Genomic DNA, 136,578 nt, shown 5'->3' on the forward strand with positions numbered 1-136,578 from the left:
ACTGAGTCCCTGGGGCTGAACCACAGAGGCATCTGCCCCAGTGAAGCAGGGACCATGTCCCCCCCTCCCCTAAACTAAGCCAGGCTGTGGTGGCATTCCTGTTCAGGCTGGGTTTTGGGCACAGGCTCAATAAGGCAGGCAGGAGATTTGGATTTGCTCCATGACTCTCTCTTCTCACCCTGAGCAATCAGATCTGGCACAGGAGACCTTTCACCCTTCCTGAAAAGAAAGGGAATTGATGCTCTCTCCCGTGGAGGGAGAGTCTGTCCTGCCCTTTGTCTCAGACATTTTGGCAACCCCTTTTCCCCAGGTTTCATCCCATTCACCTATAAATAAACTCCTGAAAACACCTCTGCAGGTGATAATTAATCTGAGGTCTCTGTGGCTGCTCCAGCTGAAACTGCCTGGGATTGCTGGTGCCAGGGATCCAAACTGCCCTGGGACATCTGCAGTACCAAACCCTCTGGGATGCTGCAGAACAGCTCTGGGGCATGATACAGGGGCCAAAGCATCTTCTGGACCCCTTCCCATGCTTGCTCCCACAGCATTATCCCTGCACTGCTCCCCAGGCTGCACCATCTCAGCTGCAATCCCAAAGCCACTGATTTTTGCACATGGGTTTGGGTGGTTTTGGTTAAATGAGGCTGGTGCTGCTCCTGGCAGGTTGGTTTCCCTCATCCACACTCCTCAGGGAGGTGGGATGCACTCCTCATCTTCCCAATGGTTTCCCACAGTGGGAAATGAGCTCCTGGAAAACCTCCCCAAACTGGAGTCGTGCCTGGGTACCAGCAGCAGTGAGTATTTGCTTTTTACAAAGCCACCCAAAAGGTAGATTAGCAAATAAATGAATTAAATTATTAATTGCAGGTCTGAGTGAGAGCATCCAAGTGAGAGTGTCCAGGGCAAGGGACCCACCTGTGGGTGGAGGTAAAGAAGAGCCCCAGGTAAGGAAGATGGAGTGTTCCTGTGCCTGGAAATAACCAGGATATTTATTTATAAATACATAAATATTTATTAATATAAAATTTATTTTAGTATTTACAAAGATATAAATATTTATTTATAAATTCCCCTCCAAGGGGCAATGGCTTTCAGCTGACAGAAAATAGGTTTAGATGGAACATTAGGAAGAAATTCTTCCCTCTGAGGGTGATGAGGTTTCCCAGGGAAGCTGTGGCTGCCCCTAGAGCCCTGGAAATGTCCAAGGCCAGGTTGGACAGGGCTTGCACACCCTGGTGTGTCCCTGTGGGCCAGGGGTCTCCATGGACCCCCACACTGGGGAGCAGGAGGAGCCCGAGATCCACCCCGAGCTCCCATGGCAGCAGTGGGAAAACCTCCCTGTTGCCCTAGAGGACTGGGCTGAGGCTGAGAAACCCTGTGGCTGCAGAAAAATGCCAGCAATTCCTGTCATTTCCCGTGGTCTGGCTGGTGGGAAGCAGGGAGAGGATGCTGGCTGTGTCCTGCCCCCAGGGCCAGGGCTGCTGTGTCCCCCAGGACACCCCAGCCCAAAACCAGAGGGCTTGGGGGCCATGATTTGCAGCTGAGCTGGGTCTGAGCAGTCCAGAAGAGCTGGGAAGCAGCACTGGCTCTTTCCCAGACTTACCGGGTGTTGAAATCCAGGGGGAAATAAGACAAACACTCAGAAGGTCCCTGGGTGGGAGCAGAAATCACCAGCTCTGGGTGGGGGGAGCTGCTGAGGTGAGAGGTGTTTGTACCCCCGCTCTCCAAGGGCAGTGAGGGCGTTTTGGCTGCTGCTTTTTCCCTGAGATTTGAAGGATTTGCTGGCAAAGCTCAGGCTGCAGTGCCTGGGGCTCTGAGGAGCTCGGGGAGAGGAGCAATGGCTGGCCCTGCCTCAGTTTCCCCTTCTGGGAAGTGCCCCAGTGTCAGCTCTGGGGCTTTAATCTGGGCTGTGGCTGTGGATTTCTCCATCTCCCAGCAAGGGAAGCTGGGCTGGAGGCTCTGCCCTGGTTTTTGGCCCCCAGTTGAGGGGCAATAAGAAGGGACATCATCCCTAATTAACCAATCCTGGGAAGGTGTGGGGGGCCCGAGCTGTGGTGAGGATCCAGCTCCTTCCTCTGAGCCACAGCCTCTTGTCCCAAGTGCTTTGGTTCCTAATTGGCTCTGGGAACCCTCTCCTGGCTGTGTCCATACTCCTGGAGCACCTGGCTGGGGGATGAACGAGTGCCCCAGGAGTTCCAGCCACCCCCCTGGGCTGGCTTGCTGGGAAGGGTGGCCTTGTCCCTGCTCCTGCCTCTGGGTGATCCCAGAGTGGCCTCTGCTGGGCACAGGGAGGCTTCTCCAGCCCTGGCCCTGCACATTCCTTCTCCAAGGGAAAATCAAGAGCAGGATGAAGCAGTGAGGGTGAGGAGAGCGAAGGGAGGAAGAGGATTCCTGGATTCTGCTGCTGTTTTTCTCTGTCTGTGTTAAAAATATTTCTGAAATGAAATAAGTCATGGGATGGGCATTTTAAAACTTCCTTCCTTTCAGTTTTGCTTCCCCTGCACAAGGGGGTTGGAGCTGCAATTGGGATATATATATATTTTTTTTTTTTTACTCAGTTGTGCTCCTCTGATCTGAAATCAAAGAGTTCTCCCCTTGTCCATGCAGAGAAAGTCACTGGGTTGATCCAGAGCCAGTTTGCAGCAGGGCACTCGGAGAACTTCCCCTCAAGGACATTCTGAAGCGGGGTTTTTTTGGCATTGGACACTGCTGGGAGCCAGGGATGCTCAGAGAGGACTGGAGCCACCATGGCTGTGCTGTGACAGCCCTGGGAGGTCTGCAGGGTCTCCTTTCCATCTGTCACCAGCGCCACGGGCACAGCCATTGCTGTCACCTCAGGAAGGTGTGGAGCTGCAGGAGCTGCATTTCCAAGCAGCTCAGCCCTCACACACCATGGGGAGTCTGCACAGCCCAAAGAAAGGGCTCCTTCTGTTTGTGGTGGGCAGGAGGAGGGGAAGAAAAGTGCTGGGCAGGTTGTGGGCAGGGTGGGTGTCCAGGAGATTTGGGCACTGCAGTGGGGACAGGCCGAGGACAGAGACTGTCTTGGACTTCACACATCCCCCTCTGAAACCCCTGCTTTTCCAAACTGCCAGAGAAAAGAGCAGCAGCAGGTGCTCAGCAGGACACCTGTGCTGCCCTGGTGCACTGGGATCCCCCAGCTCAGAGCCTGGAATATTCACCTGGGAGCTGTGGCAGCCTCAGGATGTCACCCCTCAGCAAGGACCAGGTCACCAGGCAGCAGAGACAGGAATGCTGAGAAGGGGCTTTGTGTATCAAGGTGGCTTTCACACCGTGGGGGATTCAATCTGTCCCTTCTCCAGCTCTTTTTCCATGAACAAACAACCATCCCCCCCCATAACTCTCAAGTCAGAAAACACATCAGCCTTTACTTTTGGTATTTGGGGTTTATTTATAGGGCTGGGGGTTGGGGTCCTTGCCTGAGCATCACCTACAAAGAGCAAATCAATTGTGGGGGTTTATAAGCAATGCTCACAAAGATCTCCTCTTTGGAGAGGTGAGCTCCAGCTACAGCACATCTGCCTGATGGGCAGTTTGGGGGAAACACCAGTGGTTTTCCAGCAGCTTGATACTGTTCAGGGTCTTGCAAACCCATGAAGATGTGCATAGAGCTTGGTTTGTGTGACAGCTACTGTGAGTGTACAACATTTGCCTCTCCTACAACAGCAGCCACACAGAGATTTCAAATAGCAATCTGACCAGATGGTTCTCCTAAAGTCCTTCAAAACCCCTACCTATCTCTGCTGCAGGTGGAGTTTAAAAGAAAAAGTCACTGAGTCCTCTGCACACTGACAGGTGGAAGCCAGGGGCCGGGCATTTCACACTCAGACCTTCCCCAGTGACTGCAGCACTCCTACACAACGCATTTTTAACAACCCATTCTTAATTAAAAGGACAAAATTAGATCAGTGGAACAGCCCTTCTCGTGCTGCTGTTTCAAAGGATCCCTATCATTCCTTGGCTGAAAATCACAGTGTTTCATTCATTGCAGTGAAATTCGAGCTGTTCCCTGACCCCGCTGCCGCATCTGGAGCAGGAGCTCAGTCACCCACCACCGTCCCCAGGTGCTAGTGGGACTTGGCTTTGGTGGCCTTGCCTGTCCTGCCCTTCTTGCAGCAGCACCTGCGGCAGCAGCAGAGGCAGCACTTGAAGGAGATGAAGAGGAAGAGGAAGGTGATGGCGGCCAGGAAGGCGATGACGTCCAGCGAGTGGTACTGCACCCAGTTGAGGTCGTGGGCGGCGGGGCGCAGGTGAGGGGCCCCCTTGTGCCTCATCACAAACTCCACCCAGTGCACAGCCAGGTCCAGAGGGTGGATGGGTCTGTCCAGGTGCAGGTCGGAGAGGCGCTGGATGTTCTCCTTGTACCTGCCGAGAGAACGTGGAACCCTTTGAACCCCTCGGGGAAATCCCTGGAAGGATACGCCATAGAGTCTCCACCCAGGCTGAAAGAGAAGATTTCCCTCCCCATGGAGCCTTGCAACACTGATCCACCCCTGTTCCTTCCCCCACGTGTCCCAAATTCTCCTGGTTTCTCCTTTCTGTGTTTCCTCATTGGTTGTGGTACCCCTGTTGGCCGGCCCTGTCTGCCTTGTAGGGCACTGCCCTCAGACCATTGGCTGCTGACCCCATAGCTAACCTAGTGCAGAGCCCATGGACAGGGCTTTGTCCCTGATTTCCTCTTCATCGTTGTCCCAGATTGCCAAGCAAACTGTGCTCTCTTTGCCATCTGGATGGCAGCTGTCTTCTGTTCACTGGGCAGTTTCTTTATCTCTTCTACAATCACTCCTCCCTCTGGGGGGACAACTGCTGATAACAGGCATGATATCAGCCATGCTGTCACTGCATGGCTGGTAAAAACTACAGCATCCCACTGGGAGATGTGAGCCCAGAGGGAGGAGCCAAGCATTCCTAACTGGATATAATCTGAGATCCTGGGACAGCAAGACAACTTCTCCACTGGATTTTCCAGAGGAACAGAAGCTGCCTCTTCCACTGGATCTTCAGAGGAAAACTCCACCCTTCTACAGGATCCGTGCACCAACAGAACCACACCTGACACTGCAGGAGGGCTGCAGCCACAATTCCAATGGGACTGCTGCCAACACCCTCACCCACAGGGTTGCTCCAAACCCCATCCAGGACACTTCCAAGGATGGGGCAGTCGCAGCTTTTGTGCTACTGAGCCCCTTGAGAAGGATAATGGCAAAGTTAGAGGCCCAGCAAGTGCTGGTTAGAGGCCCAGAAAAAAAAAAAAAAAAAAAGAAAGAAAGAGGGAAAACAGTTTGAGCTCTCAGCAGAATCTCTGGGGTGAAGGTCTCTGGCTGAAAGGGGAGACTGGGGGTGGAAAAGCTGGCCAGCTCAGCTTTTCCAGCTGCATTATTATTGTTTTTGTTAGATGCAGTGTTATAGTGTTACAATAATAATTATTATTAATAATTTAATTGCCATTAAATATGGCAATTTAATTGCCATAAAAATTGGGTAGGAAACAATGCCAATAAGCTGCTATTTCTCAGGAATGTGGTGGAGTTTCTTAGTCCTTGGCACCCTCGAATGGGAGCAGGGAAGAGTCCTTATGTCTGAAAGAAATCTCTGTGCTGCCTTTAAGCCCCTTGGGTGTGCTGACTTGAGAAGCAATGGGTTCAAACAATGGGTTCAGCCATTGTGATATTCCCTGAGCCTCCTCAGTGCATCCCTGCAGGTGCCTCCTGCTCTGCGCTGGGAGTGTCCAGCCTTGCTGAGCCAGGCAAGGCTCTCTGTGCTCACAGAATTCCTCATGAGCACTGAGGGGAGGGAAAAATGCCTGAGAAAACTCACCTGTGAGATAAATGAGTGATAAATATGTTTGATATTTAACCCCACTGACCTGTGTCACCAGAGATTTGAGAACAAAAGCTGCTTGACACTTGTGTCAAATCCCTCTCTGTCACTGCCTTGGCTTTAAGAAGGTGACACAATTTTTCTGGCAACTTGATTTCTTCCATTGCATTCCCAGCCCATCTCCCCTGCTCCCTGCAGCCTCCCTTCTCTTGTCCACTGAAGGGGACAGCCTGGAGTTAACCCAGGGTGTGCATCAGCTTCTCCATGGAAGCAGCTGCTCTCAAATCCAAACTTTTGATCCAAGAAGCCATTTAGGAAGAGAAAAACACCCTGTTAAGCTGGAAGTGAACATGCTGGGGCTGCACAGTAAGAAGGGGGAAGGCAGTGCCTCTGGTACTGACTTTTTGTCGTTGATCACAGCTTTCAGGGCATTGGAGATGTCAGTGGAAGTCATCTCCAGGATGTTGAGGGTCAGCCCTGCTCCCCGGGACTCCACTCGCTTGGCGTTGTCCATCTGGTCCCCAAAGAGAGGCATTAGCACCATGGGCACTGCGTTGCAGATTCCCTCATAAACGCCATGGGAGCCTCCGTGGGTGATGAAGGCACGAGTCTTGGGGTGGGCTGTGGAGGGAAGCACAGGCTTGTGTCAGCTCCTGGAATTATTGACTCCCAGCAACACGTCCCTGGGGAAAGAACATGCAGCAAAAAGGGCCGTGGTTGGGGTAAATCAAGGATTTGGGGCTGTTGTGAGAGCATCATCCCTCATGGGCAGACTTAGGGATTGGAACTTTGTAGGCCTCTGTGTTGGTTTGGGGTAATCCTCCAACTTTAGGATTAAACCAGAGCCAGGAGAGGTTAGAAAGGATGTTACCACCAATTAGTTTTTCACCATCTCTTCCATGGTAGTGAAGGTCTCTCACAGCTGAACCTGTTCTGTTACCAGCAAGTCCTGGCAACAATTCCACCATTTTAAAAGCCCAAAGACCTGTCTGGAAGCGCTCCCTTGAGGACCATGAAGTTTCTTTTCAGGCCAGAAGACAGGACAAAACCCCAGCTGGCTGTTGAGACTGCTTACTCAGACAGAAAGACTCATCTTTGACTGGTACTGGAGTGTTGGAAAGCCTTTTCAAACAGAGCTGTGTCATAATTCGGCAATTCCCAGCCAAATTCCTAACGGACCAGCTCCAGCTCCACCAGCAAAGGAAGGTTTGTGGCCCACAGTGCTGGGTCAGGGGACGGTAACTCCCACCTGACCCACAGATGATGCCCTTGGGGCCTCACCACAGCAGCCTGGTGTCAGCCCAGGGTGTCAGACCTACCCAGGAGGTCATTCTGAGGCAGCCACTTGACGAGCTTCACGTTCTTGGGCAGGTTGGGGGGTGCCTTGCCTGTGTAGCGCCAGAAGACCTGGCAGGGGAAGCAAAGCCCACGTCAGATCCCAGCAGGAGAAGGGAGGGAGGAGCTGAGAGCAGCGTGGAGCTGCTCTGCTGGCAGGGGAAGAGGGGATTAGTACCGTCTGAGGGACTGCTCCCAAGCCCTCCGCGATTTCCATGGCTTTCTTCATGGGAATCTCGGACACCATGGAGCCCAGCGAGAAGACAACGATGCCGTGTTCTCCAGAGGCGTTCACCATGGCTTCAAATTCCTGCCAAAGGAAAGCAAGCCTTTAGTCAAAGCCCTTTCTCTTGTCAGGGGCTGGAATTGCTGCCACCTTCCCACAGAACTCTCTGGAAAGGCAACAGAACAAGCGGTGAGCACGACAAAACTGGGACCAGGAAAACGAGTTGTTATTGACAGTTCTGCATCCAAAGCTGCACGGCCAGCAGGTCCAGGGATGGGATTCTCCCCCTCTTGGGAGACCACACCTGGATCCTGCATCCAGCTCTGGAATCATCAGCATGAGAAGGACATGGGACTGTGGGAGCAAGTCCAGAGGAGAACCATGGAGTTGACAAGGAGTCAGGAGCACCTCCCTTATGGGGACAGGCTGGGACATCCTGTTCCAGCCTGGAGCAGAGAAGACTTTTGTGTGGAGACCTCAGAGGCCCTTTCCAGTGCCTGAAGAAACCCAGAAGGAAGCTGGAGAAGGACTCTTCATGAAGAACTGCAGTGATGGGACAGGGAGCAATGGGTTCAAACCAGAAGAGGGGAAATTTGTGTTAGGTATCAGGAAGAAATTCTCTTTGAGAGTGGGGAGGCCTCACAAGCTTCTAGCACAGGGTGCCCAGAGAAGCTGTGGCTCCCCCTGGATCCCTGGAATTGTCCAAGGGGAGGAGGGATGGGGTTTGGAGCCACCTGGGATAGTGGAAAGTGTCCCTGCCCACAGCAGGGGATTGGACTGGATAGGCTTTAACATCCCTTCTGATCCAACCTGTCCTATGATCCTAAAGAAAATGAGTCTGGGAAGTAAAAATGGGCACATTTAACCCAAGCCTGGATTCAGAGCTGATGTTCTTCTTTCCAGGCCACGCAGCTACAAGAGAGAATTAAAATCCTGGAAGACGGTTCTGACAGCAGGTATCTCAAATTTCTAATATCTGGATTTATTGTATCTGCTTTGGGTGTGATAACACTGAACTGCTGCCAGTTTTGTCTCTCTTTTGTTTGAGTGATTTAGAAGGAGATCTAGCACTGGAATCCAGGAACAAAAAGATTCCAATGAAGCAGAAAAAAACAGCCCAAGGCTGGAGCAAAAATTCTTTGAAACAGAAAAATGTTTGGTTGTGCCAAGGAAGGAAAGGCAAAACTGGAGGAAATTGTTGCAGGCATCAGAGTTAAATAAGGGAGAAACAATGAACTAAATGTTTCTGTAAGTCTGGCAATTGCCATGTTATCTCTGGGATCTGAGGGGATAACCAGAGAACCATGGAATGCTTTGGGTTGGAAGGGACTTTATAGATTGTCTCATTCCAACTCCCTGCCATGGGCAGGGACAACAGAGACTGACTCTGTCAGTTTATGCTCTTTTCCATATTTTTGTGGCTGTCTCAAGGCGTATTTAATCCTATTTATATTCTGTGGGACATCAGCTTTGTTTTTTAGATATTTTTGAGTTCCAAGGTCCAACTTTGTGCTCAGAAGTTCTCCTGCTATGAGGAAATTCTTTGCAGCCCTCCTTTGGGGATATGCAGATTATTTTAGTAGCGGTTTTAATCAGCACCTGCTCATACTATTACAAAATATCTGCAGTGGAGATTCATGCAAAAAATAAGAGAATTAGTAGGATTTCTTAATGGAAAGTGGGAGATATCCCATACTGAGAAATTTTGGCACAGTTGAAGCAAAATACAGTTGCAGTACAGAGCATTTTACACAAAAGTGGCAGTGGTGCTGCTTCACTGGTGGTGGGGATTTAATTCCAGTCTGCCTGAACTGTCTGAAGTTCATGGAACATCCTCAGTTGGAAGGGACTCACATGGATCATCGATCCAACCCCTGTCCCTGCGCAGACACCCCAACAATCCCACCCTGGGCATCCCTGGGAGTGTTGTCCAAACACTCCTGGAGCTCTGGCAGCCTCGGGGCTGTGCCCATTCCCTGGGGAGCCTGGGCAGTGCCAGCACCCTCTGGGAGGAGAATCTTTTCCTAAAATCCAACCTAAACATCCCCAACACAGCTCCAGCCATTCCCTCCGGTTCTGTCCCTAGCCACAGAGAGCAGAGATTGGAGCTGTCCCTCCACTGCCCTCTTAAGAAAGCTAGAGACAGGAAAAAGGAAAAGGGAATGGGAATGCCGAGGTGCCCCACAAGGTAACTTTTCCCTCATTCTCGAAGGAATGCAGCGGTGTAGAATGCACTCCCAGCCACTTCCACCCGGCATCCTTTATTCCAGCCTGGGAGCTCCATCTCCTGGAGAGGAGCTCACAGTGCACCCACAGCTGAATTCGTGGTAAAAAAAACGGGAACTAACCTGGGATAATTTGTTTTCCCGAGTGCAGCCTATGCCTCCGACCAAGACCATGTTGGGCATGAGGGGCCTGGGGTACTCAAAGACAAAGTCGTATTTCATGAGCCAAACAGCGGCGTGGCTGAACAGCTCGGGCACGGTCGCCTCCCGCTGCAGGAACTCCCGGATCAAGGGATCATAGGGGGAATAAAGGACAGAGCAGGCCAGGGAGCTGCCCAGGGTGGCCAGGAGGTTGCCCAGGCGCTTCCAGAAGGACATGCGGTCCGTGGAGCGCGTGAAGAACCGCGGGACGTAGGAAGGAGGGCTGGGACACATTGTGGCCTGGAATTCCACGCTGCATGGCAGCCCCCGCAGGAAGTACACGGAGGGCAGGGACAGATGTTCTGCCAGTATCTGCCCACATGGGAAAAAGGGATCCATAAAGATGGCATCAAATTTGCTTCCTTCAAGGTAACGGATCAGCTCTTTCTCGGACAGCAGACGCTTGCAGGAATCCAAGAACATGCTTGTAAAATTGGCAATTTTGGACAGTTTTTTCAAGAAGGGTTGAGGTGTGAAACTCCTGTGGCCCATCTCTTTAAACTCTGCCTCCACAAACTCCTTGGTGTAGGACACAGGGTAGGTTTTCAAGGTGTAAATTGGGGATGAATGGATCCGCAAATTTATCTCCGGCGCAACCACCACGATTTCGTGTCCCTGGTCCCTGAGCTTCTCTATGATTGGGAGTGTGCTGAGCCAGTGGCTGCCATCAATGGGTATGACCAAGAGCTTCCCACCTTCACCAGAGGTCCACAGCAGCAGGAAAAACACAGCCCAAGAGGCAAGAGAAAGAAATCCTGGCTTTGGAGAAACCATTTCCCTGGTGCCACTAGCGAAGTTATAAACGGCGGTGAAACTGCGGCCGGGGACAAGGAATGAATCACGGGGTGCTTTCCACTTGAATTTTAACTAAGGTGGGTTTTTAATTTTTAACAGGCAGAAATTGGGGTAATTTTTAACTGTGGGTAAATATTGGGTTTATCATCTGTTCACAGAGAAGGCTTTCAGTGAGTGGCTGCCATGAGGTGAAGCTGAATGTTTGGACTGACACCAGGAGGGAGGAGTGACCAACAGCCTGTGGGGCTGAGAGGCTGAATGAGAGCCATGAATGGGCTGACCAGCAATCACTACATCATTAACATCCAATTAATGATCAACCCCCTACCTTGAGTCCACTGCAATGATTGGACATGGAACTCGGCACAAATCTGACCTTTGGATTGCTTTGTGCCCCCAGAGTGTAACCAAGAATATTGACAGAGGTTTGATGGTTGTAAAGGTTTATCTCCAGATTTGTTGCTCTATCACAGCAGTTATCAAAGTCAAAGCCCTGAATTTACAGTAGTAAATGTATTGTAAGCAGAGCAATAACTCCTGCTGTCACACACCACAGTGTCTGAAAGCAGAATAGCCTGGGGATATCTGCACTATTTGCACAGCACGAGGGGAATCTGAACAAGGGTCAGTAGTTAGAATCCTGAAGGCTTCCTTTCCCAACCATCCTCTTATTTGCTATCTTGTACTGCTGCTTGCACAAATCCAGAAGCAGCAGAGCTCCCTCTGCTGTCTTTGCACACCCCTGGTTTTGGGCTGTTGGTGCACATGGAATATCCCCAGTTAGAATTTCCTGACCCTCAGGGATCATCGATCCAACCCGTGGCCCTGCATGGACACCCCAACAATCCCACCCTGTGAATCCCCAAGAGCAATGTCCAAACCCTCCTGGAGCTCTGGCAGCCTTGGGGCTGTGCACATTCCCTGGGGAGCCTGGTCAGTGCCCAGCTCTCTCCGGGGGAAGAACTTTTTCCTAAAACCCAGGCTGATCCCCTCTCCTGATGTTCTGTGGTTCACCCAGCCTCATGTTCAGTGGCACAGCAAAAGTGCCTGGGTATATCCACGGAGTTAATTCTATATTTCCAATTTTTGTTCAATCAAGTCTCCTACAATTAACTGGCATTCCACATTCCTTAGGGATATTAAATCCTCTGACCTAGAATTATTTTGAGTGGACATAGAGCGTGCCACGAGTGATGGTGACAACTCGACCTGAGCTCTCCTGGAGAAAAACCATTCAGCAAGCCTTGTGATCATCTCAAAGCCTAAGATTCCCATTCCCATGCCATCCTGGGATTTGATCACACCCTGCCTCAAGCACACAAATATCATTATAGGAAACACTTAAAGAAAGCACACGCTGAACAAGCACCCTCAGGGCAAGCAACGACAAACCTTTGAGAGTGGCTTCTTCTGCAGACAGTTGATGCCTCCAACATAGACCATGTTGGGCATGATGGGGCGCGGATACTCAAAAACAAAGTCGTATCTCATCAGCCACACTGATGCTTGGCTGAACAGCTCCTGTATTGTCACATCCCTCTCCAGGAACTCGGAGGCCAAGCTCTCGTATTTCAAATAAAACAGGCGGCAAAGCAAAGGCTCTGAGAGCCCAATCAGGAAGTTCTTCACTCGCTCTGGGAACGCCATGTGGTCGGAAAGAGACGATAAAGTCTTGGGCACGTAGGATACAGGGCTGGGAGACTGCGCGGCTTTGTAGTCTAAGGTGCAAGGAAGGCCACGCATGAAGTACACAGAGGGGAGTGAGAGATACTCAGCCAGAATGGGCCCACAGGGCAGCACAGGGTCCATCATGATGGCATCGAATTTGCTCTCCTGGAGGTACCTCATGAGCTCTTTGTCAGATAAGAGATGCCGACAAGCAGAAGTGAACATGTTGGTCAGCTCTGTGATGTTGCTGAGTAAAAATGAGAGCGTTAGGGTCTCAAAGCTATTTTCACCCAGCTTCTGGTAGTATTGGTCCACAAACTCCTGGGTGTAAGGCACTGAATACGTTTTGATGGTGAAGGACTGGGAGCTTTTCAAGAGTAAGGCAGCATCAGGAACCACGGCCACGATTTCGTGCCCCTTCTCCCAGAGTTTCTCCAGGACCATCCGCATGCTCAGCCAGTGACTTCCATCCTGAGGCACCACCAAGAGCTTCCCACCATCTGCCAGACTCCAGAAAGCAAGGAAAAGCACAAGCCCAGCGTGTACCTGGTGCCTCCACATAACTGTCATGGGGCAGGCAAAGAAACTAGCTGCTCCTCAGCAGCATATGAAGAAAAATCTCCTTGTATCTCATTTATATTGCGGTGGACGTCAATATTTTATCTCTACAAAATGTTTACTGATACAAGTTATGGAGTTCAAAGACCATATTGCTGATAAAAGCCTTGATTAAGGTCCTATCAAGGCACCTATGCTTTGCTATTCATTTAGGTTATCTCTGATTATTCAGAATAATCAGTAGAAAAAGCAGTTGTTCATGGAGGGGGTTTGCTGTGTCAGGGTTGTTTCAAGTGACTCACTGTGCACTCAACTGTCCCAGGCCAGATTCAAGTCAGTAATCAAATTTATGGCCACTCCACAGAGCTTATATCACAAGCACTGTGTTGCACTGTTGGCAAGCAAGACCTAACCCCTTAATTTTTGCTCAGAAAGGTGTCTGGAGTTCAGAGAATGTCTTCCATGGCAAGCTGGAGCTGGGACATGGAGCAGCAGAGTCACCAAAGTTTGGGTAACACATTAACCAACCACCTTTCACCTTTTTAGCAAAGCAGTGATAGAGCAGAAAGCACAGTTTGTGCTCAAGAGGGGCCATCAGAGTTCATAGGTGAATGGCACGAGGCTAAACATCGTTTTGAAAAGCAATGATGCAGCAGAATACGGGGCTCTTGCTCAAGAGGGGCCACGGGAGTTCAGGGTGAGAGGCTACGGGACAAATGGGTTTGAAAGTTCTTAATAGCAGTCCCTTCCCCAAATTCCAGAAGGCTTGGCTGCGGTACATGCTATGTGGAAGCCCATATTCCTAGACAGAAGGGCCTGGCCAAGCAGATCTCACCTGCCATTAAGGCATATTCTACATGGACAGGGAAAAGATGGATGCCAAAAGTTTGCAAGTTTACAAGAGCAATACAAGATACAGAAATGGTACCTGGACAAGAGCTGGCTGGAGAAGACAGAATCTTTTAGACCTCCCCAACCAAGCACTCCTGAACAGAGTGAAAACTGAGCAGTTTCTCCAGGCCTGGAAGGGTTCTTTTGGAGCAGGTAGGAATGATGGGAAATCTGATCCATGAAATGGCTGCCTTTGCCATAGGCACCTGAGTGTGATAAATACACTCCAAGGCTAATCCTAAGTGTTATTCCAAGATTAAGACTGTTTCCTAAAATGTTTATTTGGAGAGGAGGTCCTCCATGTGGCCTATTAAAGAAAAGGGGTTCTTTTATGCATTTTTTATGGAAAATGCACTAAATAGGAAGGAATTTCAGACATCAGTGGGGAGGTTTAGATTGGATATTAGGAAACATTTCTTCATGGAAAGGGTTGTCAAGCACTGGAAGGGGCTGTCCAGGGCAGTGGTGAAATCACCATCCCTGGAAACGTTCAAGAAACGTGTGGATGGGGCACTTGGGGCCACGGTTTAATGGCAGACCTGGCAGTGCTGGATTAATGGTTGGACTCTGATTTTAGAGGGCTTTTCCAACTTTACAGTTCCATGATTTGATGCAGTCCTATTCTGCAGCTGGTGAGACAGAACTGTGGCTCTAGCTGGCATTAGGGTAACAAAGACCAAAAACTACAGAAGGCAGAGGCAAGGGATTCTCACCTGCCAGGGCTGCTTTTCCTCCTTTCTGTGGTAAAAATATCTCAAATAATGAGGTGATGCAGCATTCATCAAGCCTTAAGGTGGCAGTACATACTCAGGGAGTGAACTCAGAGTTGCAGAAACACTCTTACCCTGCATAAAGGCCTCTCAAATCCTCGTATTTGGTACCAAATCACTCCCACCTAGTTAAGTTCTGCTAACATTTCAGCCAAACTTGTATCATCTGTGAGACACTAAAACAAAACCCTATAAAACAACACTAAAGAGGTAAGAAAACCCCCTCAACCCAAACCCTTGAGGGCAAACTCAAAAAAGTTTGAAGGAAAAAAAAAAAAAAGAAGTTCACAGAAGTTCAGCAAAAGTTCATAGAAGTTGTGACACCGGATTTTGAGCAGCACATGAACACCCTCCAGGTGTTTACTAGTGCAGAGACTGAAGTCCACAAGTCCAGCCCATTCCAAAGGTGAGATAGCAGGAGAAAGTCAAACAAAAGTACAGAACTAAGTGCCAAGGTTGTAAGCTGGAAACAGTACAGCAAATATCTGAGCTAAGGGAATCCATGATTATCTCTCCTGTAAGCTTACAAATCCTGGCAGGCAGCCTGCACCTCTTATTTACCCCCTAAATCCCTTTTAAATTCAGAGGGTTTGTCTAAAAAAAAAAAAAAATCTGCACCTCTTAAGAGGCTGATTTGGGTTTTTTTGGGCCATGGTGTGAAAACACACTCCTCTTTGTTTGCTCTAAGCTTGTTGCATTTCAGTGTTAGTCATAGGACAAATATTGGGAAAAACTATCAGTAACCCTTGTGCCTTTAGCTATGATTTTCCAGATTTTACAAACCTCTGCCATAATTATCATAGGTTTAGCTGTGCACTTTATTCCCTCTCTGCTTTTCTAGCCTGAGTGCTAAGTTTGAATCATCTTAAAAATCCTCCATTTTTACTGAGTGAGATTGAGCTTTTTCTGAAATATCAGACTTATCTCAGCATTTTGTAAAGCAAATATCTGAAAAACCCAATAGGAATAGTTATTATTAAAAATAGGATCCATGAGGATACTCTGCATACCACAAAATCTATTTGAAAGCACATTAAAAAACCGGCTGAAATGAATTAATTTTAGAAGAATAAAGTAACTTATACTTTGTTTTTTTGATGTTGGATATAAATTTACCTATAGAGCATCACTGGCCTGGGATATACAAGCTGGAAAAATGGGCCTATAAAGGCCTCATGAAGGTCAGCAAAGGCAGATGCAAAGTTGTGCCTCTGGAATGGGATAATTTCATGCCACAGGAAAGGTGCACAACAGCTTGAATGCAGGAGATGACAAAAAGTTAAAGAAAAAAATGAGATTAACAGTGACAGGACAAAAGGCAACAATCACTGCAACATGGAAAATTCAAACTGGATTCAGGAATCAATTGGATATAATAAAGTGTGTTCTCTAGAGGAGATACATAAAATTTGACAAGAGAGAGAAAGGAACAACCTGACCTGGACATATTCTGATAGAAAGTTCTCTGAGAGGCCTTTAATGTCCTTCCAGGTAACAATGTTTTCTGAGTTTATAAAAAGTCAAAGCACAGAGAATCCTTCCTTAAGGAAAAGAAAATAAAAAAAAAAGACAGAATTGCTGAGGAGATCAGACGGAGGATAAATGGAGTGCTCCTCAAATCAAAGTGTGTCTTGCAACACACCAAAAGCCTACTCCAAAGCCAAAGCCGCCTTGAGCAGGGAGCACAGAGCCAATGGGGATTCTGCCAGAGATAATTCCATATACAACATTTTCTCTACCTTTCTACTCCTATAATCATTCCCAGATACCAGAAACAGCACCTCCCTGCAAAGCACGAGCAGTTTCAAACCCTCCTTTCTAATGAAAGCTGTGTTTCAGCTTCCCAGAGATTTCCAAAGCCTGCAAGGACAAGAAGAGAAAACAGAGCGTGACCCACCTGACTTAGCTTCTTGTAAGCACAATTTACTCCACTAATCAAAACCATGTTGGGCATCAAGGGTTTTGGGAAGTGCAAGACAAAGTCCAGCTTCATGAGCCAAATGGAAGCCTGGCGCAGGAGATCCGGCACGGTCACCTCCCGCTGCAGGAACTCCGAAGCCAGTTCTGCATAAGGTTGGAAGACAACGTTGCAGAGGAAGAAATTGGGGATGTCATAGAGCATGTTCTTCACCCGCTGGAGAAAGGTCATGCGGTCTGTAAGGTCTGTAAATACTCTGGGGACATAGGAAGGGGGATTGGGGCACTGCGTGGCTTGATATTCCAAACCACATGGAATTTGCTGCAGGAAATACACAGAAGGCAGGGAAAGATACTCGGCCAGTATTGCCCCACAAGGGAGGACAGGATCTGTGAGGACGGCATCAAACTTGCTCTCCTCAAGGTACCTGATGAGCTCCTTGTTGTGGATTAAGTGTGTGCAAGTGGCCAGGAACAGAGCAGAGGTCTTCTTTGCCTGTTGGTACTGTCTAATGACTCTTTCCAGAAAAGGTCCTCCTTTAAATAAATCCATTACTGACCCTTTGAAAATTTTATCCATCTCTTCCCGAGTGAAAGGCACTGGATACATTTTCATCACAAAGTTCTTGGATGGTTTGATGTGCAAGGAGACTTCAGGTGCCACCACCACCACCTCATGTCCCTTCTGCTGGAGCATGTCCAGCAATTCCTGCATGCTGAGCCAGTGGCTCCCATCCACCGGCACCACCAGCAGCTTCCCAGCAGCAGCCAGGCCCAGCAGGGACAGGTGCAGAAGCACAACTGGTGGAGAAGCCCTGAGCCCTGGGGCCATTCCTGCAGGGATCACGTGAAGACTTCCAGGGAAGGAAACCCGCGGCAGCACAGGAGCTCCGGCGCTCGCGCCGTGCTTCTCAGCAATCTCTGCCCCAGCCCAACTTTCTATCCTTGCTTTATCTGCTCTGTGGTAAATGTGTAATCACAGGTGTGATAAAAGGCTGCATAACCAGCAGCAGAGTTCAGCCAGCTGATAGATGTGGTGGATGCAACAGATAAGCCTCATGTTTTTATTAATCTTGGCAGCTCTTTCACCATTGAGCGCCACCAGCCAAGCCGACACAGCCCCTTCAGACTCCTCAAATTTGCTGCTAGAATGGAAACAGCCATCATCACCAGGCCAAAATTTTCCTAGATGTGCCAGCAAACAGAGGGGCTGCTCCTCAACCTGAGAGCCCCCCACCTGCCACCTTCCTCCAGTTTCCAGCTTGGGAAATACCCAGGTGAAGAAGCACAAAAAATTCACCAACAAAGAAGGATGTAAAGATGTAACAAGGACAGAAGCCTGAGGTGCAGTTCTCAGTAAACACCAGACCCAACTAAAACAATTTGCTATTAAGGGATTGCACCTGACTGCAAGGATTTGACAACCCACCAGATGCGATCGTCACTAAGAGAGTACCAAGTTACACAAAGTTACACAAAGTGGCTCTGAGTAGTACATGAAATCAAATCAACAAATGCAACGCACACTTTAGAGGTGAGAAGATACAGGAGTGCTATCTACAAATGGAAAGGGAGAGGAAAATTCAGGAGCATTCATCCAACCACCCAACATGGGAAGTCAATTCCCATCTGCAACACAAGATTCAAGCCTCCTGAACACCAAAATCCATCACAGCACAAATTAAAAACAAAGTGGGACCCACCTGAGGCAGCTCCTTGTGAGCACAGTTTACTCCTCCTATTGGAATGATGTTGGGCATCAAGGGTCTTGGATAGTCAAGCACAAATTCCAACCTCAGGAGCCAAACAGAGCCCTTCCGTAAGAGATCCTGCACAGTCACCTCCCGCTGCAGGAACTCTGAAGCCAGTTTTGTGAATGGGTCAAAGGCAAAATTACAGAGGAAAAGGTTTTGGGTGTCAAAGAGCAGATTCTTCACCCGCTGGAGAAAGGTCATGCGGTCTGTCAGTTCTGAAAATGACCTGGGCACATAGGAAGGAGGATTGGGACACTGAGTGGCTTCAAAATCTAACCCACACGGGATTCCTCGTAAGAAATAGACAGAAGGAAGGGAAAGATGCTCAGCCAGGATCACCCCACAAGGTATTACAGGATCTGTAAAGATGGCATCAAACTTGCTCTCCTCAAGGTACCTGATGAGCTCCTTGTTTTGCAGGAGATGTTCACAACTGCGGACTGCCAAATTACCGAGTTTTTTCATATGTTGGTACAATTTAAGAAATCTTTCCAGAAAAGATCCTTCTTCTAATGAAGCATGTAGAAACGCCTTGAAATGTTCCTCCATCTCTTCCTGTGTGATGGGGCCTGAGTGCCTTTTCATCACAAAGTTGTTTGATGGTTTGATGTGCAAGGAGACTTCAGGTGCCACCACCACCACCTCATGTCCCTTCTGTTGGAGTATGTCCAGCACCTCGCGCATGCTGAGCCAGTGGCTCCCATCCACTGGCACCACCAGCAGCTTCCCAGCAGCAGCCAGACCCAGCAGGGACAGGAGAAGAAGCACAACTGGTGGAGAAGCCCTGAGCCCTGGGGCCATTCCTGCAGGGATCACGTAAAGGCCTCCAGGGAAGGAAACCTGCAGCAGCACAGGAGCTCCGGCGCTCGCTCCGCACTTCTCAGCAATCTCTGCCCCAGCCCAACTTTCTATCCTTGCTTTATCGGCTCTGTGGTAAATGTGTAATCATAGGTGTGATAAAAGGCTGCATAACCAGCAGCAGAATTCAGCCAGCTGATAGATGTGGGGGATGCAACAAATAAGCCTCATGTTTTTATTAATCTTGGCAGCTCTGTCACCTTTGAGCGCCACCAGCCAAGCCAACACAGCTCCTTCAGACTCCTCAAATTTGCTGCTAGAATGGAAACAGCCATCATCACCAGGCCAAAATTTTCCTAAAACTGCCAGCAAACTGAGGGGCTGCTTCTCAACATTAGAGCCCCCAGCCTGCCCCCTTCCTCCAGTTTCCAGCTTGGGAAATACCCAGGTGAAGAAGCACAAAAAACTCACCAGAAAAGAATGACGTAGAGAGGCAACTAGGACAGAAGCCTGAGGTGCATTTCTCAGTAAACACCAGACCAACTAAAACAATTTATGAATTAGGGATTGCACCTGACTGCAAGGATTTGACAGCCCCAGAGACATGTTTGTCACTCACTAAGAGAGTACCAAGTTACACAAAGTCACCCAATGCACACAACATAGCTCTGAATATGTGAAATGAAAGCAGCAGATGCAAAGTACACTTTAGAGGGTGAGAAGGCACACGACTGCTGCCTACAAATGGAAATGGAGAGAAAAATTCAGAAGCATTCATCCAACCACCCAACATGGGAAGTCAATTCCCATCTGCAACACAAGATTCAAGCCTCCTGAACACCAAAATCCATCACAGCACAAATTAAAAACAAAGTGGGACCCACCTGAGGCAGCTCCTTGTGAGCACAGTTTGCTCCTCCTATTGGAATGATGTTGGGCATCAAGGGTCTTGGATAGTCAAGCACAAATTCCGACCTCAGGAGCCAAACAGAGCCCTTCCGTAAGAGATCCTGCACAGTCACCTCCCGCTGCAGGAACTCGGAAGCCAGTTTTGTGAATGGGTCATAGACAAAATTACAGAGGAAAAGGTTTTGGGTGTCAAAGAGCAGATTCTTCACCCGCTGGAGAAAGGTCATGCGGTCTGTAAGGTCTGAGAATGACCTGGGCACATAGGAAGGAGGATTGGGACACTGAGTGGCTTCAAAATCTAACCCACACGGGATTCCTCGTAAGAAATAGATAGAAGGAAGGGAAAGATGCTCAGCCAGGATCACCCCACAAGGTATTACAGGGTCTGTAAGAATGGCATCAAACTTGCTCTCCTCAAGGTACCTGGTGAGCTCTTTGTTTTGCAGCAGATGTGTACAGCTGGAGAAACAAAAATCAGTGAATCTTTTCGTAGCTTCTACTACTTTAAAAAATCTTTCAAAAAAAGATCCTTCTTCAAATGTAATATTAAAATATGCCTTGAATGTATTGTCCATCTCTTCCTGTGTGTAGGGGACCGGGTACATTTTCATCACAAAGTTCTCTGATGGTTTGACGTGCAAGGAGACTTCAGGTGCCACCACCACCACCTCGTGTCCCTTCTGCTGGAGCCTGTCCAGCCCCTCCCGCATGCTGAACCAGGGGCTCCCATCCACCGATACCACCAGGAGCTTCCCAGCAGCAGCCAGACCCAGCAGGGACAGGAGCAGAAGCACAACTGGAGGAGAAGCCCTGAGCCCTGGGGCCATTCCTGCAGGGATCAGCTGAGGACCTCCAGGGAAGGAAACACCGGCAGCACAGGAGCTCCGGCGCTCGCTCCGCACTTCTCAGCAATCTCTGCCCCAGCCCAACTTTGTATCCTTGCTTTATCTGCTCTGTGGTAAATGTGTAATCACAGGTGTGATAAAAGGCTGCATAACCAGCAGCAAAGTTCAGCCAGCTGATTAAATATGGGGATGCAACCGATAAGCCTCGTGTTTCTATTTAAAAATCTGTTCAGCTCTTTCACCTTTGAGCGCCACGTGCCAAGCCAGCAGAGCCCCATCAGACTCCTCAAATTTGCTGCTAGACTGCAAACATCCATCTCCATGGCCAAAATTTTCCTAGATCTGCCAGCAAACTGAGGGGCTGCTCCTCAACCTGAGAGCCCCCAGCCTGCCACCTTCCTCCAGATTCCAGCTTGGGAAATAGCCCATTGAGGAAGCACAAAAAATTCACTGGCAAAGAAAGATGTAGAGAGGCAACTAGGACAGAAGCCTGAGGTGCAGTTCTCAGTAAACACCAGACCCAATTACAACAATTTATGAATTAGGGATTGCACCTGACTGCAAGGATTTGACAGCCCCACAGATGGGTTTGTAAGTCACTAAGAGAGTACCAAGTTACACAACGGTACCAATAATTAGAGATTGTAGGGACACTTAAAACTGGACATGACAGAGGAAAGAAAATCCTGTCCTCACTGGACATGCTTTGACAGGAGGTTCTCAGCGAGACCTCAGATGTCCTCTCAGAGACAATGTTTGATGAGCCTCTGACAATAGAGAACACTGAAAATCCTTCATTAAAGGAATGAAAGGAGACAGAAATGCAGATGAAATCGGCCAGATTGGACCAGAGGATAAATGTACATGTCCTCAATTTAAAGTGAGTCTTGCTTCACATCAACAGCCTTGAGGGAAGAGGCTCTGAGGAACCCACTCCAACCCAAAGCTGTCTTGGAGCAGAGACACAGGACCAATGGGGATTCTGCCAGAGATAATTCCATATACAACATTTTCTCTACCTTTCTACTCCTATAATCATTCCCAGATACCAGAAACAGCACCTCCCTGCAAAGCACAAGCAGTTTCAAACCCTCCTTTCTAATGAAAGCTGTGTTTCAGCTTCCCAGAGATTTCCAAAGCCTGCAAGGACAAGAAGAGAAAACAGAGCGTGACCCACCTGACTTAGCTTCTTGTAAGCACAATTTACTCCACTAATCAAAACCATGTTGGGCATCAAGGGTTTTGGGAAGTGCAAGACAAAGTCCAGCTTCATGAGCCAAATGGAAGCCTGGCGCAGGAGATCCAGCACGGTCACCTCCCGCTGCAGGAACTCCGAAGCCAGTTCTGCATAAGGTTGGAAGACAACATTGCAGAGGAAGAAATTGGGGATGTCATAGAGCATGTTCTTCACCCGCTGGAGAAAGGTCATGCGGTCTGTAAGGTCTGTAAATACTCTGGGGACATAGGAAGGGGGATTGGGGCACTGCGTGGCTTGATATTCCAAACCACATGGAATTTGCTGCAGGAAATACACAGAAGGCAGGGAAAGATACTCGGCCAGTATTGCCCCACAAGGGAGGACAGGGTCTGTGAGGACGGCATCAAACTTGCTCTCCTCAAGGTACCTGATGAGCTCCTTGTTGTGGATTAAGTGTGTGCAAGTGGCCAGGAACAGAGCAGAGGTCTTCTTTGCCTGTTGGTACTGTCTAATGACTCTTTCCAGAAAAGGTCCTCCTTTAAATAAATCCATTACTGACCCTTTGAAAATTTTATCCATCTCTTCCCGAGTGAAAGGCACTGGATACATTTTCATCACAAAGCTCTTGGATGGTTTGATCTGCAGGGAGACTTCAGGTGCCACCACCACCACCTCATGTCCCTTCTGCTGGAGCATGTCCAGCAATTCCTGCATGCTGAGCCAGTGGCTCCCATCCACTGGCACCACCAGCAGCTTCCCAGCAGCAGCCAGGCCCAGCAGGGACAGGTGCAGAAGCACAGCTGGAGGAGAAGCCCTGAGCCCTGGGGCCATTCCTGCAGGGATCACGTGAAGACTTCCAGGGAAGGAAACCCGCGGCAGCACAGGAGCTCCGGCGCTCGCTCCGCACTTCTCAGCAATCTCTGCCCCAGCCCAACTTTCTATCCTTGCTTTATCGGCTCTGTGGTAAATGTGTAATCACAGGTGTGATAAAAGACTGCATAACCAGCAGCAGAGTTCAGCCAGCTGATAGATGTGGGGGATGCAACAAATAAGCCTCATGTTTTTATTAATCTTGGCAGCTCTGTCACCTTTGAGTGCCACCAGCCAAGCCGACACAGCCCCTTCAGACTCCTTAAATTTGCTGCTAGAATGGAAACAGCCATCATCACCAGGCCAAAATTTTCCTAGATGTGCCAGGAAACAGAGGGGCTGCTCCTCAACCTGAGAGCCCCCCACCTGCCACCTTCCTCCAGTTTCCAGCTTGGGAAATACCCAGGTGAAGAAGCACAAGAAATTCACCAACAAAGAAGGATGTAAAGATGTAACAAGGACAGAAGCCTGAGGTGCAGTTCTCAGTAAACACCAGACCCAACTAAAACAATTTGCTATTAAGGGATTGCACCTGACTGCAAGGATTTGACAACCCACCAGATGCGATCGTCACTAAGAGAGTACCGAGTTACACAAAGTTACACAAAGTGGCTCTGAGTAGTACATGAAATCAAATCAACAAATGCAACGTACACTTTAGAGGTGAGAAGATACAGGAGTGCTATCTACAAATGGAAAGGGAGAGGAAAATTCAGGAGCATTCATCCAACCACCCAACATGGGAAGTCAATTCCCATCTGCAACACAAGATTCAAGCCTCCTGAACACCAAAATCCATCACAGCACAAATTAAAAACAAAGTGGGACCCACCTGAGGCAGCTCCTTGTGAGCACAGTTTACTCCTCCTATTGGAATGATGTTGGGCATCAAGGGTCTTGGATAGTTAAGCACAAATTCCAACCTCAGGAGCCAAACAGAGCCCTTCCGTAAGAGATCCTGCACAGTCACCTCCCGCTGCAGGAACTCGGAAGCCAGTTTTGTGAATGGGTCAAAGGCAAAATTACAGAGGAAAAGGTTTTGGGTGTCAAAGAGCAGATTCTTCACCCGCTGGAGAAAGGTCATGCGGTCTGTCAGTTCTGAAAATGACCTGGGCACATAGGAAGGAGGATTGGGACACTGAGTGGCTTCAAAATCTAACCCACACGGGATTCCTCGTAAGAAATAGACAGAAGGAAGGGAAAGATGCTCAGCCAGGATCACCCCACAAGGTATTACAGGATCTGTAAAGATGGCATCAAACTTGCTCTCCTCAAGGTACCTGATGAGCTCCTTGTTTTGCAGGAGATGTTCACAACTGCGGACTGCCAAATTACCGAGTTTTTTCATATGTTGGTACAATTTAAGAAATCTTTCCAGAAAAGATCCTTCTTCTAATGAAGCATGTAGAAACGCCTTGAAATGTTCCTCCATCTCTTCCTGTGTGATGGGGCCTGAGTGCCTTTTCATCACAAAGTTGTTTGATGGTTTGATGTGCATGGAGACTTCAGGTGCCACCACCACCACCTCATGTCCCTTCTGTTGGAGTATGTCCAGCACCTCGCGCATGCTGAGCCAGTGGCTCCCATCCACTGGCACCACCAGCAGCTTCCCAGCAGCAGCCAGACCCAGCAGGGACAGGAGAAGAAGCACAGCTGGTGGAGAAGCCCTGAGCCCTGGGGCCATTCCTGCAGGGATCACGTGAAGACTTCCAGGGAAGGAAACCCGCGGCAGCACAGGAGCTCCGGCGCTCGCTCCGCACTTCTCAGCAATCTCTGCCCCAGCCCAACTTTCTATCCTTGCTTTATCGGCTCTGTGGTAAATGTGTAATCATAGGTGTGATAAAAGGCTGCATAACCAGCAGCAGAATTCAGCCAGCTGATAGATGTGGGGGATGCAACAAATAAGCCTCATGTTTTTATTAATCTTGGCAGCTCTGTCACCTTTGAGCGCCACCAGCCAAGCCAACACAGCTCCTTCAGACTCCTCAAATTTGCTGCTAGAATGGAAACAGCCATCATCACCAGGCCAAAATTTTCCTAAAACTGCCAGCAAACTGAGGGGCTGCTTCTCAACATTAGAGCCCCCAGCCTGCCCCCTTCCTCCAGTTTCCAGCTTGGGAAATACCCAGGTGAAGAAGCACAAAAAACTCACCAGAAAAGAATGACGTAGAGAGGCAACTAGGACAGAAGCCTGAGGTGCATTTCTCAGTAAACACCAGACCAACTAAAACAATTTATGAATTAGGGATTGCACCTGACTGCAAGGATTTGACAGCCCCAGAGACATGTTTGTCACTCACTAAGAGAGTACCAAGTTACACAAAGTCACCCAATGCACACAACATAGCTCTGAATATGTGAAATGAAAGCAGCAGATGCAAAGTACACTTTAGAGGGTGAGAAGGCACACGACTGCTGCCTACAAATGGAAATGGAGAGAAAAATTCAGAAGCATTCATCCAACCACCCAACATGGGAAGTCAATTCCCATCTGCAACACAAGATTCAAGCCTCCTGAACACCAAAATCCATCACAGCACAAATTAAAAACAAAGTGGGACCCACCTGAGGCAGCTCCTTGTGAGCACAGTTTGCTCCTCCTATTGGAATGATGTTGGGCATCAAGGGTCTTGGATAGTCAAGCACAAATTCCGACCTCAGGAGCCAAACAGAGCCCTTCCGTAAGAGATCCTGCACAGTCACCTCCCGCTGCAGGAACTCGGAAGCCAGTTTTGTGAATGGGTCATAGACAAAATTACAGAGGAAAAGGTTTTGGGTGTCAAAGAGCAGATTCTTCACCCGCTGGAGAAAGGTCATGCGGTCTGTAAGGTCTGAGAATGACCTGGGCACATAGGAAGGAGGATTGGGACACTGAGTGGCTTCAAAATCTAACCCACACGGGATTCCTCGTAAGAAATAGACAGAAGGAAGGGAAAGATGCTCAGCCAGGATCACCCCACAAGGTATTACAGGGTCTGTAAGAATGGCATCAAACTTGCTCTCCTCAAGGTACCTGGTGAGCTCTTTGTTTTGCAGCAGATGTGTACAGCTGGAGAAACAAAAATCAGTGAATCTTTTCGTAGCTTCTACTACTTTAAAAAATCTTTCAAAAAAAGATCCTTCTTCAAATGTAATATTAAAATATGCCTTGAATGTATTGTCCATCTCTTCCTGTGTGTAGGGGACCGGGTACATTTTCATCACAAAGTTCTCTGATGGTTTGACGTGCAAGGAGACTTCAGGTGCCACCACCACCACCTCGTGTCCCTTCTGCTGGAGCCTGTCCAGCCCCTCCCGCATGCTGAACCAGGGGCTCCCATCCACCGATACCACCAGGAGCTTCCCAGCAGCAGCCAGACCCAGCAGGGACAGGAGCAGAAGCACAACTGGAGGAGAAGCCCTGAGCCCTGGGGCCATTCCTGCAGGGATCAGCTGAGGACCTCCAGGGAAGGAAACACCGGCAGCACAGGAGCTCCGGCGCTCGCTCCGCACTTCTCAGCAATCTCTGCCCCAGCCCAACTTTGTATCCTTGCTTTATCTGCTCTGTGGTAAATGTGTAATCACAGGTGTGATAAAAGCCTGCATAACCAGCAGCAAAGTTCAGCCAGCTGATTAAATATGGGGATGCAACCGATAAGCCTCGTGTTTCTATTTAAAAATCTGTTCAGCTCTTTCACCTTTGAGCGCCACGTGCCAAGCCAGCAGAGCCCCATCAGACTCCTCAAATTTGCTGCTAGACTGCAAACATCCATCTCCATGGCCAAAATTTTCCTAGATCTGCCAGCAAACTGAGGGGCTGCTCCTCAACCTGAGAGCCCCCAGCCTGCCACCTTCCTCCAGATTCCAGCTTGGGAAATAGCCCATTGAGGAAGCACAAAAAATTCACTGGCAAAGAAAGATGTAGAGAGGCAACTAGGACAGAAGCCTGAGGTGCAGTTCTCAGTAAACACCAGACCCAATTACAACAATTTATGAATTAGGGATTGCACCTGACTGCAAGGATTTGACAGCCCCACAGATGGGTTTGTAAGTCACTAAGAGAGTACCAAGTTACACAACGGTACCAATAATTAGAGATTGTAGGGACACTTAAAACTGGACATGACAGAGGAAAGAAAATCCTGTCCTCACTGGACATGCTTTGACAGGAGGTTCTCAGCGAGACCTCAGATGTCCTCTCAGAGACAATGTTTGATGAGCCTCTGACAATAGAGAACACTGAAAATCCTTCATTAAAGGAATGAAAGGAGACAGAAATGCAGATGAAATCGGCCAGATTGGACCAGAGGATAAATGTACATGTCCTCAATTTAAAGTGAGTCTTGCTTCACATCAACAGCCTTGAGGGAAGAGGCTCTGAGGAACCCACTCCAACCCAAAGCTGTCTTGGAGCAGAGACACAGGACCAATGGGGATTCTGCCAGAGATAATTCCATATACAACATTTTCTCTACCTTTCTACTCCTATAATCATTCCCAGATACCAGAAACAGCACCTCCCTGCAAAGCACGAGCAGTTTCAAACCCTCCTTTCTAATGAAAGCTGTGTTTCAGCTTCCCAGAGATTTCCAAAGCCTGCAAGGACAAGAAGAGAAAACAGAGCGTGACCCACCTGACTTAGCTTCTTGTAAGCACAATTTACTCCACTAATCAAAACCATGTTGGGCATCAAGGGTTTTGGGAAGTGCAAGACAAAGTCCAGCTTCATGAGCCAAATGGAAGCCTGGCGCAGGAGATCCGGCACGGTCACCTCCCGCTGCAGGAACTCCGAAGCCAGTTCTGCATAAGGTTGGAAGACAACGTTGCAGAGGAAGAAATTGGGGATGTCATAGAGCATGTTCTTCACCCGCTGGAGAAAGGTCATGCGGTCTGTAAGGTCTGTAAATACTCTGGGGACATAGGAAGGGGGATTGGGGCACTGCGTGGCTTGATATTCCAAACCACATGGAATTTGCTGCAGGAAATACACAGAAGGCAGGGAAAGATACTCGGCCAGTATTGCCCCACAAGGGAGGATAGGGTCTGTGAGGACGGCATCAAACTTGCTCTCCTCAAGGTACCTGATGAGCTCCTTGTTGTGGATTAAATGTGTGCAAGTGGCCAGGAACAGAGCAGAGGTCTTCTTTGCCTGTTGGTACTGTCTAATGACTCTTTCCAGAAAAGGTCCTCCTTTAAATAAATCCATTACTGACCCTTTGAAAACTTTGTCCAGCTCTTCCTGTGTGAAGGGGACTGAGTACATTTTCATCACAAAGTTCATGGATGGTTTAATGTGCAAGGAGACTTCGGGTGCCACCACCACCACCTCATGTCCCTTCTGCTGGAGCATGTCCAGCAATTCCTGCATGCTGAGCCAGTGGCTCCCATCCACCGGCACCACCAGCAGCTTCCCAGCAGCAGCCAGGCCCAGCAGGGACAGGTGCAGAAGCACAGCTGGAGGAGAAGCCCTGAGCCCTGGGGCCATTCCTGCAGGGATCACGTGAAGACTTCCAGGGAAGGAAACCCGCGGCAGCACAGGAGCTCCGGCGCTCGCGCCGCACTTCTCAGCAATCTCTGCCCCAGCCCAACTTTCTATCCTTGCTTTATCGGCTCTGTGGTAAATGTGTAATCACAGGTGTGATAAAAGACTGCATAACCAGCAGCAGAGTTCAGCCAGCTGATAGATGTGGAGGATGCAACAGATAAGCCTCATGTTTTATAACAAAACCTTTGGCACTTTTGTTACGTTTGAGCGCCACCAGCCAAGCTATTGTAGACCCTTGACACATCTGAAATTTGCTGTTACATCTCACACAGCCACCATCATCATGGCAAAATTTTCCTAGATCTGCCAGCAAACAGAGGGGCTGCTCCTCAACCTGAGAGCCCCCCGCCTGCCACCTTCCTCCAGTTTCCAGCTTGGGAAATACCCAGGTGAAGAAGCACAAGAAATTCACCAACAAAGAAGGATGTAAAGATGTAACAAGGACAGAAGCCTGAGGTGCAGTTCTCAGTAAACACCAGACCCAACTAAAACAATTTGCTATTAAGGGATTGCACCTGACTGCAAGGATTTGACAACCCACCAGATGTGATCGTCACTAAGAGAGTACCGAGTTACACAAAGTTACACAAAGTGGCTCTGAGTAGTACATGAAATCAAATCAACAAATGCAACGCACACTTTAGAGGTGAGAAGATACAGGAGTGCTATCTACAAATGGAAAGGGAGAGGAAAATTCAGGAGCATTCATCCAACCACCCAACATGGGAAGTCAATTCCCATCTGCAACACAAGATTCAAGCCTCCTGAACACCAAAATCCATCACAGCACAAATTAAAAACAAAGTGGGACCCACCTGAGGCAGCTCCTTGTGAGCACAGTTTACTCCTCCTATTGGAATGATGTTGGGCATCAAGGGTCTTAGATAGTCAAGCACAAATTCCAATCTCAGGAGCCAAACAGAGCCCTTCCGTAAGAGATCCTGCACAGTCACCTCCCGCTGCAGGAACTCTGAAGCCAGTTTTGTGAATGGGTAAAAGGCAAAATTACAGAGGAAAAGGTTTTGGGTGTCAAAGAGCAGATTCTTCACCCGCTGGAAAAAGGTCATGCGGTCTGTCAGTTCTGAAAATGACCTGGGCACATAGGAAGGAGGATTGGGACACTGAGTGGCCTCAAAATCTAACCCACACGGGATTCCTCGTAAGAAATAGACAGAAGGAAGGGAAAGATGTTCAGCCAAGATCACCCCACAAGGTACTACAGGGTCTGTAAGGATGGCATCAAACTTGCTCTCCTCAAGGTACCTGATGAGCTCTTTGTTTTGCAGCAGCTGCTCACAACTGCTGACTGATAAATTACCGAGTTTTTTCATATGTTGGTACAATTTAAGAAATCTTTCCAGAAAAGATCCTTCTTCCAATGAAGCATGTAGAAACACCTTCAAATTGTTCTCCATCTCTTCCTGTGTGAAGGGGACTGAGTACATTTTCATCACAAAGTTCTTTGATGGTTTGATGTGCATGGAGACTTCAGGTGCCACCACAACCACCTCGTGTCCCCTCTGCCTCAGGATGTCCAGCACCTCCCGCATGCTGAGCCAGTGGCTCCCATCCACTGGCACCACCAGCAGCTTCCCAGCAGCAGCCAGACCCAGCAGGGACAGGAGCAGAAGCACAACTGGTGGAGAAGCCCTGAGCCCTGGGGCCATTCCTGCAGGGATCAGCTAAGGGCCTCCAGGGAAGGAAATCCCCAAGAGAACTGGAGATACGGTGCCGGCTCCGCGCTTTCAAATGATCTGTGGCACAGCCCAACTGTGGATCCTTATTTTATGTGCTGGGCAGTGAATGTGTATTCCCTGATATGATAAAAGGCTGCAGAACAAGCATAGAACTCCTGCCAAGTCCATAGAATGGCCAGATAACTCCCATCTATCTCTATCAGAGGAACAGTAAAGAGTGCCCCAGGAAGGAGGCAGGTGTGGCTCTGGGACTGCACTTTGGTCCTTTCCCTCTGGCTGCACCTTCTTCATGTTCAGATACATCACATGTAGGAGATGTGTCACATGCACATCACCACTCAGACCTGCAGAGGCTTCTCCTATCCCCAAAGCATGGTCTGTCCCCTCTCCCTCCCTCTTGCAAAGCTCATCTTTAGGAGACCCAGGCCCCACAGCAGCTGTGGAACAGCTCTATAAGATGGTTTCTAGACTGAGGAGACAGAGAAGTTGGAAGGATGCTGGCAGGTTTCTGCAGGATATGTGATCTACATCAAGCAGCACTTCCAGTGCCCCAGACCTGCCTGAAGGAATTGCAGGGGTTGGCTTTGTGAGCTAGAAGGTTTGAGCAGAGATTTATGAGCACTTTTGAGTGTATCTTTCCACAGAACAATTCAGGGCCTAATTCTGGCTTCCTTTTTGTCACTGACAAAGCACCCATGGTGTCCAGCAGTGGTGGAGTTGTGTGAATGCTCACACGGCCAATCCCAGTGTGCACAGGCATGTCTGTCAGATGTCACAGCCACCTCCACACTTGGGGATGGGTGGAATTGCCACTGCAGCTTTGGGATCCCACCCTACACCACACAAATCCTGTGGAATATGAATGAAGAGAAAGCCAGGGCACCTAAATCATTCACCCAAGTCACCAGGTTCTCCCCTGGAACAGCAGAGGAGGCTCTCCAGGGGGAACACTGCCCAGGGCTCTTGACAACATCCCAGGGAACCCAACCACATGGCATAGTTGACTGGCTGGTATAATGGGCAAGACTGCAGCTAATCCCTCAGTGCCTGTCAAGGCCAGCTGGATGTGTCAAATCAGACCTGCTCCAGACATCAGAGCTGGGCTTTGGAGCCAGAAAAATGTTTTTAAGTTTCTCTGGAAGATCCGATTGGAACTGCTTATTATACAAATTCAAAACTTTGTTCTACTATTCACAAATTCCCTGAATCCCTTTGGCTGGCAGAATCAACGTCCCATCACAGATCCTTAGTACAGGGTCACCAGAAGATCCTGGTGTTTACCTACAACCGAGCACCAATTAAAAGCCAGAAGAAACAGCTGCCTACACAGGATGTGGAAAGTCAGCAAGAAATAAGAGAAAAACAGTTCCTTTACTGAGGATTTACCTCACTCACCAGAAATGGGAACTTGATTTCTATCACAACACAGAATTTCACCCTCCTGAACACAGAAATCCATCACAGCACGGATTAAGACCCACCTGAGGCAGCTCCTTGTGAGCACAGTTTACTCCTCCAATTGGAATAATGTTGGGCATCAAGGGTCTTGGGTACTCTAGCACAAATTCCAACCTCAGGAGCCAAACAGAGCCCTTCCGTAAGAGAACCTGCACAGTCACCTCCTGCTGCAGGAACTCTGAAGCCAGTTTTGAGTAGGGTTCAAAGGCAAAATCACAGAGGAAAACATTTGGGATGTCAAAGAGCAGATTCTTCACTCGCTGGAGAAAGGTCATGCGGTCTGTAAGGTCTGTAAATATCCTGGGGACGTAGGAAGGGGGCTTGGGACACTGAGTGGCTTCAAAATCTAACCCACATGGGATTCCTCGTAAGAAATAGACAGAAGGAAGGGAAAGATGCTCAGCCAGGATCACCCCACAGGGCACAAAAGGGTCTGTAAGGACGGCATCAAACTTGCTCTCCTCAAGGTACCTGATGAGCTTCTTGTTTTGCAAGAGCTGTTCACAGCTGGAGAACTCCAAGTCAGTGATTCTTTTCATACCTCTGTACACTTTAAAAAATCTTTCAAAAAAAGATCCATCTTCAAATGAAACCTGAAAAAACGCCTTGAAATCTTCCTCCATCTCTTCCTTTGTGTAGGAGACCGGGTACATTTTCATCACAAAGTTCTTTGATGGTTTAATGTGCAAAGTCACTTCAGGTGCCACCACAACCACCTCATGTCCCCTCTGCCTCAGGATGTCCAGCACCTCCCGCATGCTGAGCCAGTGGCTCCCATCCACTGGCACCACCAGCAGCTTCCCAGCAGCAGCCAGACCCAGCAGGGACAGGAGAAGAAGCACAGCTGGAGGAGAAGCCCTGAGCCCTGGGGCCATTCCTGCAGGGATCAGCTGAGCGCTTCCAGGGAAGGAAACCCGCAGCAACAGTGGTGCTTGCTCTGTACTTTGAAATTATCTGTGGCACAGCCCAACTGTGGATCTTTATTTTGTGTGCTGTGTGGTAAATGTGTAATTCCCAGTGTGATTAAAGGCTGCAGAACAAGCATGGGATTCCTGCCAAGTCCATAGAATCACAGGCAACTCCCATCTATCTATCAGAGGAACAGTAAAGGGTGCCCTAAGAAGGCAGAGGGAGCTGCACTTTGCTTCCTTCCCTCTGGCTGGAAATTGTGAGATGTGTTACATGCATGACATGCATGTTACTATTCCAACCAGCAGTGAGTCTCCTTCCCTCCAGGCCAGGACTGTCCCTTCTCCCTCTCTCGTGGAAAACTCATCTCTAGTTGACCCAAACCCTACAGCAGCTGTGGAACAGCTCTTTGAAATGGTTTCTAGCCTGAGAAGACTGAAGAGATGGAAGGATGATGCCAGGTTTCTGAGCAGACATTTACAAACACTCTTTGAGGGTGACTTTCCACAGAACATTTCAGAGCCTAATTCTGGCCTTGGTTTGATCCCTGACAAAGCACCCATGGTGTCCAGCAGTGGTGGAGTTGTGTGAATGCTCAGGTGGCCAATCCCATTGTACATGGGGATGTCTGTAAATTGTCACAGCTACCTCTGTACTTCAAGCTGTGTGGAATTGCCACATGTTGGGCTTTGTGATCCCGCCCTGCACCACATGACTCCTATGGAATATGAATGAAGAGAAAGCCAGGGCACCAAAAGTACATTCCCAACTCTCCAGGTTCTCCCCCAGAGAAGAAGAGTAAACTGTTCAGGAGGAACACTTGCAGGGCTCTTGCCAGCACCCTGGGGAACCCAAGCACACAGCACATTGGAGCAGTTGGTATCATGCACAAGGCTGCACCCAAACCCTCACTGCCAGTCAAGCTGTACTGGATGTGTCAAATCAGACCTGCTCCAGGCATCAGGGCTGGGATTTGGAGCCAGGAAAGAGTTTTTATCAGTCTCTAGGACATCCCACTGGAGCCGGTCATTAAAGGAACCCTACACTTTGTCTCACTGTCCACGAATTCTAACAATCTCTTTGCTGGTGGCATCAACAGCCCATCACAGACCTTCAACAGAAGACCATGGTGATTGCCTTCAATTGAGAAGCATTTCAAAGCCAAAAGGAACAGCTACCTACACAGGATGTGAAAAATCAGAAGTGAGAGAAAAACAGTTCCTTTCATGAGGATTCAGCTCACTCACCAGAAACAGAAACTCAATTCCTATTGCAACACAGAATTCCACCCTCCTGAACACAGAAATCAATCAAGGAACAGATTAAAACCAGTGTGACCCACCTGAGGCAGCTCCTTGTGAGCACAGTTTACTCCTCCAATTGGAATGATGTTGGGCATCAAAGGCCTTGGATAGTCGAGCACAAAATCCAACCTCAGGAGCCAAACAGAGCCCTTCCGTAAGAGATCCTGCACAGTCACCTCCCTCTGCAGGAACTTGGAAGCCAGTTTTGAGTAGGGTTCAAAGGCAAAATCACAGAGGAAAACATTTGGGATGTCAAAGAGTAGATTCTTCACCCGCTGAAGAAAAGTCATGTGGTCTGTAAGGTCTGTAAATATCCTGGGGACGTAGGAAGGAGGACTGGGACACTGAGTGGCTTCAAAATCTAACCCACATGGGATTCCTCGTAAGAAATAGACAGAAGGAAGGGAAAGATGCTCAGCCAGGATCACCCCACAGGGCACAAAAGGGTCTGTAAGGACAGCATCAAACTTGCTCTCCTCAAGGTACCTGATGAGCTCTTTGTTTTGCAAGAGCTGTTCACAGCTGGAGACCCCAAAGTTAGTGATTCTTTTCATACCTTCAAGAACATGAAAAAATCTTTCAAAGAAAGTTCCTTCTTCAAATGAAACATGAAAAAATGCCTGGAAATCTTTCTCCAACTCCTCCTTTGAGTAGGGGACTGAGAACATTTTCATCACAAAGTTCTTTGATGGTTTGATGTGCATGGAGACTTCAGGTGCCACCACAACCACCTCGTGTCCCCTCTGCCTCAGGATGTCCAGCACTTCCCGCATGCTGAGCCAGTGGCTCCCATCCACTGGCACCACCAGCAGCTTCCCAGCAGCAGCCAGACCCAGCAGGGACAGGAGCAGAAGCACAACTGGTGGAGAAGCCCTGAGCCCTGGGGCCATTCCTGCAGGGATCAGCTAAGGGCCTCCAGGGAAGGAAATCCTCAAGAGAACTGGAGATACCGTGCCAGCTCCGCGCTTTCAAATGATCTGTGGCACAGCCCAACTGTGGATCCTTATTTTATGTGCTGGGCAGTGAATGTGTATTCCCTGATATGATAAAAGGCTGCAGAACAAGCATAGAACTCCTGCCAAGTCCATAGAATGGCCAGATAACTCCCATCTATCTCTATCAGAGGAACAGTAAAGAGTGCCCCAGGAAGGAGGCAGGTGTGGCTCTGGGACTGCACTTTGGTCCTTTCCCTCTGGCTGCACCTTCTGCATGTTCAGGAGATGCGTCGCATGTAGGAAATGTGTCACATGCCCATCACCCTTGGGACCAGCAGAGGCTTCTCCTTTCCCACAATCAAGGCCTGTCCCCTCTCACTTGGAAAGCTCATCTCCAGGAGACCCAGACCCCATGGCAGCTGTGGAACAGCTCTTTAAGATGGTTTCCTGCCTGAGAAAACAGGAGAGGTGGAAGGATGATGCCAGGTTTCTTAGAAGAGATTTATGCACACTTGTGTTAGTTTAACACAATCTGGCTTTTAGTGGGGGCAGATAAGCCACAGAGGCTGCTTCTGAGAGATAAGCTTATCAAAGCCTCTACTCAGTCCAGCAGAGCCAATCCCTGAAGGCTCTGACAATTGACGCATTGGCTGACCCAATTTGGGAAGTTAGCGGCGGTTCTGAGAGGATATAACTAAGAAGTAGAAAATGCGTGCAAGTCTTCTTTCCTCCTCTCCTACCAGGGGTGTTGAGGGGGCCACTGGGCTCCTTCCCAGCCTGGCCAGGGCTGTGCCATAGGGTGTGGCCATCCCAGCACTGTGAGTGGCCACATGGCTGATACCATGCGCTCCGGTCAGATGTGCTCATGTGGCCAGGGCTACACCAGCACCATCCGCATGAGCTGTGCTTCCTTGGCCACGTTCAGCTAGCCAATGCTCTGTGGGCAGAAGACACAGGAGCAGTGGCAGCAGCTTTTCCTTTTTGGCACCCGGTGATTTGCGGAAGCAAACAAACTCCACAACTTTTGTGGAAGTTTTAAAGCTGGTATGTTTATTACAGCACTGGACACATGTGGGAACTCCAGATCCTTTTTTATCTCCCTCTCAAACACATATGCATGCAATTTCACAATAGGTTCGTACATATTCATTCTACTGATGAATTTGCCGCTAATTCTTCTTTATCGGAAAGAACTCCTGGGTCAGGTTGTCCTGCTCTGCCTGACCTCCCCCTCTCCCCTTATCTCTGTCCTTCGGCTGAAGCAGTTTCTCCAAGCATAGGGTTTTTTTGAGATCAGGCAGTCAGACTAAACAGCAAGCTACAGACTTAACTCAAAGATGCACATTTCACCTAAATCAAAATAGATTTCTACCCTGGAAAATTTCCACTCTGCCTCACCGGCATGAGGAGAGGCTCTGAGCAAAGCTGGTGGCCACCATTTGACCAGCAGCGAGGGGCATGGCGAGCAATTCCCCGATGCGGGGCCAGATCAGATCAACCTTTCAGTGCTGCAGGACTCTACAGAAACTTTTCAATTTATAGAACGTGAGAAGAAATGAACATACAGACAGCAATTCTCTCACGAGTCAGAGGAAAGGGAGAAGTGAAGACGTGAGGAGAACAACATGATGACACTAAGGTTGGTGAAAAGGAGGGAGGGGGTGGAGGAGGTGCTCCAGGCCTTGGAGCTGAGATGCCTCTGCATGCTCTGGTGAGGTCTAAAAAACAACAGTTTCCCTGTAATTTATGAAGTGCATGGGGGAATTCAGAGTTCACCTGCAGCCTGTGAGAAAGAGTGCTCACGCTGGAGCGTGTGGATGCTGAAAAGCTGTGATCTAGTGAGGAATTTGAACACAGAGAAAAGATCCTTGCTTCCAGCGATAGAAGACCCTTGCTTCCAAACTAGAACAGCTCATCCTTAAAAGACTACATGGCACGAAGAAAAATGACCCACGCAAACAGTTATAGGAAGACTGCTTTGCCCCTGGGAGGGACTCATGTTGTAGCAGGTGGGGCATGACTGCTACTCATGAAAATTAGAACCACGTTGGAGAAGTTCAGAGAACTGTTCCATGAAAAAGACCCCCACATAGCAGAACATACTCCTCTCCCTAAGCAAACTGAAGAAAGATTTTTAGAAGTGACAAACTGACTACAACCCTCATGTTTTGTCTCTCTGCATTGTTGGTGGGAATGAAAGAAGGGTGAGGGGTGCAGGGGAAGGTATTCAAAAAGTAGTTCTCAAGGTATTCAAAAAGTAGTTCTCATTATCCTCTCTTAATTCTGTTAATAAATTTTTCTTTATACCTTTTAAGTTTTGAGCCTGTTCTGCCCTTAAAGTGTTTCCTTCCAATCCCTACCTCAACTCATGAGCCCCTTTTGTCTTTCCTTTCCCTCTCCTCTGCTCCAATATAGCAGAAGAGAATGAGTAAATGGTTTTTTTTGTGGGTGCCTAGCTTCTAGCCACTGTCAAATTCTGACAACACTCTTTGAGGGAGGCTTTTCACAGAACAATTCAGGGCCTAATTCTGGCTTCCTTTTTGTCACTGACAAAGCACCCATGATGTCCAGCAGTGGTGGAGTTGTGTGAAAGCTCACGTGGCCAATCCCACTGTGCACAGGGATGTCTGTCATATGTCACAGCCACCTCCACACTTGGAGATGGGTGGAATAGCCATAATGTGGGCTTCATTATCCCAGCGCACATCAATCCTAAGGAACAGGACTGAAGAGAAAGCAAGGGCACCAAAAGCACTCACCCAACTCACCAGGTTCTCCCCTGGAGCAGCAGAGGAGGCTCTCCAGGAGGAACACTGCACAGGGCTCTTGCCAGCATCCAAGGGATCCCAAAGTTTGGCATCATCCCTAAGGCTGAACCCAAACCATCAGTGCCAGTCAAGGATTGCTGGACGTGTCAAATCAAACCTGCTCCAGGCATCAGAGCAGGGCACTCTGCTGGTGGAATCAATGTCCCATCACAGACCTTCACCAGATAACCCTGGTGATTCCCTTCAACAGAGCACTGTTTAAAAGCCAGAAGGAAAAGCTGTCTACACACAAAGTGGAAGTCAGGAAGAAGGAGAGATAAACGGTTCCTTTCATTAGGATTCACCGCACTCACCAGAAACAGAAACTCAGTACCTATTGCATAAAAAAATCCCCCCCTCCTAAACACAGAAACCAATCATGGCATGAATTAAAACAGTGTGACCCACCTGAGGCAGCTCCTTGTGAGCACAGTTTACTCCTCCAATTGGAATGATGTTGGGCATCAAAGGCCTTGGATACTCTAAAACAAAATCTGACCTCATGAGCCAAACTGAAGCCTGGCGTAAGAGATCCAGCACAGTCACGTCTTGCTGCAGGAACTCGGAAGCCAGTTTTGAGTAGGGTTCAAAGGCAAAATCACAGAGGAAAATATCTGGGATGTCATGAAGTAGATTCTTCACTCGCTGAAGAAAGGTCATGTGGTGTGTAAATTGTGTAAATCCCCTGGGGACATAGGAAGGAGGCTTGGGACACTGAGTGGCTTCAAAATCTAACCCACACGGGATTCCTCGTAAGAAATAGACAGAAGGAAGGGAAAGGTGCTTCGCCAGGATTGCTCCACATAGTAGGACAGGGTCTGTAAGGACGGCATCAAACTTGCTCTCCTCAAGGTACCTGATGAGCTCTTTGTTTTGCAGGAGATGTCCACAGCTGGTGACCCCAAAGTAAGTGATTCTTTTGATACCTTGGTACGCTTTAACAAATCTTTCCAGAAAAGATCCTTGTTCAAATGAAAAATGAAAAAATGCCTGGAATTGTTTCTTCAAAGCTTCCTTTGTGTAGGGGACTGGGTACATTTTCATCACAAAGTTCTTGGATGGTTTGATGTGCAAAGTCACCTCGGGTGCCACCACGACCACCTCGTGTCCCTTCTGCCTCAGGATGTCCAGCACTTCCCGCATGCTGAGCCAGTGGCTCCCATCCACTGGCACCACCAGCAGCTTCCCAGCAGCAGCCAGACCCAGCAGGGACAGGAGCAGAAGCACAACTGGTGGAGAAGCCCTGAGCCCTGGGGCCATTCCTGCAGGGATCGGCTGAGTGTCTCCACTCAGAAAGAGTTCCCCAGCTTTGTGATTTTAAGTGATCTGGTCTCTGATTTTTATGGATGGTCTTCAGACTTATTTGCATTTGGTAAATGTTTAATCCTGGACATGGCAAAGGTAGCAGAAAAGGTTAAGGTTCATCTTATCTGGCAGACACAAATCAGGGCCTGAGTTACCCTGGGAAACACTCCCCTCTCTCTATTGGAGGAACACTGGGTTGGAGGAACGCTGCCTGGTTATGTAGGGAGGATGTCAGGAAGTCCAAGGTGCAGATGGAGCTGAACTTGGCCAGGGGTGAAAATAACAACAACAAGGGCCACAACAGGAAGGCCAAAGGAAGTCTTCCCCCCCCAGTAAGCAAGACTAGGATGCTGGAAACAATGGACAAAGTAAAGGCTGAGGGACTCAAGAACTTTCCTTGCCTCAGCCTTCACTGGCAACCTCTCTTCCCACACCTCTTCAGTGGATGGATGGATGGATGGCAAAATGTGGCTGGGGGAGCAGAATTCCACCCAGTGTAAGAGAAGATCATGCGACCACTTGAGGAATCCAAACATAAGGGCACCTGATGACCCAAACTCATGGGGCTCCATGAGATGCATCTCAGAGTCCTGAGGGAATTGGTTGATGGAGTTGCCAAAGCATTCTCCATGATATTTGAAAAGTCCTGGCAGGTGAAATTACAGTGACTGGGAAAAGGGAAACATTGCACCCACCTTTAAAAAGGACAGAAAGGAAGCCCCAGGGAACTACCAACCTGTCAACCTCACCTCTGTGCCTGGAACAGACCCTCCTAGGAGACATTCTATGATTTAAGTAAATGAGGGATCTTTGAACAATTGGTCTACTCAAAAAAGCCAATTAATGAATCATTAATTTTCCAAACATTAATTTTCAGTGTAAGATAATTCCTCCCCTCCTGCCATTCCATATTGTTTTCCCTTTGCAAAAGATTAGAAAAAATATTAAATCTTCACACAGGAAATGGTCTGGATTCTTTACCAGTTTTATATTGTGACACTATGAGGAAGATGGAAAATTGACTATCAAAGTTCATTTCCCTGCAAGGCTTCTTTTTGGAAGGATGAAGTAGGGTCTGGAAGGAGGAAGGACACAGACATGGTTTTTGTCAGCTGTACTTAAAATTGAATCAAGAACTCAGAAATACCATTCTAGATCAGTCTGGGAAGTGTTTGCCCCTGGGCCATGAAAGCAAACAATATTAATGCACAGACAAGATTTGCAGACAAGCCCTAATCATGAAAATTATTGCACAGAAGTAATTTTGACAATAAAATCATTTAGTGTAGTGGTTGATAGCATACACCAAAATATTTTTAAGGACATTTATCAAACTACAGTAGCTCTAGGCACATCCTTTGTAGAGAAACTTTTGGGAAGGCAGCATAAAGCTCTTGCAGATGCAGATGCTGCCAGAGCAACCAGAACATTATCTACCATTTGGTGCATTATGATGCTTCATTTTTAAATTACGAAAGGGTAGGTCTATTAACCAAAAAGATTCTCCGTTTTTAAAAATCAATTGTGACATTAAAACAAATTCATGGACATAGTTATAGACACACAAAACATTTGCAAACAGCATTAAACATCCATATATTTTACCACGGCAATTACTGAACCTGAGATAATGGCTTTTTCTTTCCACAGTTTATACCTTCAGTAAAAATATGTTGGGAACCACTGGTGTTATAGATAAGTAATGTAATAATTGGCTCTCACAATTGAGAGATAGATGTAATGTGGATGTTAAAATGTATCGTAATGTTACAGTAATATGTCCTCCCATAGTCCGCTTTCCCCTCCCCCTTGTCATAGTAGTAGTAGCCTTAGTAGTGAGGGCATTTAGAGGAGGCTGGCTTGTTACCAGGAGGCAGGGCATATCAACACCTCACCTCCAGTCAAGATGTAAGTAAGTGATCTCCACCACTAGACGCAGAGAAAGAGTTGACTGACAAAAATTTTGGAGGCAATAAGGATGTAAAAGGCAGAACATCCATTTTGTAGATGAGCACGTGGCTGATAATCACTGGGGCTCTCAGTGCTGTAATTTTTCCTTATTTAGTCCTTTTATTGTATTTTTTGTTAAGGTTTAATAAACCTTTAATTTTTTTTAAAGGTGAGCAGTCATTTCTCATACTGGCATGGGATACTCAAACCCAAAATCTGTTCTTTCAAGCCAAATGGATCCATGGCTAAGAGCTCCTCCAGTGTTACTTGTCTGTGAAGAACATCTGAGCTCCAAAGTTTAAATGGGAAATAGGAAAAATGGCAAAGAAAGAAATCTATGAACTTGAGAGCTGAGTTTTCCACATGCTGGGTAAACACCATGTGGTCTGAGCTGTCCCTGAGTGTTTTTGGCATGAAGGAAGGCAGATCTGGACACTGAGCAACCTGCAAATCTGAACTGCAGGGAAATCCCTGGAGAAAGAAAACAGGACTGAGAGATGCAGAGCCAGGGTTTGTCTGCAGGATACAAGAGGATCCGTGAGAACTTTGGAGATACCGTGTCAGATCTTTGTTGCGCAGCAGACCGCCGCAGGAAGAGGCGTAGAGGTTGGAGGTGAACCGGACTTTTTTAAGCATAGCAGTAACTCTTTGACGAAAAGATTTTCTTTCAAAAGGATCATTCCTCTGAGAAACAACTGCTCATTTTGAAAATTTAAAAAAGGTTTATTAAACCTTAACAAAAATACAACAAAGGACTACATAAGGAAAAAGCTGCGGTGCTGGGAACTGCCCTCGTGCATACCACGTGGCTGGTGTGTCTTCAAGATGGGTGCTCGGTCTTTTATAGAGCACCCCTGGGGGGTGCATCAGCCAGCCCTGGCCCTCCCAAAGTCTGTCAGTCAGCTCTTCTTTGCCATTTATTGCTGGAGACTGCTTTCTTGTAACTGGATTGGAGGTCAGGTGTTGCCATGCCTCACCCCCAAGCACCAAGCTTTTCCATTCCCAACTGCCCCATGCAAGGGGCACATGTGCAGCCTTCTTTGTACCTGTCCTAGACAGCCCAGGCTGTCTGATGGCAACAATACAGGGGGGAAAGGGAACTATGGGGAGAACAGAGGACATCTAAACTACAATAACATCACTACACATCACTAAAGCTTTTCTAATATTCACACAATAGTTTTCTTTTAATTGCAAGAGCCAATCATCTCATTATCCATCTATAACATTCCCAAGGGAGCGCACACGTGCCCTCAGCTTGTCCCTGTATAACCACACTGGATAACTTTTGAAGCTGCAATATGCAGATGCTTCCATGCCCAAGTTCGCTTCCAATGCCATGGTGACAATTTGGTGGCCTTTCTGGCTGAGAGCCACCACCAGCAGGCGCAGGCTAAGCCAGTGACTTTGATCCATGGGCACCACCAGCAGCTTCCCACCACAAGCCGAGCACAGCAGGGACAGAAAAAGCAGAATCCCCACCAAAGCTGAGGAGCTGTATCTACCCACAGGAGCCATATTCCCAGAAATCCAAATTCTGCTCATCTGCCCCGACCTAGCATCTTTTAAATACAGCCACAGCTCACTGCCAGATTCCCATATTCCCCCTTAACGACCCAGCTTTTCCAGCAGAACCATTCACTGGTAACCATTGAAGGCATTGATGAGTCATTTAAGTGATTAATGAATTTGGGTTGGACGGAACTGGGCTTGGTAAGTAGGGCTCCCTTCAGCCCCAATCTGTGCTGATTGATGCTAGATTGAAAATAAAATCAGGCTTTGCCAAAAACAACCCTCGAGAATAGCGCTGGAACTTGGAAGTAACCAGGCTTGCTGAAACCAGGTACTAAAATACTTTATTTCTTTCCTTCTTTTTGAGAAGGATTTTACAGCTGTTCTGAAATGATTGGCAAGTTCATGTTTAAAATTAAAAAAGAGTGGGCCACTTTACAGCACAATATCTATGTAAACCCTTAGGAAGAGGCTCTGGGATTTACATATAGCTCAGCACTGGAGCCAGGAACACCACCGGGTACGAATTTAATCCACTGGAGAAGCAGAGGGTTTGCATCAGTAAAGGAAAACCACTGGGTTGAGTAGAGTCAAATACCCTACTCCTTGTTCTCATCCTGATCTATCTCTCTCCATCATCCTCAGAGAAGAGTTGGTTCCACGCTGGAGCTGCTCCATGCTTTTGCCTGCAGGCAGGATGTCCTGCTGCTTTCCCAGAGGATCTGCCTGGCTTTGTCCCTGAGGACCTGTTAAGCAGCTCTGATGGAGAGAAGAGACAGGAAAAAGCACTGCCCTTATAAAAGGGGGGCTTGATAACAATTTGAAAGAGACTTCTGTGGAAAAGCAGAAGAGCAACAGAAACAAACAACTCAATGAAGCTGAACTAGCAAAGCCCAATGGTAGGGAAGGTTGGCTCTGAGGAAGGTGTGAAAAGCAAATCTCTTTTCTTTTGAAGTTTCAGTCATTCATGTTAACAAAAGCCTGTGAATTTCAGCGAAGAGTGGTGCTAGGCTAGAAGAATCTATTCTAAGGGCTTTGGAAAGTCTGGCAAGTGAAAAAAGTTTGAGGGAAGAAGAGAGGAGAGTTTGTTTTTTTTTTAATAATGTCCACAAAGATAAAACTTTTTAGGAAACCAAATGATGTATTGCTGAGAGAGCAGCATGACACTAACTACAGATGCAGCACTGCTGAGGAGAGTTCCCTTCTCCTTCATTCCTCTTCCACTTAATCCCTGGCTTCACATGAGACCATTCCACTGACAGCACAAGCAAGCAACAATACACATCACATACAGCAAGAAGCTAATGTACATCCTGAGCACCAGCGAGCTAATCAGGGGCTTTTTAGACCACAGATTCCCCAGCAACGACCCATCAAAATCTCCCCATCCTAACTGGATGTGTCCTAAAATAGCAGCTGAGATTTCAGCTGGTTTTCATGGGAACTCATAGACCAAAACCTTCACAAAATATAAGCCTTTGACTCAAAAACTTCTGGTACATAACAGAGAACATGATGCTCTTGCACATGACCTAGTGAGGTATTTTTCTGACTAAATAAGCAGCTAATGGTCTTGAAGAAATATTCTCCTGCCTTCTACGTGAGGCAAAGAATTATTGGAAGAGGTGTTATAATCCACCAGCCCATTTGTGGCATTAATTCCTGCCTGAGAATTTCTGTGCCAGATTTCAGATGGAATTAAACACAGTATAGCACGTGATGCCATCACCAAACAAAATCCCCATGTTGGGCAGACCAAAAGAAAGGAGCTGGAATTCCATCTTGTGTTCCTTGTTTTTTATGTGGATTGGCTGTACAAAAGGGATTAAACTAAATAATATCTGTAGGTAGAATTCCAGAATGGTTTGGATTGAAAAGGACCTTAAAGCTCATCCCCTTCCACTTCCTGCGCCATGAGCAGGGACACCTTCCGCTATCCCAGGTGGCTCCAAGCCCTGTCCAATCTGGCCATGGACACATCCACAGGTGAGGCAGTAACAGCTTCTCTGAACAACATGTGCCAGGGCATCCCCAACCTCACAGGGAAGAATTTCTTCCCAATATCCTGTCTAATCCTTTCCTCTGGCAGCTTAAGGCCACTGCCCTTGAGCCAACAGCTCAGGCTCTTGGAAATAGTCTCCCTCCAAGAGAGAGATAAGATTCATCCCTCTCAAACACCTCCCTTGGACCATGCAGCTGTGTGAGTGTCACAACCCCTCCCAGGTTGCCAGCCACTGACCTGAGATAAGGGCTTCTTCTTCTCTCCACAGTGGATGCCTCCAATGAAAACCATGTTGGGCATGACAGGCATGGGATACTCAAAGACAAAGTCGATTCTCCTTAGCCAGATGGATCCGTGACTTAAAATCTCCGTCATTGTCATGGGTTTTTGGAGGAACTCTGAGGCCAGCTCCTCAAAGGGAGAATAGGCAATATTGCAGATGAAGGACTCGGAAAGGGCAATCAGGAAGTTCTTGACCCTCTGGGAGAAGGTCATGTGGTCGGTGTTCTCCGAGAACATGCGTGGGACGTAGGACGGCGGGTCCGGGCCCTGAGCCGCGCGAACCTCCAAGGCACACGGAACCAGCCGCAGGAAGAAAACACTGGGGATGGAGAAGTGCAGGGCAATGATCTGCCCACAGGGTGACACGGGATCCGTGAGCAGGGCATCGAAGTGACCCTCTCCAATGTACTTCAGCAGCTCTTGGTTGTGCAGCAAGGACTTGCACGAAGCATGAAAAAGGGCTCCGCTCTGCCGGTAATCTTCCAAACGCTTCCAGAATCTCACCAGGAAAGGCTCTTGGCTGAAAACCCTTGCACTGAAGTAGAGTAACTGTTCTTCCATGTCTTCCTTCGCCAATGGCACAGGGTAGGTTTTCAGTTCGTAGACATCCGAGGAATCGATCAGGATTTTGTTGTCCGGTGCGATGACCACGATTTGGTGCCCTCTCTTGCTCAGCTCCATCAGCACTTTTTTCATGCTGAGCCAGTGGCTGCCCTCCATGGGGATCACCAGCAGCCTCCCGGCAGCAGCCGGGCTCAGGAGGCACAGCAAGGGCAGCAGCAGTGCCACCAGCATGGTGTGAGCCGTGCAGAGTGGAAGCCTGGCACCAGAGAGGCCAGGAGTGCTCTGCCAGCTTTTGTATCCATGCTCCACCTCAGCCCTTTTGAGTCTCCTCCCATTTGGGGTCATCATATCTTTGCACCAAGGTCACAGAAAGCAATCAATGATGAGGGAGGGTTCAGGGCAGGCTGGGACTTCAAAGGTGGCATTGCGTGAGTCAAGAAAGGTGTGTCACCCTTACACACACCAAGCTGAGGTTATTGGCTGAATGGCACCTTCCTCCCTCAGCAGGACCCCGGCTTTGTGGCACTTCTTGCCACCAGCACACCACAGCCAAAGGCTGATGGCAAAATGCAGGGAAAATCCATGAAAAAATGCACCCACAGAGTGGCTGGGCAGAAACACTGCTGAGCCCACATGGGAGGCCTGTGCCTATCAAGAGAGCACAGAAAGGACTCTTCTCCATCGCTGCCACTGAAGGCTGACAGGGTTGTCACAGACTGAGATAATCTTGCATTTTTAAAAGCATTTTCTTACCTAATGAAACTGATGCCAGTAGTACAGTGAAACATAACTTACAGTAAGGATTCAATGAGGGATCTGTGTGCCAGTACCAGGACTGGAGTTTTGCCTTTTTTTTTTCAATAGTCAAAACCAAATTGCATCCCTGAGAAAAAAAAAATTTCCTTAAATTAAACTGGCATTTTTTAGGAAGATAAGTAGCAGAAAGTCTTTCCTCATCTATCCACAGAACTTGCAGCTAACTCCTTATCCTATCAGGTATAAAACAACATTGCAAAAGAGCATTTCACCCTTGTACCCCAGATAACAAAGACCAACAACACCTCTCTAGTGCACAAAGTCAGGAATCGTTCACGGCCAGTGAGGGGTCAGTTCATGACGAGTGTTGGGTCAGTTCATGACCTCAACCCTGTGTCCAAGTCCTTCTTGGTTATAAATTGCTGGGGTTTAATGCTGGTGATAACCTGTCCTTAAAGCCTATAAGCAGGTGAACACAGGAAACAATTTCTGTCTCCAGGGCAATCTGGCCTTGAAAATCTTGCTGGATTTTTTTTCCCCGTGAAGTTTCTGCAGGTTCCTTCCCAAACCTGGTGGGAAATCCTGGACTTTGCTGAGAACCTGCCCTCCAAAAGGAGCAGCAGCTCCATCACCCATGCTGATCCCATCTTGGTAGTTTACAGCCTGGATTAACTTCATGGGCATTTTCAAACAGCTCAGAGCAAGGAGATGCACAGAAGACAGGCCACAACCTCAGACAAGGCTGCCAAATGAACACAGGAAGGTTGGTCCACAAAAGGAAGGTGTCCTTGTGATGAGAAGCTGCTATCAGCACAACGTTTTCCTGTTCTTTTTATAAATGCTGCTGGGACTCCCAGCATCCTCAGTCAGGAGAAACAAATCCTTACAGCCTGAGGCAAAGGTATTTGTCTCATGACACACAAAGGGTGCTGGGACTGCCCTGACTAGCTCCACTCTGTCACTCTGGACATGGAGGAACCACCCTTAGACATGGAAAACCAATTTCTGGAGAGGCCCAGTGCAAGAGAGATGGGAGATGGCACAGATTGAAAGCAGGACACTGAAGGGACTTACAAATAATTCTCAGTCAATGCAGGAAATCTGGATGCAAACACTTCATTGCAGCTGTTGTGACAAGAACTGACCAAATTACCTTGGAAGTTGCTGCTTGGTGTGTTTTCTACTCTGGACTCAAGTGGATTTTCATTGGCAACAGCAGTTGGCTGAAAACAGCCAATACAAGTTCATTTCCCTTGACTATAACAGAAAAAGTCTCTTGACAGGGTGGCCACACTTCCTTACGGACTCCACAGGCTCCCTACTTTTTGCACCAGACCATCAGAGCAAAAACTGTGGGAAAAGTGAGGCAGCAAGAGGAAGGGCAAGAGAAATCAGAGATAAAGGCAGGACAAACAAAGAAAGAATTAAGTTCTTAGATTAGCACAGGATCAGCTGAGGTCAGAGTTAAGGTAAGTAATTGTTATTGAGAAAATAAACAGCCAGGCTCATTTTTCTGATAAGGAAGAGGTAAGTTTGTGTTTGTTTTTTCATGATGAGTAGCAAAGGGCACATGGACCTCTCTCAGCTCTGAAGGGTGTGGTGCTTGTTTCCAGCTCCTGTTTTATGTGCAATTGAGGAGCTGAGGATTCCAAATGTGAGATAGCCAGGTGCCTGCTTGGAGGAAAGCCTTCCCCATTGCAATAGGAAAGAGCATCAAGGCTTGGGTGAGCCAGGACTGCAGGTTAGTTTTCCTCTCAGAAAGGATAAAGCTTGTTTGGGTTATTCCAGGGAGTCTCTTGGAGCTGGCAGGGAGTGATGGAGCAGCTCTGCAGGCTTTGGGCCCCTCATCCTGCCATTGCTTCAGCTCCAAGAGGAGCTAAAACTTTCTCAAACTGTTCACCTGTGAGTGGGACTGGCTGCGATGTGTGGATTTCTTTCTGAGTGGCACTAAGGAAAGAGAGCAGCAAACAGAAACCTCAGCACCACTAAAACTACAGCAAAAGTGTAGGTTTCATCCTGGAAGTGTTGGTTTCATCCACTGGATTTGCTTCCCTGCTGTGAGGTGAGATTGCAGACCAACTCAAACTCTGGGTCCTGCAAGCAGGAAAAGGTTTCTCAGCCAAAAGAGTGTGGGGCTGATGCCCAGAGAAGCTGTGCATCCCTGACAGTTTCCAAGGCCAGGCTGGACAGGCTTGGAGCGAGCTGGGCTAATGGAAGGTGTGCCTGCCCATGGCAGGAGGTGGAATGGGAAGAGTTTTAAAATTCATTCCAACCCAAAACAGCCTGTGATTCTATGTAATTTGATTCCCCTGGTTCCTGAATGATGGATCAGGCTTATCCATGGAGGAGTCCTTGTGTAACTGAACCCAGACCCTTTTTTTGGTGCTAAGCAGCATCTGGGAAATGCAGGTTGGTGGCTGCTGACAGGAACCTGCCTGATTCCCCCTCAGGTTTTTTAGGGTTTTTTTTAACACTGTGGAGATACACTAGCTTTAGAGGAAAAACAACCCATACAAGCAAATACATGAGTTGGAAAGGAATAGAAATTTTTGTGAGAGCAAGAAGCAAATCGTAGAACACAGATCATTTCCAGGGCAGCTGTTTCCTAAGCCATGAATAGAAACCTTGGGAACATGGAGAGGGTTTTAAAGCAGGATCTGTGCTCTTAAGCCCTGTGCTGGTGAGAAAAAGGTGTTTATTCAGTTACACTTGGTCTTTACTTGAGTACCTACCTACTTAAACCTGGGGTTAATTAAATGTTTTCAGTTGACCAGTTTAAATAAGTACTGGGAGTTTAGGTGAGAAAAGAACAGAGAGACATTTGGGAGGTGGCTGTAGCTTAAATTCCTGAACTTTGGTTTAATCTAATAATAGAAACATATCAAATCATAGTACCTTTGTTTTTCTGAGCTGGCTAGAAAAGCAGCTTTGCACTAACTTTGGCTAATGATGAAATTGTCACCAGAGTGTCTCAGGGCTCACAGTTTGAGTTGATTTGCAATGTCACCATGCCAGCCTTCAGGTACTTCTTAGAGCCAAGATATTGGCTCTGATTGCTGCAAGCCTTGTGTTAAACTTCCAGACACTTGAGGGGTTGGAAACTTGGGATTTCTCTGCCTGTTAATGAAGGTGTAATTGCTGTTGAGACAACTCCCCATGCAAAGTGCAGGCCAAGACGAAATCAGCCTGAGGCAGCTTACACAAGGTGTAAATACAGTTTGTGGTCCCCCAGGCCCAGCCCTGTGGTCTCATGTTCTCCCACAACCTCTGTGATGATCCTTACACAATTTAGGATTGGATTCCCAGCTGGATAAGGTAAGTAGGGCCAGTTCTGCACAAGCCTGAGCTCCTTCAGCTCAGAGCAGCTCCTCCATGGGACCACATCACATCCAGCAGAGAGGAGCTCTTACCTGGAATGAGACCACTGTGCCCCATTGCCCTGCCTGTGGAAAACTATGGAAGCGGTGTAAGAAAAAGGCCTCTGGATTCCTTGTCTGAGGAAGAAGCTGCAATTTGCATCTCCTCCTCTCTCTCCTCTCCCAGTAATCCTTTTTCTTTTCTTACCTGTTGAGCAATGGGTTCAATCCTCCCATAGGATTATGTTTCTGAGCAGCAATGACCAACCCAGGGTTTTACTGGCATGTGGGAACAGGTAGATTCCATTACCCCCTGTGACTCAATTTACTCTTGTTTACACTCACCTGCTGGGTACTATTCAAAGTGAAATAGGAGAAATTCCTCTGCAGTCTGTAGAAAATGCAGCTAGAAAAGAGCCTGAAGAAAGGATAATTACAGAAGATTTTTCCAGGTGTGGAACATGTGATTTTCACCTGACAGGAGTCTGAAGACAGGAGCTGGCAGGAATAAAGTGAGGGCAGGAGGTCTCTATCCTTGTAGCAAAGTTATGAATGCTTTGCAGCTCTAAAACCTTCAGGATATAAAAGTAAAAACTTCTATTCTGGAACCAGCAAGAATTTGCCTCTTAAATCTCAAACTGATGTCACTCTTGTCAGCCTAACGAGATAGAATGCCTTACATTTAATTTTCTACTTAAGAATATTATTCTTTGCCTTCTTTATCAAGTTTAGAAAGCTCTCCATCAGCCTGTCAAAGAGCATCAAAGAAATCTGAAAGAGGAAAGAAAAATCCCACCCCTCCAGCTCCAAGACATTGTGCAGAGATATTGCGTGACCAAAATTCAGAAGTGAGGGAGCAATTTCCTGGGAAAAGAGATTTGTGTCCTGCTTTGTGCCGGGATAGAAATGGCCAGTGTTACCATTTTACACATTGCATGTTGACTATTACAATAGATTTAGATTTCTAGATTAGCTTTAAGACCCTGCAGAACAATTCTGGTAAAAGCAGATGTCAAAGTATGACAACTTACCTGAGTTCTGCATTCATGAGTCTTTCACCCAATCCATGACTCTAAGATTATTTCTTGCCATTTCAAGGCGACATTTATATTTCACCCCCACAAACAGGAGTAACCTAACACAGACAGCCAGTTTGGAAATGATTTGTCATGAAAATACAACTAAAGTGAATCAACTGATGCTGCTGAGCCTGGAGGTAAAAGCAAAAGATGACTCTTGGATTTTGATCGGATAAAAGAAATAGATGTCAGATGCCATTAAAACGAAATCAAAACTGGATCTGGTTGGTGGTTAAGACACATTCACTGAGGACAGTAATTCCCATCTGGCAGAAGAAATCCCTTTCTTGTTTGGTTTGTCACAAAACCCTCATCAATTCAAGTAAGTCCCTATCAAGGTTGTTTGATTTCAGCCTATGGAAACAATTACTCAAACCTGCATGAATTAAATCATTACCAGAAATAAAAAAAAAATAGGAAAGAATACAGATAAACTTGCTGAAACAACAGAATGACTTTTCATTGGGAAATGTACAATTTTAGGCAAAGGAACATTACCTTAGGCAGAGGTTTCTTCTTAGCACAGTTGATGCCCCCCACAAAGACCATGTTGGGCATCACTGGCCTGACGTACTCAAACACAAAGTCAAACCTCAGGATCCAAATGGCAGCCGAGTTCACCAGGTCCATCAGGGACACATCCCTCTGAAGAACTTCTGAGGAAAGCTTAAGTGCTTCCCCATAGTAAACACTGCAGTAATCAAGCTCCAGGAGGGAAATCAGGGCGTTTTCCACCCTCTGGAAAAAAGTCATGTGATCTGAGTTGAAGCTGAAGAGTCTCGGGATGTAGGACAGAGGGCTTGGGCACTGTGGGGCTGCAAAGTGCAGGTTGCAACCAAATCCCCTCATGAAGAACACAAAGGGAAGAGAAAGATGATGAGCCAGGATAGTCCCACACATGAAGATAGGATCCGTCAGGATGGCATCAAAGCCGCTTTGGTTGAGGAACCTCAGGGTCTCCTGGCTGCGGAACAGGTCCTTACATTGCCCAAAGAATGTGCTGAAAGTATGCACTGAGGCGTTGTACATGGCCAGGGCATTGAGGGGGAAAGGCTTCTGCGTCAGGTGCACGGCCACGTATTCCTGGAAGGCATTATCCAGCTCTTCCAGGGTCTGGCTCACCGGGTGCGTGACCACCTTGTAGGCCTGCGTGGTCTCCATCTGCCAGCTCACCTCGGGGACCAGCACCACCACCTCGTGTCCTCTCTCGCTCAGCTTCTCCACCACTTCCTGCATGCTCAGCCAGTGGCTTCCCAACATGGGCACCACCAGGAGCTTCCCTCCCTCTGAGAGGCCGGGCAGGAGGAGGAGGATGGAAATCCAGGCACAGCAAAGCCTCAAAGCCATGTTGCTGTGGTCGCAGTAGGGGCCCTGGAAGAGATTTCTCCTGCACGTTGTAGCCTGAAGATGCTTTGGAAAGCAACTGAAGGATGATTTGCCTACTTTTGTAGCTGTGCCCCACCTCAGCCCTTTTGAGTCTCCTCCCATTTCGCGTCATCAGAACTTTGTGCCAAGGTCACAGAAAACAATCAATGATTAGGGAGGGTTCAAGGCAGGTTGGGACTTTTAAGGTGGCATTGTGTGAGTCAAGAAACGTGTGTCACCTTCACAAATGCCAAGCTGAGATGATTGCCTAAGTGCCACCTTCTTTCCTCAGCAGGACCCTGGCTTTGTGGCACTTCTTGCCACCAGCACACCACAGCCAAGGGCTGATGGCAAAATGCAGGGAAAATCCATGAAAAAATGCACCCACAAAGTTGCTGGGCAGAAACACTGCTGAGCCCACATGGGAGGCCTGTGCCTATCAAGAGAGCACAGAAAGGACTCTTCTCCATCGCTGCCACTGAAGGCTGGCAGGGTTGTCACAGACTGAGATAATCTTGCATTTTTAAAAGCATTTTCTTACCTAATGAAACTGATGCCAGTAGTACAGTGAAACATAACTTACAGTGAGGATTCACATGAGGAATCCGTGTACCAGTACCCAGGGTTTGGGTTTTGCCTTTTTTTTTTCAATAGTCAAAACCAAATGGCATCCCTGAGAAAAAAATATTTTCCTTAATGCAAACTCGCATTTTTTAGGAAGATAAGTAGCAGAAAGTCTTTCCTCATCCATCCACAGAACTTGCAGCTAACCCCTTATCCTATCAGGTGTAAAACAACATTGCAAAAGAGCATTTCACCCTTGTACCCCAGATAACACAGACCAACAACACCTCTCTAGTGCACAAAGTCAGGAATCGTTCACGGCCAGTGAGGGGTCAGTTCATGACCAGTGTTGGGTCAGTTCATGACCTCAACCCTGTGTCCAAGTCCTTCTTGGTTATAAATTGCTGGGGTTTAATGCTGGTGATAACCTGTCCTTAAAGCCTATAAGCAGGTGAACACAGGAAACAATTTCTGTCTCCAGGGCAATCTGGCCTTGAAAATCTTGTTGGATTTTTTTTCCCCCATGCAGTTTCTGCAGGTTCCTTCCCAAACCTGGTGGGAAATCCTGGACTTTGCTGAGAACCTGCCCTCCAAAAGGAGCAGCAGCTCCATCACCCATGCTGATGCCATCTTGGTAGTTTACAGCCTGGATTAACTTCATGGGCATTTTCAAACAGCTCAGAGCAAGGAGATGCATAGAAGACAGGCCATAACCTCAGACAAGGCTGCCAAATGAACACAGGAAGGTTTGTCCACAAAAGGCCAAATGGAATTTACAGGAGATATCCATACCCAGGACAGCTTAAAACCTCATTCAATAGTCTAGAAGAGAAGGGGAGGATGAACTGGAAGAGGATTATTTCTGGGGTTTAGATATTGACACCTTGACAATAAAGAATGATGGAAAGGAATCAATCTAGGGGATGCCTGTTGTAGAAAATAGGCAAACTCTTCATTCCTATAACCTTCACTGTGGATGAAAGGAGAGGGGATAAATGGACAGTGCATGAGACAGCTGGGAGAGGAGGATAGCAAAGTTCTTCTGGTCAACAAATGAGACTCTCATTTGCATAAAAGCGACATGTCACTTAAATTCTCCTAATTAAGTCTGATAAGGCTTTAGGTCTGGCAGGATGTGATATATTCTGATATATCTGAATGCTGGGTCACCATTTCTGTATCATGCAGGATTTCAATCTTTGAACACCAAGCTCTTGTCAGTCAGGGTTTGATGTAAGGATGGGAGTGACATCCCTTGCCCAGGGTGGCAGCGGGATGGAATGAGATAATCTTGAAGGTCCCTTTCAACCCAAACCCACTCTGCCATTCTATGATACATTTATACTTTGCCTTTTCCATATAAAAACAAAAGAAAATGTTGTACCTGAGACAGTTTTTTCTTCTGAACACAGTTAATGCCTCCGATAAAAGCCATGTTTGGCATCACTGGCCTCGGGAACTCAAAGACAAAATCGTATCTCATCAGCCAGAAGGATCCACGGCTCAGGAGTTCTGTCACGGTCACTTTCTTTTTGAAAACCTCATATGCAAGCTCTTCAAACTTATCATAGATGGGTTTACAGTAGAAGAGCTCCAGCAGATCGACCAGCACGTTCTTCACCCGCTGGGAAAACGTCATGCTGTCTGAATTATCCAAGAATAACCTGGGCACATAGGAAGGAGGGCTTGGACACTGGGTAGCAGCAGAATCCATTCCGCAGGGAAAGCCCCGCAGGAAGTAGACGGAAGGAAGGCCAAGATACTCAGCCACCAGGGGCCCACACATCAGGATGGGATCTGTGAAAATCAAGTCAAATTTGCTCTCTTGCAGGTACTGCATCAGCTCCTCGTTCCGCAGGAGGCTCTTGCAGTTGGTGAAGAAGACCGAGGAAATTTCTATCGTGCTTTGATACGAGGTCAGAACAACATTCCAAACAGACTGTTCAATAAAATGGGCATGAACAAAGGCCTTGAGCATTTCCCCCAAGTATTCCTCTGGGTAAGGGATTGGATAGGCTTGGACTGTGTAATTCTGAGGCTCCTCTGACTTCATATACAGACTGGTGGAGGGTACAAGCACAACAACCTCGTGTCCCTTTTGCCGCAGTTTCTCCACTACTGGGCGCATGCTGAGCCAGTGACTTCCATCCTGAGGCACCACCAGGATCTTTCCACCTTCAGCCAGGATTAAAGACAGCGTCAGGAGGAGAAGTATCCAGGTGCCTCGGTAAAAAAGAGCCATTTTGGTGGGAGTGATCCAGAGGGTTCTGCTCCGCAGGGATCAACGCACTCCTTTATACCATGGTCCGTGCAGAGTAAGCAGGGAATTTATTGGCTGCAAAAATTAATATTTAACTTCCCAATAAGGGTGTGATTATCCTGTGATTTTGCCTGTGTTTATGGAAAGGAAGGGAAGCCGTGTCCATAGAGAAACTTTTGTACTTTCTGTTAATGTTTAAGCTTCAACCACTGTCAGCACTAAGACACTGTCAGCACTGAGTCTGTGACACCAAGAGCAGGGATGTCGTGTTGCAACAATAATCATGGTTAAAACCATTGACCTGGTAAATACATGGCGAGAATACAATAAAAATACACCCAGCAGAATGGATGCAACTCCATTCCTGAGGACACGAGGCTGATGTTGAATTCCCAGCCCCTGGAAGCAGCCAAACCCACACCTCTTACAAAGATGTCACTGCCACCAGGATGTATCAGGCAATCCCAAATCTGAGCACAACGATCCCCATTGGCTTTTTCCTCCTGGCACTACAGCAAGGAGTGAACTAATGGATAGGTTCAGGGCAAACAAAGGGAAAGGAGGCCGGCACAGGGACACAAAGAAGGAGTTTTGGTCTTTGGTTGCTGTCTTGAAAACCCGTGTCATGTATTGTGAGCAAAACAAAATCGAGGAGAAGGTGTGACACCTCCCACTAATGCCACTTCAGGAAGGTTGTCTCTTTGTGCAAGTGAAAGCAATGCCAGAGCAAAGCCTTTTGGAGGGTGCTAAGAAAGAGATAAGAGGGGTCTAAACTAGATAAAGAGTTTACAGCTGTTTATCAGCTGTCAAAGAGCATCAAAGAAATCTGAAAGAGGAAAGAAAAATCCCACCCCTCCAGCTCCAAGACATTGTGCAGAGCTATTGCGTGACCAAAATTCAGAAGTGAGGGAGCAATTTCCTGGGAAAAGAGATTTGTGTCCTGCTTTGTGCTGGGATAGAAATGGCCAGTGTTACCATTTTAGAGAATGCATGTTGTCTATGAAAAATAGATTTAGATTTCTAGATTAGCTTTAAGACCCTGCAGAACAATTCTGGTAAAAGCAGATGTAAATGTATGACAACTTACCTGAGTTCTGCATTCATGAGTCTTTCACCCAATCCATGACTCTAAGATTATTTCTTGCCATTTCAAGGTGACATTTATATTTCACCCCCACAAACAGGAGTAACCTAACACAGACAGCCAGTTTGGAAATGATTTGTCATGAAAATACAACTAAAGTGAATCAACTGATGCTGCTGAGCCTGGAGGTAAAAGCAAAAGATGACTCTTGGATTTTTGATCAGATAAAAGAAATAGATGTCAGATGCCATTAAAACGAAATCAAAACTGGATCTGGTTGGTGGTTAAGACCCATTCACTGAGGACAGTAATTCCCATCTGGCAGAAGAAATCCCTTTCTTGTTTGGTTTGTCACAAAACCCTCATCAATTCAAGTAAGTCCCTATCAAGGTTGTTTGATTTCAGCCTATGGAAACAATTACTCAAACCTGCATGAACTAAATCATTACCAGAATATTTAAAAATAACAAAAAATACTGATAAACTTGCTGGAACAACAGAATGACTTTTCATTGGGAAATGTACAATTTCAGGCAAAGGAACATTACCTTAGGCAGAGGTTTCTTCTTAGCACAGTTGATCCCCCCCACAAAGACCATGTTGGGCATCACTGGCCTGACGTACTCAAACACAAAGTCAAACCTCAGGATCCAAATGGCAGCCGAGTTCACCAGGTCCATCAGGGACACATCCCTCTGAAGAACTTCTGAGGAAAGCTTAAGCGCTTCTGCATAGAGACCATTGCAGTAATCAAGCTCCAGGAGGGAAATCAGGGCGTTTTCCACCCTCTGGAAAAAAGTCATGTGATCTGAGTTGAAGCTGAAGAGTCTCGGGATGTAGGACAGAGGGCTTGGGCACTGTGGGGCTGCAAAGTGCAGGTTGCAACCAAATCCCCTCATGAAGAACACAAAGGGAAGAGAAAGATGATGAGCCAGGATGGCCCCACACATAAAGGCCGGATCCGTCAGGATGGCATCAAAGCTGCTTTGGTTGAGGAACCTCAGGGTCTCCTGGCTGTGGAACAGGTCCTTACACTGCCCCAAAAAAGTGCCGACAACATGCACTGAGGCGTTGTACATGGCCAGGGCATTGAGGGGGAAAGGCTTCTGCGTCAGGTGCACGGCCACGTATTCCTGGAAGGCGTTATCCAGCTCTTCCAGGGTCTGGCTCACCGGGTGCGTGACCACCTTGTAGGCCTGCGTGGTCTCCATCTGCCAGCTCACCTCGGGGACCAGCACCACCACCTCGTGTCCTCTCTCGCTCAGCTTCTCCACCACTTCCTGCATGCTCAGCCAGTGGCTTCCCACCATGGGCACCACCAGGAGCTTCCCTCCCTCTGAGAGGCCGGGCAGGAGGAGGAGGATGGAAATCCAGGCACAGCAAAGCCTCAAAGCCATGTTGCTGTGGTCGCAGTAGGGGCCCTGGAAGAGATTTCTCCTGCAGGTTGTAGTCTGAAGATGCTTTGGAAAGCAACTGATGGGTGAATTTGTTGAACTCTGCTCTTTGATGTTCCCGTTGTTAATGATTCACTGCTTTGCATTGTGGGTAGTTTATTTTGCCTTTTCCCTCCTTACTTGGAAAGCCAAGATTTGGTGACCTCTCCAATGCTGAGTCACTGGAGTTCCTCGAGGTTCCATGAGCTCCTCACCGTGCTACTGGGATCCCTCAGGACTCCTCATCTTTGTTGTGCCTTGTGTTCCACCTTGGCCAGGAGCCAGGGAGGCAACGTTGGTGTGAGCAACCCCCAAGCCCCCAGGAACAAATGAAAAAGAGCCTCTCTGTGTTGGAGACACGGATCCTCAGGTGATTCCTCCAGGGATGGAGCAGGAGACCCTCAGGACAAGGCTCAGGGCTCTTCTGAGCTGGCAGGAATCTCCTCAGTGCCAGGGACACCACAAAGAGGTGCTGACAGAGGCTGGCCTCTCTCTCTATAGCCCAAGCTCTCACTTGACAGAGTTGTTTCCCAGCCTGGGAGGTGGCCCCTGGCTGGCTGAAAACTCCTCCCCACCAGGATTCAGACCAGCACTAAATGAGTTTTAGCAGCCACTGGAGGCTCAGGTTTCAGACCTGACTCAGCAAAGGAGCAGGTTCAGCACAGACGTGATTTCCCCGGCTTCACAGCATTGCCACTGATGGCAAAATTAAAAATATTGCACCCCCGTATATTCAGAGCCATGCAGCCTCCATCCCTCAGGCACACAAGTTCTCTCCTCTCCCTTCATGCCATGGTCAATGCACCACAATGAACTGCATGGTCTCAAGCTTTTCCAGGGGAGGTTCAGAGGGGATATTTGTGTCAGTCTGTTATTTTACATTTTATTCCTTTGTAGTAGGTTTAAAATATTCTTTTTTATAAGTTTGCAATGGTTCATTCCATGTACCCTATTTGGCTTCCCTGATGGTTCAGTCCTGAGTTGCTTACCCCAAGATTTTCCCGCCAAGTGCATGGCAATGCCTCTGTCTATCAAAGGTAGCACAGCCTTTTGTTCTGGAATGTTCCCTGTCCTTCATCCCTTCCTCGAAGCAAGATTGGATCGGAAGGTTGGCTCTTCCCCCTTGTTGACATTACCCATGAAGGTAATGCCTTCCTATTGGTAAAACGTTGTGTCCTCCCCTTATTCCCTCCCCTCCTCAAAAGCAGGTTTTTTTCCCCTCAGTTATTGTCACTTGTCCCTGACTCCTCTGAGGAAATAAACCTTCCTGGAACTCACACAAGTGATCCCTCTCGATTCCTTCACCTCAGTCCCTCGTAGGGTTTAAAATGTAACACAGTATGGTAATGTAATGATTCTTAGAGGCTGTATGTAAATGCTATAGGACTTGTATATTGTACTAGATTGGTTAGTGAGAATTGGAATATTCAACACAGAAGAAGATTTATTGTATTGTAACAGGAACTTCGCTCTCTTACACTTCTGCTCTCTTACGCTTCTGCTCTCTTATGCTTTTGCTCTCTTACCCTTTTATGCACTTACCCTCTCATCCTCTCTACCCCTCTCTTTCGGGCCTGCTCCAAGCTGTGGCTGGCAGCTCCCAGCAGAGCCCTACACCCAGGCCCTTTGCAATAAACCCCAAGTTCCACGACCTGGCTGCAGAGATCTCTCGTCTCCGTCTGTGCCGACCGTCCTACCCCCCAACGCTCGTACAGGTTGCCTGCAGCTGAGAACTGCTTGGGAGCTCAGACAGGTGGACAGTCTGTGCCGAGCAGGACTGAGCTATCCGGATCCATTGCATCCTTCTGGGGACACCCCGAAACCTGGCTGGAGGTCACATAGGGTACGGCCTCTCTTGTGACTGCCCATTGGTCTCAGGGAGTGAGCTGGCCGGAGAAAACATTCCCTGTGACCGCAGCCTGCAGTTACAGGTATTAGGAAAGAAAAACCTCACTGGAAGAATGGCTAAGCAATGGAATAATTTGCCCAGGGAGGTGGTGGAGTCGCCATCTCTGAAGTGTCCTGGAGGAGCCTGGATGTGGCACTTGGGGACATGGCTTAGGGGTGATGATGGCAGTGCTGGCGTGAGGCTGAGACTGGGTGATCCTGGAGGTCTTTTCCAGGGTGGATGATTCTGTCAGGTGCAGGCTGGCCCATGCCAGGCTCAGGAATGATTAGGGAATACTCAGGAGGGAATTATTAGGGTAGCTACAACACACCGGCCAAGGCTGGAATAAATCCATGACTGGAGATCCCAAACTACCTCTTATAAATCCATGAAAATAGATCCCCAAGCCCCTCTAATAAACCCATGGCAGGAGATGTCCAATCCCTCCAATAAATCCAGTCAGAGATGCTGAAACTGCTCTAATAAATTTATGAAAGGAGGTCCCAAATCCCTCTAATAAATTCATGACAATAAATGACCAGGCCCTTCTAATGCACGCATGACAGGCGATCTCCAAACCCCTGTCATAAATCCATGATTGGAGATCCCAAAATCCTTTAATAAATTCATGGCAGGAGATCCCAAACCCACCTAGTTTATCCATGAAAATAGAACCCCAAACCCTTCTATCAAATCCAGAAAGAGATCACCAAACCCCTCTAAGAAACTCATGAGAAGAGAGCCCCAAACCTCTCTAATAAATCTGTGCCAGGAGATCCCAAAACTTTTGCAGTAAAACCATGGCAGGATATCCCAAATTCCTGTAATAAATGCATGACAGAAAACAAGAGTTTGAAAGAGGGAGCTGATCTTTGTAAAATGCCAGGATGGTTTGTGTTGGAAGGGACCTTAAAGCTCATCCCATTCCACCCCGTGCCATGGCCAGAGCCACCTTCCCAGGTAGTTCCAAGCCCTCATCGCGTGTATCCTGGAACACTTTCACGGATTGAAGTCCCACAGGTTGCCATGACTCCCCCTGCCCTCACGCCCATGAAACTACAACTCCCGGCATGCCCCGCGTCACCCCGCCCTCCCCGCGGGCCGCCGGTCCCGGCGTGCTTTGCGCCGCGCCACACAACAAATATGGCGGCGGCCGCGGCCCCGTGGCCGTAGGGCCGGGCCAGGCCGGGCACGGTGAGTGGTGGCTCTGAGGGGCCGGGGGTCACCGGCATGGGGAGACTGCCAGACTCGGGGGACTCCTGGCATGGCTTCATTAGAGGGGTTTGGAGTCTTCTGGCCTGGGTTTGTTAGGGGGTTTTGGGGTCTCCTGTCACAGATTTATTAGAGGGTTTGACATCCCCTGCTATGGGTTTATAAGGTGGATTTGGGATCTCCTGCCTTGGGTTTATTAGAGAGTTTTGGGAGCTCTTGGCATGGGTTTATTAGGGGGATTTGAGAGCTCCTGGCATGGGTTTATAAGGTGGATTTGGGATCTTCTGCCTTGGGTTTATTAGAGAGGTTTGGCATCTCCTGCTTTGGGTTAATTAGAGAGTTTTGGGAACTCCTGCCATGGGTTTATTGAAAGGTTTTGGGAATTCCTGCCATGGGTTTATTAGAGAAGTTTGGGATTTCCTGCCTTGGGTTTAGTAGAGAGTTTTGGAAGCTCCTGGTATTGGTTTATTGAAAGGGTTTGGCAACTCCTGCCATGGGTTTGTAAGGGGGATTTGGGATCGCCTCTCAGATTTATTAGAGGGGTTTGGGATCTCCTCCCATGGGTTTTTTGGAGAGGTTTGGGGTCTTCTGTCATGGGTTTCTTAGAGGGGTTTGGGAACTCCTGCCATGGATGTATTAGGGGGATTTGCAGTCTCCTGTCACAGATTTATTAGAGGGTTTGACATCCCCTGTGATGAGTTTATTAGAGAGGTTTAGGATCTCCTGCCTTGGGTTTATTAGAGAGATTTGGGAACTCCTGGTATGGGTTTATTGAAAGGGTTTGGGGTCTCCTGTCACAGATTTATTAGAGGGGTTTGGGATCTCTTGCTATGGGTTTATTAGAAGGTTTTGGGAACTCCTGCCATGGGTTTATTAGAGGGCTTTGGCAATCTTAGGGCTTTATTGGAGGATTTTGGGATCTTCTGGCATGGATTTATTAGAGGGGTTTGGGATCTTCTGGCATGGGCTTTTTGGAGGGGTTTGGGCTCCCCTCTCATAGATTTATTAGAGGGGTTTGGGGGCTCCTGCTGTGGATTCCAAACAGAGGTTTGGGATCATTTGTCATGGATATCTTAAAGGGTTTTGGGGATTTCCTGCTATGGATTTATTAGAGGGGTGTGGGAATCTCATGGGTTTCTTAGAGGGATTTGTGGATATCCTGTCATGGAAGTATTGGAGAATTTTGGGATCTCCTGTCATGCGTTTATTAGAGAGGTTCTGGGATCTCTTGCCATGGATTTATTCCAGGGTTTTGGGTTCTCCTACCATGGATTCATTGCAGCCTGAGGCCCTGTGCTCTGAGCTGTCCCTGGGCCACCTAGAATCCCTTCCAGCTGCTATTCCTGTGTGGTTTTTAAGGGAAGGAGGATCCAGAAATAAGGAGTGAGGGAGGATTTGGCACTCGAGTACCTCTCCAGAGTGGTGGGTGGGTGGTGTCTCCTGGATATGGCCCTTTTTTGGGACAAACCATCCACTCAGGAGCTGCTGGGAGGAGATGCAGGGAGGAGAAGTGCAGCAGGCTTGACTGGAAACAGGAACGAGGGCTGGGAGAAAGCTTGGATTGAGTGCCAAGTCCAGGAATTCCATCCAGCAGCTTGGGAGGAGGGGCCTTGACAGAGATTTTAAGGCAGTCAGGAGCTGCATTCAGAGGAGGAGAAGCTGATGCAAAGTGCTTTAGTTCCTATTTATGTTCATTAGGAAAGTGAAACTTTAAAATCTTTCAGCTTTAATGTCTCAGATGAAGAAGTGCCAGGGGTTTGGAGGAGATGGATAAGGATAATCCAAGGTAGGGGATAGTTCATTTGCAGGAATAAATAACAGCTTTGTTCAAAATGGAGTTGTGGTGGGTTGGATCCTGGTGAAGAGACTGCTCAGACTTGTGGTAACAGAAATGCTTTTAATTCACCCTTTTTTGTTACATTAATTTACACTTTTACATGGTTTTATTTTTAGAATGATCAGAACAAGGTGGAAAAAATATAAACAAATTCTTCAATCAGGGCTTCCAAGTTTATCTTGGAGGATTTGAGGTGGGTGGGTTCAACTGCATTCTTTATAGTAAATACTTATTTTGTATCTTTTTAAAGGACTCTTTTGCCTTCACAATGTTTGGGGACTTATTTGAAGAGGATTTTTCCTTTATTTCCAACAATCATTATGGGAAAGGGAAGAAATCAAGGCCCAGAGAGTCTGAGCCTCCAGCTCCCAGGGATTTCACCAACCTCAGTGGAATCAAAAATCAGGGTGGGACCTGCTACCTCAATTCCCTTCTGCAGACTCTGCTTTTCACCCCTGAATTTAGAGGTGAGGTACTCACAACCTTCTTAAAATAATGTTGAGATTGATGTTTTAGTGAGACTTGCACTTCTGGTTATTTATTTAAGAAACACAGTGAACCTGGGTGATTTTGGGGCACAGTTCACTTTAAATAAATTATTGCAGAATAAAATCATAGTGTTTGACATTAAAATCCATTATATTTTTAGGGAGGGGATGTTGTCTTTTTAAATAATAATTTTATTACCAATTGCAGAGGCTTTGTTCTCCCTGGGACCTGAAGAACTTGGCACTCTGGATGACAGCAGGAAACCAGATGCAAAGGTGATGGGACTTCTCCTGTTCATCACAGTTGATTTGGAGGAATATGGCTGCAGTTCATGTGAAACCTAGGGAAATGAGTGAAAACCTAAATTTGACACTTGAGAGGCAGCTTGGCCTGGCTGATGCTGGGTTTTCCACAGCATTCTAAGCTTTCATTGCCATCAGGCTTCACTTCAGAAGTCAGACATGGAATCTGTTTCTGCTGCAGCGTTCTCCCTCCCACCTCATTCCACCCCTCCACCAACCCTTCAGGAGAGCTGGAGGGGGACTGGGGACAAGGGATGGAGGGACAGGACACAGGGAATGGCTCCCACTGCCAGAGGGCAGGGATGGATGGGATATTGGGAATTAGGAATTGTTCCCTGGGCTGGGATGGAATTCCCAGAGCAGCTGTGGCTGCCCCTGGATCCCTGCAAGTGTCCAAGGCCATGTTGGACACTGTGGCTTGGAGCACCCTGGTATAGTGGGAGGTGTCCCAACCCATGGCAGATGTGGAATGGGATGGACTTTGAGCTCCCTCCCACCCTAAACCATCCCACTTGGCTGTGTAAGGGGAGGCACTGTAGATTTTTGGGAACTGATTCTGACCGCTTGGTGCAGAGTGAGTTGTGCGTGTTACAGAAGAGGCAGGGGTGGTTTATCACCCATGGGGGGGGTGGTTTATCACCCATGGGGGGGGGGGGGGTGGTTTATCACCCATGGGGGGGGGAGGTGGTTTATCACCCATGGGGGGGGGGAGGTGGTTTATCACCCATGGGGGGGGGGGGGTGGTTTATCACCCATGGGGGGGGGGGGGGGTGGTTTATCACCCATGGGGGGGGGGTGGTTTATCACCCATGGCAGGGGGGTGGTTTATCACCCATGGGGGGGAGTTTATCACCCAAAGGGGTGGTTTGTCACCCAGGGGGAGTTTATCACCCTGCGTGGTTTATTACTCAGGGGTGGTTTATCACCAAAGGGGAGTTTATCAGCAGCTTGGTGTTAAGTTGTCCCTGCTGTGTCTGACTGTTCCCTGCTGCCATGCCAGGTTCGGATCATCCCGCTGCAGCTGCAGCGCCTGTTTGCCCAGCTCCTGCTCCTGGACCAGCAGGCTGCATCCACCTCTGACCTCACTGAGAGCTTCGGCTGGAGCAGCCACGAGGTGCCCATCTCCATCCCCACACACCTCTCCCTGCACACACACAGGGTCTGGAAGGCTGGCATTTAGGAAACACCTCAAAATTAGGAAACGCCTTAAAATCCTTCAAGCTGTGGAGATGACACTGGGTTGGGTCAGCTCTTGGTGTATTCTGTTAGATCTCCACATGGAGCCCATGGCAGTTGTTTGCAGGGAGGAACAGAAGATGGTTGTTCTCTTAGATACAATTCCAGTTGCTTTTCCTTTGTTTTTACCAGGAGTGTGTTTTTCCAACAGGCTCAGATACTTAGATTCTTACCCAAGTTGAACTGTGTCAGTCAGAGATTAATCTAAATCCAGGGAATGGTTTCAAATTAACAGAAAGCAGGTGTAAATGGAATATTGGGGAGGAATTGTTCCCTGGGAGGGTGGGGAGACCCTGGCAGAGGGTGCCCAGAGCAGCTGTGGCTGCCCCTGGATCCCTGGCAGTGCCCAAGGCCAGGTTGGACATTGGGGCTTGGAACACCCTGGGGTAGTGGAAGGTGTCCCTGCCATGGCCACAATGGAACAAAATGATCTTTAAGGTCCTTCCAGCCCAAACCACTCTGGATTTCTATGACTCTATCCAAGTGAAAGTGTCTTAGATGAGTTGTAGCATAACCAAATTAACAATAATAAATGTAGTACTTTACTACTCAAGGAGTAAATGTATGAGTAGTCGTTGAGACTCTGGGACAGTTGAAATGTTATTTTTGAGCCACAGGCCAAGCAGAGCAGTGTTTCATTCCTTCCTGTGTGGGTTTCCCTCCTGCAGGAGATGAGGCAGCACGATGTGCAGGAATTGAACAGGATCCTCTTCAGTGCTTTGGAGACTTCCCTGGTGGGGACGTCAGGCCACGACCTCATCAACCGCCTGTACCATGGCATTGTTGTCAACCAGATTGTCTGTAAGGAGTGCAAGAATGTCAGTGAGAGACAGGTAAAGCTAGGGATCTCCCACTGGGGGGTTCTCTTCAGGCTGTTGACTTTAAATATTCTTGTTTTTAAAGTCCAAAAATAATGTCATCCTTGTTGAGTGCCGTGTTGAATCCAGGTAGGGAGTGTTGGACTTTAGGTCTTTGGCTGCATTTTCTAAATGAGAGGTAAAAAACCCAAATATTTTGCATCTTCTGAGTTCACAAGCCCTGCCTTTAGTAGGTGTGGTTAGCACAGAGAGCGGTGAGTTAACAGCAAAACATACCATGACAATCTTTTGTGCTCTTTGCAATTTAAAAAAATCAGTTTATAAAAATTAATTTCTCTGGCTGTGTGAGGTGTTTTTACCCATCACTGTGATGAATAGGATGGGTATCTTTCTAATAACAAACTTACACCCCTCAGAACCTCGTTTCTTGTTGTCCTTTCTGCACAGGAGGATTTCTTAGACCTCACAGTGGCAGTGAAAGGTGTGGCTGGCTTGGAGGAGGCCCTGTGGAACATGTATGTGGAGGAAGAATACTTTGAGAATGACAACTTGTATCGATGTGGAGCCTGTGATAAACTGGTTGAAGCTTCCAAGGTAACACCTTGGGGTGGGATCATGTAGGGTTAGATGGGATGTTAGAAAAAATTCTTCCCTGTGAGGGTGGGGAGGCCCTCGCACAGGGTGCCCAGAGAAGGCGTGGCTGCCCCTGGATCCCTGGAAGTGAGTTTGGAGCAGCCTGGGATAGTGGAAGGTGTCCCTGTCCATGGCAGGGGTTGGCACTGGATGGGCTTTGAGGTCCCTTCCAGCCCAAAGCATCCTGGGATTCTCTGAAACCTCAGCAGGGATGTCAAGAAAAGCTCCTGTGGCTCATTTCCCAAATGTTGTTGCAGTTTTTTGTCCCTAACATGGAGGTTGGTATGATTTGGAAAGTATTGACTCTTTCAACACCTCTGCTGCACCTTCCCCTGGGCACTCTGGAGGATTGGCTAAAAGATAAGTTAGAGCATAAAATAAAAATGTGCAATGGGAGAAATCATGGAAACTCACTTCTGGAGAACCCAAATGAGAGAGAAGAACAACAGGCAGCTGTTGCTCTGTGCAGGGAATGGGATCTGTTGCTCTGTTTTTGTGGAGGGAAGCAGACTCAGGCTGGTTTTGCCCTTTGCCCTTGTCCCAGCAGCAGAGCCCCTTGGCCTCCTGCAGGATGGGTGAAATCCAAACTCTGCAGACCTCTGGATGTGGAAGGAGTAGTTCAAAGGGAAGCTGAGGTCAGGCCAGGTTAATCAGTGACTTGGGAGTTCAGGAACTCTCAGCAGTGCCTCATGTGCCTTGTTGCAAAGGCTGGCTGGGGTTTAACTGGGTTGGGTTCAAGGCAGTACAGGTTAAGTTGTTTGCCTCTCACAAGTGCTCATCCATGCAGGAGGAGTGTGGAAACTCTGAATTTTGGTAGGAAATCACAGAGCTGGGGGTTTGCCAGGCTGTGGATGCAAATGGAATTCCTAATTCAGAGGATTTCTTAAACCCTGTGTGTGTTCCTGTTGTGGCTCTGGCAGTGGAGAGGAGGATGGAGACATTGGAAAGGCTCAGAAATGTGGCCATGGAGCCCACAGCTGCTGCCACAGGTGGTACAAGATGGTTGGTTTTACTTCTCATGAGGGTTCTTGATGGACTCACCCATCAAGTGGTTGGATCTGGATTAATCTGGAATCATTAAAATGGATTTTCCTGGCTTTCCTGCCTTGTGGGTGCTCCCCTGTAGAAATGAGGGAGACTTTAGCTCCTGTGACTGCCTGCATAGAGCTCATGGGCTATGGAAATGTCATTACTGACTGGAATTTCAGCAATGTCCTTTATTTGCTGTGGCAGGATCAGGTGTGGGACTGGTGATCACCAATCAAGGAGGATGTAGGGCTCAACAGGGGGAGAAGATCTGGGTCACTTCTAGGTTGTGTAGTTGGAAGGGAAATTAAAAATTGATGAAGACATTTGAAAAATGAGGGCACTGATCTTGTCTCTGGTGGTAACAAAGCTTTGGTGGGAAAGGATTTGACCACAGCAAGGTGGAAGCACAGTTTTGTTCTGAGTCTGTGCTTAAAATGTTTTTTAAATCTTTTTACATCCTTTCCCAGTCTGCTAAACTACGCAAGCTGCCTCCCTTCCTCACCATCTCCCTCCTGAGGTTCAACTTTGACTTTGAGAAGTGTGAGAGGTACAAGGAAACAAGCTGCTACACATTCCCCATCCAGATCAACCTGAAGCCTTTCTGTGAGCAGGTGAGCACTGTTAGCAGTTGTTAAAATTTTCTGTATGCTCAGCAGAGAACCTACAGCTCAAGGTTACCTTTTATTTTGAATTTTGTCACGTTTTTGAGTGACTTTATGGTGTCCTCCTCCACTTTTGAACTGAGCTACCATGTAGCTACAACGAGGAAGGGTAAAATAACTACTCAGAAGTTATCTAACCTTCCCTTGACAGGAAGATAATTATCTGGAAATGGAAATTAAAATTTATTTCTGTGTGGTTATTCTCTGATAACATCATGCATAAATTGATCTATATGTGCTATAGGTGCCTGTAGTTATTCCATTTTTCTCAGGAATCTCTGTTTGCATTCATAAATATGTTTCTGGTTATAAACTGAGCTCTGCCACGGCTTGATGACAAATTTTGATTCTTAAACAACACAACAGAGGCACTCTTATGGAACAGGCATTTTTCTTCTTGAAGTGTTGCAATGCAAGCTTGGAAATTTCTCAGTGTTAGAATTTGAGGAAGCCTTTGTCCCCCTCCCTAGTTTTAGGGTTTCTAAGTGTTACTTCTTTTCTCTCTCCTCTTTTAAACAAAATAAGCTTGGTTGTGAACAAACACTGAAATTGAAAATATTTTTAATTTCCAGTATGGTTCAGAATCCTGCTTGTTTAATAACACAGACTGCCCAGGGAAGCTGTGGCTGCCCCATCCCTGGAAGTGTCCAAGGCCTGCTTGGACAGGACTTGGAGCCACCTTGGGTTAGTGGGAGTTGTTCCTTCCCCTAGCAGGAGCCCAGATGAATTTTAAGTTCCCTCCAACCCAAACCATTTTGGGATTTTATGATTTATCAGCCTGTGCCTTGTGCCAGTTCTTCCTTGTGTCCCCAGTCCTCAAAAGCCATTTCAGTCTCTGCTTGTGCAAACACACACTGAGAAATCTCTGAAGTGATGCTAAAGGTACAAAGCTGTCCTTGTGTGAGAGACTGACCTCAGTTGTTGTTACAATTATTGTTTTTCTTTTTAAAGACTGAGATGGATGATTCAGAGTACATGTATGAGCTCTTCTCTGTTATTATACACAAAGGTGGCTGCTATGGAGGACACTATCATGTTTATATCAGAGATGTGGATGAATTAGGAAACTGGCAACTCCAAGTAAGTCCCTAAAGGTTTTTCTTCCTTGCTTTAGAGGTTGTACTTTTCAGAAAAGTATTAAGAGCTGGTTGATGAATGTGCATCTAAACTTAATTAATATTTTAATGAGGCTTTGTGTGTCTTGCCTCATTGAGAAGGGCAGTTGAACAGAATGTCCTTCACACTCCTAGATGATGCATGATAATGTCAGCACAGAATATTCCAGTCTTCTATTTGTGTGTGAAACCACAATATTTGTGAGTGTCTTTCTCACCCAGGAAGAAGAGGATGGGCTGATTGAAGAGAAGGCTTTAAGAGACACTGAGAATGCCAAAGAAACAGAAAATCCACTGGCAGTCTTAAAAGGGATTTTATCAGAGGTATGGTATGTAAGGAGTTCATTGCTTTGGTTTTGGAGCTAGGGAACCTGCAGGGAGTTGGTGTTTGTGAGAGTGGGCAGGCTTAGGTGTCCAGAGCTCTTCTGAGCTTGGCATGAAGCATTTAAAACTTGGCTTTAATATTACCAGTGGCTCTTTGTACAGACAGAGGCCCTTTTGGAGTATTTCTAAAGCTGCTCACCAAAGCTGTTGCAAAATGAATCAGAATATCCAGAGCTGGAAGGCACCCACAAGGAGCATTGATGCAGCTCCTGGCCCTGCACAGACACCCCACCAATCCCAGCTTGTTCATCCCTGAGAGCATTGTCCTGGAGCTCTGGCAGCCTTGGGAATGTGCCCATTCCCTGGGGAGCCTGGGCAGTGCCCAGCACGCTCTGAGGGAAGAACCTTTCCCTGATACCCAACCTAAATCCCCCTGACACAGCTCCATATGATGCTGCAGTATCTTATTAAAAAAGCCAGGAATGATTAAAACACTTTCAAATTGGCTTCTTTGTGCTGACCCCTTGACTTTTGTAGCCTTTGTTACCTTGGTTTTTCATTTTTCTGCAGGAAGAAGCGAAACAAATTCCCGTGGATCAATTAGGGCAGAAATTACTGGAGAAGAAAGGGGTGTCCTGGAATAAGAAATACAGAAAGCAATATGGAGCATTACGAAAGGTAATCACAGGTTTGCTAGTTTTGGTTTTAGATAGCTTTTATAATCATTTATATTCTCATTGAATAGTCAGGAGGATGATAATTGAGAATATGGACCTTTGGATTAACATGTAATGTGAATTAGCAGGCTGGGGAACATAAGATTCCCAAGGAATTGTCTGCCTGAGACTTTGTGTATTTTTTTTTTTTTGTAGTACAATTTTCCAATTGGTTGCTGTATTTTATGATGTCTTAAGGAAAACACTTCAGCACTTGTGCTGTAGATGGGTGGAAAACTGGTATTTGCTTGTTTTTCGAAGGGAGATATCTGCAGTTTCCACAAGAAATATTTAAATGTAGGTGTGAAGTGTAGATGTGAGGCTTTTACAGAGGTAAAGTGTGAAAATACATGAGGAAGCACCATAAAATGAGTTTTGAATTCATGAGGTTTATGTTTCACAATGAGGTGGAGCAGCTTAGTGCAGGCTGCTGCATTTAAAACTTGGCATCTTCTTCATCCTGTCCTTGCTTCCCTTTCAGTATTTGCAGAATCATCCTCAGATATTCCAGCTGAGTCCTGATGGAAATAAAGTCAGCCTGAAGGAAACACATAAGCTTCTGTTCAAGCTGGATTCTCATGGACAAAATCTCCAGAGCCCCTCCCAGAAGAATGGTGTCCAGTGGAACTGTGAGAAAAACCCCCCAAGGCCAAGGGCTGCTTCTGCTGGGTGCCACTGGTTTGATCTGAATGATTCCAAAGTCCAGCCCATCAAGGAGAAGGATATTGAGAAGCAGTTCCAGGGTAAAGAGAGTGCCTACATGCTGTTCTACAGAAAAGCTCAGCTGAAGAGGCCCCCTGAAGGTACACAAAGCTCATCTGGAGGTTCTGGGGGAGCTTTCTGCTTTGACATTTTTTTCTGGAGTGCTTCTTTGTCCTTTCCAAGCTTTATTTTCCTCAGTTTTCCTTATAGTGATCATTTGACAAAAGACTTAAAAATGAAGATACAAGGAGGTGATGATGTGTGGATTGACTGTAGCTGACTAAATTTTTAGCATGCTCCAGAAATAATGGCAGAGCATCAGCTGAAACAAATACAGGTTGTTGCTAATGGCATGTGTTAATTTCCCTTAAAGAAAAGTTGATTGGAAGGAGTAAAAGCATTTGTTTGTTCTTTATATCATCCTGCAGTTGAGTTTTCAGTGATTATTGTACTATAATGTCTCCTCTTGATAACTTTTCTTGTTTTCCAAAGCACATTTTAAGCCTATATTTTTTTTTTGTTGCAGCACGTGGAAATCCAAGGTACCAAATTCCTGAGCACCTGCTGAATGAAATGAATGCTGCTAATACAGAGCTGCAAAAAAAGAGGTACATTGGTGTCACTGTACTCAAACAGCTCTTATCTGCAGGACTGCCAAGAGATTCAAAAGGAAGGAAATTCCTTGAGCAGAGTCAGAACTGAAAAGGTTCAATGTCAGAGGTTAAATGAAGAATATAATTTCTATATCCATATTCTGCTGCTTCCCTGCCTTCCCTGATAGCATTCAGCTTACAGAATTTCCAGGGAAAGACACAGTTTCAAATTGTACTATTTTCTGGTGAGAATCACTGCAATTCTGGGAAGAGAATGGAATGTGGTATCTTAACTGTGTTTATAGAGGGAATTCCTCACTGGGAGAAGGGGGAAGGACTTGATTTATGGGGAATTTACAGATAAATGATACTCTCTGCCAGAAAAGTCAAGAGCTTGTGGTATTCAGGTTTGACAAAACTTTCCTTTGTGTTGAGGGACACCTGATACACCTGAATCACAGTTAAGATATCAAAATACAGGCACAAGAGTTCCAGTTTATGGGTTATTTCACACAGGACTGTGGCTGCCCTATCCCTGGAAATGTCCAAGGCCACTTGGATAGGGCTTGGGCAGCCTGGGGTAGGGGCAGGTGTCCCTGCCCATGGCTGGGGTGGGACTGGATGAGCTTTAGGTCCCTCCCCACCCAAACCATCCTGGGATTCTGTTTCTGAGTGAATTCCACTCCTTTATTTTTTTAAAGGTTTGCTGCTACAGCTAGGCACAGGTATAGAGGAGGAGGGTATGTGACAGGGAATTTAACCCTGGGGGGATCAGTTCCAGGAGAGCTGCACAGAAACATCTGTTTGGTGTTAAATTCACCCCTTTGTTGTGTTGTTCTCCCAAAGAGCTGAATGTGACTCAGCAAACAATGGCATTGATGTACATCTCCACCTGAGCTCCTGCTATAAATTCCACAATGGGGCTTTGCATCCTTCACTTTCTTGGAAAGAGAGCGTGGTGGATTTGACAATTGACAGAAGGAAGACCCTGGGAGACCTCCGGCAGGCAGTGTTCCAGGTACCTGCTCTAGCAAACTCAACTCCCTTTTCACTTGAGCCACTGCAACCTTTACAAATAGATTTATGCTGCAGTCTTTGTGTCAAGGAGAAATTTTCAACAGGAAATGGAGCTTAGGAGGCTAAAAACTTAATGTGAGTTTACATGGGAGGAAAGAGTGGTGTGGGGTCTGTTCTTGAAGCCACGAAATTGCTGGAATTTTAACTGTGGAGACTTCAAAGTTCACGTGAGCTAATTTATTATATTTGGGCAGCATGTGCATGGCCATGGATTGACACTGCAGAACTCCACCTTTATTCTTAATATTTCATTTTGTGACAGAGTTGGCTTTGTCTTTTCAAGGAGTCACCGAGTGAGCTCGGGAGCCAGGCTGTGGCAGCTTTCAGCAGATTGTAATTATTGTGACTGCTGTGAGTTACTGCTCACTGTTATTTGACATAATTTTTCTGGTTGTATCTTCCAATTAGATGTTGGAGTCTTGGGAAGGGGACATGGTTCTCAGCATGGCCAAGCCTTTACCAGCAGGATTACACCTGTACCAGGTGCTTGATGGTAAGAGCACTGCATGCCAAGCCCCCATGCTATTGCTGTATTTTAATTCCTGCAGCCATCAAAGATTTCATCTGTAAACCATCCTGGAGATGTGTATTACTGAAAATTCTTCCACCTCAAACTCATGTTTAATTATTGAAATTACTTATTTCACTCTTATTACTGGAATGAATGATTTTGAGACTTTGCTGTGAAATCTTTGTTGTGAAATGCAGATCTCAAGCGAGCTAAGCACATTTGCTGACAAGAATGTATCGGTCTGTGTCTTGCCCTTGATTTGCTTGTGGATGTTTGCTTTCATAGGATTGGCCTAATAGGTGGAGGAGAGGATAGAAGAGAGGAGCCAGGGTGACACCAAAGGAAAATGTAGGTTAGACTTCAGCTGAAGTAGGAATTTTGTAAAGGGAAATGCTCACTTGAAGAATTCATTAATTTATTAAGGGTACATCAGTTTTTCAAACTGTCATTCTTGTCTCCAGCTTTGCTTTGTTAGGCAATTCTAAGTGTCAGTTTTTAACAACTTATTCAGTAACTTTCAAATGTTATGTTCTCTGTGGTCAGCTTCAGAAAATCACCGTTGAACCAGAACATAACCCAACTCTCCACAGCGTTGATATCAAAATAGAGAGACACTCAGACCTGCTCTAAATATTCCTCCCCATGCTTGTACAGTTCTTTAAGTGTAGTGATTTTTAAAAACTTGCTGACCCTGTTTGTGTGGTTTGTGGGGAGCAAGAACTTGATGATTTGCTCCTATTTTTTAGGAGATGAGCTGACCCTGGATGGCATTGGGCTGGCTGATGGAGCAGACATCTTTGTCTGGAATGGGAAAGAGGTAAAGGAACCAAGCACTTCCTTCCTTGTCAGCTCTGAAGAGATAAGACTGTGCAAGGTTTCCTGGAAATCCTGTGCTGCTTTTGTAGTTTTCCATCTTCCTTTTAATATTAAGGCTTGTGCTTAACCTGGAAGTGGTTGTGAAGCACAGCATTTTATTCTGTCTCTCTAGTGGAATAAAATGCTACTTTTAAAATATTTTTATTGTAAGAATATCCAGTTGATATTGACTTTCTCAAAAAAAAAAAAAACACCAAAAACCCAAACTAAACAAAACCACCCAAACTAAACAAAACCACCCAAACTCTGTAGTAACAGAGTTGGTTTTGTCTTGGTTTTATTTTTGGTATAGTTTTTTTCTATTGCAGCTTTTGTGTCATTAAATTTTCTTCAGCAAGGAGCTTAGGTTGAATTTAGGTTGAATATCAGAAAGATCAAGCTTTTAAAATGTAAAGTCACAATGTTCAGTCACATTTGGGTAATTCTTTAATGTCCTGAGGGGCTAAATTCCTGTGTCCTAGATTTTGCCAAGTGTCCGCTGGTTTCCCAGTTGCTTACCATGGAATGGTTTGGGAAGGGACTTAAGGATCTCATTCCACCCTCTGCCATGGACAGGGCCACTTTCCACTATCCCAGGCTGCTTCAAGCCTTGGCCAGGGATCCAGGGGCAGCCACAGCTTCTCTGGATAACATTTTTCTTTCTCTCTCAACACCCATGGGTTACTCTGGTTGTTTGTTCAGTACGGATTTGCTCTGAGGAGGTTGGTTTGAACGGGGAGAGCGTCCACTTCGGTCTCAATTTTCTCCCTGCCCAGTCTCTCCTGTATTTTCTGCATCAGCCCCCTCCCCAAGCTGTCATTCCTTGCTGCTTTCCCTCAGGTTGGAGGCACGAAGGTGCTGACGGGCCCTGAGCACGAGCCCGTGGTGCTCAACGTGCTTCGCTTGGCCGAGCACAACGAGGGCGGCAAGGGGCAGCACTTCAGCGAGGCCCAGCACGTCTGCTCCTGCAGCACCAGCCTGGGACAGCTGCACTCTGCCCTGGCTCCAGCCGGGGGCATCATCCTCAAAAACGGCTCAGGAGCAGACCCAGAAGCCAAGAGCTGGGAAGTTTTCCATGAGGAGGACATGAAGGAAACAGTCCGAAGTGTCGGGCTCAGGGACGGGTGCTCTGTGCTGATCTTAGACAGCCATGACCAGAGGTAATGTTTTTGATTATGATTGTAATGAAACAAAGAAGCAATTTGGGCAAAACATTTTAGTTCAAATTATACTAACAACTTGTATTCTTGCAACTGATTATCACTTTGAGCTTACAAATATAATTTCATCTTAAGTTTTGGAGACCAGTTCTTCATCAGCTGTTAGGTTTTTCTGGCCCTCAAAATGCAGCACCAGTCACAACCTTTGATTTACCCTTGTAAAGGGGGAAAAACTTGGTGGGAACAACTCATGCTCAGTGAATCCGAAGCTGCCAGAGGCAAATTTGTGCTCTCATGACACTCTGTGCTCCCTGAGGCCTCTGCTGTGTGAGGTGCCATCACTATGAACAACTTTGGCACCCACCATTGGTTTATCTGGGAGCTGTGCTGGTGAATGATGTAGCCCTGCTAATGTTTAGTTTTCCTGTCTCTGACTGTCTTTGCACTGCTGATTCCCACAGCTTTGTCAACGTGGCAAGTGGGAATTTGACTGCCTTCACCTATGACATCAGCTGGCTCCAAGTGAAAAACTTCTGTGGGGGGGAAGAGGAGCAGAAACACGTTAAAATCACTGCCACTATTGAAACAGTAAGGACTCTGCTTTCCTGAGCAGCTTGGCCACTGCACTTGGCCCAGCTCATTCCATGTAGCCTCAGGGATGAAGCTTTTCCCTGCTGAAATTAGTGTTGAGCTCAGACTTACAATCCCTGGGGTATTTGCAGGTAGCTTAAAACCAGTGCAGTGTTTTAGTGTCAAACACTTTTCTCTTTGGGTCATCCTGTAAATGGAAATTTGAGATGGTGTCAGTAACCAGAGCCAGAAGAGAGGGGAAGGATTACCTTTGTGCACTGGCACTTGAACAAGCAGGGGTGGTGGTGGCATTCCAGGTGTTCATATCCCTTTTAATGTCCCTGTCTTTTAGGTGATGGCAGATATCAAAATGAAAGCCATCCGGGAGCTTCAGCTGGAGGAGGAGCTGGGTAAGTGTTCGGCTGCTTTATCAGTCTGCTAATGCTATAATTTACTGGCTTTTGAGTGGGTTTAGTGGTAGAATTTTTCTTTCAATGAAAGAATAAAAGCTGAGACTGTTGCTGGAGTCTTGAGGAGTCTCTCTCCAGTTATTTTTGATGTTACTGAGGGAGACCTTTAAGATAAAGCTGTTGTAATTAATCTTACAGGTGTTACTTGTCTGAAATTCTGAGCCAAATTCCTATTTCATTCCCATTTGAATTAATTCTTTTCTCTTTCCTGCCCTTTTTGCTGCAGCAAATGAGAGCTGTCTTAGACCTGTTAGTGGCAATGGGAAACTCCTGTCTCCAGGTAAACTGATTTATTGAATCACTGTTCTGTAAGAAATTCACTGGGGAGGTTTTGAGCCTCTGTTTGTCCTTTCCTGGGAGAAGTTACCCACACATAATTCCACTGATTCCCAGGCTTAACTGAACTAGTTGTATGGTTTGTTTGTTTGGTTTTTTTTTTTCCAGTTTTAAAGTTAATTAACAGTACCAATACAAAGATGGAGGTTAAACTGAAATGTTCAGCTTGGTTTTATTGCTTCCATCCCTAATCCACCTGTGCTCCTGAGGGACTCTGGGAGATCTCCATGCCTTTGTTTTCCTTATAGGGCACTCCCAGATCTGCTGAGCTCAGGGCTGAGCAAGCTCTCCAGGGAGCACTGAAGGGTTTTAGCTTGCTCTGAGGATGATAAAATTGATGTTTTTATTTGTCCTCCCTGAAGTGCCAGAGGATTACACAGTCAAGGAAGCAGAGCTGAAGATGGGAAGCTTGCTGGGGCTGTGCCGTGGGAAAGCTCCAACTTCCACTCAGGTACAGCAGTGTGGGATGGGAGGAGCCTGGTGCAGGGAGTCTCCTAAAGAGAATAAAGGAAGAAAAGGAGGGATGTTGCTCTTGGAACGTGCAAGTTGTAAATATCACAGGATCCCAGAATCGTTTGGGTTGGGAGGGACCTTAAAACTCAGCCAATTCCATGCCCTGCCATGGGCAGGGACACCTTCCACTGTCCCAGGATGCTCCAAATCCTGTCCAACCTGGCCTTGATGTGCAGGGGAAGGAGGGGTTGTGCATTTGTAGACGCCAGGTATGGCTAATGAGGATCTGCTGATGGCCATAACATAACTGTCTTTGCTTTTTGTGCCATTTTAGTGCTTTTTGAGGACATTCTTGCCACAGGAATTGTTCTTACACTTCCATATTTATTCTGATCGTTTGCTTTTGGATTTTCAGCTCTTCCTGTACTTCATGGTTGGGAGTGACCAAAGCTGCAGCCCTGAGATGGAGATTGTTGTGGAGGAGACTGCTTCTGTCAGAGAGGTAAGGCTGGCTGCTCCCAAGCTCCTGGACAGCATTCCTTGCACAGACCTGGAGGCAGAGGAGTTGGGAAGAGCCATGCACAGAGTGAAGGAAACTCTGGTGCTACCAGTCCAGTGTTGAATTTGCAGCTTTGATTTTTTTTTTTTTTTAAGGTGCATCTGCAAACTCTGGGGCAGAATTTTTTCAAGTAAAGGCACAAACTGACAGCACATGTTTAATTTTTTACCAGCTTGGGAATGCTGCCTCAGCTGATGTGGTGAATTTTTTCCCTGAAAACCATCTCATCCATGAAGGGTTTAATATATAGCCCAAATACATCCTGTCTATCTAATTATATTGTTTGAAGGATTGACCAGCAATCAGTCATTCTTTATGCCAGAAAATTCTAACATAGGTTTACTGAAAAATTTATTTCCCAGCCTCAGCATTGACACAGCTCTCATCCTGTGTTTCTTCTTTCAGTGTCTCAATTTAATGCTGGAGAAATCAGGATTATCAGGTTAGTTGTGTTGTTATTTACATATTTTTTAAGGGAATTTAAAATATTTTAAAGACAGCTTTTCCTTCCCTAAATTGTGTAACTTTTTTCAATGATCTGTGTCATTGTAATGGGAGGAGGGGAAAGACTTCTAAACATGAAGTTTTTATAATAGACTTTTTATTTTAAAGAGCTTGTCATAGATTCAAGTGATAATTTGACACATGAGAATTAGATAATTAGATAGGTGAGGAAGGGAGATCTGTGCAAATAAAAGATTATGTTCATACAGCAAAAGATCTGGGGAATATCAAAGTGATAATTCATTTAGCCAGAGTTGTGTTTAAAAAGCAGATAAAAATAAAGAACAAAAGGAAAAGGACTCTTGACACTTGTTAAGAGTTTTGTAATATTTTCCCACACTGGTTTTATTGACTGATTAGTTTTCTGTGTGTATCTGTTTTGGTAGGTGACAACTGGCATTTGAGAAGGATTGACTGGTGCTACGAAGCAGGGGAAGCACTAAGTCAGGAAGTAAGAGGAGCCTGTTTTAATCCCTTGGATCTTTGCTCCCTGAGGAGAAAGGCAGCTGTGGGCTGACAGGTATCCTGTGCTTTCTCTTCTCCAGAATGCCACCCTGAAGGAGCTCAACGTTTGCAGAGGAGACACTTTGGTTATAACTGAAGGGAAGCTTCCAGAAAAGGTAAAAGGAGAGTGGGCAGTGTCTGGAGACTTGGAATCCCACAGTGGTTTGGGTTGGGAGGGACCTTAAAGCCCATCCAGTGCCACCCTGCCATGGCAGGGACACCTCCCACTATCCCAGGCTGCTCCAAGCCCTGTCCAACCTGGCCCTGAACAGATTGTCACTCAAAATTGTAGCATCATTATTTTTGCACCACCACCATGTTCCCCACTAAATCACACCCCCAGCTGCCACATCCGCACATTCTTTGGACACTTCCAGGAGTGCTGACTCCACCCTGGGCAGCCCATTCCAAAAGTTTAAGTTTTAAACAAATCTTTTCTCTCTTCCTGTGCTAAAGGTGACATTTCACCTTGTCTGCACACAACACTTGAGGAGCCAGCTGGTATTTTCTGTTCCAGGGTTTCCTGAAAATCCCCATCTGGTGGCTGAAGCCTTCAAGCCATAAGAAACATGGAGAGAATGCACAAGACCAGGTTAATGGGATCACCTGGAAGATGGAGGCTTTGCAGGTGTCTGCTACAGCAGGTGAGCTTGGCCAGGCTTTAAAGGAATCATCTATGGTTTCTCTTTAAGCGAAACCCAAGTTTTAATCCAAAGCCTTTAAACCCTTCTGAAACCTAGGAAGGGCTGCATGAATTGCATCAAGGTTGTGGTGAAAGGACCAGTGACCACTCAGGAGACAGATGCAGTTTTGGACATAAATGCTGGCTAATCCTGTTGTAGGGATGTTCCTCAGATGGATTGGCTCAAAACACCATTAAATTTTGTAGCAGGGGCTCTTTGTTTGTCAGTCTCAAAAAATTCTAAGATTGTCTCAGAAAATTCTAACATAGATTAGAATGTTAGGCAGTGGCAGCAGTGTAAAGCATCTCCTTCATGAGCACAGATGTGATTGGTTTCAAATGCCAGACTCCTGAAGGCACAATGAATTCCCTTCAGGCTGTATTGCTTTTTGGGAAGCTGTAAAATGAGGGATGGGTAAAGCTTGAATAGTATCAAAGACCTTAAATGCAGTGTTTTAACTGTGCTTGCTCTCCTGAAGGTCAAATCCAAAACCAGCCAGGGCAGGAAAATCAAGTGAGGATTGAGAAGGGAGAAGAAAATGAAGTGAAAATAAGAGAATTGGAAAATGGGGAACAAATTGATTTTTCATTATTTATGAAAAGTAATATTCCTCTAGTGCTGAGTTGTGCTGCAGGCCAGGACCCCTCCCTTTGTAGAAGTTTTCTTTGCATTTTTCTCCTGCCTCAAACCTTTCCTGAGTTTCACTTTCTCCCCTGCTGATTCCAGTAGTGGAGCTAAGAGCAATTTAGCTTTGCTTGCACTAGGTTTGCCCAATAACTAACACTATTTATCAATGGCAATAACTGCTCCTAGCTCTGAAATTTGCAGTATAGGATCTGTATGGGAACTGTTTGGAAATTATTGGGGGTGTATTTTGTGTGCTGGATGTGGCCATGGCAGGGGGTTGGAATGAGGTCACCTTTAAGGTCCCTTCCAACTCAAACCAGTCTAGGATTCCTGGGTATTCCAAGTGGACTCCAGGCTTTCACTCTCTAAGTGAAATATGACCATGAAGTGGCTGTTATCTCTCAGGACTACACAAATCACGTTGACTCTTCTATTATTTGTTTCTTCCTCCTCCAAAGCTCCACCAGAAGCCACTCACCCTGGCCTGGATCTCTGTTATGCTGGCAGCATAGAGATAGCAGGAGAGGCCTCTCTGGAAGATCTGAAGATGCAGGTTAGATGTTCTCCTGTGTTGGACTGTGCAGCAGCGCTGTGGTGCCTCAAGCTCTATTAACAGCTCTTTTCTATTTCCTTTTCCCCTGTCTCCAGTCTGTTGTGCCATGGTGTTTATGCCATGGTCACTGGTAAGTACCAAGAGGCAGCTGGAGCACGTAGCTCAGACACTTCCTTAGTGTCCCTGCTGTCCCCATCCTCCCTGTCACCTGGCCTGGCCTGCAGGAGCCTCGTTGCACATCAGCTGAAGCTCTGCCTGGCAGCTTTTGTCTTTATTTCAGTGTAAAATCTCTCCATGGGAAGCACACACACATAACAAGCACCTCCTAAAAAGCCACTTTGCCATTTCCACATTGTTCCTGTATTAGTTTTCTGCATCTTTTTTTTTTTTTTTAATTTCTGTATGTGGAATCTGATGAATGAAGAATTACTTTGGGGTGCACAGGTTTGCCAGCCAGGAAGGTCTGGCTCATTTTGTTTGGCCAGAAATTAAACCACCTTTGTATGGTTTTAATACACTAAAAACCAAACCAAGCAAAACACCCCAAAAGAAAAAAATAAACCCAAACCCCACCCCAAACTCACAAAAATGTAGCACCCAGTCCTACAAAAGGCTCTGTGTGGTTTAAGCAGTGATTGTTCTACTTGAACTGCATGGGGAAGGGTCTCTCACCTGATTCTGCTCCATACCAACACTTATTCTTTGGATGTGACTTCAGTTTTGGGCTCTGCCAGGCTACTGCTATGGAGAACTGTTTGCAGCTTGATCAAGGAGAACTGGCTGAGCATGGGAAGTGCTGTGTCCTTGGGAAGGGCTTAGAGGAGCTCAGCACTTGGCTGGAGACTGGGGCAACGACTGCAACAGCCTCATTCCCTCCCAGTTGTTCAAATTCTGGTTGAAAAAAGAAATTGGGTACTTTGGAAATGGAAGTTGAATTGAGAACTGTTGAGAGGGAGGGAAATCCATCTCCCTTTGAGGTTGAAAAGTGAGTATTTTGCTCATGGCCACAAGCAACAGCTGGTGTGGAATAAATCTCAATACCTTGCCCTCTTTTTGGGGAGCTAATCCAGTGGTTTTCTGCTTTTCCAGGGAGACTGGCTGCTAAAATTTTTGACCAAGTATTTCTGTTTTTCAGGCTCTGACCTTGCCCTGCTGCCAGGAGCAGGTTGTGCCCCTGCCCTCATTCCTCAGAGCTTGGACAGTGGACAGCAAAGGCCCCGGGAAGCTCCTGCGGGACAACAAGAGGAGACTCAGGTGGGTTCCCTGGGGAATGTGCAACTGGGATGGACCTGGGGAGATTCATCAGCTCAGTCTAGGTTGGAAAGGATCTTAAAGATCAGCAGTCCCCTGGGCAGGGACACTTTCCACAGTCCCAGGTTGTTCCAAGACCCATGTCCAACCTGGCCTTGGGCACTTCCAGGGATCCAGGGGCAGCCACAGCTGCTCTGGGCAGTGCCAGGGCCTCATTCCCTTCACAGGGAGGAATTTTTCCCAATATCCCATCCATCCCTGCCCTCTGGCAGTGGGAGCCATTCCCTGTGTCCTGTCCCTCCGTGCCTTGTCCCAAGCCCCTCTTCAGCTCTCCTGGAGCCCCTTCAGGCCCTGGAAGGGGCTCTGGGCTCTCCTTGCAGGTGAGCACCCCCAGCTCTCCCAGCCCAGCTCCAGAGCCATGTGAACAATCCCTGTTCTGTTTTCAGTGACTACAGGCTGGGTGCCAGAGTGGAAATCTGCATAGAGCCCTTGCAAGAAGAAGAGAATTTGGGGTAAGAGCTCAAGATCTTTATTTCTCATGTTTCTTACAGCTCTGCATTTGAGAGACGCCTTCACTGAGCAGCTTTTGACTTCAGGGCTCTCAGGATGTGGGAAAAACTTGGAAGTTGTTTATTGTTTTCCACAAACAATGTGAGGAGGGCAGGAGTGGGAGGAAAGCTGGGAATTCTGAAAGCATGGCTCACAAGAGTTTCTTTCTTTCATCCTGCTGCCAGCCCCCACGAGCTGCTGCTGCGAGTCCAGATGGGAATACCAGGAGAGAGGGACTACTCCACCTCCCGGGATTTGGTGTGGGATATCTCCAAGGAATGCACAACCTGGGCTCTGAGGCAGAGAGTGGCTTCTCACTATTGTCTCCCTGCAGATAAAATTGAAATAGCCAAATACTTCCCTGAGAGATTTGAATGGCTGCCAATATCTAGCTGGGTAAGAGCTGGAGTGACAGAATCCAACAGTTGTTGGAGAGGAGCACGTGTTGGTCTGGGCTGCAGTTCCTTAGGGATTGAATTTAAGGAGAATTCCAAACTCTTCTGCTTTGATTTTGTTCAGACACAGCAAATCTCCAAGAGGAAAAGGAGGAAAAAGCAGGCGAGTTTGCAGTCAGCACCTTACCACCTGAAGGATGGAGACATCATTGGGGTGAAGGTAAATTTCCCTGGATTTAATTGTTGCACAAGGATCAGGTTCAGGCAATGTCCCCTTGGCAGCATCTTCATTTCTTCCTGGTTTTCTCTCATCCTGCTGCATTTCTGGGAGTACTGAGGTGTGGGTTTGGGCACTGTGTTGTGTTGATAGGAAATTTCTTGCTGCTGCTCCTTTTCCTTTTTCTCCTGGATCTTTTTTCTTGCCCTCATTTTTTGACTTTGTTTTTTTTTCAAATTCTGATTAAAATCCAAGCAAGTGTCCTTTCAAAACCACATTATAGACACAAACTGTTACATATTATGGATTACTGAACTATCACAGTTCTATTTCATGGTGTGAAAAGGAATTACCCAGCATTGAGCTCTCAGCTGGCAATCAGGCTTAGAAGGAGAGAACATTCTGGCTGGGTTTTAGAGCAGTAGGAGAAAAATGTGATGTCCTGTCCTGCTGTTTTAGCCTATTGGAAGAAATCCATCCCTGGAAGTGTCCCTGGCCAGGTTGGATAGGGTTTGAAGCACCCTGAGATAGTGGAAGGTGTCCCTGCCCATGGCAGAGGTGGGACTTGGATCATCCTTAAATCCCTTCCAACTCAAACCATTGCAATTCTAATGAACTTGAAATTAATCAGTGTAAAACTAGTCAAAAGAAACAATCTGGGAATTTATTGTGTCAGCTGGGAAATAGTTTTACCTTCTGACTTTGATCTCTCCAATCCTTTTTTATAACAGAACCTTCTCCTTGATGACACCAAGGACTTCAGCACTGTCAGGGATGACATTGGGAAAGAGAAACAAAGGCAGCTGGCTCTGGAAAAGAGGAAAAGGTAGTGAGCATTTAGTTTCATTTTTCTTTAGAAATATGCAAAGTGTTTGCTGCTTTTCAGAGAAGCTGTGGCTGCCCCATCCTTGGAAGTGCCCACAGTCAGGTTGGATGGGGTTTGGAGCAACTGAGATAGTGGAAGGTGTCCCTGCCCATGGCAGGGGGTGGCACTGGGTGGTCCTTAAGGTCCCTTGAAATCCTAACCATTCCATGATTCTGTGGTGGTGTTTGCAGGGAAGAGATGAGAATCTTGAGTCCATGTTTCAGAAGGCTGATTTATTATTTTATCATATATATTATATTAAAAGAAAATGATATATTATAACTAGACTAAAAGAATAGGAGAAAGGATTTCATCAGAAGGCTAGCAAGGAATGGAAAGGAATGAATAACAAAAGCTTGTGACTCTCAGAGTCTGAGCCAGCTGGGCTGTGATTGGCCATTAATTAGAAACAACCAACATAGGCCAATCAAAGATGCACCTGTTGCATTCCACAGCAGCAGATAATTATTATTTTTCTCCTTTTCCTCTGAGGCTTCTCAGCTTCTCAGGAGAAAAATCCTGGCAAAGGGATTTTTCAGAAAATATCATGGTGACATGATTCAGCCTAATTGGATAATTTTGGAGGCCAGTGGTAGCTGGGTGCTGTCAGAGCACACAATTCCAGTAATCCTGCAGGGAGCACTTGGATAATTCAAACTCCTGGCTCTCAGTGTTCCTCCACTGAGCCTCGTGGTTTTCCCTCCTGGAACACACCATGGAGATGAAAATGATCCCTTGGCTGGCCTGGCCTGGCCCTGGCTGTTTTCACAGCTCCCTGGAGCTCAGAGTAAGGCCAGGCTCACCCTGCTGAGGCCCAGCACTGAACTTTAACCAGGTTATTTGTGTTTTCCAGCCGCCAGGAGCGTGCCCAGGATCCCCTGTTCCCCGAGGAGAAGCTCCCCACGAAGCCCCGCAAGCCTGAAGTGGCTCTTACCATCAATGTGGGCGTTTTCAGATAACACCAGGAGCTGCTCTGCCCACACCACCCTGTGCTAACCTGGCCTGCAGCTCCAGCAGCAAGAGGGGCTCTCCCAAAGGGTCTTCAAGGATCCCTGAGGCACAAACTGGCTGTAGGATTCAGGATCAGAAAACTCTGATTTTCTTCTGCTCTCTCTTGGGGAAGTGCTTTAAGGTCCCTTTCTCAGTGTGGTACTTACTCTCAGGCTGAGTAAATGCACTTTATAGAGGAGGAAAAGGATTAATATATTGTATAACCCCTCAGTGACTCTTTTTTAACCAGCCAAAATGCTTTGTTGGGTCAGATCTGACCTCCTGCACCATCACTACTGAGATCTAATGCAGTCATAATCATCTCTTTTTAGAATTGTTTCCCATCTCTGATCACTGAAGTTGCTGCTGATGCCAGAATTTGCTTTTCTCTCTTTATCTCTAAACCTAAGTCTGTAGGAGCTGCAGTCAGCCCTAAGAATGAAGGCAGTGTGGAAATCACTGAGGAGAGTGTAGGAAATTGGCTCAAAAAGAACAAGTCCAGGATCTGTCAAGATGTAAAACCTGGAGACATCTTTTGATATGGAACAAGAGGGACGTAATCTTAGATTTTGAAGTTTCTGGGGCTTGTTTTGTTGCCCATGAACTTCATTTTGCAATTTCTAGGGTATTTTTGTTGTCTCTGAACTTCATTAACAGACAAAACGGTTGGAAAAAATGGACAGATCCAATGTTTGATCTTCAGTGGGTTTTACTGTACTCAGGAAAAAGGCTTGCATTTATTTTCAGTGCTCCTCTTCAGAGGAGTTTCCCTCATTTCCCATCTTTCCAGCTGTTCTGATATTCTGTTACATTGGAGAACCTGTTTCTCTTGGTGTCCTGAGCTGACTTTGAGCAGCTCACTGAGCTCCAGGTCAAACGCTCTGAAGTATTAACTCCAAAGTGAGCCTGATTATCCTGAATTAAATCTGTGACAATGACAGGTCAAAACACAAGTTTGCTTTTGGGGGCTGCAGTAAATATTTGACCTATTTGCTGTATGTAAGAGGAGCTGCTAGTTGAGAAGATTCCTCAAATTTTGGCTAATGTGAGATTTCTCATGTACCTTCTATAGGTTAACACTACTCTGGTATTTCAGACAGCATAAAGATAAAAACTGACACTGCTAGCAACAAAGCAAAAGAAGTGAAAGCACCATGAAACACACAATTATTATTTATTTCTGTGCATATCTTTAGAATTCAGAAGGTGCTCCTGTGCTTTTTGGGGCTGATGCTCTGCAGAAGGGGCTGTTTAATGTCGTCACTGACTTGGATCCTGAAATCCCAGTGTCATGAATACATTTGCTGCCTGTGGGGAGGGCAGTGGATGTTTTCCCATCTTCATTTGTGTCGCCTTCTTTCCATATCAGGTGTTCTTGGGAGCCTGGCTTTACAGCAGGGATCAGAGGTGCTGATTCCAAAGGTTTGTGTTCCCACATGGTTCCAGCCCGTTGGATTTATTTGCTGTCCCTTCAGTTCCTCTGGTTCCTGCTGGGGAGCTGGACTGAGCTCAGCCTTCCCCTCTTGAATAACTCTGGTCTCTCCCTGAGAACACCAAGTTTGGAGAAATTGAAATGCAAATTCCAAGTGGGAATTTTGTGCCTTTGTTCAAGTGTAATGTAGCAGCACCTGCACTGAACCAATCTTGGATTATTTCTAATGTTGGCTCAAAATGCTTTTTGTTTTTTCTTCCTTGAAACTCTTGTGGTCCATTCCACAGTGAGAGAGTTCATGGAAAACGGGGCTGGGGAGAGGAAACACCTTTTGAAAACGGAGTCTTGGTGACTCTGTGGGTTCTGATGGTTATTTGCAAAGCCTGGAAGAGCTTTCATCTTTATTTTTCAAGTGTTCTTCACAAAATAAAATGTCATTTTTATCTGCCTAGTTGGGTTGTCTGTGGATGTCTCACTGGTTGGGAATGGCACAAACAGGTTTCTGATGTGAGTATTAATTAGCTCTAATTTTCCAACATTTCTAGACCAACATTCCCATCTCTGGGGAAGGTTCCCCCCTTCCTTGTGGCTGTTTTTGTTTCCTGAGGCTCCTGCCTTGGTCCTGGCTCAGGCCTCTAAGTGCAGGAGCAGCTTTGCTTTGTCTCATGTTTCCAGTCCCTGTGGGGAAAGCACTGAGGATGGCAGGGAAGGTTCCTCCAACACAAATTAAAGCCACTCTGATGCCCTAGACTTAGAAAAAGCCTTGGAAAATTTTTTATCCCAAGTGTAATGGGTTGTTTGGACTGGTATTTTGAGCAAGAGGTTTTGACTGAAATTAGCAATTGGCTTCTAGAGACTACTAAGCCACTTTCTGGGAAATTAATTATTTTTAGGGGTTTTTTGTTTGGTTTCGGGGTTTTTTTTGTCCTCTCCGCTTTGTCCTCTCCGCTTTGTCCTCTCCGCTTTGTCCTCTCCGCTTTGTCCTCTCCGCTTTGTCCTCTCCGCTTTGTCCTCTCCGCTTTGTCCTCTCCGCTTTGTCCTCTCCGCTTTGTCCTCTCCGCTTTGTCCTCTCCGCTTTGTCCTCTCCGCTTTGTCCTCTCCGCTTTGTCCTCTCCGCTTTGTCCTCTCCGCTTTGTCCTCTCCGCTTTGTCCTCTCCGCTTTGTCCTCTCCGCTTTGTCCTCTCCGCTTTGTCCTCTCCGCTTTGTCCTCTCCGCTTTGTCCTCTCCGCTTTGTCCTCTCCGCTTTGTCCTCTCCGCTTTGTCCTCTCCGCTTTGTCCTCTCCGCTTTGTCCTCTCCGCTTTGTCCTCTCCGCTTTGTCCTCTCCGCTTTGTCCTCTCCGCTTTGTCCTCTCCGCTTTGTCCTCTCCGCTTTGTCCTCTCCGCTTTGTCCTCTCCGCTTTGTCCTCTCCGCTTTGTCCTCTCCGCTTTGTCCTCTCCGCTTTGTCCTCTCCGCTTTGTCCTCTCCGCTTTGTCCTCTCCGCTTTGTCCTCTCCGCTTTGTCCTCTCCGCTTTGTCCTCTCCGCTTTGTCCTCTCCGCTTTGTCCTCTCCGCTTTGTCCTCTCCGCTTTGTCCTCTCCGCTTTGTCCTCTCCGCTTTGTCCTCTCCGCTTTGTCCTCTCCGCTTTGTCCTCTCCCCTTTGTCCTCTCCCCTTTGTCCTCTCCCCTTTGTCCTCTCCCCTTTGTCCTCTCCCCTTTGTCCTCTCCCCTTTGTCCTCTCCCCTTTGTCCTCTCCCCTTTGTCCTCTCCCCTGGCTCATCCCATCTTGCTCAGACCTTTCCATGTTTCCAGGTACAGGGAAATCTCCCAGACTCCTACACTTTTCTTGGCCTCCTTCCTGAAAAGCATGGTGCAGAGTTCATGGCATTTCCAAGAGTTTTAGCGGGGTTAAATGGGATATTGGGAAGAAATCCTTCCCTGTGAGGGTGGTGAAGGCCTGGCTCTGGGTTTTGGTTCTTCAGTCAAATGGAGCTGTGCTTCCTTGGGGTGCCTCTGCAGGAAAATGAGCTCATGAGGCCAAATTTAAACTCCCCCCCTGAGATTCCTCCTCAGGCATCTCAGATGCTTCCTCAAGTCAATGGAAAAACCCAGACAAAGCACACAAACCCCAAAAAAACCCATCCCTCTTCCCCAGAGCAGCTTCTTCCCAGTGTTCTTGCTTCCTCTGAGACTTGTTCTGATGCCCTGGGATGTGGAAGCTGTCAATACCTCCTGTTCTTCCCAGGATCACCAGGGCCTGGAGGCAGAGCCTGTCTGGCAACCTCAGACAGGGTTGGGGGGGAAGGTAAAATTCACTTCCCTCAAGCACCTGCTGGCAGGAGCCCAGGTGAAATGACCCACTTGGCATGGAAGTGTCTGCTTCCTTTTTCCTGGAAAAATTTCCTTGTCTGCACTAAGCCCAGTTTGATCTGCTTTGTAATGGCTCTTTTCATTCCCAAATCTAATTTTTCTTTTACAGAAGGGTGTGGGTTGGAATGGTGTGGGTGATCCAGTGCCACCCCCTGCCATGGGCAGGGACATCTTCCACTATCCCAGGCTGCTCCAAGCCCCATCCAGCCTGGCCTGGGACACTGCCAGGTATGCAGAGGCAGCCACAACTGCTCTAAAAACTCTGCCAGCACCTCCCAGGGAACAATTCCTAATTCCCAATCTCCCATCTATCCCTGCCCTCTGGCAGTGGAAGCCATTCCCTGTGTCCTGTCCCTCCATGCCTTGTCCCCAGTCCCTCTCCAGCTCTCCTGGAGCCCTTTAGGCCCTGAAAGGGCTCTGAGCTCTCCCTGGAGCCTTCTCCAGGTCAACACCCCCAGCCTGGCTCCAGCCCTGGAGCATCTCTCTGCTCTCTGGATTTGCTCCATACAGTCCCTGTTTTTCTTGTGTTGGATCTCTCCCCAAAAAATTTATTCACTGCCTGTTGAGCTGAGGGGTGGGGGGCATGGATATGAGGCTGTTTCCAGGGATTCTGGGGCCGTTTCTGAGTTTTTGGGGGCTATTTCCAGGTTTTTGGGGGCTGTTTCCAAAAGTTTAGGGTCTGTTTCTGGAGCTTTTGGGGCTGTTTCCAGGGTTTCTGGCCTGTTACTGGGGATTTTGGGGCTGTTTGCAAGAGTTTGAGGCTGTTTCTGGCGCTTTGGGGGACTGTTTCCAGGAATTTTGGGGTTGTTTCTGTGCTTTTTGGGGCTGTTTCCAGGGGTTTCTGGGAATGTTTAGGAGGCATTTGGGGCTGTTTCCAAGGGTTTGATGACTGCTTACAGTGGTATTGGGGCTTTTTTCAGGGGTTTGGGGGGTATTTCCGGGAGTTTTGGGGCAGTTTATGGGGGATTTGGGGGCTGTTTTCAGTGGGTTTGGGCTGTTTCCAGAGGGTTTTGGGCTGTTTTGGGGGTTTTGGGGCTGTTTTCATAGTTTTTGACTCTGTTTTCTGGGATTTTGATGCTGCTTCTGTGGTTTTTTGGGCTCTTTTGGGGGGTTTTGGGGCTGTTTCCAGGGATTTGAGAGCTGTTCTCGGGTTTGTGGGGCAGTTTCCATAGGTCTGGGGCTGTCTATAGTGTTTTTAGGGCTGTTTCCAGGTTTTTAGGCCAGTTCCCAGATTTTTGGGACTGTTCCTGGCTGCTTGGTGCTGTGTACAGTGTATTTAGGACAGTTCCAGGGGATTTTAGGGCTGTTTCCAAGGTTTTTGAGGCTGTTCCTGGGGGTTTTTAGGGCAGTTTCCCAGGTTTTTGAGGCAGTTCCTGGGGTTTTTGGGGCAGTTCCTGGGGTTTTTAGGGCAGTTTCCTAGGTTTTTGAGGCAGTTCCTGGGGTTTTAGGGCAGTTTCCGAGGTTTTTGGGGCAGTTCCTGGGGTTTTTAGGGCAGTATCCGAGATTTTTGAGGCAGTTCCTGGGGTTTTTAGGGCTGTTTCCTAGGTTTTTGAGGCAGTTCCCAGGTTTTTTTGGGGCAGTTCCTGGGCTTTTTCAGGCTGTTTCCCAGATTTTTGAGGCAGTTCCTGGGGCTTTTAGGGCAGTTTCCGAGGTTTTTGAGGCAGTTCCCGGGGTTTTTAGGGCTGTTTCCGAGGTTTTGAGGCAGTTTCTGGCATTTTCAGGGCTGTTTCCTAGGTTTTTGGGGCAGTTCCTGGGGTTTTTAGGGCTGTTTCCAAGATTTTTGGGTCAGCTCCTGGGGTTTTTAGGGCTGTTTCCTAGGTTTTTGAGGCAGTTCCTTGGTTTTTTTGGGGCAGTTCCTGGGGCTTTTAGGCCTGTTTCACAGGTTTTTAGGGCAGTTTCTGAGGTTTTGGGGGCAGTTCCTGGGGTTTTTAGGGCTGTTTCCGAGTGTTTTGAGGCAGTTCCTGAGGTTTTTAGGGCACTTTCCGAGGTTTTTGGGGCAGTTCCTGGGGTTTTTAGCGCAGTTTCCGAGATTTTTGAGGCAGTTCCTGGGCTTTTTCGGGCTGTTTCTGAGGTTTTTAGAGCAGTTCCTGGGGTTTTTAGGGCAGTTTCCGAGGGTTTTGAGGCAGTTCCTGGGCTTTTTCGGGCTGTTTCCGAGGTTTTTGGGGCAGTTCCTGGGGTTTTTAGGGCAATTTCCGAGGGTTTTGAGGCAGTTCCTGGGGGTTTTAGGGCTGTTTCCAAGATTTTTGAGGCAGTTCCTGGGGTTTTTACGGCTCTTTCCGAGCTTTTTGGGGCAGTTCCCGGCCTTTTCCTCCCCTGAGGGCGGCTCGGGGCGGGCCCGTTGCTATGGCCGCGCTGCCCCTTAGCAACGGGCCGCGCGCGCGCCGCGCGGGGCACGCCGGGAGCGCCGCGGGGCCGGGAGCGCCGCGGGGCCGGGGGCGGGCGGGCCCCGCCGCAATCCCGGTTCGAGGCCCGGCCCGGCCCGGCCCGGCCCGGCCCGGCCGCGATGAACGAGGCGGTGTCGCGGCAAACGCGGGAGACCCTGGGGCAGGTGATCCGCAAGCCGCCGCTCACCGACGCGCTGCTGAGCAAGCCGCCCTTCCGCTACCTGCACGACCTGATCAGCGAGGTGGGGGCGTGTGGGGCTGAGGCACCCGCGGCACCGCGGGCCTCCCCCGGCGTGTGGGGCGTGCCCGGAGCGCTGCGTAAATCACGGGGGTTTGGGGTGGGAAGTCACGGGGTTTTGGGGTGAGTTTGGGGGATTTGGGATGGGAGAGGCACCTGAAGCGGTAGAAAAGGGTTGGGTGGGGTTTTGGGAAGGAATTGTTCCCTGTGAGGGTGGGCAGACCCTGGCACAGGGTGCCCGGAGAAGCTGTGGCTGCCCCTGGAAGTGTCCCATGTTGGACACCGGGGCTTGGAGCAGCCTGGGATAGCGAAATACCAGAGAATGCCGGAATAGCTGAGGTTGGAAAAGCCCTCCGGGATGTCTGAGCACAGCCTGTGCCCGATGCCCACCGTGTCACTGAGTGCCACTTCCAGGCCTTCCCCGGGCACTCCAATGCCTGAGCACCCTTTCCATGAAGAACACATTTCCTGCTGCCCCACAAGGTTTATTGAGCTTTAAATGTTCTTGACTTACCCCTTTTCTTCTGTTTTTTAGGTGATCAGAGTGACAGGTTTTCTGAGAGGACTTTACACAGATTTCGAGTTGAAGTCAGATAATGTCAAGGTGGGCATAAGACTTCTTTATTTATTTAGCTTTCAGGGGTTTTTGCAACTTGCCACAAGGTTCTTCTGGTCTTCTCTGTGTTCAGCACCAAGGAGCTGTTATTATTTTTATGAAGAAGTTGTTAAAGTTCCCACCAGTGGGTTATATTGTACTTTCCATGGGGGGAACACCTATAAATTTGTGTGCAAATTTTTGGTTTTAAAGACTTTTGTGGAATCTCAAGAGAATCCATGGCCCTAAACTTACTGCTCTCTCTATTTGTGTGTATGTACAAACACATATATATGGTATATAGATATATACATTAAATATCTGTGTTAAATATCCCAGGACTCACCTGTCTAGGATATGCATTCCACAGGAGCTTTATTCCAGTATAAAACTGGCTGATTACTGAAAGAGGAGGTTAATACTATTACTGAAAACTCCTTTTCTTAAGTCCAAGGGTGACTTTACTCTCTCTGTTTGCTGCTTTCCTGTGATTCTTGGCTGAGCTGATGCCAAGTTCCCCAACTCTGAGCCTGATTTGGGAGCTTTGGTTGCTGATTCCTGGCAAACAAAGCAGTTTTTGTGTGTTGCCACTTAGGCAGCTGATCCCATGGTGTTTGTTTAACATAGCAACTGAAGTGTGAGCTCTGACTTCTCATCCCTCCAGCCAGTTCTTGCACGTTTTGGTCACTGATTAATGCATGTGTTTGTTGCTGTGACTGCTCCTACTGCTGTCAGGATAACTACAATTAAGTAATTTATAACTGACTTGTTGGGTTTTTTTTGATAGTGTCCTTGTTGGCCCAAAAAGCAGATTTCCCAGCAGCTCCTGAGCAGGTCTTTGCTGCATCTGTGTGCTGCTACCTCTCTGAGAATTTCTTTCACACATTTCTTTCAAGAGTCCATGGGGTTTTCCAGAGCTCAGGCAGAGGAGATCAAAATCCTGGACTGTGGGGAAAAATGTCTCAAAACCTTGAGTTCCTCTTCCCAAAACTGGTCAGGAGGAAGAGTCAGCTGCCTCCTTACTGTGATCTCTCTTGGAGTTGTATAAGATCAGGAGAATAATTTTTATCTGACCAATCAATAGGAGAGAGCTGTAAGGAAGACTGAAATCATGAGGATTCCTTAACTGTAAGGACTTCTGTGAAATTTCACTTGGCTTTACTTTGTTTATTTGGTCCTTTATTTTTTTTACTTCTGATTTTATGTAACCACTGGAAGACATCATCTTTATTGAAGGGCAGTTGGGACAGGTTATTTGTCAAGTATCATTGTGAAGCTAAAACAATCATGATAATAACTGTGGAGATAAAAGTTTCTCTTAATTGCTCTTTTACCAGGATAAGGACTCCAAAATCAACTTCCTTCAGAAGGCCATCGATGCTGTTGTGATGGTGACAGGAGAGCCACTGTCAGTGAAACCAGCACGAGTTGTGGCTGGACACGAGCCTGAGAAAACCAATGAATTCCTGCAGGCCATTGGGAAGTGCTGCTTGAACAAGGTAGGACAGAATTACACGGATTTCATGCAAACAGGGACAGGAGGAGAGGAACAGCCTCAGGCTGGGCCAGGGCAGGCTCAGGGTGGACACCAGCAGGAATTTCCCCATGGAAAGGGTGCTCAGGGCTTGGAGGGGCTGCCCAGGGAAGGTTGGAGTCCCCATTCCAGGAGGTGTCCAAGGAACATTTGGAAGTGGCACTCAGGTCTCTGGGCATCAGTCACAGTTTGGACTCTGTGACCTTGGAGGTCTTGTCCAACCCAAATGATTCTGTGCCTTAATTACTCCTCTGCTGGCATTAATTGCACAGCAGAAACATTTTGTCACCCCTCAGGAACAGCAGGTAGAGAGTTCATGATCTTTAGCAAGATTTGAGCCAGCTTCCCACACAAATGCATTCTGAATATTAAGGGGTTTATTATTCACTGTTGTTCACTTTATTTGTTTGTCTTCTAATAATATTTATTAGATTTGAAGCATAAAATGAAGCTCCAGAACCTTTAAAATTTTGGGATACAGATGCATTACTTGTACAAGCAGTTGCTCACCTTTGGCTTTGCCTTCTTTCAGTCAAATCTCTCAGTTGTGAGAGAGATTTGAAAAATGAATGAAAGTCATTTTTCCACTGTGCTTTTCTTTGATTATGGAAGTACAATAATGGAGAAATTTGATAACTGTTTAAAAACAACTGCAGGAGCTGTTCTTACACAGAATATTGCATTCTTTCACGGAATTATTATGTTTTTGCACTGAATTGTTACATTCTTAAAATAATAATTAGTACATTAATTATTTAATGAAACAATTTACTCATTTCAGTGGTGTTTTTCTGTTCCTTGCAGCTGTCAAGTGATGCTGCTGTGAAAAGGGTCTTGGCTGGGGAAAAAGCTGATGCTAAAGGGAAACCTCCACACTCTAAACCTCGACATAAAGAAAGCAGAGAGCCCAAAGCAGAAGAACAAAAAAGCCATAAGGATAAAGAGGTAGCAGTTGCATTTTTGGGGGATAGTGGGGTACCATGATTTGTTTGTTTGGGGTATTTTTAACATTTTTGTATTTGTAGAGTCACTGTGTGATTGAGTTGCCATGTGTTGGAATTTAATTTTTAGTATTTGCTTTCTTTTTAGAGCAGGAGAGACACTGAAATTAAAGACAGAAGCCCCAGCAGAGACAGAAAACCCAAAGGAGATTTGAAAGAGAGCAGAGAAAGAGAAAAGGAGAGGGATAAACAGAAGAATAATGAAGAGAGGCACAAAGAACCTGAAAGAGACACCTCAAAGGAAGGAGAAAAACAAGAGAGGGAAGGAGGCAAAAGCAGAATGACCAAGCAAGGAAGAGAAACGGAAAAAAACAAAGGAAAAGGAGACCCAGAGCGAGGAGAGGACCTCAGGCATGATAAAGGACAGGAAAGAGAGAAAAGACATGAAGGAGGAAGAGAAAAGGACAGGCTGAAAGGAAGAGACAAAGACAAGGCCAGGGACAGAGAAGGAGAGAAAGACAGAGAGAGAAGAAGAGATCGGGACAGAGGAAAAGATGGGGAACATCTCAGGGAACATGGGAAGGAGAAAGCAGAGAAAAAGGTAATTGAAGTGTTATTTTGGGGAAGAACTTTGCCCAGGCCTTCCATGTTTGTGTTCCTGCTCATCCAGCAGGAAGGGACCTTGTTCCAAACCCCTGCTATGGCAGGGACACCTTCCACTGTCCCAGGCTGCTCCCAGCCCCAGTGTCCAGCCTGGCCTTGGGCACTGCCAGGGATCCAGGGGCAGCCACAGCTGCCAGATCTGGGCACCCTGTGCCAGGGCCTACCCACCCTCCCAGGGAACAATTCCTAATTCCCAATATCTCATCCATCCCTGCCCTCTGGCAGTGGGAGCCATTCCCTGTGTCCTGTCACTCCAGGCCTTTATCCAAGTCCTTCTCCATCTTTCTTGTTGGCTCCCTGCAGGTTTCTGGAGGCCTTCTCAGAGTTGGGACTGAATGGTCTTTAAGATCCCTTCCAACCCAAACCAGTTTAGGATTCCTGGATATTCTAAGGATTATAGGCCCTAAACTGCCCTGAGAGCCACCTCTTCATTTGCCTTTCTTTTTGTTACTCTTCTATTTCCTCTAAATATTTCCTATCCTGCCTTTCTGTTCTCTTGGTAGAAATTCAGGACTGATGGGCACCAAAATGCTTCTCCTGAATCTAAACCAGTTAATTTCTTTCCAGCCCTCCGATTCTGAAGAACCCTTGCATAGAAAACCACAGAGGCCAACTAAAGACAGCAAGTGCCAGCCAGACACTGAGGTTAGTAGTGGAGGAGGTAGGAATAACCAAACTGTTGCATTTTGATTTGGGAATCTGCTCAAAAACAATGCAGGGTTGAAAGGTAGGTAAATGGCAAGTTTTAGGGCTGGGAAATACATGAAATAGAGGCTTCCCTGGGATTTTTGGTTGTTTATTTATTAAAAATTTCTCTGAGCTTGGACAAAAAAAAAAGTCTACTCAGTTTATTTTATTTTGCAGATTTTATTTCTGTGTATTCATATTTTGGACACTTCTTAGGATCACAGACTGGTTGGGGTGGGAAGAACCTTAGAGCTCATCTCTTCCAACTCCCTGCCATGAGTTTTCTTCATTCCTCAGAATCTTTCCTGGGAAGCTGATAGGGTTTTTGTATTTGTTCTTGAATTTTAGCAGAAGTTACTGTTTTGGAAAGAAAAGGAGTCCAGTGTTGTTTGAGGGTCCATGGTTTTTGCAGCTGGAGGAGCAGCTCAATGCCTCTGCACAGGAGCTGCTGCTTGTGTCACCACTTGTGCCTCCATCTGCTGCTTCCTGATGACCTGAGGCAATTTGGGGAATTATGGAGCCACGTGGCCAAATGTTAAAGGGGGAGACTTCAGTAAATGAACCTAAAGCAGCACAGGCTGAGGAAAAACCAGGCAGGATCCCAACTCTAGCAGGAGTCTCTGGGCCCACTGTCATTATTGTGTCTTCCCCCATGAGATGACAAATTTATGGCTCTTCCTTGACTCCAGTCCAACCAAACTCTTCAAGTTATTGGCACTGGGAGGGAGAGCTTATAAAAGAGTTTTTTGGTTTTTTTTTTTTTTTAGCCTCCAGCAAATATTCATGGCCAAGTCAAACTTCCTGCAAATTGGGTCTCTAATGGAAATTCTGAGCCTCATCCCAAGCTCTCATCGTGCTCTTGGGCACCACAATAATGCAGTGGGGCAGTAAAGTTTCATTTCCCCTCCTAAGTGCTTTTGGGAGGGATTCCAAGGCTTTGGAATTATTACCTGAGATCCAGAGGACATTCCTGCCTCTGCCTGCCTGCGTAACAGGGGAGCCTGCTCGTTTTCTGAGATGCTGAAAACACAAACCTGAGAGCAGAGCATGGCAAATGTCACCATTTTAAACCTGGGGAAGGGAAAGGTGACAGAAAAACGTGCCCAGTGAATTTTGGGAGCTGAGATAGCTGCACAAAGTGATTTAGAGGAAACTCTAGCAGGAAATCATTGGAAATTGCATCTCATGGACTGGGGTTGATCTTCTGGTCCTCCCAGGAGTTTCCCAGCCCTTATTTCCAGGGATTTACCCCAATTGTGGTTCCACCTGAGTCACGTGGCAGAGAAAATAAATGGATTCAAAAGAAGGCAAACAACTTTCTGTGCACATGAAGGATTATGAATCTTATTTTGTGGTCTCTGCTGCAGAATTAACAAATCTTCAGCATCTCTCTTTAGCTTTTTATCTTTTTCTATAGATAGTTACAGAATATATCTATTTATTATAATAGAAGTGAAACAGTTTGAGGCAGTACCCACCAGTCAGCCACTGTTTTTTCCCCTCAGGATTAATCTCTTTACCTTTTTACTACATTTACTTCAGAGAACAGATCCATTTAGATTTTTTTTTTTTTTTTAGTATTCTCCATGTACAGCTAAGCTGCCACCTAAAGTTTAGTCCCTGACTTTGCTGAATGAGATTTTCTCTATTTATGCAAATCTCAGTTTTTCTTGCTGCTAATTATTGATGCCAGCTTTCAAATCTACTTAAAGCTGACTTATTTTTATAATTTAAATGTAATTTTTCTGTTGCTAAAGAAACTCTTTGTGTTACCCAGTGTGCAGTAGTCATCACATGGATATCCATAATTTTCTGGAGCTAGAAGAAAGCAGGGATAAGTAGGAATTAAGAGACATTTGGCTACCACATGGCAATCAGAAGCTGCCTCAAGGCTGGCTCTTGCATCCTGCAGTTTGGGATCAGGGTTGAGTCGTGTTCTGTTCACTCTCAGTCCATCTCAGGGAAAAATCAGATTTAAAATGGCCTTTTGGACCTTATAAATAATGAAGATCATTATTGTTTAGACTTGATAGGAGGTGGGGGAGGTCACAGAGCATCTGGTGCTGGAAGTGGCTGCAGAACAGGTAAATCATTTTCCCCTGAGGCCAAACACCTTGGAAAAGTCTCTTCCATGTTTCCCAAGGCAGCTGGAGCTCTTGGCTAAAGCTTTCTGTAATATCCTGTCATTTCTGGCCACCTGCAGAATGGGTTTGCATTTGTCCTGAAAACCCTATTGCTCTGGAAGTGGTCACTGAAAGCAGCCTCTGAGTCCTGCCTAATGAACTTCTGTTCCTCTTGGAACTTCATTAGGTTATGTAATGAAACTGTGGAATTAAAAAAAAAAGGACAGCAGAGAGAATCACTTCATGGAAATCTGCAGGACGTGGCTAAAACATTTCTGTTCTGGACCTGGGAATGTCCCTCTCTCTTTGGTGTCACTACACCAGAAATTCATCCTTTAAACTGCTTTTAAAACAGAGACTTTCCTAATTTCTTTGTGTTTGAGCAGTTTTCATTTGCAGGATCTAATACCAATAGAGCATCATCTTGTGAGATTTTAGGTGAGGAAAAGAGAATTGATTGATATTTTCCTAACAAATCTTATCAGCACAGCACTCAAACTGGCCTCAGCAAGTGGAGAGCTTTCCTTGTATGTGGTTTTACTTACATAAAATGATACCTGCACATTTTCTATTGTAGAGATGGGAAAATACCTCCTGGCACAATGGATTTAATTAGAAGAAAATTACTGTGGAGGGTTGATGGAATGAAATTGCTGTTCACAGACCTAATTCTTATTTATTATTAGAAAACCATCAGTAGAGCTGATGAATTAGAGGGGGGAATCACAGTGGCTTATTTTAGAATGAGCTCTGAAACACCAGCAAACATTTTCTTCTGTCTTGAAGTGAAATTCAGCCTCTTTAAAGGTTAATAATGAGGACAAAGCAGCAGCCTGGATGGTTTGCAGAAGGCTCTGGATCCTCTCCACGTGGAAACATAATTACTCAGGACTGGGAAGCGTGCATGCATCCATCAAAGATTCTGCTGTAATGTGTTTTTCCAGCATGGTGTGAGATGAAGTGCAAGATTTCCCTTTAATGGCTCTGGTGGCTGCTTTTCAAAGTCTTGAAGGGGAATAACCTCTTTTATCTCCCTTTGGAAAGCCCCCCAATCATAAATATTGTGGGCTTTCTGTTTTGGTGTGCTGCCATAGTGAGTAAACGTCAGCTTTCACCCTGCACCTGCTGCCAGGCTGCACATGTGGCTCCACAAAAATTCTGTTTGTAGCCACATAAATAAATGACCAAATCCCCTCTTGCAGCAGCCTCAGCACCTATTGGCAGCCCCCTCCCCACCTGTGCTAATAATGACCTCACCCAGAGAGCTGCTGGGGCTGCACTGTGCCAGATGTGCTCCTGATGGGATAAGAGCTTTCTTTTCCCTCCTCCCATAGTGTTGGTCTTGTGGATGTTATTATGGAGAATTCAAATTAAGATGAACCACTTCAAGATTGGAATTCTGTCTGGTTTTCCTTAGAACATGCCAGAATTTGTAAAGAGGAAAAACACTTCTGGTGGAAGGATTCCCTGCCCAGGCCAGGGGGTGGAAGGGGATGAGCTTTAAGGTCCCTTCTACTCAAACTATTCTTTGATGGCAAAAAAAGGCAGAATTTGTGATTCTCAGGTTATCAATGGAGGTTTTTTCCAACCTTAATGATGATCAGCAGGTCTGACAAAAAATCTTGGATGAAAACTGGAAAAAAAAGCACATAAAGAAGGAGATCCTGGGAGGCGCTAAACTTATTTCAGGATTTGGGATATTAGGCAGGATTTTTATCCAGGGAAGTTGCCATTTAAGTAATGGACTGGGCAAACCTGGTAGCACAATTTTTGAAATCCTTGCTTCTCTTTTGGAATGAATTCTAAAAGATTTTGCAGCAGGTCAAAGAGGAGCTGTGTATCTGATGCAGCTGTAACACAGAGGTGATTGTAGGAATCATCTTCCTTTTTATGACCTTTTCATTCCACAAGGTTGGATACTCTTAGTTCCCATTTGGAAGTTGTTCTTCCATCAAATAAGTTCATGTGAAAGAAAACAGCTGCAATTTATCATCCAGGAAAAAATATCCACAGGCTTTGAGGGAAATAAACTCAACATAAATGTGTGGATCAATTCTGGGGTCAATATTTGCTCTGTATAATACTTAGAAAAGCAACACAAGGAAGTAAATTTCAGGTATAATGATATAATATTTAGATCTACTGTTATATAAATTTCTGGTCTTTTATTGTTTTGTTTTGTTTTTTTCCAGAATGAAGCTCCTGCAAGGATATCAAAGCAGCCTTCAGTAAAAGCATCAAGGCATCCCTCCAAGCCTGGAGGAGAAGGTAACCACAGGGAGGATATTGCTATTTCTATCAGATATGCTGCAGGGTTATTGAGTAGGAATAGCAGAAATACTGAAATATCCCTGTTTATTATTGCCAGGGTTTGGTTTGTACTCCCAGCCTGCATTTGTGAATCCAAGAGGCAATTCTCCTGCCTGGATTTGGGATATAGGAACTGAGATTCAGTTCAGTTTTCTCTCATTTCCCTGTGCACAGTTGCAGACAGAAATTCAGCCTGCTTTTGGTAATTTCTGTGTAATTATTCTCTAAACGAGCTTTTGGACTTGTCTGCAGCTATTTCTGACATGTAACATTTGTTAAACGTTTACAGCAGAGCAAAGTGAAGGTTGCAATGGTTTTAATTTGGTTTCGTAGACAGTTGGTCCAGGCTTTCCAAATCAATTATTTCTCTGTGGAGGTGCTTCCTTGCAATTATGATGCTGTCCTTCCTGTTTATTTCATTAAGTTATTGTTAAATGATTCATTCTGTTATCCCCCCACATTTTCCCCAAGTTGATTTTTCCCCTAAGTTGTACCTTCCCTTAAAGCTGTCCCTCAAGCTTTTCCCCTCCCTTTGTTTTAGTCCATTCCCTGCCTCTCAAAGTGACTCTGCCCCTCCTTCCCTGCCTCTCAAAGTGACTCTGCCCCTCCTTCCCTGCCTCTCAAGGTGACTCTGCCCCTCTTTCCCTGCCTCTCAAGGTGACTCTGCCCCTCTTTCCCTGCCTATCAAGGTGACCCTGCCCCTCTTTCCCTGCCTCTCAAGGTGATCCTGCCCCTCTCAAGGTGATTCTGCCCCTCTTTCCCTGCCTCTCAAGGTGACCCTGCCCCTCTCAAGGTGATTCTGCCCCTCTTTCCCTGCCTCTCAAGGTGACCCTGCCCCTCTCAAGGTGATTCTGCCCCTCTTTCCCTGCCTCTCAAGGTGATCCTGCCCCTCTCAAGGTGACTCTGCCCCTCTTTCCCTGACTCTCAAGGTGACCCTGCCCCTCTTTCCCTGCCTCTCAAGGTGACTCTGCCCCTCTTTCCCTGCCTCTCAAGGTGACTCTGCCCCTCTTTCCCTGCCTCTCAAGGTGATCCTGCCCCTCTTTCCCTGTCTGTCAAGGTGATCCTGCCCCTCTTTCCCTGCCTCTCAAGGTGATCCTGCCTCTCTTTCCCAGCCTGTCAAGGCAACCCTGCCCTTTTTCCTGAATGTTCCCTGCCACTCACCCCTGGGCCAACCCCTGATTGAAACACCCACTTGCAAATCCCCTAATCCATGATGCCCCATTGGCCCATGTGTCTTTTCCCTCTCCTTCCCCTATCCTGATTGGTCCCACAGTGTTAATCCCCTTGCTCCACCCTTGAAATCCTCCTATTGGTTGGTTTTCTGTATCCACAGCCTGGTTTGTAGCTGTATTTAAACTCTTGCACTGAGGTGTTTGGGGCTTTTCTGCCTTACCCCCTTCACCTGGAGTAAACTTTCCCTGTGGAACCTCAAGACAAAGAGCCTCCTCCTTTGCCTGCTCAAGCAAGAGTCACCTTGTAGCAGTGTGCACTGCAGAGCTTGCAGCTCTTCAGGTTCAGCTGTGGGCACACCCCAATCCCCAGCTGTTCCCCACTCCTCTAGTGGCTGCTAGAGGGTTCAGAACTAGCCTAGGTTCTGGTGGGCTTCAACATTGTGTCACCAACTTTTGTAGTTCAGCCTTTAAATATTGTGTTTACACTCTGACTGGAAAGTGGATTATCTTCAGACTATCCCAAATAATTGCTCATCAGGAGGAAAGGAATCTTAGCTTAGCACTGCTATCCCTTTGTGTAGGAAGGCAAGAGGAAGAGCCTGGAGAACCTCCTGGATAAGGCATAAAAGTGGCTTGTACCCAGAGCTCAGACAGAGCATCAGTGGAACTGCAATTTCTGTTTGTATTTCAGTGCCTTTCCCCCTCCTCTTATTTCAGTGATTGTGCCCCTGGTGTTTGAATCCTAAAGAAGAATAAAATAATAAATCACTTTAATGTCTCTGTTCAGAAAATTCAGTGACACCTGTGAATTGATGCCTGTTATAACAGCCAGTTCTGGTTAAAAATTGGTGCATGAAAATCTTCATGCACTTAATTTTCCAATCTCATTATTAATAATTTATATAAAGAGATCATGTGTTGCTGGATGTCTTCCCAAGTTCTCACTTTTTTTTTTTTTTTTTGGATTTCTGTTTTAGGTTTCCATGTGTCTGAGGTAAAATACTGGAGTTATATCAGTCCTGCTTTCAGGATAATGAATAGCCTTGTTTGGGCACCTTAAATACATTGCAAACCCCCCCCCCCCCCCCATATGTGTGTTAATTTAGGAGCCTCATTCAAGTTGGTGCTAGAAAATTGAAATTTTTATGTCACATCTCCTGTGCTGTGAAGTCTGAGTAATTTGGCAGCTGAAAAACCCCTGTCTGGATTCCATTAAAACTGCAGCCTTATTTTACTACTTAGTGATCCTTAGCTGATCCTATAACTTATTTCCCAAAATTTCAATATTTGTTTAATATGGCACTAAACTGTAAGGACCAGACACCCCATATTTATGGGATTGTCCCTCTAACACCAGAATCCAGTTTTCCTGATAAGTTTAATACAGGGAATGACTTTTGGGTGAGTATTTTAAAACACTCCTCTTTTCCTAATGCAGCATTCAAATTGTAGTTCATCAGAGCCAGGAATATTTTGGGGCATTACCCCTCTTTCTTTTCTGACACAGTGAGCTTGCCATAGGTGAATAATCCAGAGGGTTGGAAAACTTTCTGGAGCTGTGCTGATGCACGTTGCACACTGGTGATGATGATCAGAGCTTTCTATTTTATCTTCTATTAATTGGAAATAAATCAATGTACAACAGGAGGAAATGTCTCTTCTCCGTGGGCAGATAAATTGTAGAGGTTTATACTGAATATTTCAGCTTTCAGGAGTTCAGTCAGCACTCATTAAAAAGTCTTTGTGCACCTTGAATGTGATTTATTGACACTGAAGAGGGTTTATTAAACTAGGGTAGCCCTTAAAGAAGTCCTAGCAGGTATTTAGCATGGCTTTTTATTTTGAATTTTTATTGGCTCTTGGGTTTCATTTGACTATAAACTGTTTTCTTACAGGAGCTGTGGACACGAGGAGTGTGGCAGATGGGATTTCAGAGGATGGTGCTGCTGAGCTGCAGGAGAAAAATGAACCAGGCCTTGCAGAAAAACAGAAAGGTAGGGAAAGTTAAAGGGTGGCTGCCATGGAAAGCCCAGCTGGAGTGTTTGGGTCAAATCCATGCAGCTAAATGATGTAAGGAGGGTGATTTACATTTAATCCAAGTGCTGCTGTGTGTTTTAATGACATCTGAGTCATACTCTGCCTTGAAAAATGTCCATCCCCTGATAAAGCAATTACTTTTATTTTCCTTTTTCCTATTCTTCTGTTTTCCAAGAGGCAAATGCTGCACCTAAATCCCTTGGTGACTTGTTCTCTGTAAGAAGGGAATCTTTGCACGTTGCCTTTTTGTGAAACTATTTGGGAGTCTCAGCATTTGCATTTTACAGGATTCCAGAGGAAAATTCCATCCCTGCATTCTTTCTTACTCCTCCGTTTCCCCCCCAAGCTGGATATTGCTCCCAAGGCATGGATGTGGATCCAGCCACAACACACACAGAGCCATGGAAGCAAAGTGCAGGAGGAGGAGCTGAAATTGCAGCAAAAAGATGCATTTTTTTTCTCTCCAGCTGCAGATGCTTGAGCTGGTTGGGAAGATGGATCCCATGGATGTGGGAGGTGTTCCCAGCCCACCTTTGGCCTCCAGGGCCTTGTGGCTGTGGCAGCCTAATGAAATATGAATGGATGGCCAAGACATTTGTGTGACCTTCCCCAGCTGGAAGAACTTCCATGCAAATTCCTTTTCATCTCTTGGAGCTGTCTTGTCCTTTGGAATGCATCTGGGGTGGAAAAGAAATTTATGGTATAATTGGGATGGATGTAAGAGGAGTACCCCCAGGTTCATTATGGATTTGGATTGGATCCCCTAGTGGTTTAAGAACCAAATATTCAGGATCAGAAGAATAATGAAGGTTGGAAAAGATCTCCAAAATCATCAAGTCCAACCTTTACTATTGAGCTCAACCTTTATTTTATTGACTGATCTTGTTTTTCAGTTTTATTCACCAAGGCACTGTAAACCCCTCATTTTTTAGGTTCAGGACCTTTAAGATCCAAATCCAAGCCACTCCATGAGCCCAGGATTATAAAACATTGTTTATTAGCTGAAGTAAACTGATTTTCCTGGATCTTTTAGAGCATTATTTCTGTCTGTTTCAGTTATATTTTGTTGCAGAGCAACAAGGCTCTGTATCCCAATTTTCCTGGCCCTGGGAGTAGTTCTCAGGTTCTGGATGTAATTCCTGTTGTGTGCTTCATACCTAACTTGATCAGATTGCAGAATAAGTAGAACTTTTCTAAAAAAAATCAGTCTGTTTGTTATTTACAGATTAATTTGCCAGAGACTCAGTAACATTCCAGTGACAAAAGAGTAGCATCAAACATAGTTGAAAACTTTTAACAGGAGAAATGTGCTTTTTAAGAAGCATTAAGAACATTCTCTAATGCTTTTTTCTCTTTTTGTGCTGGATTATAGAATTTTTAAAAATAATTGGGCTGAGTTTAGATGCTTTGAGTAGGCTTTACTCAAGGAGTAGCCACCATCTCAACCAAGAATCCCAGTAGGGGAAGATAAGAGGTTAAGGGAAACAAAAGCATTGAGTGAGATGATGTCATTTTCACAGAGGAGGGAATTACACAATATTAAGATACTTACAAAAATGAAGAAATTTAAGTGTTTTTTTTTTTTCAGTGCAGTGCTAAGATTCCAAATACTCTCATAAATAACTGAGGTTTTCCTGGCCCAGCTAAGCCCCACTTTTATGGTGTTTTGTTTAATAGAAAGAGAAGCGGAGAACGCAGCTCCTGAGAAGCCTGAAAATGGTGAAGCACTTCTTGATGTCCCACCTCGGCCTGCCCAAAGGTGTGTTTCCATCCTTTCTTCCCTTCTCAACCCAGAAACTGCTCCATGGGGTAAAATCTTCAGTAAAATTTTGGAGTAAAATTTTTAGTACAGTTTTTGAGGAGAACTTTGCATTTCCTTAGTGCATTCCATAAGGATGGCGTTATGGATAAGGTGAACTTGCTTTTCAATTTGAATGTTTGAGGGTTTTTTTTTGTTTTTGCTCAGCAAAGGCTTGTGTTGCTGTGTTGTTGTATTTGCAGGCACCCCTGTGGCAGGCAGGAATGATGAATCTGATTCCATGTTCTCAGAAGGCTAATTTATTACATTATAATACTATATTATATTAAAGAATGCTATGCTATACTAAAGAATACAGAAAGGACACTTACAGAATGCTAAAAGATAATGAAAACTTGTGACTCTTTCCAGAGTCTTGACTCTTCCAGAGTCTCTGCTAAAAAGATAATAATGAAAACTCCTGACTCTTTCCAGAGTCTCAACCCTGATTGGCCAAAGAGCCAAAACAACTCCCAGCAGAATCCAATGGAACAATCACCTGTGGGTAAACAATCTCCAAACACATTCCACATGAGCACAGCACAGGAGAAGCAAAGGAGAGGAGAATTGTTTTCCTTTTCTCTGAGGCTTCTCAGCTTCCCAGGAGAACAATCCTGGGCGAAAGGATTTTCCAGAGATTGTGAATGCCACACTGTGTCCCTTGTGAAGGTGATTTTTCCCGTTCCCACTGTTCTTGCAGACGGATTCCCCGTCCTGGCAGCGCGAGGCCGGCACCCCCACGAGTGAAACATCAGGAGAGCAGCGAGCTCTTAACCCCAGAAAGGTGAGGGATGAGGGACATGCAGAGTGGGGGGTGTTCCTTGGAGCACACCCTTTCCGGCTCCTCTGGCACCACCAGTTTGGGATGGTCACCTCATGGTGGAGTCCCCATCCCTGGAGTGTCCAAGGAAGGCTTGGATGTGGCACTCAGTGCTCTGGGTGGGAATTGCTCAAAGGTTGGACTTTTCCAGCCTCAGTGATTCTGGGATTCTGTGATATTTGATGGCTTTTAGCTCAGTTCAGTTTATTCTGATAGATCTCAGTACTTCCATTCATTCCCCTGCTCCCTGTGTCCCTGACAGGAGCAGCAGTGCTAAAACAGCCCCGAGGGTGCTCAGGGAGCAGCAGGTTTCTGATGAGGAGGACGAGCAGTTCGTGGTGGAGACAGCAGGGCCCCTGCCAGAGATGCCAAAGGTTTGTTCCTGTTGCAGCTGACTGAGCCTTTTCCATATTTTGTTTGGAATGTCCAGCCTGGAGAGGAGAAGGATCCAGGGAGAGCTCAGAGCCCCTGGCAGGGCCTGAAGGTGCTCCAGGAGAGCTGGAGAGGGACTGGGGACAAGGCATGGAGGGACAGGACACAGGGAATGGCTCCCACTGCCAGAGGGCAGGGATGGATGGGATATTGGGAATTAGGAATTGTTCCTTGGGAGGGTGGGCAGGGGCTGGACTGGAATTCCCAGAGCAGCTGTAGCTGCTCCTGCATCCCTGCAAGTGCCCATGGCCAGATTGGATGGGGTTGGAGCAGCCTGGGATGGTGGAAGGTGTCCCTGCCCATGGCAGGGGGAGGGATGGGATGAGCTTTAAGGTCTCTTCCCACCCAAACCATTCCATGATTCTCTGACTTGTTGAAATATCCTCCAGCTGAATATTTTTGAATAGTTCCATGTTAACTTTTTGCAACTAAAGCTCTCTTCCTGCATGTGTAGGAGCCAGAATTGGAGCTGGTTGAGGATCAAAAGCATGGTAGGTTTGCTTTTATGTATATTTGTACAGATCTAGAATCAAGCCCTGGGTTTAAAGCAAATGCTGAACACTTAAAGTGCTGAACAGAGCACTAAAATCCCTCCTGAGGGAAGGAGTTTGCAACGTTTGCAGGAAAACCAACTTATTTCCCCAGGCTTGTTTTCCTGTGCAGCTGGATTTGCAACTGTGTTAAGGACACGTTTTCTATGCATCCTCAATGTCAGCAGGATTTAAAATTCTGCATAAAGCTCATAAATTAGCATTTCTTCAAGTGTCAGGTACAGCTTGTCAGCTCTGAGATACGAGGTTGGATTTAAAGACAAGTTCTAGAAAAGCTTGGGAGAAGAAAGGTCAGATAGCAAATACCTTGTGTGTCAGTGTTTAAAATACAAAATAAAATGCTGTTTATGTTGCTCTAAAAATTGTCTGCATTAAAAAAAAAACAAACCAGTTGGGTTTTATTTTATTGTCTGAATGTTTGAAACTGTTAAGTGTCCATCAATACTTAGAAAAATCCTGGTTTTTCAACAGGTGGGCTGGTGAAAAGAATCCTAGAAACAAAGAAGGATTATGAGGCATCACAGAAATCATCACAGACCACAGACAGGGTGAGGTGGCAATGGCTTTCAAAGAACTGGGAGATGAGATGTTGCAATTGTGACCTTTTCCTTTGCTTTAAATGTGTTTTATTCCATCTGTGATCAAGCTTTTCTCTGTCATATCTTGTCTTGCTTATGTGGTTTTTTCCCACAGTTGAGAAGGGGAAGGTTGGTTTTGTTTTTGCTGAGTTTTGTAGGGGTTTTTGGTTGTTTTGATCACTTAGAAAGTGTGTGGGAAGGATCTAGCAGTGATCACAACCAGGAGCAAAAGCTTGATCCCCCATATTTGAGTGTCTTCCTGTTGAAATGGAGAGCTCTGGCTTTGTGTGCCTTGCAGAGCTCCTGGTATGAGAGGCACCAAAGGCAGAACACTGAGATGGACTCTCTGATCCCATGAAAAGTTTCTAAATCCATTTTGGTGGGGAGAGGCACTGAGGCACTGCAGTGATAAAAGTCTGGTAAAATGAGACAAGTGCGTGATGTTTTGGGGAGGTGAATGCATTCCATGAGCTCTTACATCTTCCAATCACATTTATTTTAATCTCAATTCAGTATCTTAGGGTTTTCCCACGTGTATGCTTTTCAGGAATGCTCTGTGGTGTTGGAGCTGTTCACAGAGCTCTGAGAAATCAGTGGTGACTCCTGAGGACTCTGGGAGCAGACTCCTGTCTGCCCCTTCTGGCTTTCCTTTCTTTTCCAGCACTTTGAGGAAGTTGGGATGGCAGATCTGACTCTTGGGGGAGTATCTTCCTTTCTGGAGTTTGGGATTGGTTGAGATCCAGGCCTGGAAGAAAATTCCTTTCATGTATTGCAAGGGCTGTGGTTGATGAGCCCAGGTAGGGTTAGGTGGGATATTGGGAATTAGGAATTGTGGCCTGTGAGGGTGGACAGGCCCTGGATCCCTGGCAGTGCCCAAGGCCAGGCTGGACACTGGGACTTGGAGCCACCTGGGACAGTGGAAGGTGTCCTTGACCATGGCAGTGGTTGGAACTGGATGGACTTTAAGGTCCCTTCCAGCCCAAATTCCTCATGGATAATTCTAGAACTGAGGAAACTGAATCCTTCTAAAAAGAGGAAAACACCTTTAGATGTTTTAACACTTTTAGATGTTTTCTGAAAACTGCCCACAGTCTGTTAGGAGTGGTTTTAGCTTTACCCAACCTGCTGAATTGCATCCATTTGTTAGAAATGTGCTTCTTGTGGTGGTCTCTGAAACACCTCTGCCTGCTTGGCATGAGATACCCAATGGGAAGATTTGTCTGCTTGGTGAAATTCTGCCTTTAGAGAATTGTTTGGAGACAAAGAAGGGTTCCAGGCTGATTCTGGAGTTTCTGCAGCAGCTCCAAAGCTCTTTTCTGAGCTGGCACTTGAGCCCAAGCCCTGCAGCTGTCCCTGTTCCCAGGTTTATAACTAGATGGTGCTGTTGGATCATCAGTTCCCAGCTCAGTTTGGGAAGAGCTTTAGGAATTCATTAGTGCTGTCTCTCAGCACTCCCTCACCCTGGGCTGCCCTCTTTGGTGGTGTGTCCTGTCCAGCACTGGGCATGGAACAGGATAATGGGGGAGGATTTACACAATCACATGGATTTCAAGCTCAGGAAGCTTCCTCTGGTGTCTGTGCTGCATTTTCTGGTTGGGTTTTTTTCCTTACTGACAGTAACAAACTAAAAGAGTCCCTTTTTAACCCCTTAAATATTTTTAAATGGCCAATTGTGACCCACCACAATCACCATTGAGTCCCATTGCTGGGTTTCAGCCCCTGAAACATTCATTCAGCACTTGTTTGGCTTTTGTTGCACTTTTTGAAGCCCTGCTCTGTGTTAGCAGTGCTGAGAATAGAGAACTAATTCTGGAAAAAAACCTGCTGACTTCCTAGTCCATCATCACATGGAAACCTGCCCCAGCTCCTGGAATGCCATGGGATCTCCTGGCCAAGCAGCTGCTTTCTGCTGCAGGAGGTTCCTCTGTGCTCCTGCTCTGCAGAGTGTGCTGTGGAAGTGGTTGGGATCCAGACAGGAGAGGGGTTTTCCTGGAATTGGGATCCAGACAGAATTCTAGTTCTGAAATTGTGATCCAGAGGGAAGTGTGGTTCTCCTGAAATTGTGATCTAGACACGAGTGTGGTTCTACTGAAATTGGGATCCACAGAGAAGTGTGGTTCTCCTGAAATTGTGATCCAGAGGGAAGTGTGGTTCTCCTGAAATTGGGATCCAGACAGGAGTGTGGTTCTCCTGAAATTGGGATCCAGACAGGAGTGTGGTTCTCCTGAAATTGGGATCCAGACAGGAGTGTGGTTCTCCTAATACTGCGATCCAGTAGTGTGGTTCTTGATCCAGAGAGGAGTCTAGTTCTGAAATTGTGATCCAAAGAGAAGTGTGGTTTTCCTAAAATTGTGATCCAGAAAGGAGTGTCATTTTCCTGAAATTGTGATCCAGAAAGGAGTGTCATTTTCCTGAAATTATGATCCAGAGAAGAGTCTAATTCTGAAACTGTGATCCAGAGAGGGGTGGGGTTCTCCTGAAACTGGGATCCAGAGAGGGGTAGGGTTCTCCTGAAATTGGGATCCAGAGAGGAGTGTGGTTCTTCTGAAATTGGGATCCAGACAGGACTCTAGTTCTCCTGAAATTGGGATCCTGACAGGAGTGTGGTTTTCCTAAAATTGTGATCCAGAGAGGAGTCTAGTTCTGAAATTGTGATCCAGAGGGAAGTGTGATTTTCCTGAGATCCTGATCCAGAAAGGAGTGTCATTTTCCTGAAACTATGATCCAGAGAAGAGTCTAATTCTGAAATTGTGATCCAGAGAGGGGTGGGGTTCTCCTGAAATTGTGATCCACAGATAAGTGTGGTTTTCTTGAAATTGTGATCTAGGCAGGAGTATAGTTTTCCTGAAATTGTGATCCAGATGGAAGTGTGGTTTTCCTAAAATTGTGATCCAGAGAGGAGTCTAGTTATGAAACTGTGATCCAGAGAGGGGTGTGGTTCTCCTGAAATTGTGATCCAGACAGGAGTGTGGTTTTTCCTAAAATTGTGATCCAGACAGGAGTGTGGTTTTCCTGAAATTGGGATCCAGAGAGAAGTGTGGTTTTCCTGACAGCAGAGTTGAATGGAAAAGATGATTAAAAATGCTTGGAGTGTGTGACAGGCACTTGACAGTTCAGAAAACAAGAGCTGAAGACACAGTTGAATCCTGGAGAATTATTTTAGAGAATGGAGTTGCTGTGACAGTAAAAGTAAGAAAAAAACCCACATTTCCAATGTGGCTTTGCCTCTGGGAATGCTTCTCTGTCTATTTATTTTGTTTTCCATCAAACTCTCCAGAAGTATCTTCTGCATCAGGATTCAACTGTATTCCAAACTGCGCTGTGCATCACAGAGTAAAATCATGGTACTGCTGTATTTTTGGAGTAAGGTATCCAAAAATCCAGGGAATACTTGAAAGAAAACTTGCTTTGGGAAATTCCATCTTCCCTCTATCTGTCACTAGAATGTTCATCCTCCCTCATTTTATTAAACTATTCAATACATCCAAAAGAAATTAAATATTTTCCCACTTCTATTCATTAGTCTTTAAAGCCTTGGTCTTCTGCCAGTTGGGAAAATGAAGAGGGGAAAAAATAGCAGGCTGAGTGCTGGAACTTTTGGTTAATACATTATTAACTGCAGTATGCAGCAAAAAAATGATCAATGGATCCACCTGATTTATTGGGGATTAATCAACCAGAAATGAGGTGAAGTTGGTGGATTAATGCTTAATCCAAATGTAATGCTGGTGCCCTTTCAGGGATGTTTCACACCTTCCAGCTGCTGATGCCTGGGGAACATTTATTTATGTTAAAAACATTCCTCCAGAACCCTTTCTGTGCTGTGTTTCCCAAACATGCATTTGCTTTTTAAGGAGTTTTAATAAAGGAGAACAGGGGAGAAGGAAAGAAAACTGGGACTTTCATCATCTAGGTTTTGCATGTGCAGAAACTTAAAATAATATACACAATTTTGAGGTCAAACAAAGGGGTCATTCTGAAAATACACAAGATTTTTGCCGCCTTGATTAGCTGTGTTCAGCCTAACAAATTCCTAAAAAAACTTCCTAAATGTATTTGTTTAGAGTCTAAGCCTCTAATGTCAACCAGAGAAAGAACCAGATGTTCCATTTTGTATTCCGCTTCATTTATTTGATGTGTGGAAAAACGTAGGCAGGTTATTAAATAGCTGAAGCAAGTGGGATAACAGAATTCCCATCTTTGCACTACCAAAAAAAAGGAGCTTCAGAAAAGCAGCAGCTTGGAGGCTTCAGGGAGGAACAAGTGGTATTGAATAGCTCAGCACCTGGGCAATATTAACTTGAATTAGCAGTGTGGCACATGATGCACTTCAGAGCCGAGGACAGATCTAATCAGTGCTGATTCTGTTTGTTTGAAGAGCTGCAGGTCACTGATTTTTACAGGAATCCAGCAGCTGCACATCTGGGTGTGCCTGCCCTCCAGGCCCTGCAGTGAATGTGCTGTGTTCAGCAGCTGCAGTCAGAAATGCCAGCAGTTAGGATTTTGGGAGAGGCTCATCCTTCCCACCACAGCCTCCTGCCAGCTTGGTGTGTCCTCAGGAATGCTGACAGGGAAATGGAAGAGGAGGAGTTACCCATGGAAGGGTTTTCACCTCTGTCACATCTCTGTGGATGCTGATGTGATGCTAATTCTGTGGGAAATCTCTGCTGCAAGCACATAGTTCCTCCAAAACAGGTTTTTTAACCCAGCAGCTGAGCAGCACAGGCGCTCAGATGGAGGGAGTGTGTGCTCCAGGGTCCTCACACTGCTCCCAGCTCTAGGGAACAAAAATGTGGCCCCAAAAATGTGGCCCCAAAAATGTGGCCCCCAAGCAGTCCTGCTGCAAGCTGTGAACACAGAAACAGGGCTCTGGCCACTCTTGGGATAATCCTGGTGTCAGGGCTCCTTTGTGCCCCAGACCATGGAATTCCTGTCCTGTGGGTGCACTATAAATCCAGGTGAGACAGCAGATGGATGTGTGGGCACAAAGGATGTGTAAAAGTGGTGAGGCAGCTGTGGTTGCCCCCAGGAGAGGTGCAGTGTGTAAAGGACACAGCACAGGGCCTGTCATGTCTTTCAAGGTGCTGGGGCACAGCCTGGGGGGAGGGAAACTGTTTAATACAAGGAGCAGGTTTATCCCAAGTCCTTTTTCACCAGGAAAGGGTGCTCTTTCAGCAGGAAAAGGTTCTGGATACAGAGAGTGTGAGGAGAGAGGGAGGGCTGGGCAGAAGTGGCACCAGTGTGGCATCATGGGTGCATTAATGTGCTCTGCTGTCACTGATTTCAGCTGGAATCCTCTCCTGGCTTTTCTCTGGCTCAGGATTCACAGGGCTGGAGCCAGGCTGGGAGAGCTGGGGGTGCTCACCTGGAGAGGAGAAGGCTCCAGGGACACCTCAGAGCCCCTGGCAGGGCCTGAAGGGGCTCCAGGAGAGCTGGAGAGGGACTGGGGACAAGGCATGGAGGGACAGGACACAGGGAATGGCTCCCACTGCCAGAGGGCAGGGCTGGATGGGAGATTGGGAATTAGGAATTGTTCCCTGGCAGGGTGGGCAGGCCCTGGCACTGCCCAGAGAAGCTGTGGCTGCTCCTGGATCCCTGGAAGTGCCCAAGGCCAGGCTGGACAGGGTTGGAGCACCTTGGGACAGTGGAAGGTGTCCCTGCCATGGCAGGGGTGGAATGGGATGGGCTCTGAGGTCCCTTCCAAGCAGACCATTCCATGGTTCTATAATTTTGCTTTGTGTGCTGAATACTGCCCCAAATACAGGAGATTTTGGGAGTGACTTCTCTCCAGGCAGGCAGGGTGGGTGTGTGGGCTGGAGTGGGTGTTCATGGACAGGTGAAAAGTCCAGCTCTTTTTGGAAGGATCAAGTATGAACTTCAGTTAATGTGGAAAACCACCACCCTCCAACAACAACAACAAAAAAAAAGAGATTGAAAAAGCTCTCTTGAAAGAGCCATTCTTTTATTTCATTGTGGAGCCTTCCAGCTCAGGAGCAGGTCAGACTGACTCTGGCAAGTGCAGTGATAAAGAACATTGTGTCTCCAACTCCTTGGCCTGTGCCTGAACCCCATACCTGGCATCAGCAGAAAAAGCATCCTGTTCATTTGAAATGCTTTAACATTTACTGTTTCCCCCTGGTTCTGTGAAAGGGTTTCTTATGGGGATCCCTGGTGGATAGTTACAATATACTTAAAACACAGACTCTGTAAAAACCAGGAAAAGAAAACACTCTTTATGATCAAAAAATATATTTTATACAATAAAAAAGCGCTCCACCTTGTTGGTTTTGCACTGGATATATCCCAGTTACTTGTCCAAAATGAAGTTTCTGCCCTGTCCTGTAGAAAGAGGTGGGGGAAATGGTGGAGCTCAATAAAACTGTGATTACTTGGGTCTGTTTTCCTAGTGGGACATAATAATAGTGTTAAAAGGGGCTGTAGAAACTATTGAAATGCTTGATGGATGCTTGTTCTAATGTGATTGATATTTAAAAGCCTGTTAATTAAAAAAAAAAAAGGAACAAAGGGGAAGGTGTATAAAAGTAAGCAAATGCTGTTTCTTGAAATTCTGGTGGCTTCTGGAGCCTTGTTGATAATTTCCACCTTTTTGATTAAAAAAGAAAATTCCTGCTTTCAGATTTCTCAGGTGGCTGCCCCTGAGTCCACATTGTGTTCTGCTCCCATTGAGGTGATGGGAAAAGCAGCCTTTTCCCAGCAATCCAAAGCAAACATTTCTCTTGGTGCCTCATGAAAAACACGAAGGAAAGGAAACGCGCTGGGCCTACAGAAGTGATCCAGCCTTTTACACGAGGATAATTTATTGATTCTGGGGCTGTTGGGAAAGGGGACTTGCTTGAGGTGTAGGGGCTGATGAAAAAGCCTGGAACAATTTGGATTCTGGCTGGAAATCTCCTGTTCCACGTTTGTGCAGAGTGAGCAGAGGTGGCACTCAGCGCTCGTACCGCCCACGTCGCCGGCTGGGGGAAACCTCCTGCCACCATTCCTGAGATTTTAACCCATAGCTGCACCTGTGGAGCTGGGGACAGCCTCTAATGCATTTCTCTCCCCTTAATTATTTACAATCAGTGTGGGTTGGCAAAGCTTGAGAGTGTCACAGTGATAATTCTGAGCCTTGAGCTGCAGGGCGTGGAATTGTGGCTGTCCCATCCCTGGAATGTCCCAGGCCAGCTTGGATGGGCCTGGAGCAACCTGGGATAGTGGAGGGTGTCCCTGCCCATGGTGGCTTGGAACTGGATGGGCTTTGAGGTTCCTTCCCCCCCAAACCACTCTGGGATTCTGGGATCATTAGCACAGGTGTTAATGAGACAAAGAAAGAACGAATGGTGATTTTCACAGCTTGAGCTGCTGTGCCTTCTGGTTGGGAAAGCTTTCTTGGGAGGAATTTTTTCTTGAAACTTGGGCATTCTTACACTTCAGTATCACTAATTTAAATTTTTTTTTGTTGTTTTATTTTTAAGCAATCCTATGATGAACCTGTAGGAATAGTATTTATTAGATTTTTATTTCAAATAGGATTTAATAGATTTTTTCATGGTGTTATGTTTCAGTTCTTGCAATGCCAGTTGGCCTTGATGATCCTAAAGGTCCTCTCCAACCGTGACAATCCTGTAATTCCATGACTGACTTTGGATGGGATATTTTCTCCTTTGAATCTCACTTTTGAAGTATTCAACTGCACAGAGAACATGCTGGAGATACAGGAACACTATAATTAATTTTCAGTATTTAGTAATGCACTTTAAGGAATTGATTCATGAAAAATATTCCAAATTTTTTTTTTGTTTTACTTGAGCTTTTCAAGCAGCTGTGTATTTTAGCCTCTAATATTTCAAATTGTGAGCTGGACCTGTGTTTACAGACCTGTGTAGATCTGTATATAGATATGTTCTGTATCTTAAGCATCATTGCTATTTTTTTTTAATTTTGATCCTACACTTCCCTCTGGAGGGAAGTGTGGCTGCTTGGTCTGTCTAGGTATCAGAGGGGTCATGCCAGCATTACAGGGATGAGAAGGAGAATCACAGAATTATTTGGGTTGGAAAATATCTCCAAGACCTTTGAGTCCACCCTGTGCCTGATGCCCACCTTGTCCCCAGCCCAGGGCACTGAGTGCCACATCCAAGTGTTTCTTGGACACCTCCTGGGATGGGGACTCCACACCACCCTGGGCAGTGCATTCCAATCCCTGAGCACCCTTTCCATGGGGAAATTCCTGCTGTGCCCACCCTGAGCCTGCCCTGGCCCAGCCTGAGGCCGTTCCCTCTGCTCCTGTCCCTGTTCCCTGGAGCACAGCCCGGCCCCCCGGCTGTCCCCTCCTGGCAGGAGCTGTGCAGAGCCACAAGGGCCCCCCTGAGCCTCCTTTGCTCCAGGCTGAGCCCTGCCCAGCTCCCTCAGCCCCTCCTGGGGCTCCATTCCCTGCCCTGGACATTCTCCAGTGTCCCCTCAGTGTCCCTCTGGCCGGAGGGCCCAGGGCTGGACACGTCCCTGGATAGAGGGGACTCAGCAGGGCCAGCCCTGGGGACAATCCCTGCCCTGGGGGTGTCACACCACGGCTGGCACAGCCTGGGGGCCATGACCTGGTGTTCAGCCCTGTCACCAACACTGCCAGGGCCTTTTCCAGCCCTGTCATCACCAACACTGCCAGGGCCTTTTCCAGCTTCCCAGCTGCTCCTCCCTGAGCCTGCAGTGTCCCATGGGCTCACAAGGAGCTGCCCCTTGGCCTTGCTGGCCCATGGATCCCTCTGCAGAGCCTTCCTGCCCCCCAGCAGATCCACATCCCACCAACTCTGTGTCTGCAGCTTCCTGAGGGTGCCCTCCATCCCCTCAGCCACATCCCTGATAAAGATAAAAATACTCAACAGAGCTGGGCCCAGTACTGAGCCCTGGGGAACCCCACAGTGACCAGTCCCAGCTGGACATGGCCCCATTCCCCACCCCTGTCTGAGCCAGGCCATCAGCCAGGTTTTATCCCTTGAGAAGTGCACTCATCCAAACCATGGACTGCCAGCTTTTCCAGCAGAATGCCTTGTGAAACAGTCCAAAACATGGCATTTGGAAAATCGAAATGAAGTAGCCCCAACCCTCAGATAATGGACTGGCTGAGTCTTCTCTCTTCTGAGAGAGCTGGATGTGAAATAAATTCCTTATTTTTTGGCTGAGCCTTCGGATAATGGATGGTGGGGAGGAGAGTGGTGAGGGTTTGGAGCACTTAGGAAAAACAAGGGAATGGGATGTCTTCCTGGGAAGCTGTTGGACCTGATACAGCTCTGCTGATGGGCTGGAGGTGCTTGTCTGCATAGCTCACTTGCCAGCCCCCTGTGGAAAATGCAGTGCTGGGGACTGAGCCTTCCCTCTGCCTTTGGAGGAGCACAGAGCAGGAAAAGGAGTAGGAGAAGAGTCAGGATAGAGAGAGAGAGAAGGGCTTGAAATGCTGTGAGATCACAGCTCTTCCACCCTAAAGGACAGCAGAGGCATGGATGGCTCCAGAAAATCCTGTGGCTGGTGTGGTATAATGAGCACCTGCTGCTGCGAGGGAGGCACAGCCTGAGGAGGAGGGAGCTCAGGGCTGTGTTTTTTCTAACAGCTCAGCCAGCTCTCATGAGGTGACCTGGGCAGCCAAGGGCTCAGCTTCAGCAGCATCTGTCACCTGAGCCCAGCTCCTGCTGGAACCCCCGAAACAGGAACCCCAGTGCAGTCAGAAATGCAGCATTTCCTGCACCGCGTGTGTGGCAGGGTGCGGGCAGCAGCCCCCAGTGAGGCTCAGCCTTTCCCTCAAACACATCCCTGCGTGTGCCCAGCCCTGCAGCCAGCCCAGGGCTGCTGAAGTGTGCTTGGCAGGAGGCCCTGCAGCCTCCAGAGCCAGCTGAGCAAACAGCCCAGCTCGAACAGGAAGGCAGGCAGCTGGGAGGAGGGGACCGGGGACAGTTCCCTGTCCCAGCACTGCCACCTCTGTGTGGAGCAGGAGTTGTGCCAGGAATTGGTTCACCCTCTGGTTGGGGTGGCAGGGAAAAGCCTTTCTAGTTGTTTGGCATATAATAAACATAATTACTTTAAATAAACTCTACTTCAAGCTCTGTGTGTCTGGGTTTGGGAATTTGACCTGCAGGAGTGTTGGAAGGAAAGAAAAACGAGGTTGGTTTTGATTCATGGGGGAGAAAATCCCAGCAGGCTTTTCCTTAATGGCTTTGCTGGAATAAGATTATTCCAGTGTATTAGCAGTGTGGCATCACTCTGCTCTTTTTACAGCATCCTCGTGCTCCTGCTGGCTTTGCCATTGGAGCAAACTCTGAGTTTGACTTGCAGTGAGCTGAGGGGCCTCAGGAGCTGCACCACAGAGACTCTGCTGGCTGCACATGAGGGAAAGTAGCACAAGCCCAAATTCCTCTGGAGTAGTGGGGTTTATGGAGGCCACACCTGCAGCCTGTGTGGTTTTACAGCCATGAACAGGAGTGCAAGGCAGGGAGTAACCATGCTTCAGGAGCTGGAGATCCACATATGGACAGTGGAGGGAGAGAAGCATCTTGAAGGGGCTGATGCAGAGAACTCAGAGGAGCCTGTGCCCTGGAGCTCCCACACAGCAGCAGAACTTGATGCTGCTTTCAAAGCTTGTCCAGAAATGTGTGGCTGCTCCCACCCCTGGAAGTGTCCCAGGCCAGGCTGGACAGGGCTTGGAGCAACCTGGGATAGTTGGAGGTGTTCCTGCCCATGGCAGGGGATGGGATGGGATGGGCTCCAAGATCCCTCCCAACCCAAATTATTCTGTGATTCCAGGATTCTTCTCTTCCATTTCAAACTGTCATGAACGCTTCTCCAGCTCCTTCCCTGTTTGCAGTCTCCAAACACCCTTCATTCAGCCTACAGCCAGAGTTTTCCCTCATTCTGATGCTCCCCCTGTTTGTCCCTCCTGTTAGGAGAAGCCAATTGTCTCAGAAGCCTCCAGGAAGAGGGAGAGAGACTTGGTAGCCAAAGAGATTGAGAAGTTCCAGGGCTCCATTCAGACTGTGTGCCAGCACGTGCTGAGGCTGGGCAGGATGGTGGATTACATCCAGGAGGACATGGATGCCATGAGGAACGAGCTGCTGCTGTGGCGCCAGGAGAACCGGGAGCACGCCGACGCTTTGCGCAGGGAGCAGAGGTGAGCTCGTCTCTGGGGACAGATTTTAGGGGCCCTTAAAACTTAGAAACAATGGAAATATTGAACCCAGAGCAGGACAGTTGTTGTGGTGGGAAGGACAGTTGGTGAAACAGATCCTTTGGCCTTCCTTGTTGTCTTGGTTTGGAAAGACAGGAGTCTGCTAAGGAAGGCAGGAGCTTCTCTTGAAATGGACAATGTCAACTCTCTCCACCCCTCTGAATTGCTATAAATTTTAAATTAAGGAGCTTTTAGGCAAAAATATGGGAGCAGGAAATAACAGTTCTTTAATAGGGGAAGGAAAAAAATAAAAGGATAAAATAAACAATGCAGTAGACTAGAACAACACTGACAGAGTCAGAACCCAACCTGACACCCTGTGGGTCAGGGTGTTGGTGGCAGTCCCATTGGAAATGTGGCTGCAGCCCTCCTGCAGTGTCAGGGCTGGTTCTGCTGGAGCAAGGGGGTCCTGTAGAGAAGGATGGATTCTTCCTCTGAAGATCCAGTGGAAGGAGAGGCAGCTGCTGTTCCTCTGGGGAATCCCATGGAGAAAGCCGTGCTGGTGTCTCCAAAACCTCTGGATTATATCCGGGTAGCAATGCTTGGCTCCTCCCTCTGGGCGGAGCATCTCCCAATGGGATGTTACAGTTCTTATCAGCCGTGCAGGGACATTCAATAGTCTGTTATCAGCAATGTCCCCTCCCGAGGGAGGTGTGAATGTGGTCACTCAAAGGCAAACTGCCCACTTGACAAAGGTAATCTGCCGTACAGATGGCAATGGAAAACATCTTGCATTGCAATCTTCAACACTTGTCTGACACCAGAACACGATTAATCCATCGGTGTCCCTGCCCATGGGAGGGGCTGGGACTGGGTGGGCTTTAAGGTCCCTTCCAACCCAAATTCTGTGTGATTCCATGGAATTCTTTGCAGCCTTTCAGGTATTGAAATATATTTTCTTGGAGGATTAAATAACCTGAAGCGGCTTGAAAGCTTCCAACAACATCACGTTCCTTGTGTCTCTTCCAGCATCACAGACAGCACTCTGGAACCACTGAAGGCTGAGCTGGCTGAGCTGGAGCAGCTGATGAAGGACCAGCAAGAGAAGATCTGTGCTGCAAAAGCAAATAATTTAAGGAATGATGAAAAAATCCAGAGGATGATTCTTAGCATAAACGTGTCTTCAAGAAGGTGAAGAAGAGGAAAAGGAATTAAAGAGCCTTAGGACTCAATGTCTGACATTGCTACCAAAAAACCAAAACCCAAATAGCAGATATGCCTTGTTCAGATATAGAATGTTTAGGGACCAGAACCCTAAAAACATTACAAAAAACTCTGTTATTGCATTGATTTGTAGATGTTGATATTATGCAGGATAAAATGATACTCACTTGAATGCTAAAGTTGCAGAGCTATTAAAAGAACTTTATTTGTTTAACTATGAGCTGGTGTTTCTCACTTCCAGAGCCCCCTTTCCTCTCCTTATCTCCCCTGAAATTCCCTCTGAACACACTGTCCTGATAAGTGGGTATTAAAGAATTCTTTTTCCCCCTTCAATGTTCCAAACTCCTGTAGGTCAGAAGGTTCCTGAATCCTGGTCAGAGCTATCAAGAATCTGATTAGAACCAAGTGAAAATGCAATTCGAGCATCACCACGTAAGGGAGCTGAAGCGTTTTATCTGCACAGGTGTTAATTCCATTTTTATGGCATATGTTCATTTGGAAAGGATTAATTTAAGTACCTGTTTCCTCCCCAATGCACGTCCTTGCAGCTTTTTCTACGGGAATAATTCCACTGATTTTTCTTTAGTGAACTGCAGATGTCTGGAGCATTTTCCTAATGACCCCTGCAGTGTTCTGCCCATGAGAGTCCAGAGTTAGTGATTCCTAAATCTGCAAAGAGTATTAGTGCAGACACAACTGTGTGACTGTGCTGGGTGCAGAGGCTTTAGTCCCCTGCAAGGCTGTTGCCAAGGATTTTATGATGTTGTTTGGATGAAGTGGATGAAGTGTTAGTGGCCTTGTTTTCCCTTCTTTGATTGGTGTATCTATGTTTTTTAGGGTTATTTGTTGTTTTTCTTTTTCCTTTCGTGGTTTCTTTATCTGGTGTCTGGACCTAAAAATCTACCAAATGATCATCAGCATAAATGTGAATGTTTAGGGTGTTAAATACAGACATTTGGAAGGGTGGGAGGCTTTGCTCTGTGGGGTTTTAGAGGGGGTGGAGAAGAATTTGGGGGCTTGGGAAGGAAGAGGAGAAATTTTTTTGATCTCTTGTAACAACCACCTGTGACACTGAGCTCTTTGTGTTTGCATGGCCCTTTTCCAACACCTCATCTGCCCCCTGGGTCTCAGCACACGAAGGAAAAGGGGTTCAGGATGTCCAGCAGCACCCCCAGAACTGCTGGTGAAAGCCTGTGTGGTCAGTGTTCCCTTCAAACACTCGGATTGCATGCTGGGGTTTGCTGGGATTGCTCAGACTCCTGCCCCGTGAGCTTCCCACTGCTCTAAGCCACCCCTAAAGGGCATTTGTCACCTGTCCCCCAGCCTTTGTCACCCCATGGTCCCCTCCCACGGCCTCTGCATCCATAAAATCCAGCGTGGTGCTGCTGGAGCCTGGGATAAGGCAGGAAAGCAGTGGGAGAAGCAGCAGGTGTTCTCCAGAGACCTGGAGGGATTTCTGGCTCAAACAGGACTTCAATCATGAAATCAGGATTTCAGTCATGATTTTTCCTTTTCCTCAGCTGCCTCATGGAGTTCCCTTCAGCCTCCCCTCATCGTGTCCACCCTCTGGGTGGCCTTTGCCTGGTGACGTGGCCCTTGTGTCCATCTGTCCTTGTGTTAGAAGTGTCTGTCCCTTCTCAGGGTGGGGAGGTTGGGTTCAGAGGCCTGGGAGAGCTCAGGGATGACTTTTTGCATCTCCACGTGCCCGTTGCCTTGTGCTTGCTGACCAAACATTGCTTCAAACACTGGCTGGTGTTAAAGTTTATCAGCATTTTAACATCGCACAGCCTCAGCTCGCTGGATTTGTTCCGTGTCCCAGGCACGGAACACAGCTCGGAGCTGAGGCAGGTTGAGGAGACAGCCCCAAAAAAGCCTCCAAAAGGGAGCAGCTGTGCCTGGAGGAGGGCTGGAGATGTGTGTGTGTGTGTGTGTGTGTGCACAGCCAAGGGGTTGTGTTTCAGCCTGTGGGTGGTTCATTAGCAAAGGAAACTTTGCCGGAGCGGTGGTTTGGGATGGAAAGCCCTTCTCATTGTCAGCCCCGGCGGCGCTAATGGAGCCTGACAGTTCTGGGAAGCAGGATTTGTGTTTCACGACGTGCCTGACATTCCTGTGCTGCCAGCCCCTCTGCCTCGCGAATGGTTCTCAGCTGCAAAGGTGCAGTTGGTGGCAGGATCCCAAAATGCTGTGGCTTTGGGGCAGGGAGGGACACAGGGGTGACAGGACCTCCCCGGGCCAGGAGCACTCGGGGACAGAGGAGGCTGGAAGGAAGAAAGGGCGTGAAAAACGCCAATCACTTGTTTTGAAAAATTTTAAAGTTGAATGATAATAAAATGGTTATAAAAATAGTAATATAATTAGAGTAATAAAAATGTGGACAATTGAGATTAGGACAATACGTGACGATAAAAGCAAAGAGTTACAGACAGTCTGGCTACCTTTTCTGGGCAAAATAAGCCCGAAAAAGGACCCACATTAACAGAGGATTAACCCTTAAAAGCAACAGCCTGTTGCATATTCATACACCTCATCCATGGTGCATCAATTCCATTCAAACACAGGATTCTGTCTGGTCAGTGTCAACTTCTTCCTCTGAATCCTGACAGCATCTTCAGGGCTAAGCAAGGTGGGAAGAAGTTCATTTCTTCTGATAATGGGGCAATAAATTCTCTTTCTCTGAAAGATTCAGGTGTCCTGTGGCTGCTATCTCAGTGCGAGCCCTTTCTTTAAAAAAAGTATCCTACATAGCATAGTTTCTATTTTAACATTTTGTTATAACCTAAGACTCTATTTAACACACATATTCATTAAAAAAACTAATACAGCATAACTTTCTAATACAACACATATAATATTCATTTGAATATTTGTGAAAAACCAGTCACAAAATATGCATTTTTCACAGGGGACATGGGGTGAGCTCAGAGGTCTCCACTGGAACTCAGACATCCGTGAGTGCTCTGGGTGTGGGAGGCTCTTCCCAAGGGTGGGAATGGCAGGTTTGTAAGGTCTGTTATAAAGGTTTGTAATATATGTTATAAAAGAATTTGTTTGTTTGTAATATATGTTATAAAATAATTTGTGCTAAAGGAAATTAAAACTCACAGCATTTTGTCTACTAAAGCCAGTGTCGGGCAACAAGCAGTAAAAGGCAAAGTGATAAGGATGGAGATTCAAACACCAGGAGGACACTGACTCCAGGGATGGATATTTCAAGGGAATTTTTTCATCTGACAAGACCCCAGCAGGAGACATTTGATAGGCACCATCAGAAGTTTATCCCAGAAGGTTTTCACCTGACAAGATTCCAGCAATTATCCACCAGTTCCGGGAAACGCGGCAGCAAGAAAGAAAAAACTACGATAATATGCTAAAATATGCTAAAGAATATTTCTTTCATCTTTCAATCTCCAATTTCATTTTTCAGCAAACCTAAAGTCTATTTGTAAAAGCAAATATCTTTTCCCATTCATCTTCCAGAGCCCAAAAGACTGTATAAAACAAACCCCTTAGAAATTACATTTGGAGACCCACGGGGACTTTGGTGCGATGGAGGCCAAACCCTGGGTTCCCCCAGCTCTGATCTCCTGGCCGAATCAAATTGCTTGTGGCTTTTTCCAAATTTATACTTTGATTAATTAATAAATTTCATTATTCAGTTGAAGTGTTCATTTATAAGACGTTCTTCTCCCATGAAGTGGCTGCTGGGACCCAGGCTGGCTCTCAGAATTCCAGCACCACGCCAGGAGTGGGGAACTGCCTGGGGATGGGGATTTACCAGAGGCAAAACCTTTAGAGCCACCTGCTCTGAGGTGCCAGACACAAACCATGACAGGGAGCAGGCAAAAGAGAAGGAGGAGGCTCCTCCATTGTGAGGTTCCATTGTGAGCAGGCAAAGGTTTATCCCAAGGGAAGGATTCAGAAGCAAAGAGCCACCAGCACTTCTGTGCACGGGATTTTATAGGGGTTAACTCAGGGGGTGGATACAAACCATTGAGCAAGAAGGAATCTGCAAGGCAGGAGCGAGGGGATTACGTCAGTTGCTTGGGACTAATTAGGACAGATGGAAGGAGAGGGTAGGTGCCATGGGCCAGTGGGGTTTCCTGCAATAGGGGAATTCCAAAGGGGTGGTGCAGTCAGGGATTGGTCCAAAACAAAACTGACAGGGAAGGAGATGGAACAAAGAGTGGGGAATGGCATGAGGGACAGCTTTGAGGGAGGGCAAACCAACTTGGGTACAACATGGGGGTACAAATGAACAAACCACTTAACAAGGAATCAATAAAATAAATTCAAACCACAATGAATTTATGGCACTATTTATGAATTTATGAATTATGCCGGAGCCCAAGGAGCTCTCAGGGGTGCACAGGGTGGGATTGCTGGGGTGTCCATAAGGGGTTGGATCAATGATCCTCGGGGGTCCTTTGGGCACCCTGACCCCCAAATTCCACTCCCCTGGTGCCCTGCAGTGTCCCCAAGCAGGGACAGAGCTCACTCTTGTTGGGACATGGCCCTGCTGGGCAATGAACACGTGTGGATGCTGTGGAGGTGTTGCGGAAGCTTTGGCCTCAGTTGGATGCTGAGGCTTTGTGTTGTCCCGGGCTGTGGCTCCAGGCTGTCTGCTGCCCTGGGAAAAGAGTTCCAGCTCTGCTCCTGCCTCCTTATCCTCTTGTTATCCTTGCCTTGAGATCAGGAATTTCCAATGTATGGAACATCCCAGCTCCAACTCGGCCGTGATGTCCCTGAGTCCAGGCTGGCTTTCTCACTCCCTGGAGCTGGTGCCTGCTCTTGCTGGTCTTGCTCCAACAGTTTTGCTTGAAATACAAAATTTTCCAGTGATTTTTTTAAAATATTTTTTTCCCCAATGCACCTTGGATCTGTTAGGAAAATTAATCCACAAACACCAGAGGTTTATGTCCAAAAAGGAGACAGAGGAGTCCTGTAACTTTATCTGAATAAAGGGAGAGGCTATGGGGTATTTTCCCTGGGGTCTCTCCAATTTTTGGAGGATGCAGCCTCCTTTTTATCCCAATTTCCCAGCCACATTTCCCTTCTCTTTTTTTACCCATTGGCTGAGGTACTTGACAGGTACAGACTTCCTAAAATCTTCTGCCTGATACCAGAGATTTCCTGCTAATGTATAACCCTCCCTTTTAATTTTTAAATTCTTACAGAATTTAGGGGTCTTTCTTCCCCATTGTTTCTTTCATCTTTCAATGTCCAATTTCATTTTTCAGCAAACCTAAAGTCTGTTTCTAAAAGCAAATATCTTTTTCCATTCACTAGCCAGTGGAACCCTTCCCATTGTTTCTTTTATCTCTCAGTGCTGGGTTTATCTCCCAGCAGACCCACAGCTTGTTTGGAAAGACAAATCCCTCATTCCTCTTGGATCCATCCACTGGGGAAGCAGCCACCACAGACTGATGGTGTAGTAGAGAAAGGCAGCACTATGGCTGTGTAGAAGTGTTCCAAGGGTTTTTGGGAATGTGCCAGTGCAAAGGGGTGGGTTGACACTGAGACTTCACTTACCTACAATGTCTGGACTCTGCCTCAGGTGAATTTGTGCTCTTCCCTCCTCCCAGATCTACCCTGGTGCAGGTGAGCCAGTCTAGCACAAGGGATGGATTTGAGATCTCCCAGCCACAGAGTCCCCTTCAGCTCTGGGAGAGCCCCAGGCACCCCCCACAACTCCCTGGAAAACTCCCTGCAGCACCAAGGGATCGTCCCTTCCGTGCCCTGTTTTGTGAAAAAACACGGCAAAATAACATTTCCCCTTTCCAGGGAGAAATTTAATTAAAAGGAATTAAGAGGCATGGTTTATAGTTTCATTTAACATGATGAAAAAAGGATTAGCTCCCACCTCCTCCTGCCCAAATCCAGGAGCTGATGGAGGGAAACGCTTCCCAGGAGAAAAGGGAGAGGAATTCTCCCCCCCCCAGATTTATGACTTGTGAGGCAGAGGTTGCTCGGGTTGGCCCTTGTTTCATGCCCTGCTGGCTCCCACAGCCTTGGCTTTGTGGTGAGCCCAGGAAAAGGCAGGGAATGGATGGGTTTGGCTGCTTTTCCCAGGTCACTCCTGCTCAGGTTCTGCCGGGTCACTGAGGCTCTGTGGGGAATGTGCAAGGGGGGCTTTGCCCTCACAGCTTCTTCCCCTTTTGGGCATTTTTTGGTTAGTGAGGAGCATCAGGCAATGGGGCCAGGAAGAGAGAAGGAAAAGGAGAAACTGTTAAAATACCTGAAATAACAGATCCAGCCCAAACGCAGACACAAACAGAAGGAATTTCTAATTTCCTTTCCCTGGGAAGGACAGCAGATGCTGCATGGCCAGGGCAGAACAGGACCTGTCCCCTCCCTGGAGAAGGGTGGGTCCCTTTTCTTACCTTGAACTGAAAATGTTTTCTGGCATCCAGGACAAAACTGTGGCACTTCACCTCCATCCCACTCTCCTAAATCAACCTCAAAGGTCAGCAGGGAGCTTTGATAACAAACAAGGGTCCAGAAGGAAGGGGATGGGAAGTGGGACAGGAGCTGCCCAGTGTCTCCTCATTCCCAGGCTTTGGGATTGCTTCCTGGCCAGCAGCTGTTCCTGGGATTAGCTCAGTGGCAAGAGGTGCTTCATTTCCCCTGTGCTTTCAGATTTTCTCTGCTTTTTAGAGCAGCATCTGCTGCTGGAGCCTGTGACTGTGTTTTCAAGGGGGTCTCAGGTTGAGGGAAGAGATGAGGATCTGACTCCATGTTCAGAAGGCTGATTTATTATTTTATGATATATATTACATTAAAACTATACTAAAAGAATAGAAGTAAGGATTTCATCAGAAGGCTGGCTAAGAATAGAATAGCAAAGAATGATAACAAAGGCTTGTGGCTCGGGCTCTCTGTCTGAGCCAGCTGGGCTGTGATTGGCTATTAATTAGAAACAACCAACATGGGCCAATCACAGATCCACCTGTTGCATTCCACAGCAGCAGATAACCATTGGTTACATTTTGTTCCTGAGGCCTCTCAGCTTCTCAGGAGGAAAAATCCTAAGGAAAGGATTTTCCATAAAAGATGTCTGCGACAGGAGCCCGAGCGCTGGCTGGGCTTGGGAGGAGCTGGGGATCCATCCACGTCTGGGAAGGAGAAGCTGTTTGGATAAGCAGCAGTTGCTCCGAGCTGGAGGTTCCAAGCTGCTCTGGCTTTAACCTCGGGAGGGGGAAAGGAAGTTTTCCTGTCCAATTCAAATAAATCTGGGCAGAACTTCCAGTGCACGTTACAGGGCTGGAAACTGGAGTGAACCTGAGCTGGGGCCTGGGTCAGCATCAGGGACTGGAGGGGACACAAACAACCAGGGTGGCACTGATGGCCAGAGCACAGAGACCTGGGCTCCCATGGAATCCAGGAGGGATTTGGGCTGGAAGGGACCTTAAAGCCCATCCCATTCCACCCCCTGCCATGGGCATGGACACCTTCCACTACCCTAGGTTGCCCCAAGCCCCATCCAGCCTGGTCTGGAACGCTTCCAGGGATCCAGGGGCAGCCACAGCTTCTCTGGGCACCCTGTGCCAGCAGCTTTGTCTCCTCACATCCTGCTAAAGGCAGGCCAACAGCTCTTAACCATTTGCACAATGCTGTTTAATTTTCTTTTACTTTCTTTTATTTTAACTGGAGAGGTGGCAGTGGGAAGAGAAAGAGACCCAGATGCTCCTCTCCACAATACCCAAGTTACTCCCCTGACCATCTTGTGGTGGGTTAACCCTGGCTGCCCAGAATTCCAGGTGCCCACCAAAGCTGCTTGATCATTCCCCTACTCAACCAGACAGGAAAGAAAAACATAAGGAAAGGCTCAGGAGTTAGGATAAAGGGCTGGGAGACTTCACTCACCAATCACTGTCATGGGAAAAACAGACTCCACTTGGGGAAATTAGATTTATTTATCATCAGTCCCATCAGAGCAGGGCAAGAAATAAACCCAAAACATAAAAACACCTTCTGCACACCCCTCCCTTCTTCCCACCCCCAAATTCACTCCTGGTTTTCTCTCCTGTAGGAACTGCTTCAGTGTGGGTCCCTTTATCCATGGGGTCAGTCCTGTAGGATCTCTCCAGTGTGGGTCCCTTTATCCATGGGGTCAGTCCTGTAGGATCTCTCCAGTGTGGGTCCCTTTATCCATGGGGTCAGTCCTGTAGGATCTCTCCAGGGTGATCTCCTCTCTCCATGGGTCCTGCCAGGACCCTGCTCCAGCAGGAGTTTCCCATGTGTCCAGAGGTTCCTTTGGGCATCTCCCTGCTCTGGTTTGGGGTTTTCTTCCCTGACACTGGCACGTGGAGGAGAGGCCTGCAAGGAGAGGCAGCTTTATTTAGGTTGGACAAAGGTGCAGAGCCCTTTGTGGGATGTGCAGCTTGCTCTACAGGAAGGTTTATTTGTTCCAGTCTCACTAAGAGCTTTATTCCTGCTCCTTGTTGCTCCTGGGAGGGCAGCAGCTCAATAAAAGTCCCAAGAGTTTGGGTCCAAACACAAATGTCCTGAGAGGAGAGCAAGGGGACATCAGTTCTGGAGGGTGCTCCTGGAGAGCTGGATTTAAAGAATCCCAGAATGGTTTGGGTAGGGAAGGACCTTAAAGATAACCTTGTGCCATGGGCAGGGTCCTTTCAGTGGAGCAGGACCTCATCCAGCCATGATCCTGAGCAGCTGGATGGGGGAAGCTGCTGAGCAGAAGAGCCAGTGGAGTTTCCAAAGGGGTGAGGGGTTTTCAGTGCGAGCGCTGTTCCTGTCCCCACACACGGGATGGGGAGAGGAGAGCCAAGGAAAAGGTCTCAGCACTCCTGCAGGGGACCAGCCCTGCAGCCAGGAGGAATTCCAGGCCACCCACCACCAGAGCTTTGTGCTGCTCAGGTAGCCTGGCAGGAAGGGAAGGTGTTCTCCTCCAGTTTCAGCGCTCCCGAGCTCCGGCATTCCGCTGGAGTGTGGAGAAGGGGCTGGTTTCATGTTTAACCCCTCTGGGCTGGGAGCTGGGAGCTCCCATTAATGGGATCCTTGTCTTTGGAGCGAGCTGGGAGCCCCCAGGTCTCTCACACCCAAAGACTGCTCCATTGTGCTGGCTCCAGAGCTGCTGGTGGAGCCAGCGGGAGGGAAGGCGCTGAGGAGGTGGGATTTGGTTCCAGTGTCACCTTCTCAGGTGTCAGGGCTGTGTTTGCTCTCTGGGTGGGACTGGGGGAGCACGGGACCACCCAGAGGCTGTGGAAACCCAGGGCACCACAGGGAATATTTCTCTGTCTGCTCTGGGGTGCCCTGACCCCTAGGGGAGCACTGACTTCTGACCCTCATTCATGGAGAAAGTTTCCCAGAGTTCAAGATAGACCGGAATCCACAAAAGTGTGAAATAGATTATAGAGAGTAGTGCAGGTGTATCACTTGGTGAGAAATTGAGGTTTTGGGATTATTGTGGATGGCAGCAAGATGGAGGGCATGGAGTGTTGTCCTGGGTTTCTTCTCCATGCTTCTTCTTCCTTCTTCTTCATGGGTTTGGGTGGCATTTTGTAATTGGGCAGAAAAGTCCCCATTGCAGCTCTTTGGGATTGCAGTTATTGGGTTAAAAGGGAAAATAGTCCAGGTGTCAGTTCTTAATTGGATAGTTTAGTCTTAAAAGACCTTGTAACAAGAGATTGTTGGCCATTTTGTGCTTTCTAATGAAAAGGTGCAGAACTCACAGTAGTGAGACTGTTTCACTGATAAGAAATAATAAACACTTGAGTCTGAACATGAACTAGTGTCTCAAGTGCCTTCAATCCAGACCCAGAGAAGCCCACAACTGGTACCCCCACACAAGGCTTCCAGCTGCTTCCAGAGGTGGGGAACGTGTGGGAGCTCCCTCAGCATCGGGCTGGGCTTTGTGGGGAGCCATCCCTTGGTGCAAAGTGTGCTTGGAGCCCCTGCAGGAAGCAGGAAGCCCTTCCCAAATTCATGGAGTGATGGCCATGGAGCAGGCCCTGGTGGGCAGGAGGTTCTGTTGCACTTTTGGGGCAGCGTTGGTTTACCAAGGGCAGATTTTGGTGCCCAGGTAACCCTGAAATTTGCCAAGGGTTTGTGTGAAGTGCCTGATGCCCACTGGGTTTCACCTCCAGCTCATTCCCAGCTCCTGGCCAGAACATTTGTCCTTGTTTTGTGCAAGTGCAAAGTTCCCTTTGTTAAATGAAGTAGCAAAGTGTGGGCCTGGCACAGCTTTGCCTGTCCTGAGTGACTCCACACCTTCACACACTCCCAGTGCTCCCAGCAGGAATTAATCAACGTGGGCATGTGCTCAGCTCCTTTCCTTTTGATGGGATATTGGGAAAAATATCCAGCCTGGGATGAAATGTGTGTTCTGCACTCCAGGAATCCCAGAATCCCAGACTCCCTGGGGTTTAAGGAAGGGGCCTTAAAACCCATCCCATCCCATCCCCTGCCATGGCCAGGGACACCTTCCACTATCCCAGACTGCTCCAAGCCCCATCCAAGCTGGCCTGGGACACTGCCAGGCTGGAGCTGAGAGTGAAGCCTAGTGCCATCAGGAATTAATCCATGGAGGCAATTAGTGGAGACAGGGCAGGAGGAGGAACATGCTGTTGGGGGCAGGAAGGGCCCTGTTACCAAATCCTGATTCCTTCGACTGCTTGATCTCACAGCCTGCTGTTACTGCTCTGTGTTCCATTTCCCAGGGTGCCCTGAAGAGCAGGGAGTGAGAAATCCAAGGAAAACCTGGGATATATTGTACAACCTGTGCTGGCTTCTCCCCCAGGCCCCAGCAGCCCCTTGAGCCTGCCCAGTGTCACTGGGAAGCTCCTCCTGACCCCAGGGCACTCTGAGCCCACCCATAATTAATGATGGACTTGCCAGCATGAGGAAAAAACAAAAAATCCATTTTTATGGAAAAGCTCCCCCTGGCTCCAGGAGAGGCTGGGGCAGAGGCGCCAGAGGAGCCCCAGGCTCTGTACCACCCACAGCCTGACAGCAAGGCAAGGAGCAGCACCTCATTTTCAAATCTTTGGGATGGATCAGGGTTTTCAGCCCATGGCTGGGCTCCAGTCCTTTTCCCACAGTGTTTGTGGCAGCTCTGGAGCAGAATTTTTTTTTTTCCTTTGAGTTCCACCACAAGAAGTGTGGTCAGAATTTTTTGCTTTTTGAATAGAGAAAGTTTCTTGCCTGGGGCCAAGCGCAGAAATGTGGGATGGATTTGGATCAAACTTTAGTTTTTCTTTTGGAATTTTATTTAAAGTTAAAAAAAAAAAAAACAAAACCAAAAAAACCCCCAACCCGACAAACTAGCACCTCGGGCAAGAGCTGAAGCATGGAAAATTTTATCCCAAAAGGTGGATTCTTTGTGAAATTATGAGCGTGTGAAAACAGGTGGTTAAACTGAAATGGTTTCACAGCTTGAAGTGCAGAGGGTGCTACCAAGAACCTGTTGTAAATCCTGGAGTGAAGCCTCCCTGAAAGGCAGAGGGAGGAGAAGAGGCCACCAGCGAGTAACCTGAGCCACCACGGAGCCCACAGGCAGCTCTGGAGAGGCCAAGGGAAGAAAAAAGCCAAAAAAAACCCCTAAAAACCCAAAACAAAACAAAACAAAACAAACAAACAAAACAAAACAAAACAAAAAAAGAAACACAAAAAAAAGAAGAAAAACCAAAAAACCAAAAGGAGAGGTTTGTGGAGAGCTCAGAGAGGAGCCAAGCCCAGGATGAAAACCCAGGCTCCCAAAGGACACCATGGGCCCACCATAGGATGGGTTTCACTCCAGGCACCTGATCCAAGACTTGCTCCAGGCACTGGGAAGCTCCTCAGAGGGTTGGATGAGGGGCTGGAAAGTGCAGCCAGGAGGGAAAATGTGTAAGGAACAGGGCTGCAGCACGGTGCAGGGCAGAGGAAGGGAATGATCAGTGAGAGGACGAGGGGGAATGGCTTTAAACTGGAAGAGATGAGGTTTAGTCTGGATATGGGGAAGAAATCCTTCCCTGGGAGGGTGGGGAAGGATCTGGGAAGGTGGCACAGGGTGCCCAGAGCAGCTGTGGCTGCCCCTGGATCCTGGCAGTGCCCAAGGCCAGGTTGGATGGGGCTTGGAGCAGCCTGGGACAGTGGGAGGTGTCCCTGCCCATGGCAGGGGTGGCACTGGATGATTTTTGTCATCCCTGCCAACCCAAACCATTCCAGGATTTCATGAGCTGTGGGTGAAAGGCCAGTTTTGGTGGATGAACATGCCCACATGTGTGTGTGTGTGCTCCAAAGGATTCATAATTCCATTTTCTGCACTGGCAGGCTTCTGTCTTTGCACACAGATATTGTTTTCCTGCTTCCCCTCACACACAGATCACTTTCATTTCATTTTCTTTTTTTTTTTTTTTCCACACAAAAACAATCTTGTTTTTCCCCTTCTGTCTTACCCCTCTCCACAGAAACGCAGGGCCCTCCACAAGGTACCTCAGCTCATCCCAGGGGTTGCCCCAGAGCCCTGCCAAGCAAACCTGCAGTGGGAAAGCATCCAGCAAGGAATGGAGGGCATTCCTTGAAGGAATGGAGGAACTGGGATGCTGCTCCCAGTCCCCCTGGATCCCCAGGAAGGAGCTGGTTCCTGCCAGGTTCCTCCAGCCCGAGTGTGATTATGAAGTGTTAGGACACGAGGTCTGCGGGGTTTTACAGCTGGGTCTTAAAGGGATCAGGACAAGGGGGGAAAAAATGAAAGGGGGGCTTGACCTGGAAGCCAGGAGTGTGGTCAAATTAAGGAGTTGCTAATTAAAGCCCCTGGAGAGAAGGAAGGAGGAAATGACCCAAATCCCAGCGCTCTCACGGGGTGGATCTTACCCAGGGACAGGCCTGGGAGATGGGACACAAAAACCTGCTCTGTCCCCTGCCACAGAGCAGCTGGGTGTCCTTGCCTTGCCAGGAGAGCCAGCAGGGAGGGATCAGCCATGGGAAAAGCTGTTTGAGCCCTTTGGGGCATGGAAGCCTTCAAAGAAGGGCTCAGGCAAGGGGCAGAGCTGTGCCTGCTGTGTGTCCTCAGGGTTTCCATGATTTCTTCTCACATTAGGCACTGAATCTTTTCACTGTCTGCAGGGGGAGATGGTTAAAAGCACAAACCTGAGGTGTTGTGGTATTTTCTGGGTCCCCAGGACGAAGGAGGAATTGAGAATCTGACTCCATGTTCTTAGAAGGCTAATTTATTATTTTATGTTACTATATTAAAGAAAAGAATGCTATACTGAACTGTGCTGAAGAATAGAGAAAGGATACAGACAGAAGGCTTAACAAGATGCTAATGGAAAACCTGTGACTCCCCAGAGCCTCGACACAGCTGGCTGGGATTGGTCATTAAGTAAAAGCAATTCACATGTTGGCTAAACAATCTCCAAACCACATTCCAAAGCAGCAAAACACAGGAGAAGCAAATGAGATAATATTGTTTTTCCCTTTTCTCTGAGGCTTCTCAGCTTCCCAGGAGAAGAAATCCTGGCAAAGGGATTTTTCCAGAAAATATGACAGTGACAAGGTGTCCCCTGAAGTCAATCTCTTGTAGAAGGATGGGTTGTTCCAGACTTGGATTTCTCCATCTGGAGACCTCCAGCCCTTGGCCCTAAGATCGAATTTTTCCTTCAGACCAATCCAAGTGTTTTGGAAATGCCAGCCTTGCTGTTCCGTGCTCCCTCTGTTCAACACAGCACCTTCCACTCCCTCCAGGAGTTCTGGGAATTACTCAGGTAAGCCTGATCCTTCCTCTGGCCAAAACTTCTTCAAGGACAATGGCTTTAAACTGAAAGGGAGTGGGCTTATTTCAGATATTGGGAAGAAACCCTCCCCTGTGAGGGTGGGCAGGCCCTGGCACAGGGTGCCCAGAGCAGCTGTGGCTGCCCCTGGATCCCTGGCAGTGCCCAAGGCCAGGCTGGATGGGGCTTGAAGCACCCTGGGATGGTGGAAGGTGTCCCTGCCCATGGCCACAGTGGAACTGGATGAGATTTAAGGTCCCTGCCCAACCCAAATCCCTCTGATTCTGTGGCTCTCTGTTGAAGATTGCAATGCAAGTTGTTTTCCATTGCCATCTGTACGGCAGATTACCTTTGTCAAGTGGGCAGTTTGCCTTTGAGTGACCACATTCACACCTCCCTCGGGAGGGGACATTGCTGATAACAGACTATTGAATGTCACTGCATGACTGATAAGAACTGTAACATCCCATTGGGAGATGCTCCGCCCAGAGGGAGGAGCCAAGCATTGCTACCCGGATATAATCCAGAGGTTTTGGAGACACCAACATGGCTTTCTCCATGGGATTCCCCAGAGGAACAGCAGCTGCCTCTCCTTCCACTGGATCTTCAGAGGAAGAATCCATCCTTCTCTACAGGATCCCTGCTCCAGCAGAACCACCCCTGACACTGCAGGAGGGCTGCAGCCACATTTCCAATGGGACTGCCACCAACACCCTGACCCACAGGGTGTCAGGTTGGGTTCTGACTCTGTCAGTGTTGTTCTACTGTACTGCATTGTTTATTTTATCCTTTTATTTTTTCCCCTTCCCTATTAAAGAACTGTTATTTCTACTCCCATATTTTTTTTTGCCTGAGAGCCTCTTAATTTAAAATTTATAGCAATTCAGAGGGGTGGGGAGGGTTTACATTCTCCATTTCAGGGGAGGCTCCTGCCTTCCTTAGCAGACTCCTGCCTTTCCAAACCAAGACACTCTCCTGCATTATTGACCTCTGGCACTTCCCACCCGTTTCCCACGTGTGTTTGGCTGTGGAAATGTGGCAGCACATTTTGTGGCACTGACAGACTGGCTTTCCCCAGGTTAAAACTGGTCCTGACAGACCCATTTGTGGCACCACTAATGCACTGCCTGGAGTGAGAAGTGGAAACATTCTGTCACCACAAGGAGGAGGGAACCAGGAGAGGGTTTTGTAGCTGGCAGAGCTGATCCTGCACGCTCTGCCAATGGAGTTGCTGATTTCCCTGGATTTTGTTTTCATTTTTTTTGGCCTTTTATGCCTGAAATGGGCTTTTATTCATCGACTTAAATGCTGTGCAGGTGTGGCACTTGGGGATGTGGTTAGTGGCAGGCTTGGTGGTGCTGGGAGATGGCTGAACTTGGTGATCTGAGAGGGCCTTTCCACCCCAAGCACTTCCATGCACAAAGCCAGGCTGATTTTCCAGCCCTGCAGTCTGGGAAGGGCAGCCTGGTCACTCATGTTCCCTCTCCAGCCAGGGCACGCTCTGAAGTGCCCAATTCCTTGTTGTTAATCCAGAGGAAAAGCTGCTTTTGCATCCATTTGGAAGGCAGGCCCTGTTCCTCAGGTGAGGGAAGCTGCTCCTGGTGCAGCTCCAGGGGATCAGGGTGAGGTTGGAAGGTGGAACAACAGCAGGAACCAGAAAGGAATTCCCAGCTTTGTCACTTCCTAAGGGAAAGAAATAAACACTGAAACCTAACTAAGCACAGCCCCTCCTGGAGGATACATTTCCTGGGAACTCTCGCTCTGATGGCTGGAAAATCCATAAAGTTTTTCTCCTTGGAGCTGGGAGACTCCAACCAAGCCCTTGGTTAAACAAATGACAGTAAAAATAACTCACAAGCACAGCACCCACACCTGGAGCAGCCCTGAAGGTGAGGTGCCCCTTTTGGGGGGTGTCTGTGACCCCCTGAGAGGGAAATCCAATCTAAGGGGAGGAGGTCCCACCAAGGTACGGCTCCCAAATCTGTCAGGAATTTCATTTCAGGAGGAGATACCGGGATTTTCCCGTGGCTGTCAGCAGCATTCTCCAGGTCACGCTGCTGCGTGAAAGAGAGTGTTAGAACCTGGGACTTAAACTAAACAGATTTCCTATAGGAAACACACACAAAATTACTTTGCTTCTAAAGTTACTTTTATAGACCTTTTTTTTCCCTGAGAAATATTTCTCCCTGGAAAAATAAATTCACAGGATGTAATTAAAACAGTTCTGTGCGTGCACTGGGCTGGCCCCCTTTAAGTGCTTCACCAGCAAGGAGAGGAATGAAAGGCAGCTTTGTTGGGATCCATTAATGACAATCTGCATTAATTAGAAAATGAGACATTGTTCTCTTGGTTTATGGCTATGAAAATGGCTGCTAATAAGGCCGAGGGCTGGAGAGCTCAGCCTTTGGCTTGTCTGAGCTGTTGTGAGGCCCTGAAAAATCTAAATAATCTTTGATTTGTCAAATCCTAAGCTGATGAAGGCAATGGGAGTCAGATTCCATACCCTTGGATTCTGGCAATAACCAGGTGCTGGTGACTGTTTGGGGGTTTTTTGTTCTTTTTTTTTTCTTTTTCTTGTCATTTTCTTTAAGTTTAATTAAACAAACAAAAGTAAGAATGAACTGTGCTGTTTTAGAGCTTAACTTTCACTCCTTGAGGAACAAAGCCTTAATAGGTTTGTATGGATTCCCAATTAGGGATAATAATATTAAGGATAATTATTATCTCTGCTCCTCTGCCCCAGCCCAGCCATGTGTAGTAAAACCACTCACCTCCCTTTGCAAATCTTTTTGAGTGCAGGAATAAAACATTCTGTGATTCTGAAAGCTAAAATCAGACCTTCCTAGCAGCACTTAAAGTTTTTATTGCTATTTTGCTGTCCTGATCACAAGTAAAACATTTTTATGTCCTTCAGGCACTGCTGGCTGTGTTTTCTCTGTCTCTCTCAAGCACAGCAAGGTGACATTTCCAAAGTATCTCCACTGCATGACCTCTTTTTGAGTGGAGAAACAGTAACTTGGGGTCATTTGATAAAAGAAATGTTGCATCACTGGTGGGAGGGATGCTACAAAAAGGATCATCAGCGCTATTTTTTCACAGTATCATGTGATTTGGGTTGGAAAGACCTTAAAGCTTGTTTCATTCCACGGGCAGGGACACCTTCCACTATCCCAGGTTGCTCCGAGGCCTGTCCAAGCTGGCTTTGAACACTTCCAGGGATCCAGGGGCAGCCAGAGCCTCTCTGAGCAGCAAGACTGGAAGCTGAGTTTTGGTAATTGAAACATTTTAAGCAGCATCCCTGGAGCCACTTCCAATTAAAAAAAGAGACAACACAAGCAGAGAAAAATGACCTGGAATACCTTTAAGAGAAATCCCTTCCCTGGGACGAACGTGTGGAGCTGAGGGTTAATTTTGATTTCTTAATTAGTGAGCGGCAGCCAGGCCGCGATGGGAGCGGGGCAAACAAGGGGGGAAATGTTTTGTGTTCACAGCCCACCTCGGAGCTGGGCCAGCATCCAGGGCCTGCTGGAAAACAGGCAGGAATGCTGCTTGGAATTCCTGACCCCTCCCTCCCAAAGACACCTTGCTTTCCTTCCTCAGGGAACGGTTCGGAGCCCGCAGCGCGCTCGCGGAAATCGCAGCTAAAAATGACTTTGGGGTTCTTTTTTTAGCACTGAGCTTCGAGCAGGGTGGAGGTGAATGAAACTCTTGCTTGGCTGGGTTTCATTAAATCCCCCCACAGCAGAGCAGCCCAGGGCCTTCTTTCCCCCCTTTTTGTTTCCCCATCCAATAAACACACATCCGCTGCAGCCTGGCTTAATGAAATTGTGTGAGGCACTTGCGGGAGAAGGATGTTTATTTTTCTCTGCTGGTTCACCCAGGCTGCTCTGGGTGCTGTGTGCCTGGAGAGCCCCTCCATAAAGAGACTCTTGTGCCTGGGGCAGCCCTGAGTGCCTGTAATACCCACTCAGCACTGGGTATGGTATTTGCAGGAACCCCCGTGGTAGGGAGGAATGATGCATCTGACTCCATGTTCTCAGAATGCTGATTTATTACTTTATTAACTATATTATATTAAAGAATACTATACTATACTAAAGAATAAAAAAAGGATACTTACAGAATGCTAAAAAGATAATAATGGAAACTCCTGACTCTTTCCAGAGTCTCAACCCTGATTGGCCAAAGAGCCAAAACAACTCCCAGCAGAATCCAATGGAA

The 136,578-nt window shown here is 47.1% G+C and overlaps 15 protein-coding genes across 15 annotated transcripts; 2 read left to right on the forward strand and 13 right to left on the reverse strand.

The window, feature by feature from the left end:
- Positions 1-4,085: 4,085 nt before the first annotated feature.
- On the reverse strand, positions 4,086-17,256 carry LOC136558605 (UDP-glucuronosyltransferase 1A1-like). The gene is made up of 6 exons (XM_066553168.1): positions 16,496-17,256; positions 12,013-12,106; positions 7,352-7,483; positions 7,158-7,245; positions 6,240-6,459; positions 4,086-4,383 (listed from the first exon to the last, which is right to left on the reverse strand). Exons 1-6 carry the CDS (start codon positions 17,254-17,256, stop codon positions 4,086-4,088), a joined length of 1,593 nt encoding a protein of 530 aa, XP_066409265.1.
- An 811-nt stretch (positions 17,257-18,067) lies between these two features.
- LOC136558890 (UDP-glucuronosyltransferase 1A1-like) lies at positions 18,068-18,979 on the reverse strand. Its single transcript, XM_066553659.1, has one exon. The coding sequence runs from the start codon at positions 18,977-18,979 to the stop codon at positions 18,068-18,070; it is 912 nt and encodes a 303-aa protein (XP_066409756.1).
- A 705-nt stretch (positions 18,980-19,684) lies between these two features.
- Positions 19,685-20,712, reverse strand: LOC136558891 (UDP-glucuronosyltransferase 1A1-like). The gene is made up of 2 exons (XM_066553660.1): positions 19,861-20,712; positions 19,685-19,714 (listed from the first exon to the last, which is right to left on the reverse strand). The coding sequence occupies exons 1-2, from the start codon at positions 20,710-20,712 to the stop codon at positions 19,685-19,687; spliced, it is 882 nt and encodes a 293-aa protein (XP_066409757.1).
- A 1,116-nt stretch (positions 20,713-21,828) lies between these two features.
- On the reverse strand, positions 21,829-22,759 carry LOC136558892 (UDP-glucuronosyltransferase 1A1-like). The gene is made up of 2 exons (XM_066553661.1): positions 21,908-22,759; positions 21,829-21,870 (listed from the first exon to the last, which is right to left on the reverse strand). The coding sequence occupies exons 1-2, from the start codon at positions 22,757-22,759 to the stop codon at positions 21,829-21,831; spliced, it is 894 nt and encodes a 297-aa protein (XP_066409758.1).
- Positions 22,760-25,187: 2,428 nt separating this feature from the next.
- On the reverse strand, positions 25,188-26,215 carry LOC136558893 (UDP-glucuronosyltransferase 1A1-like). Its single transcript, XM_066553662.1, has 2 exons — positions 25,364-26,215; positions 25,188-25,217 (listed from the first exon to the last, which is right to left on the reverse strand). Exons 1-2 carry the CDS (start codon positions 26,213-26,215, stop codon positions 25,188-25,190), a joined length of 882 nt encoding a protein of 293 aa, XP_066409759.1.
- Positions 26,216-27,331: 1,116 nt separating this feature from the next.
- LOC136558894 (UDP-glucuronosyltransferase 1A1-like) lies at positions 27,332-28,262 on the reverse strand. Its single transcript, XM_066553663.1, has 2 exons — positions 27,411-28,262; positions 27,332-27,373 (listed from the first exon to the last, which is right to left on the reverse strand). The coding sequence occupies exons 1-2, from the start codon at positions 28,260-28,262 to the stop codon at positions 27,332-27,334; spliced, it is 894 nt and encodes a 297-aa protein (XP_066409760.1).
- Positions 28,263-29,077: 815 nt separating this feature from the next.
- LOC136558895 (UDP-glucuronosyltransferase 1A1-like) lies at positions 29,078-29,989 on the reverse strand. The gene has a single exon (XM_066553664.1). The coding sequence runs from the start codon at positions 29,987-29,989 to the stop codon at positions 29,078-29,080; it is 912 nt and encodes a 303-aa protein (XP_066409761.1).
- A 1,287-nt stretch (positions 29,990-31,276) lies between these two features.
- On the reverse strand, positions 31,277-32,352 carry LOC136558896 (UDP-glucuronosyltransferase 1A1-like). The gene is made up of 2 exons (XM_066553665.1): positions 31,501-32,352; positions 31,277-31,300 (listed from the first exon to the last, which is right to left on the reverse strand). The coding sequence occupies exons 1-2, from the start codon at positions 32,350-32,352 to the stop codon at positions 31,277-31,279; spliced, it is 876 nt and encodes a 291-aa protein (XP_066409762.1).
- Positions 32,353-33,525: 1,173 nt separating this feature from the next.
- On the reverse strand, positions 33,526-38,692 carry LOC136558897 (UDP-glucuronosyltransferase 1A1-like). The gene is made up of 2 exons (XM_066553667.1): positions 37,841-38,692; positions 33,526-33,564 (listed from the first exon to the last, which is right to left on the reverse strand). The coding sequence occupies exons 1-2, from the start codon at positions 38,690-38,692 to the stop codon at positions 33,526-33,528; spliced, it is 891 nt and encodes a 296-aa protein (XP_066409764.1).
- A 161-nt stretch (positions 38,693-38,853) lies between these two features.
- On the reverse strand, positions 38,854-45,278 carry LOC136558898 (UDP-glucuronosyltransferase 1A1-like). The gene is made up of 2 exons (XM_066553668.1): positions 44,439-45,278; positions 38,854-38,862 (listed from the first exon to the last, which is right to left on the reverse strand). Exons 1-2 carry the CDS (start codon positions 45,276-45,278, stop codon positions 38,854-38,856), a joined length of 849 nt encoding a protein of 282 aa, XP_066409765.1.
- Positions 45,279-47,834: 2,556 nt separating this feature from the next.
- On the reverse strand, positions 47,835-51,585 carry LOC136558899 (UDP-glucuronosyltransferase 1A8-like). Its single transcript, XM_066553669.1, has 2 exons — positions 50,737-51,585; positions 47,835-47,897 (listed from the first exon to the last, which is right to left on the reverse strand). The coding sequence occupies exons 1-2, from the start codon at positions 51,583-51,585 to the stop codon at positions 47,835-47,837; spliced, it is 912 nt and encodes a 303-aa protein (XP_066409766.1).
- A 1,392-nt stretch (positions 51,586-52,977) lies between these two features.
- On the reverse strand, positions 52,978-55,531 carry LOC136558900 (UDP-glucuronosyltransferase 1-6-like). Its single transcript, XM_066553670.1, has 3 exons — positions 55,515-55,531; positions 53,552-54,434; positions 52,978-52,989 (listed from the first exon to the last, which is right to left on the reverse strand). Exons 1-3 carry the CDS (start codon positions 55,529-55,531, stop codon positions 52,978-52,980), a joined length of 912 nt encoding a protein of 303 aa, XP_066409767.1.
- Positions 55,532-56,020: 489 nt separating this feature from the next.
- Positions 56,021-56,908, reverse strand: LOC136558901 (UDP-glucuronosyltransferase 1-6-like). Its single transcript, XM_066553671.1, has one exon. It carries the CDS (start codon positions 56,906-56,908, stop codon positions 56,021-56,023), a length of 888 nt encoding a protein of 295 aa, XP_066409768.1.
- Positions 56,909-59,979: 3,071 nt separating this feature from the next.
- On the forward strand, positions 59,980-85,512 carry USP40 (ubiquitin specific peptidase 40). The gene is made up of 32 exons (XM_066553826.1): positions 59,980-60,026; positions 62,132-62,348; positions 62,578-62,645; positions 63,673-63,786; positions 64,577-64,741; positions 65,174-65,320; positions 66,856-66,999; positions 68,002-68,130; positions 68,388-68,489; positions 69,060-69,167; positions 69,687-70,008; positions 70,434-70,515; positions 71,347-71,518; positions 71,986-72,070; positions 72,835-72,905; positions 73,784-74,103; positions 74,565-74,691; positions 75,026-75,083; positions 75,370-75,423; positions 75,842-75,930; positions 76,348-76,434; positions 76,897-76,933; positions 77,382-77,446; positions 77,541-77,615; positions 78,017-78,143; positions 79,268-79,362; positions 80,498-80,616; positions 81,060-81,125; positions 81,348-81,558; positions 81,682-81,777; positions 82,506-82,600; positions 83,493-85,512. Exons 2-32 carry the CDS (start codon positions 62,150-62,152, stop codon positions 83,596-83,598), a joined length of 3,735 nt encoding a protein of 1,244 aa, XP_066409923.1. The 5' UTR covers positions 59,980-60,026; positions 62,132-62,149; the 3' UTR covers positions 83,599-85,512.
- A 4,331-nt stretch (positions 85,513-89,843) lies between these two features.
- On the forward strand, positions 89,844-118,859 carry TRAF3IP1 (TRAF3 interacting protein 1). The gene is made up of 15 exons (XM_066553603.1): positions 89,844-90,032; positions 90,564-90,632; positions 91,961-92,122; positions 92,962-93,102; positions 93,247-93,699; positions 94,329-94,406; positions 98,764-98,839; positions 101,949-102,047; positions 103,768-103,849; positions 104,589-104,672; positions 104,971-105,082; positions 105,595-105,631; positions 106,163-106,239; positions 117,201-117,424; positions 118,451-118,859. The coding sequence occupies exons 1-15, from the start codon at positions 89,910-89,912 to the stop codon at positions 118,614-118,616; spliced, it is 1,983 nt and encodes a 660-aa protein (XP_066409700.1). The 5' UTR covers positions 89,844-89,909; the 3' UTR covers positions 118,617-118,859.
- The last annotated feature ends 17,719 nt before the right edge of the window (positions 118,860-136,578 follow it).

This window comes from Molothrus aeneus, chromosome 7 (assembly GCF_037042795.1).
Source record: "Molothrus aeneus isolate 106 chromosome 7, BPBGC_Maene_1.0, whole genome shotgun sequence".
Classification (NCBI taxonomy): Eukaryota; Metazoa; Chordata; class Aves; order Passeriformes; family Icteridae; genus Molothrus; species Molothrus aeneus.

Coding starts and splice junctions, on each gene's coding strand:
- LOC136558899 (XM_066553669.1), bottom strand. CDS start 51,585: ATGGCTTTGAGGCTTTGCTGTGCCTGGATTTCCATCCTCCTCCTCCTG. Junction 47,898..50,736: donor AGAAGAAACCTCTGCCTAAG/GTAATGTTCCTT, acceptor TCCTGCTTGCAG/GACCCAGAGTTTGAGTTGGT.
- LOC136558897 (XM_066553667.1), bottom strand. CDS start 38,692: ATGGCCCCAGGGCTCAGGGCTTCTCCACCAGTTGTGCTTCTGCTCCTG. Junction 33,565..37,840: donor CTCACAAGGAGCTGCCTCAG/GTGGGTCACACT, acceptor CATCCTGTGTAG/GTAGCTGTTCCTTTTGGCTT.
- LOC136558891 (XM_066553660.1), bottom strand. CDS start 20,712: ATGGCCCCAGGGCTCAGGGCTTCTCCTCCAGTTGTGCTTCTGCTCCTG. Junction 19,715..19,860: donor CTCACAAGGAGCTGCCTCAG/GTGGGTCCCACT, acceptor TTCCATTTGTAG/GCAGCAGTCGTGTGCCTTCT.
- LOC136558895 (XM_066553664.1), bottom strand. CDS start 29,989: ATGGCCCCAGGGCTCAGGGCTTCTCCACCAGTTGTGCTTCTGCTCCTG.
- USP40 (XM_066553826.1), top strand. CDS start 62,150: ATGTTTGGGGACTTATTTGAAGAGGATTTTTCCTTTATTTCCAACAAT. Junction 70,516..71,346: donor ACAGAGCTGCAAAAAAAGAG/GTACATTGGTGT, acceptor GTTCTCCCAAAG/AGCTGAATGTGACTCAGCAA. Junction 72,906..73,783: donor TTGTCTGGAATGGGAAAGAG/GTAAAGGAACCA, acceptor GCTTTCCCTCAG/GTTGGAGGCACGAAGGTGCT.
- LOC136558898 (XM_066553668.1), bottom strand. CDS start 45,278: ATGCTGGTGGCACTGCTGCTGCCCTTGCTGTGCCTCCTGAGCCCGGCT.
- LOC136558605 (XM_066553168.1), bottom strand. CDS start 17,256: ATGGCCCCAGGGCTCAGGGCTTCTCCACCAGTTGTGCTTCTGCACCTG. Junction 7,484..12,012: donor AGAAGAAGCCACTCTCAAAG/GTTTGTCGTTGC, acceptor TTCCTTTGGCAG/GAATTTGAAGCCATGGTGAA. Junction 4,384..6,239: donor GCTGTGATCAACGACAAAAA/GTCAGTACCAGA, acceptor TTCTCTCGGCAG/GTACAAGGAGAACATCCAGC.
- LOC136558893 (XM_066553662.1), bottom strand. CDS start 26,215: ATGGCCCCAGGGCTCAGGGCTTCTCCTCCAGTTGTGCTTCTGCTCCTG. Junction 25,218..25,363: donor CTCACAAGGAGCTGCCTCAG/GTGGGTCCCACT, acceptor TTCCATTTGTAG/GCAGCAGTCGTGTGCCTTCT.
- LOC136558892 (XM_066553661.1), bottom strand. CDS start 22,759: ATGGCCCCAGGGCTCAGGGCTTCTCCTCCAGCTGTGCTTCTGCACCTG. Junction 21,871..21,907: donor CTTACAAGAAGCTAAGTCAG/GTGGGTCACGCT, acceptor TTGTCCTTGCAG/GCTTTGGAAATCTCTGGGAA.
- LOC136558890 (XM_066553659.1), bottom strand. CDS start 18,979: ATGGCCCCAGGGCTCAGGGCTTCTCCACCAGTTGTGCTTCTTCTCCTG.
- LOC136558896 (XM_066553665.1), bottom strand. CDS start 32,352: ATGGCCCCAGGGCTCAGGGCTTCTCCTCCAGCTGTGCTTCTTCTCCTG. Junction 31,301..31,500: donor CTCACAAGGAGCTGCCTCAG/GTGGGTCTTAAT, acceptor GCTCGGTTGTAG/GTAAACACCAGGATCTTCTG.
- LOC136558901 (XM_066553671.1), bottom strand. CDS start 56,908: ATGGCTTTGAGGCTTTGCTGTGCCTGGATTTCCATCCTCCTCCTCCTG.
- LOC136558894 (XM_066553663.1), bottom strand. CDS start 28,262: ATGGCCCCAGGGCTCAGGGCTTCTCCTCCAGCTGTGCTTCTGCACCTG. Junction 27,374..27,410: donor CTTACAAGAAGCTAAGTCAG/GTGGGTCACGCT, acceptor TTGTCCTTGCAG/GCTTTGGAAATCTCTGGGAA.
- TRAF3IP1 (XM_066553603.1), top strand. CDS start 89,910: ATGAACGAGGCGGTGTCGCGGCAAACGCGGGAGACCCTGGGGCAGGTG. Junction 90,033..90,563: donor TGCACGACCTGATCAGCGAG/GTGGGGGCGTGT, acceptor TCTGTTTTTTAG/GTGATCAGAGTGACAGGTTT. Junction 90,633..91,960: donor TGAAGTCAGATAATGTCAAG/GTGGGCATAAGA, acceptor CTCTTTTACCAG/GATAAGGACTCCAAAATCAA.